This window comes from Loxodonta africana, chromosome X, assembly GCF_030014295.1.
Source record: "Loxodonta africana isolate mLoxAfr1 chromosome X, mLoxAfr1.hap2, whole genome shotgun sequence".
In the NCBI taxonomy this organism is placed as follows: Eukaryota; Metazoa; Chordata; class Mammalia; order Proboscidea; family Elephantidae; genus Loxodonta; species Loxodonta africana.
This window is the reverse complement of record NC_087369.1, coordinates 96,416,638-96,560,816: the sequence shown is the minus strand read 5'-3', so window position 1 is coordinate 96,560,816 and position 144,179 is coordinate 96,416,638.

Genomic DNA, 144,179 nt, shown 5'->3' with positions numbered 1-144,179 from the left:
TAATCTCGGACTACTTGGCAGAAACCATCCAGGCAAGAAGGCAATGGGATGACATATTTAAAAAATTGAAGGAAAAAAATTGCCTGCCAAGAATCATACATCCAGCAAAACTGTCTCTTAATTATGGAGGTGAAATTAAGACATTTCCAGATAAACACAAGTTGAGGGAATTCATGAAAACCAAACCAAAACTACAAGAAATACTAAAGGGAGTTCTTTGTTTAGAAAATCAATACTATCAGGTATCAACCCAAGACTAGAACACTGGGCAGAGCAACCAGAAGTCAACCCAGACAGGGAAATCAAAAAAAAATAAAGCAAGATTAAAAAAAAAAAAAAACAGTGTAACAGTGATGTTATTATATGAAAGAAGATGACATTAAAATAATAAAGAGGGACTAAGAAATGTAATCACACACCTTACATATGGAGAGGAAGATACGGTGTTACAAAGAAATAAAAGTTTTAAATTTAGAAAAAATAGGGGTAAATAATGAGGTAACCACAAAGGAGACAAACTATCCTACTCATCAAAATAAAATACAAGGGAAAAATACAGACTCAGAAGAAACAAAATCAACAACAACAAATATGAGGAAAGGACAATATATAAAGAATATCTACTCGACATGTAAAATCAATTGGGAAAAAGAAACTGTTAAAAATAAACAAAAACAGACATCAAAATGATAGCACTAAATTCATACCTATCCATAAAAAAATCCATAGTTACCCTGAATGTAAATGGACTAAATGCACCAATAAAGAGACACAGAGTGGCAGAATGGTTTAAAAAACAAGATCCGTCCATATGCTGCCTAAAAAGAGACACACCTTAGACTTAGAGACACAAACTAAAACTCAAAGGATGGAAAAAAAATATCAATAAATGCACACATCCAAAAAGAAGAAAGGGCCAAAATTAATAAAGAGCAGGAGTGGCAATATTAATTTCTGATAAAATAGACTTTAAAGTTAAATCCACCACAAAGGATAAAGAAGGACACTACATAATGATTAAAGGGACAATACACCAAAAAGATATAACCATATTAAATATTTATGCACCCAATGACAGGGCTGCAAGATACATAAAACAAACTCCAACAGCATTGAAAAGTGAGAGAGACAGCTCCACAATAATAGTAGGAGACTTCAGCACACCACTTCTGGTGAAGGACAGGACACCCAGAAAGAAGCTCAATAAAGACATGGAAGATCTAAATGCCACAATCAACCAACTTGACCTCATAGACGTATACAGAACACTCCACCCAACAGCAACCAAGTATACTTTCTTTTCTAGTGCACATGGAACATTCTCTAGAAGAGACCACATATTAGGTCATAAAGCAAGCCTTAGCAGAATCCAAAACATTGAAATATTACAAAGCATCTTCTCTGACCATAAGGCCATAAAAGTGGAAATCAATAACAGGAAAAGCAGGGGAAAAAAATCAAACACTTGGAAACTGAACAATACCCTGCTCAAAAAAGACTGGATTATAGAAGACATTAAGGATGGAATAAAGAAATTCAGAGAATCCAATGAGAATGAACACATTTCCTTATCAGAATCTTTGAACATAGCAAAAGCGGTGCTCAGAGGCCAATTTATATCAATAAATGCACACATCCAAAAAGAAGAAAGGGCCAAAATCAAAGAATTATGCCTATAACTTGAACAAATAGAAAGAGAGCAACAAAAGAAACCCACAGGCACCAGAAGAAAATAATAAAAATTAGAGCTGAAATAAATGAAATAGAAAACGGAAAAAACAATTGAAAGAATTAACAAGACCAAAAGCTGGTTTTTTGAAAAAATCAACAAAATTGATAAACTACTGGGAAAACTGACAGAAGAAAATCAGGAGAGGAAGCAAATAATCCAAATAAGAAATTAGAGGGGAGATATTACAACAGCCCAACGAAAATTAAAAAAATCATATCAAATTACTATGAAAAACTATACTCAAACAAATTTGAAAACCTAGAAGAAATGGATCAATTCCTAGAAACACACTACCTAACTAAACTAACACAAACAGAGGTAGTACAAATAAATAGACCCATAACAAAAGAAAGGTTGAAAAGGTAATCAAAAAACTCCCACCAAAAAAAAGCCCTGGTCCGGATGGCTTCACTGCAGAGTTCTACCAAACTTTCAGAGAAGAGTTAACACCACTACTACTAAAGGTATTTCAGAGCATAGAAAAGGACGGAATGCTACCAAACACATTCTATGAAGCCACCATATCCCTGATACTAAAACCAGGTAAAGACACCACAAGAAAAGAAAATTATGGACCTATATCCCTCATGAATGTAGATGCAAAAATCCTCAACAAAATTCTAGCCAATAGAATTCAACAACATATCAAAAAAATCATTCACCAAGACCAAATGGGATTCATACCAGGTATGCAGGGATGGTTCAATATTAGAAAAACAACTAGTGTAATCCACCACATAAATAAAACAAGAGACAAGAATCACATGATTTTATCCATTGATGCAGAAAAGGCATTTGACAAAGTTCAATACTCATTCATGATAAAAACTCTCAGCAAAATAGGAATAGAAGGAAAATTGCTCAACATAATTAAGGGCATTTATGCAAAGCCAACAGCCAACATCACCCTAAATGGAGAGAGTCTGAAAGCATTCCCCTTGAGAACGGGAACCAGACAAGGATGCCCTTTATCACCACTTGTATTCAACATCGTGCTGGAAGTCCTGGCCAGAGCAGTTAGGCTAGATAAAGAAACAAAGGGCATCCAGATTGGCAAGGAAGAAGTAAAAGTATCTCTATTTGCAGATGACATGATCTTATACACAGAAAACCCTAAGGAATCCTCAAGAAAACTACTGAAACTAAGAGTTTAGCAGAGTATCAGGATCCAACATAAACATACAAAAATCAGTTGGATTCCTCTACACCAGCAAAAAGAACATTGAAGAGGAAATCACCAAATCAATGCCATTTACAGTAGACACCGAGAAGACAAAATACTTAGGAATAAATCTTACCAGAGATGTAAAAGACTTATATAAAGAAAACTGGAGCACACTTCTGCAAGAAACCAAAAGAGACTTACATAAGTGGAAGAACATACCTTGCTCATGGATAGTAAGACTTAACATTGGGAAAATGCCTATTCTACCAAAAGCGATCTATACATTTAATGCAATTCCGATCCAAATCCCAACGACATTTTTTAATGAGATGGAGAAAGAAATCACCAACTTCAAATGGAAGGGAAAGAGCCCTGGATAAATAAGGCATTACTGAAAAAGAACAAAGTGGGAGGCCTTACTTCACCTGATTTTAGAACCTATTATACCGCCACAGTAGTCAAAACAGCCTGGCACTGGTACAACAACAGATACATGGACCAGTGGAACAGAACTGAGAATCCAGACATAAATCCATCCACATATGAGCAATTGATATTTGACAAAGGCTCCAAAACAGTTAAATGGGGAAAAGACAGTCTTTTTAACAAACGTTGCTGGCATAACTGGATATCCATCTGCAAAAAAATGAAACAAGACCCATACCTCACTCCATGCACAAAAACTAACTCAATATAGACCAAAGACCTAAATATAAAATCTAAAATGATAAAGATCATGGAAGAAAAAATAGGGACAAAGTTAGGGGCCCTAGTACATGGCATAAAGAATTTACAAAACATTATAAAGAATGTAGAAGAAAAACTAGATAGCTAGGAGCTCCTAAAAATCAAACACCTATGCTCATTCAAAGACTTCACCAAAAGAGTAAAAAGACTACCTATAGACTGGGAAAAAGTTTTTAGCTATGACATTTCTGACCAGCGCCTGATCTCTAAAATCTACACGATACTGCAAAAACTCAACTACGAAAAGACAAATAACCCAATTAAAAAATGGGCAAAAGATATGAATAGACACTTCACTAAAGAAGACATTCAGGTAGCTAACAGATATATGAGGAAATGTCCATGATCATTAGCCATTAGAGAAATGCAGATCAGAACTACAATGAGATTTCATCTCACTCCAACAAGGCTGGCATTAATCCAAAAAACACAAAATAATAAATGTTGGAGAGGCTGTGGAGAGATTGAAACACTTCTGTACTGCTGGTGGGAATGTCAAATGGTACAACCACTTTGGAAATCGATTTGATGCTTCCTTCAAAAGCTAGAAATAGAACACCATACGATCCAGCAATCCCACTCCTTGGAATATATCCTAGAGAAATAAGAGCCTTTACACAAACAGATATATGCACACCCATGTTTATTACTTCACTGTTTACAATAGCAAAAAGAGGGAAACAACCAAGGTGTCCATCAATGGATGAATGGATAAATAAGTTATGGTATATTCACGCAATGGAATACTACGCATCAATAAAGAACAGTGAGGAATCTGTGAAACATTTCATAACACGGAGGAACCTGGAAGGCATTATGCTGAGTGAAATTAGTCAGTTGCACAAGGACAAATATTGTAGAAGACCACTGTTATAAGAACTTGAGAAATAGTTTAAACTGAGAAGAAAACATTATTTTGTGGTTATGAGGGGGGGAGGGAGGGAGGGTGGGAGAGGGGCATTCACTAATTAGATAGTAGATGAGAACTCCTTTAGGTGAAGGGAAAGACAGCACACAATATAGGGAAGGTCAGCACAATTGGACTAAACCAAAAGCAGTTTCCTGAATAAACTGAATGCTTCGAAGGCCAGTGTAGCAGGGCAGGGGTCTGGGGACTATGGTTTCAGGGAACATCTAAGTCAAATTAAGAAAATCTTCTGCATCCCACTTTGAAGAGTGGCGTCTGGGGTCTTAAACGCTAGCAAGCAGCCATCTAAGATGCATCAATTGGTCTCAACCCACCTGGCAGAGCAGGAGAAAAGTGGGGTGCAGATCTCAAATTCCAGTAAAAAAGCCAGAATTAATGGTCTGACTGTGACTGGAGGGAGCCCAGAGGACATGGCCCCCAGACTCTTTTAGCTTCAAACTAAAAGCATTCCTGAAGCCAACTCTTCAGACAAAGATTAGACTGGACTATAAGACATAAAATGATGCTTGTGAGGAGTGTGCTTCTTAGCTCAAGTAGATACATGAGACTAAATGGGTAGCTCCTGTCTGAAGGTGAGATAAGAAGGCAGAGAGGGACAGAATCTGGTTGAATGGACACGGGAAATACAGGGTGGAAAGGAGGAGTGTACTGACACATTACAGAGAGATCAAGTAGTGTCACATAACAATGTGCGTATAAATTTTTGTATGAGAAACTATCTTAAACATAAAGTTGAGGATTATTTTTTCCATTTCTGTAAAGAAGGCTGTTGGAATTTGGGATGGGATTGCATTGAATCTATAGATCATTTTGAGTAGTAATGACATCTTAACAACACAAAATCTTCTAATCTGTGAACATGGATATCTTAGTCATCTAGTGCTGCTATAACAGAAATACCACAAGTGGATGGCTTCAAAACACAGAAGTTTATTCTCTCAGTCTGTTAGGCTAGAAGTCCAAATTCAGGGTGTCATCTCCATGGGAAGGCATTTTTTCTTGGCTGTGGAGGAAGGTCCTTGTAATCAATCTTCCCCTGGACTAGGAGCTTCTCCACGCTGAAACCCTGGATCCAAAGGATGCACTCTGCTCCTGGTGTTTCTTTCTTGGTGGTTTGAGGTCCCGCTGTCTCTCTGCTCACTTCTCTCTTTCATGTCTCAAAAGAGATTGGCTCAAGACACAATTCAATCTTGTAGATAGAATCCTGCCTCTTTAACATCATAGATGTAGCATTTACAACACATAGGAAAATCACATCAGGTGACAAAATGGTGGACAATCACACAATACTGGAAATCATGGCCTAGCCAAATTGATACACGTATTTTGGGGGGACACAATTAAATCTATGACAATGGAACAGCTTTCCATTTAATTCTACTTTAATCTCTTTCAGCAGTGTTTTTTCATTTCTTTGTGTAAATCCTTCACATCCCTTGTTATATTTATTCCTAGATATTGTATTACTTAGACAATATTGTAAATTGAAATGGTTCCCTAATTTTCCTTTCAGTTTTCCTACTGCTAGTGTATAAAAACTCAACTGATTTTTTTCTTGTTGAGCTTCTACCTGCTACATTGCTAAATTCTTCTATCACCTCTAGAAGTTTTCTTGTGGACTCTGGGATTTTCTATATATAGGAGCATGATATTCGTGAATAGAGATAATTTTACCTCTTTTCCAATCTGGATAGCTTTTATTTCTTTTTCTCATCTTATTGCTCTAGCTAGGACTTCTAATACAATATTGAATAGAAGTGGTGAGAGCAGACACCCTTGTCTTGTTCCTGATTTTAAGGGAAATGCTCTCAGTCTTTCTCCATTAAGTATAATGTTGGCTGTTGGATTTTAATATATGCCCTGAATTGTACTGAGGAATTTCACTTCTATTCCAACCTTCTTTGGGGTTTTCATCAAGAAAGGTTGTTGGATTTTATCAAACGCTCTTTCTGCATTTGATATGATGACCATACGGTTCTTTTCTTTTGTTCTATTGATCAGCGTATTATACTGATTGATTTGTAATGCTGAAGAATCTCTGCCTTCCTGGAAAAACCCCACAAGGTTGTGGAGTATGACTTTTTAATATGCTGGTGGATTCTATTCACTAGTATTTTGTTGAGAAATTTTGCATTTTTATTCATAAGGGATATTGGCCTGCAGTTCACTTTTCTTGAGGTGTCTTTGGTTTTGGTATCAGGGTTATGTTGGCTTCATAAAATGAATTAAGGAATAGTCCTTCCTTCTGTATCTTTTGGAAGAGTTTAAACAGGATTGGTGTCAATTCTCTAAATGTTTTGTAGAATTCCCCAGTGAAGCCATCTGGTCCAAGACTTTTTATTCACTGGGAAGTATTTGATCACTCATTCAATCTTTTCACTTGTTGAGTCAGTTAAGATTTTGTATTTCCTCTTGAGTCATTTTCGGTAGGTTGTGTGCTTCTAAGAATTTCTTCATTTGATCTAGGTTATTCAGTTTGTTGCTGTACAATTGTTCATAATATCCTGTCATAATAACTTTATTTCTGTTGGGTCAGTTGTAATGTCTCCTCTTTCATTTCTTATTTTGGCTATTTCCATCTTTTCACTTTTTTCTTTGTCAGTTTAGCTGAAGGCTTGTCAATTTTATTGATCTTTTCAAAGAACCAACTTCTGGTTTTGTTGATTCTATTTTTCTGTTTTCAATTTTTTAATTTCTGCTCTGATTTTGGTTATTTCCTTTCTGATAGATTTCGACTTAATTTGCTCTTCTCTTTCTAGCTTCTGAAGTTATCAAGTTAGGCTGTTGATTTGAGATTTTTCTTTTTTCATGTAGACGTATATTGCTATAAATTTCCATCTGTGTACCACCTTTGCTGCATCTCATAAATTTTGGTATGCTGTGCTTTCACTTTCATCTGGCTCTTAAGAAATTTGTGATTTTTCTTTTTTTTTAATTTTATTTTGTTTTAGTTGAAAGTGTACAGCACAAATTAACTTCTCATTCAAAATTTATACAGAAATTATTTTGAGATATTGGTTGCAATCCCAGCAATATGACGGCACTCTTCCCCTTCCACTTTATGCTCTGGATTCTTCATGTCCATTTGTCCAGGTTTCCCGACTCTTGTGTTCTTATCTTCGCTTTTGGGCAGGTGTTGCCCATTTGGTCTCCTATACTTCACTGAACTAAGAAGCACATTCCTCATGTGTGTTATTTTTTGTTTTATAAGCCTGTCTAATCTTTGGCTGAAGGGTGGACTTTGGGAGTGGCTTCAGTTCTGAGTTAGCAGGGTGTCTGGGGGCCATAGTCTTGGGGGTTCCTCCATACTCTGTCAGACCTTTAAGTCTGGTCTTTTTTTGTGAACTTGAATTTTGTTGTACATTTTTCTCCCAATCTTTCCAGAACCCTGTATTGTGATCCTGATCAGAGCGGTTGGTGGTGGTAACCAAGCACCATCTAGTTCTTCTGGGCTCAGGCTGGGGAGGATGTAGATTATGTGGTCCATTAGTTCTTTGGACTGATATTTTCCTTGTGTCTTCGGATTTCTTCATTCTCCTTTGCTCCTGTGTGTTGAGACCAATAGATGTATCTTAGATGGCCATTTGCAAGCTTTTAAGACTACAGATGCTACTCAACAAATTAGGTTGTAGAACATTTTCTTTATGAAATATGTTGTGCCAGTTTACCTAGATGCCCCCTGAGACATGATCCCAGCCCTTGGCCCCAGTAACTCAGTCTCTCAAGATGTTTGGATGTGTCAAGGAAGCTTCTATGACTTTGCTTTGGTCAAGTTGTGCTAACTTCCCCTATGTTGTGTGTTATTTTTCCGTTCATCAAAGTTAAGATTTGTCTACTATTAGTTAGTGATTTCCCTTCTGCAACCCTCTCCTCTCTCATAACCATCAAAGGTTGTTTTTTTCTGTGTGTAAACCTTTTCTCGGGTTTTTATAACAGTAGTCTCATACCATATTTGTCCTTTTATGATTGACCTAATTCACTCAGCTTAATGCCTTCCAGATTCATCCATGTTGTGAGATGTTTTGTGGGTTCATCATTGTTCTTTATTGTTGCATAGTATTCCATTGTGTGTATGCACCATAATTTGTTTATCCTTTCATCTGTTGATGGGCACATAGGTTGTTTCCATCTTTTTGCTATTGTGAATAATGCTGCAATGAACATGGTTGTGCATATGTCTATTCATGTGATGACTTTTGTTTCTCCAGGATATATTCTTAGTGGAATTGCTGGATCACATAGTATTTCTATTTCTAGATTTTTAAGGAGGTGTCATATCGTTTTCCATAGTGGCTGTAACATTTTACATTCCCCCCAGCAGCACATAAGTGTTCCAACCTCCCTGCAACCTCTCCAACATTTGTTATTTTCTGATTTTTTTATTAGTCTCAGTAATTTCAGGGTGAGAGGTATCTCATTGTAGTCTTGATTTGCATTTCTCTAAGGGCTAGAGATTGTAAGCATTTCCTCGTGTGCTATTAGCTACCTGAATGTCTTCTTTGGTGATGTGTCTGTTCACATCTGTTGCCTATTTCTTAATTGGATTATTTTTCTTTTTACTGGTGAGGTGTTGAAATATTCTACAGATTTTAGAGATTAGACTGTTCTTGAATATGCCATAGCCAAAATTTTTTCCCAGTCTGTAGGTTCTCTTTTTACTCTTTCGGTGAAGTCTTTTGATGAGCATAAGATTTTAATTTTTAGGAGTTGCTAGTTACTTAGTATATCTTTTGGTATTTGAGTATTGTTAGTTATGGGTTGTATTGTACTTTTGCAATGTATTAAGGCCCCTAGTGTTGTCCCTATTTTTTTCTTCAATGATGTTTTTTGTTTTAGGTTTTATATTTAGGTCTTTGATACATTTTGTGTTAGTTTTTATGTATGGTGTGAGGTATGAGTCCTGTTTCTTTTTTTCCAGGTGGACATCCAGTTTTACCAGTATCATTTGTTAAAAAGACTGTCTTTTCTCCACCTAATGGACTTTGGTCCTTTGTCAAGATCAGGTGACAATAGGTGGATGGATTTACATCTGGGTTCTCAATTCTGTTCCATTGGTCTATGTGTCTGTCGTTGTACCAGTACCAGGCTGTTTTCATTACCGTGGCTGTATGGTAGGTTCTGAGATCAAGTAGTGTGAGGTCCCCTACTTTGTTCTTTCTCTTCAATAAAGCTTTGCTTATCCTGGGCCTCTTTCCTTATAAAATTGATTAGGCTTTCCATCTCATTACAGAATGCTGCTGGTATCTGGACTGGGATTGCATTATCCCTGTAGATCACTTTGGGTAGAATTGATGTTTTCATAATGCTGAATCTTCCTATCCATGAGTATGGTATGTTTTCCAATTTATGTAAGTCTTTTTTGGTTTCTTACGATAGTGTTTTGTAGTTTTCTTTGTGTAAGTATTAAGTATTTTACCCTTTAGGGGCTATTATAAATGACATTGTTTTCCTGATTTCAGTTTTAAAGTTCTCTTTGTTGGTGTAGAGGAATCGAACTGATTTTTTTTTTATTGTGTTTTAAGTGAAAGCTTACAAATCAAGTCGGACTCATACAAAAATTTGTAAACGGCTTCCTATATAATCCTGATTGCTCTCCCCCTAATGAGACAGCACACTCCTTCCCTCCAGTCTCTCTTTTTGTGTCCATTTGGCCAGCTTCTGACCCCCGTACCCTCTCATATCCCGTTCAGACAGCAGACGCCAACATAGTCTCATGTGTCTACTTGATCCAAGAAGCTCATTCTTCCCGTGTCATTTTCTATCCCATAGTCCAGTTCGATCCCTGTCTGAAGAGTCAGACAGCAGACGCCAACATAGTCTCATGTGTCTACTTGATCCAAGAAGCTCATTCTTCCCGTGTCATTTTCTATCCCATAGTCCAGTCCGATCCCTGTCTGAAGAGTCGAACTGATTTTTGTATGTTGATCTTGTATACTGCTACTCTGATGAATCTATTAGTTCCAGTAGTTTTCTTGTGGAAACTTTGGGGTTCTCTACCTATAGGATCATACCATCTCTGAATAGGGATAGTTTTCCTTCTTCCTTTCCAATTTATACCCATTGCCGTCAAGTAGTTTCTGTCTCAAAGCAACCCTATAGGACAGAATAGAACTGCCCCATAGGGCTTCAAAAGCACGGCTGGTGTATTCAAACTGCTGACATTTTGGTTAGCAGTCGAGCTCTTAACCACTGCTCCACCAGGGATCCCCTTTATTATGTTGAGGAATTTTCCGTCTATACCTATTTTATTGAGTGTTTTTTTTTTTCAGGAATGGATGTTGGACTTTGTTAAATGCCTTTTCTGTGTTGATTGAGATGATCATTTGTTTTTGTTTTTTTTTTCTTTTTTTCTATCAAGTGGTGGAATACTTTAATTGATTTCCTAATGTTGAACCATCCTTGCACACCTGGTATGAATCCCCCTTGATGTGGTGTACTATTTTTTTTGAAATGATGCTGAATTCTATTAGCTAGATTTTTTTTGAGGATTTTTGCATCTATATTCATGAGTGATATTGGCCTGTAATTTTGTTTTTTTTATAGTGTCTTTGCCTGGATTTGGCATCAGGGTTATGCTGGCTTCACAGAATGAATTTGGAAGTATTTATTTTTTTATGCTTGGAAATAGTTTTAGTAATACTAGTGTGAGCTCTTCTTTGAATATTTGGTAGAATTCTCCAGTGAAGCTGTCCAGGTCAGGGCTTTTTGGTTGTTGTTGTTGTTGGGAGTTTTTTTTTTTTTTTTTTTAATTTCTTCTTCAATCTCTTCTCTTATTATGGCTTTGTTCAAATTTTCTATCTCAGTTTCTGTTCATTTAGGTAGGTAGTGTGTTTCTAGAAACTCATCCATTTCCCCTAGGTTCTCAAATTTGTTGAAGTACAATTTCTCATAGTATTCTGTTATGATCCTTTTTATTTCAGTTGTGTTTATTGTAATGTCCTCCATTGCATTTCTAGTGTGGGTTATTTGTTTCTTCTCCTGTTTTGCTTTTGTCAGTTTGACCAATGGTTTGTCAATTTTGTTGATCCTTTCAAAGAACCAACTTTTGATCTTGTTTATTCTTTCTATTGTTTTTCTGTTCTCCATTTCATTTATTTTTGCTCAAATTTTTTTTTTTTTTTACTTTCTTTTTGTGGCTGTGGGCTTCTTTTGCTCTTCATTTTCTGTTTGTTCAAGTTGTAGGGCTAATATTTTGATTTTGGCCCTTTCTTCTTATTTGATGTGTGCATTTATTGGTATAAATTGACCTCTTTGAGCACTACCTTTGCTGTGTCTTATAGGTTTTGGTATGGTGTGTTTTCATTCTCATTTGATTTCTTGACTGTTGCTTCTATGGGTGTTGACTGTAGATCCAAACAAAATGAAATCCCTAACAACATCAATGTTTTCTATCATGATGTTACTTATTGATCCAGTCTTGAGGATTTTTTTTTGTTATGTTGAGGCATAATCCATGCTGAAAGCTGTATTCTTTCATGTCCATCAGTAAGTGCTTCAAGTCCTCTTTGCTTTCAGCAAGCAAGGTTTTGTCATATGCATATCTCAGTTTGTTAATAAGTCTCCCTCTATTGCTGATGTCATGTTTTTCTTCATACAGTCCAGGTTCTGGGATTATTTGCTCATATACAGATTGAATAAATATGGTGAAAGCATACAACCCCGATGCAGACGTTTCCTAGTGTTAAACCATATGATATCCTCTTGCTCTGTTTGAAGGACCCCCCTTTTCTATGTACAAATTCTGCATGAGCACAATTAAGTGTTCTGGAATTCCTATTCTTTGCAATGTTATCCATGATTTGTTATGATACACACAGTCAAATGCTTTTGTACAGTCAATAAAACACAGGTAAACATCTTTCTGGCATTCTCTGCTTTCAGCCAAGATGCATCTGTCATGAGCAATGATATTCCTCGTTTCATGTCCTCTTCTGAATTTGGCTTGAATTCTTGCAGTTCCCTGTCAACGTACTGCTGCAACCACTTTTGAATTATCTTCAGCAAAATTTTTCTTGTGTGTGGTATTATTGATTTTTTTGATAATTTCCGCATTCTTTTGGATCATCTTTCTTTCGAATTTGGCACAAATATGAATCTCTTCTAATCGGTTGGCCAATCAGCTGTCTTCCCAGTTACTTCTCATGGATGAGTGAGTGCCTCCAGTGTTCAATCCATTTGTTGAAACATCTCAGTTGGTATTCTGTCAATTCCTGGAGCTTTGTTTTTTGCCAATGCCTTCAGTGCAACTTGGACTTATTCCTTCAGTATCATTGGTTCTTGATCATATGCTGCCTCCTGAAATGGTTGAACATCAACCAATTCTTTTTGGTACAGTAACTTGTGTGTATTACTTACATCTTCTTTTGATGCCACCTGAATTGTTCAGTACTTTGCCCATCCCAAAACCCATAGAATCCTTCAATATTGCAACTCAAGGCTGAGTGTTTTCTTCAGTTCTTTCAGCTTGAGAAGAGCCAAGCAAGTTCTTCTCTTTTGGTTTTCCATCTCCAGGTCTTTGCACATTTGTTATAATATATTGCTTTGTCTTCTTGAGCCACCCTTTGATATCTTCTATTTAGCTCTTTTACTTCTTCATCTCTTCCATTCGCTTTAGTTGCTCTACATTTATGAGCAAGCTTCAGTCTCTTCTGACATCCATTTCGGTCTTTTCTTTCTTTCCTCTCCTTTTAATGGCCTTTTGCATTATTCATGAATGATGTCCTTGATATCATCCCACAGCTCGTCTGGTCTTCAGTCATTAGTGTTCCATGCATCTAATCTATTCTTGAGGTGGTCTTTAAATTCATATGGGGTAACTCAAGGTTGTGCTTTGACTCTCATGGACTTCTTTTAATTTTTCAGCTTCAACTTGAACTTGCATATGAGCAACTGTTGGTATGTTCCACAGTTGGCCCCTGGCCTTTTTCTGACTGATGATATTGTGTTTCTCCATCCTGCTTTCCACAAATATAGTCGATTTGATTGCTTCATATTCCATTTGGTGAGGTCCACTTGTATAATTGCCACTTGTGTTGCTGAAAAAAGGTATTTCCAATGAAGAAGTCATTGGTCTTGCAAAATTCTATAATGCAATTCCTGGCATCATTTCTATCACCAAGGCCATATTTTCCAACTACTGATCCTTCTTTGCTTCAGACTTTCACATTCCAATCACCAGTAATTATCAATGCATCTGGATTTCATGTTTGATCAATTTCAGACTGTAGAAATTGGGAAAAATCTTCAATTTCTTCATCTTTGACCTTAGCGGTTGGTGCATAAATTTGAATAATAGTTGTATTAACTGGTCTTCCTTGTATAAAAAAAAAACCTTGTATGCGTATGGATATTTTCCTATCACTGACAATGTTGTACTTCAGGATAGATCTTGAAATGTTCTTTTTTGATGATGAATGTGGCAAAATTCCTCTTCAATTTGTCATTCCTAGTATAGTAGACCATACTATTTTCTAATTCAATATAGCCAGTATCAATCCATTTCTTTATGAGTTCATTTTCAATTTTGACAACTTCCAATTTTCCTAGAGTTATACTTTGTACATTCCACAGTCCTATTATTAATGGATGTTTGCAGCTGTTTCTTTCATTTTGAATTTTGGCACATCAGCAAATGAAGGCCCTGAAGACTTTGCTCCACCTACATCATTAAAGTTGACTCTTCTTTGAGGAGGCAGCTCTTCTCTAGTCATATTTTGAGTGCCTTCCATCCTGAGGGGTTTATCTTCTGGCACTATATCAAACAATGTTTCGCTTCCATTCATAAGGTTTTCACTGACCAGTTCTTTCAGAAGTTGACTGCCAGGTTCTTCTTCCTAGTCTGTCATAGTCTGGAAGCTCCAGTGAAACCTGTCCACCATGGGGACCCTGCTAGTATTTGAAATACGGGTGGCATAGATTCCAGTATTACAGCAACACGCAAGCCACCACAGTACAACAGACAGACAAGTGGTGGCAGTTTTAGATAGCTTTGTCAAAATGCTCTTCCTTAAACTGAATCAAAGTCTATTGTTCTATTACATCCAGAAGCAAGCAGATAATGGGGCCCTCATATCACCAAGAAAGCAACACCAGGAGCAGACTACGTCTTTTGGACACGGGGCCCCTGCACCTGAGAAGCTCCTCAACCAGGGGAAGACTGATGATGAAGACCTTCCTCCAGAGACAACAGAGAGAGAAAGACTTCCTCTGGAGCTGACACCTTGAATTTGGACTTTTAACCTACTAGACTGTGAGAAAATAAATTACTCTTTGTTAAAGCCATCCACTTGTGGTATTTCTGTTATAGCAGCATTAGATGACTAAGACAGAATTTGGTACCAACAGAGTGGGGTGCTGCTCTAACAGACACCTAAAATGTGGACGTGGTTTTGAAACTGTGAAAGGATAGAGGAGAGACAGCAGTAAAGGACCAGCGCAGCAGAAAATCTGCAGTGGCAGAGAAGCGGCAGCAGCAGCAGAACCAGGAGACCAGCACGAGACGATGCTGTAGCCAACTCAGAGAGGAAGAGAGCTGAGTGCCTGTGTGCAGGAGGCTTCCTGGCAGAGTGGGGTGCCTCCAGGCAACTTACCAGTGGAGCTACAGAGCTTTGGAACATATGCCCCAGCAGGGCAGATGCGGGCGTGAGGCCAGAGGAGCAAAGAGGCCAAGAAACTGGGAAGGAGAGGCTGAAGAGACAAGGAACACAAGAAGCCGAGCTGCCTCAGTCTCAAAAGGTATGGCTATGATCTCAGGGATTTCAAAGGGCAGAACCATGGCCTCTGGTGTTTCTAAGGGTGGAATCGCCACTCAGATGGACTAGGAGAATGGTGCATCTAAAGCCCAGGGAGCAGAGTTGCCCTCCCAGTGAGCCTGGAAGGCGGAGCTGAAGCCCAGGGCCCAGAGGCCTCCACTCAGAATCCAGAGAGTGTGGCAAATACCTAGACTCTGGAGGACAAGGCCATTGTGTAAATTGTCTCAGAGAACAGAGGATTATTTTCAAAGCCTTGAGGGCTAATGTAATGTGTTCTGCTGACTTGCTTGGTGTCTGCTACGCCTTCTTTCCCTCCAGTTTTCGCATTTGTAATGCAAATGTCTAGCTTGTACCAGTTATGCCATTGTACCTTTGGAAGTGGATAACTTGTATTCTGGATTTCACAGATGAAGAGGAATTTTTGGATTTTAGACTTGGAGTTAAGATTTTTACTATGATATGATGGAATGAATATGTTTTGCATGTTGCAGGGATTTGATTTTTGGGGGGCCAGAGGGTGGAATGTCATGGATTGAATTGTGTCCCTCCAAAAATATTGTTACGGGGCAGGGCTTTCCAGCTCGGGACTAAGCCCTGCTTAGGTTCTTACCTTCTTCTGACCAAGAATGCCCAAGAGAGGCTCACAGACTCCACACAAACAAAGGTTTCTTAGGGACAGAGTAAAAGGCTCACGAGGGAGAGGGGTTTCCACCTACACTAGCCTCCAGTATCTCACTGGACAAAGGATTCCCTAGGGCTTATAAAAGTTTTTAGGTGGGAAAAAGGCATTATCTTTTTTTATTCATTAGATGGGTGGAGATTTCTAGAAGGGGAGGGATTATGAAAATCAACTGCAAGCGTGTTTAGAATTCAAGATGGACTTTCTCACAGAGGTTGCTGGAACCAAGAAGGAGTCTGTCGCAAAGGCTGTTGGGAGGTCAAACAGGACTTATCATGGGATGTTGTGCATGTGCGATGCCTCTGGATCTTGGTTTGAGCCCCAGCGAGGGGTGCTTGTTCATGTTTGTCTCTTGCGGAAGGTCATTCATAGTCCATGTTGATCTTTACTGTGTATGCTTGGCACCTGGTGAAGCCTTGAAAAACAACTCAGGAGGATTATCAGTAATTTATAGCTGGTCAAGCACACAGGGTTTTGAAATGTAGCCCCTTATCTTGTTTAAGCACCTCTGTTGTCAATCACAAGTAGTTCTCGGGTGCAAGCAGTAAAAATTATATGGTGATCTGTACTTAGGTTTAGATTTAATTATAGCTGGTGAAGCACACAGGGCCTTGAAATGTAGCCCTTATTTAATTCAGCCAGCCCGATCTCTTCCCTGTCTCAATATGTGTATCATTTTGGCTGGGCCATGATTTCCAGCATTATGTGGTTGTCCTCTATTTTGTGATTGTAATTTTATGTTTAAAAGGATTAGGGTGGGATTGTTAACACCACCCTTACCCAGGTCACATCCTTGATCCAGTGTAAAGGGAGTTTCCCTGGGGTGTAGCCTGCACTACCTTTTATCTCTCGAGAGATGAAAGGAAAGGGAAGCAAGCAGAAAATGGGGACCTTATACCACCAAGAAAGCAGCACCAGGAGCAGAGTACATCCTTTGGACATGGGGTCCCTGTGCCTGAGAAATTCCTCAACCAGGGGAAAATTGAGGACAAGGACCTTCCTCCAAAGCCGAGAGAATGAGAAAGCCTTCCCCTGGAACTGACAGCGTGATTTTGGACTTGTAACCTACTAGACTGTGAGAAAATAAGTTTTTCTTTGTTAAAGCCATCCACTTGTGGTATTTCTGTTATAGCAGCATTAGGTGACTAAGACACCACCACAGTACAGCAGACAGATGAGTGGTAGCAGTTTTAGATAGCTTTGTCAAAATGCTCTTCTTTAATCAATGTCTATTGTTCTATTACTTCTAGGCATTGGTTTTACTCCTTCACTCCAGATCCACATCGCTCCAAACTCCTTGTTCTACATTCCAGCTATCAACTTTGTGAAGGGTAAAATTTTTCTCGTTTTCACATTAAACATCCACGGTGGCATAAGTGGTTAGGAGTTTGGCGGCTAACCAAAAGGTTGACAGTTCGAATCCACCAGCCACTCCTTGGAAACCCTATGGGGCAATTCTACTCTGTTCTATAGGGTTGCTATGAGTCAAAATTGACTGGACAATGGTGGGGTTTTTTTGGGTTGGTTTAGTCTTTAAATATATACTTCCCATAATCAAGGATGGGGACATTGTTTCTTACATACTTTGGATGTGTTGTCAGAAGGGATCAGTCCCTGGAGAAGGACATCATGCTTGGTAAAGTACAGGGTCAGCAGAAAAGAGGAAGACTCTCAATGAGATGGACTGACACAGTGGCTACAACAATGGGCTCAAGCATAATGATTGTGAGCATGGAGCAGGACCGGGCAGTCTTTCGTTCTGTTGTACGTAGGGTCTCTATGAGTTGAAACTGACCTGATGACACCTAGTGACAACAACAATAATCACTCGTGGTGCAAATATGTATGTATATATATGTATGTGTGTGTATGTGTATGTGTATATGTACATATTTTTTCTCCCCAAACATTTTTTGTGACAGGTGGACAAATTAGTTTATCACTCTGGACATCAGATTTCTTATATGCAAAATGAGGGATCTATCTGTTTTCTAAATTCTTAACTCTCCTGGATTATATGTAATCTTACTCCCTCAAGGGTAGTTATAAATCTATAGAATTATACTGTGTTTTTTCAACAAAGGCTCCTCTGTAATGACCCTACAAACGAAATGATTATTAAGCATGAAGAATATATTTTCTATGAAGACAATATGAAACTATATTCCAAACTTCTTTTAGTTTTAATGTATTTTATTATATATTTTGTTATCCTTTTATGCTATACATATACAGTACACCTTTCTGATACCCATTCATTCATCCATTTCATAAATATGTATTGCTACTGAGAAGAGCTTTGTTTCATAAAGCAGAGGGTCAGCAAAAAGAGGAAGACCCTCAATGAGAGGATTTGACACAGTGACTGCAACAATGGACTGAAGCATAGCAATGGTTGTGAGGATGGTACAGGACCAGGCAGTGTTTTGTTCTGTTGTACATAGGGTTGCTATGAGTTGGAACCAACTCAACGGTACCTAACAACAGCAGCACTGTGTACCAATTACTGTTCTAGAGCAAGGAATACAGTGGTGAACAAAACAGGTATGGTCTGTGTCCTCATGGAATTTAAACTTGCACAATCTAACAGGGTCATAGAAAATATACAAAGAAGCAAATATAAATGAAAAATTTTGACCAAGTGTGTCGTGGATTGAATTGTGTCCCCCCAAAATATCTGTCAACTTGGCTAGGCCATGATCCCCCGTATTGTGTTGTTGTCCTCCATTTTGTGACTGATTTTCCTGTATATTGTAAATCCTAATCTCTGTGATTGATAAGGCAAGATTGGATTATGTTAAAGAGGATTAGGGTAGGATGGATGCAACATCCTTGCTCAGGTCACATCCCTGATTCAATGTAAAGAGAGTTTCCCTGAGGTTTGGCCTGCACCACCTTTTATCTTACAAGAGATAAAAGGAAAGGGAAGCAAACAGAGAGTTGAGAACCTCATACCACCAAGACAGCAGTGCTGGGAGCAGAGTATGTTCTTTGGACTGAGGTTCCTGCGCTGAGATGCTCCCAGACCAAGGGAAGACTGATGACAAGGACCTTAGTCCAGAGTTGACAGAAAGGGAAAGCCTTCCTCTGGAGGCAGCGCCCTGAATTCAAACTTCTAGCCTACGGGACTGTGAGAGAATAAACTTTTCTTTGTTAAAGCCATCAACTTGTGGTATGTCTGTTATAGCTGCACTAGGTGACCAAGACAGAATTTATGAAGGCAGAGCTAGAATATTTAGTTATAATGACACAGTGAAGTGAAGTGTTTTCCAAATTTACCTGAACACAGTAATTATTAAAAAAAAAAAAAAGAGAGAAATGAAAAAATACAGAACCCTGGGTCTTACACTTCAAATCCTGATTCAGCAGGTCGGGGATGGGATGACATAATCTGAATTTTTTTTTCTATTAGAATTTTTAAGAAGCATCCAAAGTAATGACTATGATAAAACATATACTGGTGAAGTGGGATAATATTAAAACTGAGAATAAAGAGACCTGGATTTTAGCCACTGACTGTGTGACCTTGGGCAAGCCATCCCCTATCTGGCCTTATTTTTCTTATATATAAAATGAGAATATTGAATTCAACCTCAAGGTACCGTCCAGTTCTGAGTCAATGTTCAGATAATAGAAAAATTACTATATTTGTTTTGCACACAAGTTGGGGGAGTAATATCTAATGCAATAAGCAAGGTCAAAATCATGTAAGTGAAAACTCTTCTATTTAAATAAACTGCAAATTTAGCCATGCTCCTTTGAAAATAATCTAAAATGTAAAAACACATGTTTTCCTTAAAATTTATTTAAGTCCTGAAAAATGTATTTTGAACATTCAAACATGTTGTTCATAAAAATGTTTGACCACACAAGAGTATGTTTGACATATAGCCACTATAACCAAAACACAAATGGAAATGGCGGACATTAAACTGAACTCTAGTGAGACAGGGGAGGAAACCAACTTTTAGGGGGTCTGTGGTACTTCACACTTCTTATTATCCACACATATTATCTCAAAACACCTGTCTGCTATTTATACCCATTTACTGTTAAGAGGAAACTGAAACCCAGAGATATAAAATAATTCGACCATGCTAAATTGTAAATTCCTTAGGTGAGCTGCATTTTTTTCCTTAGAGCCTAGAAGAGTCCTGACACGTAATAGGTGCTCAGTTTACCTTTGCGAAATGGATAAGTAAAAAATAGTCACTAACCTGGGAATGGCATCACCAAGTTAAAGAAACTTGTGCACAAAATTAATAATACTTAATAAGTTCAAAGGAAAAATATGCCAAGTTTCCTTCTTAGATTTTTACGAATACATAACAGGAAAAAAAAATGAACCTAAAATTTCTAAATTATACCTCAACTAGTGATTAACTGGAAACCCTGGTGGCAGAGTGATTAAGTGCTACAGCTGCCAACCCAAAAGACTGGCAGTTTGAATCCACCAGGCGCTCCTTGGAAACTCTATGGGGCAGTTCTACTCTGTCCTATAGGGTCGCTATGAGTCAGAATCGACTTGACAGCAATTTTTTTTTTTTAATGATAACTTGACATCATACGCAAAGTTCATTTTGGGGATCAACGAAGTTGTATTAGCTTTAAAAACATCTAAATATTTCCCCCTTATACTTCAAGAATATATTTGTGTGCCAAAAATATTCTTCTTTGACGTTAGTTTACTAAATATTACAGAAGAGATCCTCTTACAGCACATCACCTTATAAAATTGCCTCTCTTCCATGAGCATGTTGGCATATTGGAAAATCACTAGAAACAAAGGGATGCTAAGCAGTTTCTTATTCTTTCAGTAGGAGTTTTTTTTTTAATAATTTTTATTGTGCTTTAAGTGAAAGTTTACAAATCAAGTCAGTCTGTCACATATAAGCTTGTATACACCTTACTACATACTCCCGTTTACTCTCCCCCTAATGAGTCAGCCCACTCCCTCCTTCCAGTATCTACTTTCATGACCATTTTGCCAGTTTCTCACCCTCTTTACCCTCCCATCTCCCCTCCAGACAGGAGATGCCAACATAGTCTCAAGCATCCACCTGATACAAGTAGCTCACTCTTCATCAGCATCTCTCTCCAACCCATTGTCCAGTCCCTTCCATGCCTGATGAGTTGTCTTCGGGAATGGTTCCTGTCCTGGGCCAACAGAAGGTTTGGGGACCATGACCGCCGGGATTCTTCTAGTCTAAGTCAGACCATTAAGTCTGGTCTTTTTATGAGAATTTGGGGTCTGCATCCCACTGTTCTCCTGCTCTCTCAGGGGTTCTCTGTTGTGCTCCTTGTCAGGGCAGTCATCGATTGTGGCTGGGCACCATCTAGTTCTTCTGGTCTCAGGATGATGTAAGTCTCTAGTTCATGTGGCTCTTTCTGTCTCTTGGGCTCATAGTTATCGTGTGACCTTGGTGTTCTTCATTCTCCTTTGATCCAGGTGAGTTGAGACCAATTGATGCATCTTAAATGGCCGCTTGTTAGTATTTAAGACCCCAGACGCCACACTTCAAAGTGGGATGCAGAATGTTTTCATAATAGAAATTATTTTGCCATTTGACTTAGAAGTCCCCTTAAGCCATAGTCCCCAAACCCCCGCCCTTGCTCCGCTGACCTTCGAAGCATTCAGTTTATCCTGGAAACTTCTTTGCTTTTGGTTCAGTCCAGTTGAGCTGACCTTCCCTGTATTGAGTATTGTCCTTCCCTTCACCTAAAGTAGTTCTTATCTACTAACTAATCAGTAAAAAACCCTCTCCTTCCCTCCCTCCCCCCCTCATAACCACAAAAGACTGTGTTCTTCTCAGTTTGTACTATTTCTCAAGATCTTATAATAGTGGTCTTATACAAGATTTGTCACTCAGCATAGTGCCTTCCAGGTTCCTCCATGTTATGAAATGTTTAACAGATTCCTCACTGTTCTTTATCGATGCGTAGTATTCCATTGTGTGAATATACCATAATTTATTTACCCATTCATCCGTTGATGGACACCTTGGTTGCTTCCAGCTTTTTGCTATTGTAAACAGTGCTGCAATAAACATGGTGTGCATATATCTGTTCATGTAAAGGCTCTTATTTCTCTAGGGTATATTCCAAGGAGTGGGATTGCTGGATCGTATGGTAGTTCTATTTCTAGCTTTTTAAGAAAACGCCAGATAGATTTCCAAAGTGGTTGTGCCATTTTACATTTCCACCAGCAGTGTATAAGAGTTCCAATCTCTCCGCAGCCTCTCCAACATTTATTATTTTGTGATTTTTGGATTAATGCCAGCCTTGTTGGAATGAGATGGAATCTCATTGTAGTTTTAATTTACATTTCTCTAATGGCTAATGATCGAGAGTATTTTCTCATGTATCTGTTAGCTGCCTGAATATCTTCTTCAGTGAAGTGAGTGTTCATATCTTTTGCCGAATTTTTGATTGGGTTGTTTTTTTGTGGTTGAGTTCTAACAGAATCATATAGATTTTAGAGATCAGGTGCTGGTCGGAGATGTCATAGCTGAAAATTTTTTTCCAATCTGTAGGTGGTCTTTTTACTCTTGTGGTGAAGTCTTTAGATGAGCATAGGTGTTTGATTTTTAGGAGCTCCCAGTTATCTAGTTTCTCTTCGTCATTTTTAGTAATTTTTTGTATTCTGTTTATGCCTTGTATTAGGGATACTAACGTTGTCCCTAGTTTTTCTTTCAAGATCTTTATCGTTTTAGTCTTTATGTTTAGGTCTTTGATCCACTTGGAGTTAGCTTTTGTGCATGGTGTGAGGTATGGGTCCTGTTTCATTTTTTTGCAAATGGATATCCAGTGATGCCAGCACCATTTGTTAAAAAGACTATCTTTTTCCCAATTAACTGACACTGGGCCTTTGTCAAATATCAGCTGTTCATATGTGGATGGATTTATATCTGGGTTCTCAGTTCTGTTCCATTGGTCTATGTGCCTGTTGTTGTACCAGTACCAGGCTGTTTTGACTACTGTGGCTGTATAATATGTTCTAAAATCAGGTAGAGTGAGGCCTCCCACCTTCTTCTTCTTTTTCAGTAATGCTTTACTTTTCCGGGGCTTCTTTCCCTTCCATATGAAGTTGGTGATTTGTTTCTCCATCACATTTAAAAATGTCATTGGAATTTGGATCGGAAGTGCATTGTATGTATAGATGGCTTTTGGTAGAATAGACATTTTTACTATGTTAAGTCTTCCTATCCATGAGCAAGGTATGTTTTTCCACTTATGTAGGTCCATTTTAGTTTCTTGTAGTAGTACTTTGTAGTTTTCGTTGTATAGGTCTTTTACATCTTTGGTAAGATTTATTCCTAAGTATTTTATCTTCTTGGGGGCTACTGTGAATGGTATTGATTTGGTGATTTCCTCTTGGATGTTCTTTTTGTTGATGTAGAGGAATCCAAGTGATTTTTGTATGTTTATCTTATAACCTGAGACTCTTCCAAACTCTTCTATTAGTTTCAGTAGTTTTCTGGAGGATTCCTTAGGGTTTTCTGTGTATAAGATCATGTCATCTGCAAATAGAGATAATTTTACTTCTTCCTTAACAATCCAGATGCCCTTTATTTGTCTGTCTAGCTTAATTGCTCTGGCTAGTACCTCTAGCACAATGTTGAATAGAAGAGGTGATAAAGGGCATCCTTGTCTGGTTCCCGTTCTCAAGGGAAATGCTTTCAGGCTCTCTCCATTTAGAATGATGTTGGCTGTTGGCAGATGCCCTTTATTATGTTGAGGAATTTTCCTTCAATTCCTATTTTGCTGAGAGTTTTTATCATGAATGGGTGTTGGACTTTGTCAAATGCCTTTTCTGCATCAATTGATAAGATCATGTGGTTTTTGTCTTTTGTTTTATTTATATGGTGGATTACATTAATGGTTTTTCTAATATTAAACCAGCCTTGCATACCTGGTATAAATCCCACTTGATCGTGGTGGATTATGTTTTTGATATGTTGTTGAATTCTATTGGCTAGAATTTTGTTGAGGATTTTTGCATCTATGTTCATGAGGGATATAGGTCTGTATGTTTCTTTTTTTGTGGTGTCTTTACCTGGTTTTGGTATCAGGGAAATGGTGGCTTCATAGATTGAGTTAGGTAGTATTCCATCATTTTCTATGCTTTGAAATACCTTTGGTAGTAGTGGTGTTAACTCTTCTCTGAAAGTTTGGTAGAAATCTGCAGTGAAGCCATCCGGGCCAGGGCTTTTTTTGTTGGGAGTTTTTTGATTACCTTTTCAATCTCTTTTTTTGTTATGGGTCTATTTAGTTGTCCTACTTCGGATTGTGTTAGTTTAGGTAGGTAGTGTTTTTCTAGGAATTCATCCATTTCTTCTAGGTTTTCAAATTTGTTAGAGTACAATTTTTCATAATAGTCTGATATGATTCTTTTAATTTCAGTTGGGTCTGTTGTGATATGGACCATCTCGTCTCTTATTTGGGTTGTTTCCTTTCCTGTATTTCTTTAGTCAGTCTGGCCAATGGTTTATCAATTTTGTTAATTCTTTCAAAGAAACAGCTTTTGGCTTTGTTAATTCTTTCAATTGTTTTTCTGTTCTCTAATTCATTTAGTTCAGTTTTCTTCTGGTGCCTGATGTATTCTTTTGTTGCTCACTTTCTGTTTGTTCAAGTTGTAGGGACAGTTCTCTGATTTTGGCTCTTTTTCTTTATGTATGTGTACATTTATTGATATAAACTGATCTCTGAGCACTGCTTTTGCTGTGTTCCAGAGGTTTTGATAGGAAGTGTTTTCATTCTCGTTGCATTCTATGAATTTCTTTATTGCCTCCTTAATGTCTTCTATAAACCAGTCTTTTTTGAGCAGGGTATTGTTCAGTTTCCAATTATTTGATTTCTTTTCCCTGATTTTTCTGCTCTTGATTTCCACTTTTATGGCCTTATGGTCTGAGACGATGCTTTGTAATATTTCGATGTTTTGGATTCTGCAAAGGTTTGTTTTATGACCTAATATGTGATCTATTCTAGAGAATGTTCCATATGCACTAGAAAAAAAAGTATACTTTGCAGCTGTTGGGTGGAGTGTTCTGTATAGGTCTATGAGGTCAAGTTGGTTGATTGTAGCAATTAGACCTTCTGTGTCTCTATTGAGCTTCTTACTAGAAGTCCTATCCGTCTCTGGAAGTGGTGTGTTGAAGTCTCCTACTATAATTGTGGAGGTGTCTATCTCACTTTTTAGTTCTGTTAAAGTTTGTTTTATGTATCTTGCAGCCCTGTCATTGGGTGCATAAATATTTAATATGGTTATACCTTCCTGGTCAATTGTCCCTTTAATCATTAGGTAGTGTCCTTCTTTATCCTTTGTGGTGGATTTAACTTTAAAATCTATTTTGTCAGAATTTAATATTGCTACACCTGCTCTTTTTTGCTTGTTGTTTGCTTGAATATATTTTTTTCCATCCTTTGAGTTTAATTTGTTTGTGTCTCTAAGTCTAAGGTGTGTCTCTTGTAGGCAGCATATACATGGATCGTGTTTCTTTACCCAGTCTGAGACTCTCTGTTTCTTTACATTCAGGGTAATTATAGATAAGTATGTGTTTAGTGCTTTCATTTTGATGCCTTTTTGTGTGTGTTGTTGACAAATTCATTTTTCCACTTGCTTTTTTTGCTTAGACGTTAAATTGTGTGTTCCTCATTTTCGTAGTAGTTGAATTTGTGTTTACTGAGTCGTTATGTTTTTCTTGGTTTTTATTTTGAGTTATGGAATTGTTAGTCCTCTTTGTGGTTACCTTAATATTTACCCCTATTTTTCTAAGTAAAAACCTAACTTGTATCGTCCTATATCACCTTGTTTTCCTCTGCATATGGCAGTTCTAAGCCTCCTGTATTTAGTCCCTCTTTTTGATTATTGTGATCTTTTACATAATGACTTCAATGATTCCCTGTTTTGAGCATTTTTTCTTTTTAAATTCAGTCTTAATTTGTTTTTGTGATTTCCCTATTTGAGTTGATATCAGGATGTTCTGTTCTGTGACCTTGTGTTGTGCTGGTATCTGATATTATTGATTTTCTGACCAAAAAATTTCCTTAATATTTCTTGTAGCTTTGGTTTGTTTATTGCAAATTCTCTAAGCTTGTGTTTACCTGTAAATGTTTTAATTTCACCTTAATATTTGAGAGAGAGTTTTGCTGGATATATGATCCTTGGCTGGCAGTTTTTCTCTTTCAGTGTTCTACATATGTCATCCCATTGCCTTCTTGACTGCATGGTTTCTGCTGAGTAGTCTGAACTTATTCTTATTGATTCTCTTTTGTAGCAGACCCTTCTTTTATCCCCGGGTGCTTTTAAAATTTTCTCTTTATCTTTGGTTTTGGCAAGTTTGATGATAATATATCTTGGTGATTTTCTTTTTGGATCAATCTTATATGGGATTTGATGAGCATCTTGGATAGATATCCTTTCATCTTTCGTGATGTCAGGGAAGTTTTCTGCCAACAGATCTTCAACTATTCTGTCTGTATTTTCTGTCCTCCCTCCCTGTTCTGGAACTCCAATCACACGCAAGTTATTCTTCTTGATAGAGTCCCACATGATTCTTAGGGTTTCTTCATTTTTTGAAAATTCTTTTATCTGATTTTTCTTCAACTATATTGGTGTCAATTGTCTTATCCTCCACCTCCCCCACTCTGCATTCTAATTGCTCGATTCTGCTCCTCTGACTTCCTATTGAGTTGTCTAATTCTGTAATTTTACTGTTAATGTTTTGCATTTCTGAATGCTGTCTCTCTATGGATTCTTACAGCTTATTAATTTTTCCACTATGTACTTGAATAATCTTTTTTATTTCTTCAACTGCTTTATCAGTGTGTTCCTTGGCTTTTTCTGTAGGTTGCCTTATTTCATTTCTGAGGTCATCCCTGATGTCTTGAAGCATTCTGTATATTAGTTTTTTATATTCTGCATCTGCCAATTCCAGGATTGTATCTTCATTTGGGAAGGATTTTGATTCTTTAATTTGGGGAGTTGTAGAAGCAATCATGGTCTGCTTCTTTATGTAGTTTGATATCGACTGCTGTCTCCAAGCCATCTATAAGATATTGTAATGATTTATTTTATATTTGCTCACTGAGTCTTATCTTGTTTTGCTTTCTTTCAATATACATAGATGGACTACTAGATTGCACTGTCTTGTTTGTTGTAGCCTTTGAATTGCTTATGTCCTCTTACCAGGTGGTTTGGGCTGTTACCAGATATATAAGCCTAAGAGTCCATTCACTATTCTTGAGTAGAATCTGATTTTGGGTCACCAGGTGTGTGGTGCAGACTGTCACCTATTCACTTAGAGGAGTAGTGGTGATAGTTGGGTGCACCAGATTCTAGTAGCAGCAGGGGGTCACACTCTTGCGGGGGCAGGATGGTGACAGGCTTCCCCCAAGTGCCATGAGGTAGGTGTGTCTCTATTCCTAAAGCACTTTGGTGGGTGGGCTCTGCAGCTGTACCTTAGGCACACAATGCATGTACCTCTTCAGCTTGGTAGGTGTCACTATCCTCAGACCCCTAAGGCAGGAGGCTATGTGGTTTGGGTGGAGCTTCAGCCCTCAGTTCCTGGTTGTGGGTCAGTGAGGGCTCTGTTTATTAGGTAGAGATATGAGACCTGGGAAACTTGTCTTTCCAGTAGTCCACTAAAACAATCACAGTCAGATCACTATCAGAATTTCCTTTGCATTATAATAGCCACCTTGTTCCCTGTAGGGATGAAAGCCCAAGACTATGGATTTCATATGCTTGACTGGAGCTTGTTCTGTATTTTTAGTCCAATTTTGGTAAGTCAGGGAAGGATTTTTGGTCCCTGGGTTTTTTGTAGCTGCTTCTCTCAGGCCAGGAGATTGGGTTAGGAAAAGACAAACAAACAAACAAAAACCACAGCGCTCTTCACTCTCTGGCCCAGGAAATTCCAATGTTAATGGAGCCACCTGGGAAGGGGAGGGGAGGGATCAGATAGATAGGAGAGAGTAGCACCCAGGAATATAGAGAAAGTTACTTATCTTGCTTGGTGATGATTGTTTTATCTGAGATTCCCGAGGGGTTTGTAGCCTGTGTGCATTGGCCGGGTTGAGATTGCCCCCGAGGTTCAGGCCCGCGTCCTGTGCTTGTGCTGTCTCAGAAGCCTTGGTCAGTCCCTCCACTCCCAGTCCAAAACCCAGCGCCATGGTTCCCCAGCTGGGTTGCCGCACTCCAGGCTCCAAAACCAGTCGCTGCCTCCCGGTGACTTCTCCTGTCAGCTGCGTCACTGCGCTGCCTGTGTGCACTGTCTGGGCTTCCTCCGAGGTTACTTCTGGGGGCTAGGGCTGCGTCCTGTGTTTGCGCCATCTCAGGATGCCATGCTCAGCTCCCCTGCACCCAGTACAAAGCCCGGCTCCAAGGTTTTCTGACTGGGACGCTGGCTCCAGACTCTGAAAACAGTCACTGCTTCCCCGTGGTTGCTCATTCTCTCGTTAGCCATGTCAGTGTGCAGCCTGCTTGCGTTGGCTCAGTCTCTGTCACTCAGGTCAACTCTTTAGACCTGTGTTTGATGGTCAGGGTTTGTAGTTTGTCATGTATGTGATCAATTCACTTGTTTTTTGAGTCTTTGTTGCAAGAGGGATCCGAGGTAGCTTCTACCTAGTCAGCCATCTTGGCCCCACTTCCCCAGGAGGAGTTTTAACTAGTGTTAGACAAGAAGAAAATAGTATCACGCCTTCATCCTTTTTCTGTATATTAGGTTTTACTGTAGCAATAGAGATCTCTGCATATCGTAGTGGCTGAGTGAGAGACCTGAAATCAATGGCTTTGGGATTTTTTTTACAGAAAGTTTTACCAAAATCCCTTAGCATGAGAAAGAATTCCAGCTAGGAACTCTGTGAATCTCTTCTGGTTCGTTTTTGAAGAGGTTGTTTTTAGGAAGACTTTGACCCTACCTCCTCTTTCCTGCACTGTGGGAATCTTGAAGAGGTCCTACATCTGTCCATGTAAACAGAAAACTGCTGTCATGTCACGAGGTGTTTATTAGTGCCAGTGACAGATTGAACACAAACAAAAACAAAAAATTCAGTAGACGTGTTGGAAGATAAATTTGAGAATATCTTATTGAAAGTAGAGCAGAGGAATAAACGGATTGAAAATTTAAATATCAGGGCTATAGTTGTGCTTTATGTGCAGAGAGCAACCAATCCAGACTGAAGAAGACCAGAAGATTATACAAGAGATTTCTTCAAGCTATAGGGTTATTATGAGTCGGAATTGACTCGATGGAAACGAGTTTGGTTTTTGGTTTTATTGGAGTTATTAAAAAAAAAATGTGTAGGAATGTATTGAGCAGAGACATATACGACAGGGAAAAGTTTTGAGGATAAATTAGTAATAAGTACCTAGAAAATTAAACAAACAAGCGTGCAAAAAAGCAAACAAACAAAAAATAAGTAAATTATGAACTCCAGGGAAAAATCTGCAAGAAAGGAAAAAATAATAATAGTATACAATATAATTCAAATGTGAAAGTATTTACAAAATCATAATAATGTTAACATTAAATACAAAACTAACCAAATTATGAAATAACTATATTCGGAGAATAAGGAGACAAGAAGCATGCATGTATGTGAAAGGATCAAAGAGGTAGTCTTGAAAGAGATATAAAATGTCATATTTCACAGCGGAAAATCAATTAACAATGACTAAAAGTAGCAATATAAACAGGGATAGCAGAGATTTTGGTTGTTCACCAATATCTGCTCCCACCATTGTCTAGACTAACAGAATATTTAGATGGGTATACAGCTGGCCAGCCCACATTAAAACTATATTTCCAGCTTTGTTTGCAGTTAGGTATGACTATGTGACTAATATTTAGCCAATGGCATATAAAAAGAAGCACTTTTGGCAGTTCCTGGTAATCCCCTTTAAAAGACAGGTGGTACATGCCATTTAGCCTTCTTCCTCCCTCTCTCATACATGCTGTCTGTAACGTGAATGCCATTATTTTGGACTTTGAAGGCAAGGTTCACATAGTAGGGATGACAAAATGGTAAGGTGTAAGGCACCTGGGTCTCTGAGAACTTCATAGGGCAGAACTTTGGACTTGAACATTGAAGAGAACTATTTTGACTCAGTCACTGTTATTCTAAGGTTTTTTTTTTTTTGTTATTCACAGCTAAACCTAATTCTAATTAATATAGCACATTATTCATAGATGGAGGTAAATACCAAAATAATGATCTAAAAGAGTAGAAAGTGTTAGCTCTGGCTATTGGGAAATGGAAGGAAAGGAGGAGTGAGGGACTGTTGGTTTGTAGCTAGTTCTACAGAACTACTTTACTCTTTAAGCTATATACTTGTATAAATTTGATTTTAAAAAATTGATAAAGACAACAAAAACACATGCTCTGCATTTATCTACTCCTGGATTTTACTTTGGCTGGTCATACTATTATTCACTCCAATTCCTCTTCAGTCATTTGTATTCTTATGTCATTCCTCCAGCTAAGCTTCTAGCTCCTAAAAAATAAGAAGTGTCTAATGCATTTCTACCTCCTTGTTAGCATATACTAAGACATGGCAGCATGTTCAATAAATACAGGGTTAAATTTGATTTGCTGTCTAGATCCTAATGAAAGGAAAAGCAACTCTCTGAAGAGGACAGTATTTATTTTGAGAATAGTATTATTTTGGGGCTTGCTGAAAGTGAAAAAGACTTGTTAAAAAGCGAAGATGTCACTTTAAGGACTAAGATGCACCTGAGCCAAGCCATGATGTTTTCAATCATCTCATATGCATGTCCCCCATGCATCTGTCAGTTTGTTGTACTGTGGGGCTTGCTTGTTTCTGTGATGATGGAAGCTATGCCACTGGTATTCAAATACCAGCAGTGTCACCCATGGAGGACAGGTTTCAGCAGAGCTTCCACACTAAGACAGACTAGGAATAAAGACCTGGCATTCTACTTCTGAAAAAGAAATTAGCCAGTGAAAACCTTAGGAATAGAAGCAGAATACTGTTTGATATTGTGCCAGAAGATGAGCCCCTCAGGTTGGAAGGCACTCAAAAGATGACTGGGAAAGAGCTGCCTTCTCAAAGTAGAGTCACACTTAATGATGTGGATGGAGTCTAGCTTTTATGACCTTCATTTGCTGATGTGGCATGACTCAACATGAGAACAGCTGCAAACATCCATTGGAACATGGAATGTACAAAGTATGATTCTAGGAAAATCGGAAATCATCAAAAATGAAATGGAATGCACAAACATCGATATCCTAGGTATTAGTGAGCTGAAATGGACTGGTATTGGCCATATTGAATCAGACAATCATAAGGTCTAATATGCCAGGAATGACAAATTGAAGAGGAATGGCATCACATTCATCATTGCAAAGAACATTTCAAGATCGGTCCTGAAGTGCAAAGTTGTCAGTGACAGGGTAATATCCATGCCTCTACAGGGAAGACCAGTTAATATGACTATTATTCAAATTTATGCATCAACCAAAGATGAAGAAATTGAAGATTTTTACCAACTTCTACAGTCTGAAACTGATAAAATATGCAGTCAGGATGCATTGAAAATTACTGGTGATTGGAATGTGAAAGTTGGAAACAAAGAAGAAAGGTTGGTAGTTGGAAAATATGGCCTTGGTGATAGAAATGATGTCGGAGACCACATGATAGAATTTTGCAACACCAATGACATCTTCATTGCAAGTACCTCTTTTAAACAACATAAATGTTGACTACGTACATGGACCTCGCCAGACGGAATACACAAGAATCAAATTGAATACATCTGTGGAAAGAGACGAGAGAGAAGCTCAATATCATCAGTCAGAACTAGGCCAGGGGCTGACTGTGAAACAGACCATCAATTGCTCATATGCAAGTTCAAGTTGAAACTGAAGAAAATTAGAACAAGTCCAGGAGAGACAAAGTACGACCTTGAGTATATGGCACCTGAATTTAGAGACCATCTCAAGAATTGATTTGACTCATTGAACACTAATGACTGAAGACCAGACAAGTTGTGGAATGACATCAAGGACGTTGTACATGAAGAAAGCAAGAGGCCATTAAAAAGACAGGAAAGAAAGAAAAGACCAAAATGGGTGTCAGAAGAGACTCTGAAACTTGATCTTGAAGGTCGAGTAGCTAAAACCAACGGAAGAAATGATGAAGTAAAAGAGCTGAACAGAAGATTTCAAAGGGCACCTTGAGAAGACAAAGTATTATGATGACATGTGCAAAGAACTGGAGGTAGAAAACCAAAAGGAAGAACATGTTCAGCATTTCTCAAGCTGAAAGAACTGACAAAAAATTCAAACTTCAAGTTGTAATGTTGAAGGATTCTACAGGGAAAATATTAAATGATGCAGGAAGCATCAAAAGAAGATGGAAGGAATACACATAGTCACTATACCAAAAAAATTGGTCAACATACAACCATTTCAGGAGGTAGCATATGATCAAGAACCAACGGTACTGAAGGAAGAAGTCCAAACTGCACTGAAGACATTGGTGAAAAACAAGGCTCCAGGAATTGATGAAATACAGTTTGAGATATTTCAACAAAAGGATGCAGAGCTGGAAGTGCTCATTCATCTATGCCAAGAAATTGGAAGACAGCTACCTGGCTAGCCAATAGGAAGAGATGCAGCAGGTGGGGGTGGGGCAGACTTGGGTGGCAGTGGGCTGGTGGCTTTCTAGCCTCACTGGCATAGCATGGTCTGGCATCAGGGGAAGTGGTTGGTGTATGTGGCTAGGTGGGAGGGAGAAAGAAAAGGAAGAATGAGAATAGTAAGGAAAAAACAATAAAAAAAACTGGGGGTGCACTGGGGGCCATTGAGTAGGGGAAGAGTGGACCTGAGGGCTGCTTAGAAGGGGGGGATGAGATGTATGGGGCTAGGTGGGAGTGAGAGAGAAAAGAAAGAGGAGAAAGAAAAAAAGTAAAACCTCCCAAAATGGTGGTACAGTGGGTGCAGGTGAGTGGGGTTGGGGTGGACCTTTTGCAACAGCAGGTCAGTGGCTCTCTAGCTGTGGTGGTGAGGAATGGCCCAACAGGAAAGGAGGAAGGTGGTGTATGGTTCTAGGTGAAAGGGAGAAAGTAAAGGAAGAAAGCGAAAAATGGCATGGTGGGAGCCATCAGCTGGGGGTGGGGTGGACCCTGGGTAGTGGTAAGCTAGTGGTTCTTTTTCTGAAGCAGTGCAGCAGGGTCCAGAGGGAAGGGGTAGCAGTGGGAGGCACATGGAGCTAGGTAGGAGGGAGAAAGAAAAGAAACAAAGGTGAAAAGAATGTTGTGGAGGGTGGAGGTAGGGCAGACCCTGGGGTGGTGGTGCCCTGATGGCTCTGTAGCTGAGCAGTGCAGCATGGCCTGTCAAGAAAGTGTGGAAGTGGTATACAGGGCTAGGTGGGAAGAAGGAAGAAAGGAGGAAAAAATGGCCCCAAGGGAGCAATAGGTGGGGGTGAGGTGGACTCAGGGTGGCAGGAGGCTGGTGTCTCTCTAGCCAAGTGGTCCATCAAGAAGGGGTGGAGGTGGTGTATGGGACAGAAGAAGGAGATGGTAAAGCATGTTTCTCTGATTACTGAGTGCTCTGTCCCCCTTTTTTTTTCTTTTTCTGTCCCCTGTTGGGAGCTATGTGAAGTTTCCTTCCCGTAATCCCTGTCCATGGTATTTGCTGGCTGTGCTCCAAGATGGAACCTCCGCTCCATATCTCTCCTCATTCTCTATTTTTTTTGCAAGTTTCTTCTTCCATTCAGTGTTTGATCTACTTCTTTAGTCCCTTCATTTGATGCTTAGAGTTCCAGGATTGACATTTGTTTTACTTACTTTTTGGGGTCTTTGATGCAGAGGGTCAGCATGTTGCATCTGTCTACAGTGTCATGTTGGCTCTGCCGTGATTTTTCTTTTGATTTCTTCCTTGACCCGTTGGAAGTTTAATAGAGCTTTGATTAATTTCTATATGTTTGTGTATAATTCAGGATTTTTTTTTTGTTATTGATTTCTAGCTTCATTGCATTGTGGTAAGAGAAAATACTTTGTACTGCGGGCTACCAGAAGACCAAACATATCAATCTTGGAAGAAATACATACAGAATGCTCCTCAGAAGTGAGGATGGTGAGACTTTGATTGGCTTACTTTGGACTCGTCATCAGGATAGATCAATCACCAGAAAAAGCCATCATGGTTGGTAAAATAGAGGGTCAGCAAAAACTAGGGAAACCTTCAATGAGATGGATTGACACAATAGCTGAAACAATGAACTCAAACATAGCAAAAATCATGCAGATGGTGCAGGACCAGGCATGATTTCATTCTGTTATACATAAGGTTGCTATGAGTCAGAGGCAAGTTGATGGCAACTATCAGCAATAATCGAGAAAAGAACAGAAAAAAAAAGATGCCCTGAGAGAGCTCGCTCGTGTGGTGGCGCAGACTGGGGAAGTGATTCCCCAGACACGTGGGACTGCACAGCCCGTCTAGAAGAAGCCAAGATGGCACATGTTGCCAGGTGTTCAGGAGAAAAGGAGGGAAGGATGGTAGAGAGAGGCAAGAAACTGAGCAAACCGAGCAAAGAAAAGAAAAAAATCCCCAAGGGAGCCCACTGGTGTGGTGGCGTGGACAGGGGAAGTGGTTCCCCAGCCATGAGGCACTGCATAGCCCATCTAGAAGGAGTGGAGATAGCACATGGCGCCAGATGATCAGGAGAAAAGAAGGGAAGGATGGTAGAGAGAGACAGGAAATTGAGAAAAGAAAAAAAAATCTCCAAGGGAACCTGCTGGCTTGGCGGCATGGATTGGAGAAGTGGCTCTCAAGCTACTACACACTGCACAGCCAGTCTAAAAGGAATGGAAGTGGCATACAACGCCAGGTATTCAGGAGACGGGAAAAGAAGGAAAGTGGAGAAAGATGAGAAACCAAGAAATGAAGAAAAACAAAAAGGAAAAAAGAAAAAGAAACAGAAATGCCCCCAGGAGTCCTACCAGCATGGTGGCACAGACCAGGGAAGTGGCTCTGAAGCCTCACAGTACATAAAACCCATCTAGAAGGGGCAGCCTGTCTAGAAGGAGTGGAGATGGCACATGCTGCCAGGTGTTCAGGAAAAAAGAAGGGAAGGATGGTAGAGATAGTGCCACTCAGCTGGGGACCCTCTTTCATTACCTTCTTTCTTCTTTTTTTCTCAGCTTCTTGTCTGTCTCTACCTTCCTTCCTTACTCTTCTCCTGAACACCTGGTGCCGTGTGCCATCTCTGCTCCTTCTTGACAGGCTGTGCAACACCGCTCAGCTGGGTACTTACTTCCGGTGGGCTTCCTTGGGGAATTTTTCTTTTCTGTCTTTCTTCCTTTTTTTTCCTCAATTTCTTTTCTCTCCCACCCTTACCTTCGCCTGAACGCTTGGTGCCATGTGCCATTGCCACTCCTTCTGGAGGGACTGTGCGGTGTCACTTGGCTGGGGACCCACTTTCAGTGGGCTCCATTGGGGCATTTTCTTTCTTTTTTTTCCTTTCCTCTTTCTTCTTTTATTTTTTCTGTTTCTTGTCTCCCTTTATCTCCCTTCCTTTCCCACCTCCCAAACACCTGGCATCTTTCATTTTTTTTTCTCTCCATTTCTTGTCTCTCTCTACGTTCATTCCATTCCTTACCCCAGCTAACGAACTTGGTGTATCTTTCTGTTTCCTTCTTTTTTTAATCTAGTTTAAAAGCCTGCCCTGCACTGACCCTGACCCTGCCTGTCGGCCCCAGTATGTGTCACAAACTACCCATCCCAGCCCTTCCCCTTCATCTGGATCTGCCCTGATGCACCATAGTTGAGCGGCTGACCCTGCCCATTGGACAAGGTGGCAAGAAGTATCGTGCCCACATATGAGCAAACAACAAAGAATGCGCATCCCACCTGCTAAGACTTAACCCAGTGAAACAAAAAAGCAGGACAAAACAAACAATTCAGCAATCAATAAATGAAGAAAATAACTACTGACTGTCCCAAAGACAGCAGATAACATCAAAACATATAAAAGAAAGGACAGGATTGTTCCAGTAGGCATCCAAAATAAAACACCAGATGAACTTCCAGTAGAAGAAAAGGCATTGGAGCTACCTAGTAGGGAATTCACATCTGTAATATTCAGAACTACTCAAGAGTTGAAGGAAAAAGCAGACAAAAATGAGGAAAAAAGAGACAAAATTGTGGAATAGGCAGGCAAAATCATGTAAAAGACACATAAAACTATGGAAGAATTCAGGAAAATAATACAGGAACAAAATGTCAAAATAAATTCATAACTAGAAATCATACAAAAGCAGCAATTAAGAAATCCAAAAGGTAAACAAGAAGACTTCAGAAATGGACAGTGTCATAGAAGGTCTGAAGAGTAGGTTTGAAACAATGGAAGATAGGATCAGCAAAATTGAAGACAAAACCTTGGATACGACTTTCTTTGAAGAAAAATCAGAGAAAAGAATGAATAAAAGTGAAGAAACCCTGAGAATAATGTGGGGTACAATCAAAGCAAAAATTTGTGAGTGATTGCAGTTCCAGATCAGGGGAAGAAAATGGAAAACACAGAGAAGATCATTGAAGATTTGCTGACAGAAATTTTTCCTAATATCATGAAAGATGAAAAGTTGACCATCCAAGAGACTCAACAGATCCCATATAGGATAGGTCCCAAAAGAAAATCACCAAGGGATATCATAATCACACTAGCTAAAACCAAAGAAAAAGAAAGAACGCTGAGAGCAGCTTGAGGACAATGAAAAGTCACGTACAGAGGGGAAACAATAGGAGTAAGCTCTGATTACTTGGCAGAAACCATGCAGACAAGAAGGCAATGGGATGACATAGATAAAACCTTGAAAGAAAAAAAATGCCAACCAAGAATAAAATGTTCTGCAAAACTCTCTTTCAAATATGATGGGGAAATGAGAACATTTCCAGATAAACAGAAATTAAGGGAATATGTAAAAACAAAAAGAAACTTATAAGAATTATTAAAGGGAGTCCTTCAGTTAGAGAACAAACAACATTAGACGACAGCCTGAATCTAGGACTCAAGACCACGCCAGCCAGATATCAACCTAGGCAATGAACTTTCAAGGATTAATCAAAACTAAAAGAATTACAACAGGGAACCAGAGAGGATAATCTGTAAATGAAAACAACAGAACAATAAAAAAGGGAATAAACATTTTGGTATAGAACTGTTTAGTGGAGAGGAAGGCAAGGTGATACCAAGTAATAAAAGACTGGCTCATACTTAGGAAGATAGGGGTAAACTTCAAGGTAACCACAAAGAAAGTTAACAAACATACTCATCAAAATAAAGAAGAAAAACATAGAGTCTCAGTAAACACAAAATTTACAAAACCAAGAGAAATGACAAAAAATCCACAAACAAAAGGAATTCATTACAGTAGAGTAAGAGGAACAAAGAAAACATCAGCACCACAAAAAAAAAGCAGTATAAAATGACATCAATAAACTCACACCTATAAATAACTACACTGAATATAAATGGCCTAAATGCAGCCATAAAGAGAGAGAGAATGACAGAACGGATTAAAAAAACGGGATCCAAATATGCTGTCTAAAAGAGGCACACCTTAGAAACAAAGACATAACTTTATTAAAAATCAAAGGATGGAAAAAATATATCAAGCAAACAGCTACCAGGAAAGAACAAAAGTGGCAATACTAATCTTAGATAAAATAGACTTTAAAACAAAATACATCATAACTGTCAGAGAAGGGCATTACATAATGATTAAAGGGACAATCGTTCAAGAAGACATAACCATAATAAATATCTACACACCCAATGACAGGGCTCCAAAATACATAAAACAAACTCTAACAGCACTGAAAAGAAAAATTTACAGCTCCACAATAATAGGAGACTTCAACACACACCTCTCTGCAAAGGACAGAAAATCTAGAAAGAAACTGAAAAAGAATCTTCTGTATGAAGATCTAAACGCCACAATCAGCCAACTTGACCTCATAGACATATACAGAACACTCCACCTAACAGCAGCAAAGTACACATTCTTTTCTAGGGCACATGGAACGTTCTTTAGAATAGACCACATCTTAGGCCACAAAGCAATGATCAACAAAACACAAAACATTGAGGTAACACAAAGTATCTTCCCTGATCACAAAGCTATCAAAGTAGAAATTAACAAAAGGATAAGCAAGGAAAAAAATCAACTAGATGGAAACTGAGTAACACACTGCTTAAAAAAAACTGCATAATAGAAGAAATACAAAATGGAATAAAAAAATTCCTAGAATCAAACGAGAATGAAAACACACCATACCAAAACCTTCAGAACACGGCAAAGGTAGTACTCAGAGGTCAATTTATAACAATAAATGCACACATCTAAAAAGAGGGGACAAAATCAAAACATTAGCTGCACAATATGAACAAATAGAAAGAGAACAGCAAAAGAAGCCCAAAGCCACCAGAAGAAGGGAAATAATAAAGATCAGAGAGGAAGTAAATGAAATAGAGAATACAAAAACAGTAGAAAAGATCAACAAAACCAAAAGTTCATTCTTTGAAAGGATCAACGAAATCGACAAACCACTGGCAAAGTTGACAAAAGGAAAACTGGAGAGGATACAAATAACCCAAATAAGAAATAAAATGCGGAGCATTATGACAGACCCAACTGAAATAAAAAGGATCGTAACAGAGTACTATGAGAAACTACATTCCAACAAATTTGAAAACCTAGAGGAAATGGACAAATTTTTAAGGAACACACTACCTACCCAAACTAACACAAACTGAAGTTGAAAATCTGAACAGAGCCATAACAAGAGAAGAGGTTGAAAAGGTAAAAACAAAACAAAACAAAAACTCCCAACAAAAAAAGCCCTGGCCCAGGTGGCTTTCCTGGAAAATTCTACCAAACATTCAGAAAAGAGATTACACCAGTACTACTGAAACTATTTCAGAGCACAGAAAAGGAAGTGATACTTCCCAATTCCTTCTATGAAACCAGCATAACCCTGATAACAAAACCAGGTAAGCACACCGCAAAAAAAGAAAAAAAAAAAACTACAGATCAATATTTTTGAATATAGATGCAAAAATTCTCAATAAAATTCCAGGCAATAGAATTCAGAATCATACCAAGTGGGATTCATACCAGGTATGCAAGGATGGTTCAATATTAGAAAATCAATCAATATAATCCACCACATAACTAAAACAAAAGAAAAGAATCACATGCTTATCTCAATTGATGAAGAAAAGGCATTCGATAAAGTCCAACACCCATTCTTAATAAAAACTCTAAATAAAACAGGTATAGAAGGAAAATGCCTCAACATAATAACATAATAACATAATAAATGGCACCTATATAAAAACAACAGCCAATATCATTCTTAACAGAGAGGCTGAAAACATTCCTCCTGAGAATAGGGACAAGACAAGGATGCCTTTAATCACCACTCTTATTTAACATTGTGATGGAAGTCCTAGCTAGAGCAATAAGTCAAGAAAAAGAAAATTCAACACCTCTACAACAAAAAGACAAATAATGCAATTAAAAAGTGGGCAAAGGTAATGAACACACACTCCACCGAAGAAGATATTTTAGTGGCTAACAGACATGAGGAAATGTTCACAATCACTAGCCATTAAAAAAAAAAAAAAATTTTTTTTTTGTTTTGCCATTAGAGAAATGCAAATCAAAACCACAATGGAAACCGTCTAAAACCGGCATTACTGGCAGGAATAAAAAAACAGAAAATAACAGATGTTGTAGAGGCTGTGGTGATATTGGAGCTCCTACACACTGCTGGTGGGAATGCAAAATGGTACAACCATTTTGGAAAGTGATATGGCACTTAGAAAGGTAGAAATAGAAATATACTACTATCCAGTAATCCCACTTTTAGGAATATATCCTAGAAAAATAAGAGCCATCACACAAATAGACATATGCACACCCATGTTCACTGCAGCATAGTTCACAATACCAAAAAGGTGGAAACAACCTAGATGCCCATCAACAGGTGAATGGAAAAACAAACTATGTTTCATATACACAATGGAGTATTATGCAAAGATAAAGAACAATAATGAATCTGCAAAGCATCTCACAACATGGATGAATCTGGAGGGCATTATGCCGAACGAAATAAGTCAATCACAAAAGGCTAAATATTGTATGAGACCACTACTATAAAAACTCATGAAAAGGTTTACACACAAAAAGAAACAATCTTTGAAGTTACAAGGAAGGGCAGCTTGTGAGCAGCCATCTAAGATACTCCACTGGTCTCACTCTATCAGGAACAAGGGAGACTGAAGAAAACTAATGACACAAGGGAAAGATTAGTCCAAAGGACTTATGGACCAGCCCCCACCAGACCGAGTCCAGTAGAACTAGATGGTACCTGGCTACCACCATTGACTGCTCTGACAGGGATCACAGTAGAGGGTTCCAGACAGAGGTGGAGAAAAGTATAGAACAAAATTCTAACTCACAGCAAAGACCAGACTTATTGGCCTGACAGAGACTAGAGGAACTTGAACAGTGTGGACCCCAGACACCCTTTTATTTCAGTAACGAAGTCACTCCTGAGGTTCCCCCTTCAGTCAAAGTTAAGACATGCCCATGAAACAAAACAAGACTAAAGGAGCACACCGGCCTAGGGGCAAGGACTAGAAGGCAGGAGGGGACAGGAAAACTGGTAATAGGGAACCCAAAGTTGAGAAGGGAGAATGCTGAGATGTCGTGGGGGTGGCAACCAATGTCACAAAACAATATGTATACTAACTGTTTAATGAGAAGCTAGTTTCTTCCATAAACCTTCACCTAAAGTACAATTAAAAAAAAAGAAAATGTTAGAGGACTCACACTTACCAATTTCAAAACTCACTACAAAGCTACAGCAATCAAGACAGTGTGGTACTGGTATAAGAACAGACGTATAAATCAGTGGAATGGAATTCAGCACCCAGAAATAAATCCACACATATATGGCCAGTTGATTTTCCATAAGGATGCCAAAATAATGCTTTGGGTGAAAGAATAGTCTTTTCAGCAAATAATGCTGGGACAAATGGATATCCACATGCAAAACAATGATGCTAAACCCTTACTTGCACTATATACAAAAATAATACAAAATTCATTAGAGATCTAACTATAATATCTGAAACTATCTAACACTTAGAGGAAAACATAGGTGTGAATCTTCATGAACTTACATTAGGTAATTGTTATATAATATGACATCAAAAGCACAAGCAACAAAAAATAGATAAATTGGAGTTCATCAAAGTTAAAAAAACTTTTGTGCTCCAAAGGATACTATCAAGAAAGTGAAAAGACAACCGATATGCAAATCATGCATGTGATAATGGTCTAGTATTCAGAATATATAAAGAACTCTTAGAACCTAACAAAAGACAAATAACCCATTTTAAACATTGTCTAAACATATGAATAGATAAATCTCTAAAGATGCTATACAAATGGCAAATGAAAACATGCTCAACATCATTAATCATCAGGAAAATGTAAATCAAAGCCACAGTGAGAGAGGGTTTCTTCGAAGATGGCAACATGAGCAGGTCCAAGATCTCAACCATCCAACACGAACACCAAGAAAAATAATTAGCAATTTTTACTCAACCTCCTTGTAAGAACTCAGAAAAAAAAATAAGCAGAGGAATGCAACAACAAGCTGCACAATGAAACAAGAAAAAAGTGACTTTTAAATAGTAGGAAAATGTCTTTTTTTTAATGTCCTTGTCCCTCACTCTCCAGGCAACAGTGGCTGAGCATTTCCAGCAGAGCCCCAACAAAACCACAACTTTTTTTCATAAAGTAGGGGCCCGAGTCTTTGGCTTTGATGTGAAATTTTGCTGGCAGACTGTTCAGTGTGCCTGTTCTGACCAGTCTGGGAGCTGCCTGAAGGAATGAAATCTTGGCCTTGCCTGAATTGGGACCCTCAAGAGTGGTGGAGGCAGCAGTGAGCAAAGACTGAAATCTGTTCCCCCTAAGAATTTCTTGTAGAAAATGGTGCTTTTGAAAGCACTGGTATATAGGGGAATTGAAAAAAAATGACGCTTTGTAATTTTATAGTGTTACAACTTCAACAACAAAAGACTTATAAAGAAACCGAAAATGATGGCCTATTCAAAGGAATGAGATGAAAGGACAGAAATCATCTCTATGAAAACTCAGATAACGGGCAGATAAGACTTTAAAACAATAGTATTATACATGCTAAAAAAAACTAAAGAAAAAATTTAACAAAGAACTAATGAAAATTTAAAAAAACAATACACAAATAAAAGACTATAGACAAATGAAAATGAACCCAAAAGAAATATCGGAAATGAAAAATACAATAACTGAAATGAAAAAACTCATGGGAAGGAATCATTAAGAGATTTGAGCTGGTAGAAGAAAGAACCAGTGAACTAGAGAACAAAGTAATTAAAATTATTGAGTCTAAAGAGCAACAAGAGAAAAGGATCAAGACCTCTGAGCAACCATGATGGAACTGTGGAACAACATCAAGTGAACTAATATACATATCATGGGAATCCCAGAAGAAGACAGAGAGAAGTGAATAAAAAGAATATTTGGAAAAATAATGGGAGAAAACATTCCAAATTTGATGAAGGACATGAATCTACAAGTCCAAGAAACTCAACAAACTCCAAGTAGAATAAAGCAAAAAGATTCACACTGAGATAGAATCTAATCAAACTCTTGAAAACCAAAGATAAGGAGAGAATCCTAAAAGCAGCAAGAGAGAAGCCAATTGTCACCTGCAAAGAAACTCCAATAAGATTAAGCACTGATTTCTCCTCAGAAACCAATGAAATGACATTTAAAATGCTGAAAGAAAAGAACTGTCAGTGAAGAATGCTATATCGATCAAAACTCTTCAATAATGAGAGTGAAATTAAGACATTTCTAGATAAACAAATGCTGTTGTAGTTCATTACCACTAATCGTGCCTTAGAAGAAATGCTAAAGTGACTCCTTCAGATTGGAAAAAAGGACAGTAAACAGTAACTTGAAGTAATATATAGAAACAAAAACTTTAGTAAAAATATTTTCTTGGGCAAATATAAGGGCTACTTTTATGGCATTTTGGGTTGGTAATTCTACTTGGTATGTCCTACATGTTTTAAAATGACAAATGCATAAAAAATTAGTATAAATTTATGTTATTGTCACATGATACATAAATGGGGGAAGAAAGGGAAGGAGTGGTATAGGAATAGAGCTTTTGTATGTTACTTACATTAAGTTGGTATTAATTTAAACCAGGTTGTTATAAACATAAGATGTTAAATATAGTCCTCATAGTAACCACAAAGAAAATAACTAAAAAGTATATACACAAAAGGAAAAGAGAAAAGAATCAAAATGGCTCACTACAAAAAATAAACTAAATACAAATAATGGGAGTATTTGAGATAATGTAGGACAAAAATGGAAAACTCATACACACACACAAACAGGCACACGAAAAAATAGTGAAATGCCGAAGACCTTCCTTGTTGGTAATTGCCTTAAACATAAATGGATTAAACACTACAATAAAAGGCAGAGAGTGGCAGAAATGAGTAAAAAATATGATCCATTTATACGCTTTCTAGAAGAGACACATCATAAATCAAAAGACACAAATATGTTGAAATTCAAAGAATGGAAAAATATTCCTTGCAAACAGTAACCAAAAGATAGCCAGGGTGGCTGTATTAACATCAGACAAAATAGATTTTAAGTCAAAATCTGTTATAAAAGACAAAGGACACTATATAATGATAAAAGTATCAATGAATTAAGACACAAAAAATTATAAATGTATACACTCTTAACAACAGATTCACAACATACATGAAGCAAACACTGAAAGAATTGAAGGGAGAAATAGTTCTACGGTAATTGTAGGAGACTTCAGTATACTGCTTTCTATAATGGATAGAACATCTGGAAAGAACATCAATAAGGATCTAGAGAACCTGAGCAACACTATACACCCATCTGGGCTAAACAGAGAATTACATCCAAGAACAGTACATATTTTTCTCCAATGCACATAGATCATTCTCCAAGATAGAACATATGTTAGTTCACAAAACAAGTCTCAATAAATTTAAAAAAGATTGAAATCATACAAAGTCCCTTTTCTGACCACAATGGAATAAAACTAGAAGTCAATAACAGAAGAAAAACTAGAAGATACACAAATATATAGAAATTTAAAAATGCAAAACAACCAATGGATCAAGTAAGAAATCAAGATAGAAATAAAAAATAGAGTCCAATGAAAATGAAAACTCAACATACCAAAACATATGGGGCTCAGCGAAGGTATTGCTCAGAGGGAAATTTAGAGCAGTAAACATCTAAATTAAAGAAGACGAAAGTTCTCAAATCAGTAACCTAATTTTACAACTCAAATTCAAGAAAGACCAAACTAAGCTTAGAAGGAAGGCTATAACATAGACCAGAGTGAAATAAATGAAATAGAGAACAGAAAAATGATGACACAAATAAATTAATCCAGAATTTTTTTTTTTAAAGATCAATAAAATTGACAAATTTTTGTTGTTGTTTTTAGGTGCCATCGAGTCGGTTCTGACTCATAGTGACCCCATGTACAACGGAATGAAACACTGCCTGGTCCTGCATGGTCCTCATGATCATTGTTATGCCTGAGACCATTGTTTAGCCACTGTGTCAATCCATCTTGCTGAAGATCTTCCTCTTTTTCACTGACCCTCTACTTTACCAAGCATGATGTCCTTCTCTAGGGACTGATCCCTCCTGATAACATGTCCAAAGTATGTGAGATGACGTCTCACCATCCTCGCTTCTAAGGAGAATTCTGGCTTTACTGCTTCCAACACAGATTTGTTCATTCTTCTGGCAGTCCGTGGTATATTCAATATTCTTCTCCAACACCATAATTCAAAGGCGCCAATTCTTCTTTGGTCTTCCTTATTCATTGTCAAGCTTTCACATGTATATGAGACGATTGAAAACAGCATGGCTTGGGTCAGATGCACCTAAGTCCTTAAAGTGGCATCTTTGCTTTTTAACACTTTGAAGAGGTTTTTTGCAACAGACTTGCCCAATGCAATGTGTCATCTGTTTTCTTGACTACCTTCCATGAGTGTTGATTGCAGAGCCAAGTAAAATGAAGTCCTTAACTTCAACCTAACAAATCGTTAGCTAGACTGGAAAAGAATAAAGGAGAGAAGATGCAAATAAGTAAAATCAGAAATGAAAGTGGGAACAACCCATCCTACAGAAATAAAAAGGATCATAGGAGAATACTACAAATAACTGTATGCCAAGAAATTAGATAACTTAAATGAAATGGACAAATTCCTAGAAAAATATAAAACACCTAAACTGACTTCAGAAAAATAGAAACATACCCTTAACAAGTGAAGAGATTACACAAGTAATTAAAAACTTCCAATGTGCTGGACCAGATTGTTTCACTGGGGAATTCTATCAAACATTTATAGAAGAAATGACACCAATTCTTAGATTCTCCCAAACAAAAGAAGAGGAGGGAACATTTTCTAACTCATTCTATCAGGCTAGCATTACTGTGATACCAAAACCAGACAAAGACACCACAAGAAAGGAAAAACATACCAATATCCCTTATAAATATTGTGATGGTTAATGTTATATGTCAACTTGCCTAAGCTATGATTCTCTGTGGTTTGGCATGTGGTCTTCTATAATGTGATCACCTTCCATTTTGTGATCTGATGTGAGAAAACTGGTTAAAAGGGGTGTATCCTTGGGGTGTGTTCTGCCTCTAGTCTATAATTGTATCTTCTGGCAAAGCTTGCTCTTCCTCTCACTCTCTTCTTCTCATCTCCTGACCTCTGGTTCCTGGGACATAAGCCTGCAGAAGTCTTCAGCCTACAGCCTGATCTGCAAATTTTGGATACACCCTCCCCTAGCAACCATGTGAGCCAGAAGAGTTCTTCGGCCTGCTGCCTGACCCACAGATTTGGGACTTGCTAGCCCCCAGAACTGTGTGAGCCATTTCCTCACAATTGCCTGAGCCATTTCCTTGAAGTAAATCGCTCTCTCTCTCTCTCTCTCTCTATATGTACACACACACATATATATATATTATATATTATATATTATATATTATATAATATATAATATATATTATATATTATATATTATATATTATATATTATATATTATAGTTATGGTTATAGTTATAGTTATAGTTATAGTTATAGTTATAGTTATAGTTATAGTTATAGTTATAGTTATAGTTATAGTTATAGTTATAGTTATAGTTATAGTTATAGTTATAGTTATAGTTATAGTTATAGTTGTTATAGTTATATTTATATTATATAGTTATATTTATATTATATAGTTATATTATATATTATATAGTTATATTATATATTATATATATTGTATATTATATATTATATATATTATATATTATATTATATATATTATATATTATATATATGCTTCACTGGTTTTGCTTCTCTAGAGAATTCAGATTAAGACAAATATAGATTTAAAAATCTTCAACGAAATACCCATAAACTGAATCCAACAACATATTAAAATGGTCGTACATCATGACAGAGTGGATTTATCCGAGAAATGCAAGGGTGGCTCAACTTTAGAAAATCAATTAATGTAATAAACCACAGAAATAGAGTAAAGGGAAAGAACCACACGATCATCTCAGTCTATGCAGGAAAGGCATATGACAAAATACAAAACTGACTTGTGAGAGAGTCATAGGAACAGAACTCCCTTAAAAGTCGGGAACTACCTATTATTTGCCTTTTGATTGCGGAGTTGTAGAAGTTCTTTATATATCGTGCACATTAACCTCTTAGCTGACATACAGTTCCAAAATATTTTCTCCTCTTATTATGTTGTCTTTTCACTTTGTTGAAGTGCTTATATGTACAGTTTTTAATTGTGAAGTTCATTTTATCTACTTTCTCTTTTTGTTTTTCATACACCAGTTCAATGATTTCTGGGTGTACGATTCAGTGACATTGATTATATTCCTCAAGTTGTGCAACCTTTCTCACCCTCCTTTTCTGAGTTATTCCTCTAACATTAACATAAACTCACTGTCCCCTAAGGTTCCCATCCAGTCTTTCCAGTTGTTTTCAGTTTGATCCCATATAGAAAGATGTTAAAAGAGCACAATGCTCAAGGCAAACATTTTTTACTAATTAATTTAAACTATCATTTGGTTTTAAGAAGACTTCAGGGGATATTTTGGGTTGAAGATTTAAAAATTATCTCAGGGCATTAATTTGGGGATTCATCCAGGCTCCCTGGTTCCAAAAAGTCTGGATTCCATGAGAATTTGTAATTCTGCTTTTTCCCCCTTTTGATCAGGATTTGTCTATAGAATCTTTGATCAAAAAGTTCAGTGATGGTAGCCAGGCACCATCCAGTTCTTCTGATCTCATGGAAAATGGGGGCAGTTGTTCATGGTAAAGATCTGTTTTGATCTACCTTTTTTCTTTTTTGCTATTTTATTTTTTTATTGTACTTTTTTTTAGATGAAGGTTTACAGAACAAACTAGTTTCTCATCAAACAGTACACACATTGTTCTATGACACACTGGTTAACAACCCCACAACATGTTAACACTCTCCCTTCTCAAAGCTGGGTTCCCTACTACCAACTTTCCTGTTCCCTCCTGCATTTCAGCCCCTGCCCCAGGGCTGGTGTGCCCCTTTAGTCTTGTTTTGTTCCATGGAACTGTTCAATCTTTGGCTGAAGGGTGACCCTCAGGAGTGCCCTCATTACTGAGCTGAAAGGGTGTCTGGGGTCCATACTCTCAGGGTTTCTCCAGTCTTTGTCAAGCCAGCAAGTCTGGTCTTTCTTTTTGAGTTAGAATTTTTTCTACATTTTTCTCCAGCTCTGTCTGGGACCTTCTATTGTGATCCCTGTCAGAGCAGTCAGTGATGGTAGCCGGGCACCATCTAGTTTACTGGACTCAGTCTGGTGAAGGCCATGGTGGAGGTGATCCATTAGTCCTTTGGACTAATCTTTCCCTAGTATCTTTAATTTTCTCCATTCTTCCTTGCTCAGGAAGGGATGAGACCACTGGAGTATCCTAGATGGCTGCCTACAGGCTTTTAAGACCCCAGGCACTACTCACCAAAGTGGAATGTAGAGCATATTCTTTACAAACTATATTATGGCAATTGAGCTAGATGTTCCCTGAGATCATGGTCCCCACAGCTTTCAGCCCATCAGTTCGGTCCCTCAGGGAGTTTGGATGTGTCTTTGTACAGATTGTGCTGGCTTCCCTAGTATTGTGTACTGTCTTACCCTTCACCAAAGTTTCCACTTATCTATTGTCTACTAAGTCTTTTTCCATCCCCACTCCTCTCTTCCCTCGTAATCATCTAAGATTGTTTCTTTTTGTATGTAAACCTTTTCATGATTTTTTACAGTAGTGGTCTCATACAATATCTGTCCATTTGTGATTGACTTATTTCACTCAGCGTAATGCCCTCCAGATTCATCCATGTTGGAAATGCTTCACAGATTCATCATTGTTCTTTATCGTTGCATAATACTCCATTGTGTGTATGTACCAAAGCTTGTTTACCCATTCATCTGTTGATGGGCATCTAGGTTGTTTCCATCTTTTTGCTGTTGTGAACAATGCTGAATGTACATGGGTGTGCATATGTCTATTTGTGCGACGACTCTTAAGTCTCTAGGATATATTGCTAGGAGTGGGATTGCTGGATCATATGGTATTTCTATTTCTAGCTTTCTAAGAAAACGCCATCTTGTTTTCTAAAATGGTTGTATCATTTTGCATTGCTGGCAGCAGTGCATAAAAGTTCTGATCTCCCTGTATCCTCTCCAACATTTGTGATTTCCTGTTTTTTTGGTTCATGCCATTAATGCCAGGGTGAGATGGTATCTCATTATGGTTTAATTTGCATTTCTCTAATGACTAGAGATCACGAGCATTTCTTCATGTGTCTGTTGGCCACTTGAATGTCTTCTTTGGTGAAGTGTCTGTTCATTTACTTTAGCCATTTTTTAATTGGATTATTTGTCTTTTTTTTGTATGGCTGTTGGATTTTCTTGTAGATTTTACAGATTAGACCTTTGTCTGATTTGTAATAGCCAAAAACTTTTTCCCAGTCTGTAGGTTCTCTTTTTACTCTTTTGGTAAAGTCTTTTGATGAGCAAAAATGTTTGCTTTTTAGAAGTTCCCAGTTACCTAGCTTATCCTGGGGAGTTTGTGTGTTGTCGGTTGTGGTTTGTATCCAGTTAATGCTGTGTATTATGGCTTCTGGCATTGATCCTATTTTTTTTCTATGAACTTCATGGTTTTTTGGCTTTATATTTAGGTTTTTGATCCATTTTGAGTTAGTTTTTGTATATTGTGTGAGGTATGGGTCTTTTTTCATTTTTTTGCAGGTGGATATCCAGTTTTGCCGGCATCATTTGTTAAAAAGACTGTCTTTTCCACATTTGATGTACTTCAGGCCCTTGTGGAAGATCAGGTGACCATAGGTGGATGGATTTACACCTGCATTCTCAATTCTGTTCCATTGGTCAATGTATCTGTCATTGTACCAGTTGTAGGCTGTTTTGACTACCGTAGCTGTATAGCAGGTTCTGAGGTAAGGTAGTGGGAGTCTTCCTACTTTATTCTTCTTCAGTAGTGCTTTACTTATCCATGGCTCTTTTCCTTTCCATAGAAAGTTAACGATAAGATTTTCCATCTCTTTAAAGAACGTTATTGGTATTTGGACTGGTATTGCATAGTATTTGTAAATCGCTTCGGGTAGAATTGTCATTTTCACAATGTTGAGTCTACCTATCCTTGAGCATGGTATGTTTTTCCATTTATGTAGATCTCTTTCGGTTTCTTGTAGTACTGTTTTGTAGTTTTCTTCGTATATGTCTTTTACACCCCTGGTTAGATTTATTCCCAAGTATTTTCTTTTTTTAGGGGCTACTATTTTTTTTTATATAAATGGTATTTTTTTCCTGATTTCCTTTTCATCATTCTCTTTATTGATGTATAGGAACCCAACTGATTTTTGTATGTTTATCTTGTATCCTGCAACTCTGCTAAATCTTCCATTAGTTCCAGTAGTTTTCTCATGGATTCTTTTGGATTTTCTAAGTATAGTATCATATCATTCACAAATACGACAGTTTAACTTCTTCAGTACCAATTTGGATGCCTTTTTTTTTTTCTGTGTCTTGCCATATTGCTCTAGCTAAGACTTCCAACACAACGTTAAATAGGAGTGGTGATAAAGGGCATCCTTGTCTTGTTCTTGTTCTCAGGGGGAGTGTTTTCAGCCTCTCTCCATTGAGAATGATGTTGGCCATTGGTTTTGCACAGATGGTCTTCGTTATGTTGAGAAATTTCCCTTCTGTACTCATTTTATTGAGTTTTTATCAGGAATGGGTGTTGGACTTCGTCGAATGCTTTTTCTGTGTTGATTGAGATGATCATGTGATTCTTTTCTTTCTTTTTATTTATGTGGTAGATAATGCTGATTGAGTTTCCAATGTTGAACCATCCATGCATACCTGGTACGAATCCTCCTTGGTGGTGGTGTATTATTTTTTTGAGACAATGCTGAATTATATTGACTAGAATTTTGTTTAGAATTTTTGCATCTACATTCATGAGAGACATCAGTCTGTAATTTTCTTTTTTGTGTGTGTTGTTTTTGCCTGGTTTGGGTATCAGGGTTATTCTGGCTTCTTAGAATGAATTTGAAAGTGTTTCTTCCTTTTCCTATTCTGAAATAGTTGGAGAAGTACTGGTGTAAGCTCTTCTCTGAATGTTTGGTAGAATTTTCCAATAAAGCCATCTGGGCCAGGGCTTTTTTCTGGGGGGGGGGGAGCAGGTTTTTTTATTATTACTTTTCAATCTCTTCTCTTATTATGAGTCTGTTCAGATTTTCAACATCATTTTGTGTTATTTGGGTAGGTAGTGTGTCTCTAGAAATTTGCCCATTTCCTCTAGGTTTTCAAATTTGTTGAAATGCAGTTTTTCATAATACTCTGTTATGATCCTTTTTGTTTCAGTTGGGTCTGTTGTAATGTCCACCATTTCATTTCTTACTTGGGTTATTTGCACCCTCTCCTGTTTTTCTTTTGTCACTCTTACCAGTGGTTTGTCGATTTTGTTGATTCTTTCAAAGAATCAACTTTCGATTTTGTTAATTCTTTCTATTGTTTTTGTATTCTCTATTTCATTTATTTCTGCTCTGATCTTTATTATTTCCTTCCTTCTGGTGGCTGTGAGCTCCATTGCTGTTGTCTTTCTATTTGTTCAAGTTGCATTGCTAATGTTTTGATCTTGTCCCTTCCTTTTTGATGTGTGCATTTATTGTTATAAATTGACCTCTGAGAACTACCTTTGCTGTGTCCTAATGGTTTTTGGTACAGTGTGTTTTCATTCGTGTTTGATTCTAGGAAATTTTTTATTCCATCTCTGATTTCTTCTATTACCCAGTGGTTTTCAAACAGGATGTTATTCAGTTTCCATGTAATTGACTTATTTTTTCTTACTCTTCCTTTTGTTAGTTCCTGCTTTGATGGCATTGTGGTCAGAGAAGACACTTTGTATTATCTCAGTGTTTTGGATTTAGTTGAGGGTTGCTCTGTGGCCTAAGATTTGGTCTATTCTGGAGAATGTTCCATATGTGTTGGAACAAAATGAGTACTTTGTAGCTCATGGGTGGAGTGTTCTATATATGTCTATGAGGTCAAGTTGGCACTTTAGTTTTTCTGTATCTTTGTTGAGTTTCTTTCTAGATGCTCTGTCCTTTACCGAGAGTGGTGTGTTGAAGTCTCCTACTATTATTGTGGAACTGTCAATTTCTGTTTTCAGTGCTGTTAGAACTTGTTTTATGTATTTTGGAGCCCAGTCATTGTGTGCATAGATGTTTATTATGGTTAAGTCTTCATGATGGATCATCCCTTTAATCACTATATAGTCCCTTTTTTGTCTTTTATGGTGTATTTTGCTTTAAAGTCTATTTTAGTTGAGATTAGGATTGCCACTCCTGCTCTTTTTTGGTAGTTATTTGCTTGATATATTTTTTTCCCATCCATTGATTTTTAATAAATTTACATCTTTGTTTTTAAGGTGTGTCTCTTGTAGACAGCATGTTGATGGATCCTGATTTCTTACCCATTCTGTCACTCTGTGCCTCTTTATGGGTGCCTTTAGGTCATTTAAGTTCAGTGTAATTATTGATAAGTGTGAGTTTATTGCTGTCATTTTGTGGTGCTTTTTTGTTTTCTTTGTTCCTCTTACTCTCCTATGCTGAGTTCCTTCTGTTTGTGGATTCATTTCTTTTGTTTTTATTGAGTCTTTATGTTTTTCTTTATTTTGATAAGTAGATTTGTTAACTTTCTTTGTGGTTACCTTGAATTTTACCCTTTCCTCCTTAGGTTTGAACAGTCTATTATCACCTGGGATCACCTTGTCTTCTTCTCCGTTAGAAAGTTGTATACCTACACCATTTATTCCCTCATTCCCTCTTTTATTGTTCTGACTTTGTTGTCATTTACAGATTAACCTCTGTGATTCCCTGTTGCAATTGTTTTGGTTTTGGATAGTCCTTGAGAGTTCATTTCCTAGGTTTGTATCTGGCTGATACAATCTTGCATCCTAGATTCTGGCTGTGGTCTGATGTTGTTTGTTCTCAGACTGAAGGACTCCCTTTAATAATTCTTGTAGGTTTGGTTTGGTTTTTACTTATTTCCTTAATTTCCGTTTATCTAGAAATGTCCTAATTTTACCATCATGGTTGAATGAAAATTTTGTTAGACGTGTTATTCTTGATTGGCAATTATTTTCTTTCAAGGTGTTATATATGTCATCCCCTTGCCTTCTTGCCTGCATGGTTTCTGCCAAGTAATCAGAGCTTAGTCTTATTGTTTCTCCTCTGTATGTGACTTTTTGTTTTTCCTCTGGTTGCTCTCAGAATTTTTTCTTTGTCTTTGGTTTTAGCGAGTGTGATTATGATATGCCTTAGTGTTTTTCTTTTGGGGTCTATCCTATATAAGGTTCGTTGAGCTTCTTAGATGGTCAGCTTTCCATCTTTCATGGTATTAGGGAAGTTTTCTGTCAGCAATTCTTCAGTGATCTCTGTGTTTTCTGTTTTCTCTTCCTGTTCTGAAACTCCGATCATTCGCAAATTTTTGCTTTTGATTTTATTCCACAGAATTCTTAGGGCTTCCTCATTTTTCTTTGTTCTTTTTTCTGATTTTTCCTTAAACAGAATTGTATCCAAGTGTTTGTCTTCCATTTCATTAATCCTGTCTTCCATCATTTCAAACCTGCTCCTCAGCTCTTCTATGACACTGTCCATTTCTGAAATCATGTTGTTTATCTTTTGGATTTCTAATTGTTCGTTTTGTGTTATTTCTAGTTGTGAATTTATTTGGGCATTTTGTTCCTGCATTATTTTCTTGAATTATTCCATTTTTTTGTCTGTATTTTCCATGAATCTATGTTCCTTTTCCACAAATTTGTTTCTTTCCTCATTTTTGTCTGTTTTTTGCTTCAACTCTTAAATATCACTGAATATTAGAGATTTCAATTCCCTGTCAGGTAGTTCTAGTGCCTTTTCTTCTACTGGAAATTCAGCTTGTGTTTTATTTTGAATGCCAACTGAAACCATCCTGTCCTTTTTTTTTTTATATTTTGATATTGTCTGCTGTCTTTGGGACATTCAGTATTTATTTTCTTCATTTGTTGTTTGTAGATTTGTTTATTTTGTCCTTTTTGTTTTATTTGGTTATGTCTTAGCAAGAGGGCTGTGCTTTCTTTGTTGTTTGCCCATTTGTAGTTGTGATACTTTTCACCTCCTTGTCCAATGAGCAGGGCCAGTCACTCAGCTATGGTGCAGAAGGGCAGATCCAGCTGAAGGGGAGGGGTTGGGATAGGTTGTTTGTGGCCCATACTAGGGCCGACAGGGCTGGCCAGGACTCAGTGCGGGGCAAGTTCTGGTAGGTCATGCCTGTGCTGCTCGGAGGTGTGATGTTCAGCGCAGTGCAGGTAGGTAGGATAAAATGGGCAGGTTGTGCTGTATGGAGCTAATATGGTTCTGGGGAAGAGGAGGGAGAAACAGGAGCCAAAAACAAACAAATAATCAAAGAAAAAAGAATGCAAAGAGAGCTTGCTGTTGGAGTGGAGAGACAAGAAAGTAAGAAATGGAAAAAAGAAAATGGAAACAAAACTAGATAAAAATTTGGAAAAGAAGAAAAGAAAAGCCCTCAGGTGTCCCACTGGTGTGGCTGTGAAGACCAGGGAAGTCTCCTAGGCTGTGCAGTATAGCCTGGCTAGAGAAGGTATAGGTGTCACAGAGCACCAGCTAATCAGAAGACAGGAAAAGTAAGTATAGACAGGTGAGAACTGAGAAATGAAGAAAGGGAAAAAAAGAAAAGATAAGAAAGAAATGCCCCCAGGGATCCTGCCTATGCAGCTATGCAGATTGGGGGAGTGGTTCCCAAGCCATGCGGTGCAGCCCAGCTAGAAGGGGCACCTAAGTGTGAAAAGAGAAAGAAAACAAACAAAACAAAACAGAACAAAGCAAAACAAAACAAGCAAGAAAAAAATAAACCCAGAAATCCCACCAGTGTGGTGTTGTGGGCCGGAGGTGTGGTTCCCCAGAAAAGCAGGGCTTCACAGCCTTTCAAGAAGAAGCAAAGATGGCACTCAGAGCCAGGTGTTTGAGAGAAAGGAGGGGTAGGTGGTGGGAGGCACCAAAGAAACCAAAGAAAAAGGAAAGAAGCAATGCCAGCTAAGGAACCTGGCCAGTGTGGATGGGGTGAATCCAAGGGGCCTCAGAGTGGAAGATGTTCTCTCCAGGCCAAGAGACTTGGGCTGGTGGGAAGCAGAGGAGGCCAAAGTGGGATGGGAAGAAGGGTGGTGGATAGGAAAGCATATATTGCTTGTTACTGGGTGCTCTGTCTTCTGCTGGAACATCTTGAAGCTACTTTCCAGTACTCCCTGTCCACTGATTGGCCATGTGGGTGGGTCGAATCCAAGTGGCACCAATGCTGCATTTCCCGGCCAACAGAGCCACCTCAACTAGCCAACAAGCTTGGAGGTAGAGCAGCAGGGAGGAGATGGGGAGTGGGAAAGCATGTATCGCTGGTTACTGGGCCCTCTGTCCCCTGCTGGGAGCTCCATGAAGCTGCTTTCCCGTGCTTCCTGTCAGCTGATCTATGACAGGAGTCCAAGATGGCAAGGAACCTCCACAAATATCTCTCCTTGCTCTCTGTCCTTTGTCAGTTTCTTATCCGATTTGGTGTTTGTCTGAGTTCTTTATCTCTTCATTTGACACTTTGGGTTCCAGGAATTATACTTGTCTCTGTTTTACTTAGTTTTTCTGGTCTTTGATGTGATGGCTGAACTATTTTTCATGCTTTTGGTGTCATAGCTAAGAATCCATTGTCAAGAACTAGGTCCCAAAGATCTACCCCATATATGTTTTGTTTTAAGAGATTTATGATATTAGGTCTTACTTTTAGGTTGCTGATCCACTTTGAGTTAGTTTTCATGTATGGTGTAAGGTGTGTGTTCAGCTTCATTCTTTTCCATGTGGAAATAGACAGTTTTCCCAGCACCATTTATTGAAGAGGGTATTCTTTCCCATTGAAAGGACTTAGCCACCTTATCAAAAATCAATTGCCCATTTATGTATAAGTTTATTTCTGTACTCTCAATTCTATTCCAACTCTGAAACTTGCTCTTGAATGTCAGGTAGCTAAAGTGAAAGGAAGAAATGGTGAAGTAAAATTGCTGAACAGAAGATTTCAAAGGGTGGCTTGAGAAGACAAAGTATTATAATGACATGTGCAAAGACCTGGAGATAGAAAACCAAAAGAGAAGAACACAGTTGGCATTTCTCAAGCTGAAAGAACTGAAGAAAAAATTCAAGCTTCAAGTTGTAATATTGAAGCATTCTACAGGGGAGATATTAAATGATGCAGGAAGCATCAAAACAAGATGGAAAGAATATACATAGTCACTATACCAAAAGAACTGGTCAACATACAACCATTTCAGGAGGTAGCATATGATCAAGAACCAATGGTACTGAATGAAGAAGTCCAAGCTGCACTGAAGGCATTGGCAAAAAACAAGGTTCCAGGAATTGATGGAATACAAATTGATATGTTTCAACAAAAGGATGCAGAGCTGGAAGTGCTCACTCATTTATGCCAAGAAATTTGGATAAAAGCTACCTGGCCAACCAACTGGAAGAGATCCATATTTATGCCTGTTCCCAAGAAAGGTGATCCAATCCTTGAGACATTATTGAACAATATCATTAATATCATACGCAAGTAAAATCTTGCTGATGATCATTCAATAGTGGCTGCACCAGTACATGGACAGGGAACTGCCAGAAGTTCAAGTGGAATTCAGAAGAGGACGTGACACCAGGGATATCATGGCTGATGTCAGATGGATCCTGGCTGAAAGCAGAAAATACCGACCTGTGTTTTATTGTCTTTGCAAAGGGATTCTACTGTGTGGATCACAGCAAATTATGAATAACATTGCAGAGAATGAGAATTACAGGACACTTAATTATGCTCATGAAGAACCTGTAGGTGTATCAAGAGGCAGTCATTTGAACAGAACAAGGGGATATCGAGTGGTTTAAATTCAGGAAATGTGTGCATCAGGGTTGTATACTTCCACCATACTTCTTCAATCTATATGTAGAGCAAATAGTCCAAGAGACTGAACTATATGAAGAAGAATGTGGTATTAGGATTGGAGGAAGACCTATTAATGCCCTGCATTATGCAGATGACTCAACCTTACTTGCTGAAAATGAATAGGACTTGAAGCACTTACTGATGAAGGCAAAAGACCACAGCCTTCAGTAGGGATTACACCTCACCAGAAAGAAAACAAAAACCATCACAACTGGACCAATAAGCAACATCATGATAAATGGATGAAAGGCTGAACTTGTCAAGGATTTCAATTTACTTGGATCCACAGTCAACACCCATGGAAGCAGCAGTCGAGAAGTCAAAAGACACATTGCATTGGGCAAATCGGCTCCAAAAGACCTCTTTAAAGTATTAAAAAGCAAAGATGTCCCCTTGAAGACTAAGGTGGGCTTGACCCAAGCCATAGTGTTTTCAATTGCCTCATATACATGTGAAAGCTGGATGGTGAATAAGGATGACCAAAGAATTAAAGCCTTCCTATTGTGGAGTTGGTAAAGAATATTGAATATACCGTGGACTGCCAGAAGAAAGAACAAATCTGTCTTGGAAGAAATACAACTAGAATGCTCCTTAGAAGCAAGGTTGGTGAGATTACATCTCACATACTTTGGGCATGTTATCTGGAGGGATCAGTCTCTGGAGAAGGACATCATGTTTGGCAAAGTAGAGAGTCTGAAAAAGAGGAAGACCCTCAATGAGATGAATTGACACAGTGGCTACAACAATGGACTCAAGCATAAAAACAATAGTGAGGATAGTGCAGGACTGAGCATTGTTTTGTTATATTGTCCATAGGGTAGCTGTGATTCGGATCAGACTCAACAGTGCCTAACAGCAACAGCATATGTCTATCGTTATACCAGTACCAGAATATTTTGATTACTGTAACTTTACAGTATGTTTTAATATTAGGAAGTGCAAATCCTCCAGTTTTGCTCTCCTTTTTCAAGATTTCTTTGGCTATTTGGGGATGCTTGAAATTCCATATAAATTTGAAGATTGGCTTTTTCATTTCTGCAGAGAAGCTATATACTCAAGAGATTGAAAAGATATGTTCACAGAAAAAAATTTTACACAAGTATTCATTACAGTATTTTTTATAATAGCCAAAAGGGGGTAACAATTCATCAACTGATTAATGGATAAAGAAAAGGTAGTATACAGTGGAATATAATTCAACCATAAAACTGAAGTACTGATCCATGCCACAACGTAGATGAGTGCTGAAAAATAGGGGAATCTATTTTTGGAAAGAACAGCACTTAGAAGTGAGAAGATGCCAACTAGTTATGTGACTCTGGAAAGGTCATCCAACCTCACTGCAAAAAAAAAAAAAAAAGCCAGACCCGTTGTTTTCTGTCTCATGAAAAGGGTCAGAAGAAAGATAAGTCATTCAATTGGTATTCATAATGTCATTGAATTATCAATACAATCTTGTAAAAAAAAAACAGTAAGTGTTATTCCAATCTCCATTTTGAAGAGAAAATCAGGTTGGGATTCATGTCTTCTTCAGTCTAATTCCATTCATGATGCCATACAGAAAGGAGCAAAGGGTTTAGGGGATGGAGACCATTTGCTCCAATGATTTTGGAAGGAGTAGACTGAAGTGATGTGAATGATCAGTTGCCTTTGTGGTGAGCCACTGGTGTCCATTAAACAATGGTATGTGGTCTGCGTAAGAGTCCTACTAGCTTGACCTGGCCTGCTTTATTCCTTTATCTGAATATTTCAACACTGATGACTGGTTATACCTGTGAGTGTTTGCTATTTGTATACAGAGGCTACATCTACTATTTTTAAAAAGTTCCCCAATGTGCTTGACACATTGTTATTCACCCTGCACCAGTTCCATAAATGTTGACTGACTGACAACATATGCATTTCTTAGAAATGAAATACCTTCTTTAGAGAGGAATTATTCATATATTTATTTGGCAATTGATTACCATGAACCAAATGATCAGATACATAGGAAAACTTGTCAGTTAGGTTATATGAAAAGAAGGTTTCATGACAGTGTCAAAACACTAGTACTAAAGCAAAAAGCTGTGCAATATATAAAATTGTTTGTTACCTATGGATTCTCACTTTAAAATTGTGGAAGCCAAATTCAGAGAAGAAGGAAAATGATGGGCAACAAATATAATGAGTTCAAATTTTAAAAAAGAAATGACAAAAACAAATACATTTTTAGCATTAGTTTAGGGGAAAGTTGACAAGAAAATAGTCAGTCAAAAGTATCAGAAAGTTCACAAATGCCAGTCTGAGATTCTCTTCATGGATTCTCGAGCTGTCACAGTAAGCTGTGTGGTAGCAGGAAAGTATGATTTGTCTGCCTCTGTGAGTTAGCTCCAACTCAGAGACCCCTGCTTCCCTTGACCTTCCAGAACACACACAATCAATCCCCTGGGAAGCATGCATCCTCTCATACAATGGCTCTCAACACTCAAATGTGGTGTAGATCAACTTCCTTGTTTTTTTGGCAGTTGCACTATAATCCACCACGATGCCAGAACATACTAATGTGCTCAAACGCCTGTCTGAATTCTGACTTGATTTTTTTTTGCCTTTTAATAAATAATTCATACAAACCAATAAGAAAAACCCTAAAACCCAGGTTTTCTGGACAAGAAAAACAAGATAAAATCAAATATATTATTTGCAAAATATACTTCGGAGAATACGTGTTATGTGTGTGTGCACAAATACTTGGAAAATTACATTCACAGTCAAATAAATACAAATGATAACAATGAGATACTATTTTTGGTAAAATTTAGTCTTAATATTTTAAAACTATAACAATAGCAATGTTGTGTGTCGAGTCGATTTTGACTTGTAACGATCCCATGTGACAGAGTGGAGCTGCCCCATAGGGTTTCCTATGCTGTAATATTTATGGAAGCAGATCGTCAGGTCTTTCTCCCGTGGAGCCACCGGGTGGGTTCAAACCGCCAACCTTTCTGTTAGCAACCGAGTGCTTAACCATTGTACCACCAGAGTGCCTAACAACAGCTATAGTTAACATTAGTTGAATGCCAATTATACATCAAACAATGTTTAAATGCCTTACATGTATGAGTCCTGTTAGCCCCATTTTACTGATGTGAAAATTAGGGCATAGAAAGGCCAGCTAAATTGCCCAAGGTCACACCTGGCAGCCTGGTTCCAAAATACACTTTTAGACACTAAACTACATCATGGCAAAAAGAGGTGAGATAGTCACATTCTCATAGATCGCTGATGTGATTTTATTCACTCATTTATTAAACAAACATGTATTAACCACCCCATATGTTCCAGACACTGTTTTAGATGGTGGGAATATAGTGGCATGGTAACAAAGGAAGACATGATTCTCGAAGGCATAAATTTTACAAAGCTCATAAAAGAACATAACCTTACTGATGAGATATTTGACAATTTCTATTAGAGCCTTAAAATATTCATATCCTATTAAAAAAGTTCATATCCTTTCAGGAATTCTACCATTTAACCCTTTCATGGATGAATTGTTATTTATTTATTTGGGAATTTTTTGGTGATGCCATTTTTTTTTTCACTAGTGGAGTGGATGCTAAATCTTTTTTGGTAGTTTTTTTTTAATTATTTGATAAAAGGGGATGCCAATTGCGAACAGGACATTATCAGTCCCATGTTCAATGAAACACATCACACACGGGACATATTAGTCCCACGGCACATCACACTTCCTGATTACACTTGAGCCATAAAATGCCTTACTCAACTTTGTAAAAATACACACGAAATACTAAATAAACATTGTGTTTGCTGCACATAATTGCTACCACGTTCCATGAAGGCCACCACACTACAGTACATATCTGTCTCATGGCGCAGCAAGTGCATCACAAACTGTTTTCACACACACACACACACAAAAAAGAAAAAACTAATTTACTTGAATACTTCCAAATGCCAGTAACCGCACCTTCCCCAATAACACAAAAGAAATAGTAAATATACTTGCAAGCCTTATCTCACTGTACAGAAGCTAAAAGACACAAAAGTTTCACACAATCACTACTCTGGGAAGCATCCTCTCATACAGTGACTCTCAATACTCAAATTTGGTGTAGATCAACTTCCTTGTTTTTTAGGCAGTTGCACCATTACCCACCATGGTGCCAGGACATACTAACATGGCTCAAATGCCTGCCAATAAACCTCCAGAGGCCGAAAATGTAACACAGGCATATATATTCCATGGTCCATGAAAGGGCTGTATGCAAAAGAAACAGAGAAATAGTTGATAAAGATCTATGTTCAAAGTTGTTACAGCATTATTTATAATAGCTTGAATTTAAGCTTTATGAAGGGAGGTTGGCAGAAAAACAGAAACGTTCGCGGTTATCAAGTGTTGAGTGTTTGGGCCCTGTACATTTTCCAAATGCTTTATAAAGATGATTTATTTTTTTTTAATTTTTTTAAATTATGAAACTGCCATCTGAGGCCCATGGAAAAGTCTGACACATCTGTGGAATTTAGACAGTTTATATCTGTGCCTTAGGATAACCCCAATTTATTTTGTGATCTCTAAATGCTGTTCAATCCTTACTCCATCACCCTGAGTATTTATTCTGAATCTTAAAACTCCAAACACAGCCCTGTCTCTGTCACTCAGTGATGATGACCTCCTCTTTTTCAACTTAAGCCTTCCCTATGTGCTTTGACCCCTAACTATTCATCAAGCACCCCCTCTTTTTCTTGTATCTATTCTATAAGCTCCTTCCCCTTGGTCTACAAATATGTAAGTCATATCTATTCTATACTCTTTTCCTCTTTTCAAAACAATATCACTTTTTTTCTTCCAGTACTGATACAATACTGCCTGGGGTTGGACTCTCTCTCAGACTGCTCCTTAGTTGTTTTCATTACTGCTTCATCTACCTCCTTCTCACTTTCAAACAAGTGACATTCCTCAGGCTTCACTTCGTGGCCCACTTATTAGCAGTGTCTGCCATGTGATAAGTGCACAACATATTCTGTTATTGTTATTAACATCAACATATTATTTGCTGCAAATATTTTTCCACTGCATTGTTTACTATTGTTCCTTTCTGAAAACTACAACAAATGAAGTCAAGAACCTTGAGCCTACTCCTTGAGAATTATACTTTTTTAAGAACTGTCTATGTGGGATCAAATTGAGAAAAGCAACTGGAAAGACTGAATAGGAACCCTAGGGGAGAGTGAGTTTGTGTTAATGAGGGAGGAACAACTCAGAAAAAGAAGGTGAGGACGGTTGCATAACAAGAAGAATGTAATCAATATCATTGAATTTTATATGCAGAAATTGTTGAATTGGTGTGTTTTCCTGTGTATATTCTCAACAACAACAAAGTAAATAATATTTAGAAAAAGAAAAAAAGAACATTGGGCCTAGAGTTTTAAAATCCAGTTGCTGACACCCATTTCCAATCAGAAATATTTATCTCCTCCCCTACCCTCGTGTGATTCCTGTCCTTGTATCTGGTACTTCATGGTTACATCTCCACTTCATTCATTTTCCTCTTAGGTTTTGCCATTGTTTTGACTCTTGAGTCACTTTGCCTACAGGATCTAGCTTCCTATTCTCTGCAGATTCTCTCTGACTTTGGCTGCAATCCCAGAGGCAAACACCAGTTTCCTTAATTACGGTCCATTCTTTAGCCCATATGGAGTATGTGGGTTGTGCTAACGGTTAAGCGCTTGACTACTAACCAAAAAGTTGATAGTTCATATCCACCCAGAGACACCTTGGAAGAAAGACCTGGCAATCTACTACCAAAAGGTCACAACTTTGGAAACCCTAAGAAGTGCAGGAGTGCAGTTCTACTCCGCACACATAGGATTGCTCTGTGAGTTGGAATCACCTGACAACAACTGGTTTAGTTTTGGTTTGATTGGACCTCATAATCCTTTCATGGACCACCAGATACCATCTTACCAATTCAGCCTTGACAATGCTACCATCTAGTGGCCCTATATGGAAATTCTACTGTTTCACCGTGTTGTGTGCCATCCAGTCGATTCCTACTCATAAAAAAAAGTGACACTATATAGGACAGAGTAGAAGTGCCCCATAGGGTTTCCAAGGAGCATCTGGTGGATTTGAACTGCCGACCTTTTGGTTAACAGCCTGAGCTTGTAACCACTTTGCTACTAGGGCTCCACTGTGTTACCCTACAAAACCAAAAAACCAAACCCATTGCCACTGAGGATTCAGGCTCAGCAACATTATAGGACAGAGTAGAACTGCCCCATAGGGTTACCAAGGCTGTAAATCTTTATGGAAGCAGATTACTATATCTTTCTCCTGCAAAGCAGGTGGTGGGTTCAAATCATTTACCTTACAGTTTGCAACTAAGTGCTTTAACCACTGTGCCACAGCTACTATTTTGAGTTTATAAATAATGACAGCTTTTGTTTGCTTAATGGACATTATGTGACAGATGCTGTGCTAGGCACATGACATAGTAATACTATTTAATTTAAAATATTTTTGTAGGAAGGGGTCAAGATGGCAGCTTACATAGCTGCACATTCCTGTCAACCCACAATGAAAATTTAAAAAAAATACCGAGCAAAAATAGGTGAATTTATAGTCTCCAGACTCTGGAAACCCTGGTGGCGTAGCGGTTAAGTGCTATGGCTTCTAACCAAAGGGTCAGCAGTTCGAATCTGCCTGGCACTCCTTGGAAAATCTATGGGGCAGTTCTACTCTGTCCTATAGGGTCGCTATGAATCGGAATCGACTCGACGGCACTGGGTTTGGGTTTTTTTGGTTAGACTCTGAGAACCAGTTAAAGAACTATAGCACCTAAGAAAATACGGAATTAAGAAAAAGCCTGCTCTTAAATGATAGGAATGTTATAATTTTTTTCTTCTGCCATAGACACTCTTCCCCCTCTCCCACTTCTTCAGCATCTGGTGCCATGGTAGAGGCTTCTGCTGTGGTGAAGAACAGCAAACCCTGAACTATGCTCCCAGACAGGGGCATGGTCTCTTGCTCAGGAGTGTGTGGAACAGACTTTGCTTTTGCCGCAGACTGTTGTGTCTGTCTGTCCATATTTTCAAGGAGGCCGTCTGAAGGACTGAGGGGATGATCTTTCTAGATCAGACAACATCCCCATTCCTGTGAGACTGGGGAAGGGGAAACACAAGGACAAAGCTTACAGGCAGTGCCCACACTTAATCACACAAGGATAATTAGTGTGATTGAAGCATACTGAAACATAGCTTCGGCCTCTAAGGGCTGATGTTAGAATGTCTAATAGAATTCAGAACTTTTAATAGGAGCACTTAATTATGCAAAATGGTAGCATATGGAGCTCTAGAGGTTCATCCCTCCACCTAAATAACAATAGCACTGGAAAGAGCATTTGGGATCAAATATTCTGGAACTCTGCAACTGAATTGAATACTTAATTCAACAAGGGAAGTGCTTAATGAAGGGACAAGTTGCTGATTTCTTGTAGGCGAACTATGTGTACCATTCCTCAATCCCTCTGCAGTAGTAGTCAGTGGCCTGTGTTCCTAGGGGCATGATATCTGCCTTGCTTACCATGCGTGGCTCTAGGATGGACAGTGGGGATCTTGTTCTTCAGGATTTGGGGTTACACAATGTGCATGGTTCAGTTGGTCTAGTGGTACCCTGATGAATGGAAACAGACCATCGCAGTGATCTTTGCCTTCTCCCAGAAGTGGCTGCACCTTGCTGACAGATTCAAAGGACTAGAGCACTCTTTGGTGAAGCCTATAAAGGCATCAACTGAATGCAGAGATGGCAGAATTGGAACACACGCTTTCTAAAAATTAGTTTGGAAAAGTCACCAAACAGTTGACTGCACCTTCATTAAGTAACAAAAGCAATCCCCGAGGAGTGGGACACTCATATACTTTCTGATATTTGCTGTTTGTTTCTTCACTGCAAAGGAACCCTGGTGATTCAGTGGTGAAGCACTTGTCTGATAATCAAAAGGTCAACTGTTTAAGCCCACCAACCGCTCCACAGGAGAAAGATGAGGCAATCTGCTTCCATAAAGATTACAGCCTTGGAAACCCTATGGAACAGTTCTTCTCCATCTTATAGGGTCATTATGAGTTGGAATTGACTCAATGGCAATGGGTTTTTCTTCACTGCACCACAGGGAAATCTCCTTGAAATACTAGCTGGGCACAGGCTCTGGAAAGAAATTCTCAGTGTCCACACATGTTTTGGAATAAAATCTTTGCAAAAGTAGCCAAGCTGGATCGCTGAGCAGATGAACGATAATAGATTTCAGTGATTAAAAGTAAATAAATAAACACAAGCTACAGTCCCTGCAGAAGGGGAAGAATCTGAGTTACAACATTATAATATTCAAAGGCACCAGATTCAATGAAAAATAACAAGTCATACAAAGAAACAGAAGGATGACCCACTTGAAAGAACAATACAAAGAGAAAGAAATTGATCCTGTGGAAGACTGGACAATGGACAGATTAGAAAACTTTTTTTAAAAATGGACTATATAAAGAAGAACATGGCATACCGATTGGAGGAAGACTCATTAACAACCTGTGATATGCAGATGACACAACCTTGCTTGCCAAAAGTGAAGAAAATTTTAAGTACTTACTGATGAAGGTCAAAGACTACAGCCTTCAGTATGGATTAAGACTGAATGTGAGGGAAATGGCAATCCTCACAACTGGACCAATAAACAACATGATAAATGGAGAAAAATCAAAGTTGTCTACAATTTCATTCTACTTGGATCAACGATCAATGTCCATGAAAGCAAGTCAAGAAATCAAACAACATATTGTATTGGGAAAATCTCCTTCAAAAGACTTCTTTAAAGTGATAAAAACCAAAGATGTTACTTTAATGACTAAGGTGCATGTGACCCCAGCCATGGTCTTTTCAATAACCTTATATACATGTGAAAGCTAGACAATGAAAAACGAAGACTGAAAGAAAATTGATACATTTGAATTGTGGTGTTGGCCAAGAATATTGAATATACCATGGACTGCCAGAAAAATGCCAGAAGAATGAAAAAATCCATCTTGGAGAAAGTACAGCCAGAATGCTCCTTAGAAGTAAGGCTGGTGAGGCTGTCTTACTCTGAACACATCATTTGTTGTTGTTGTTAGGCACCATCGAGTCAGTTCCGACACATACTGACCCCACAGAACGAAACACTGCCCAGTCCTGCACCATGCTCACAGTCGTTGTTATGCCTGAGCCCATTGTTGCAGCCACTGTGTCAATCCACGTCGTTGAGGGTCTTCCTTTTTTCCGCTGACCCTGTACTTTGCCAAGCATGATGTCCTTCTCCAGGGACTGATCCCTCCTGACAACATGTCCAAACTAGGTAAGATGCAGTCTCACCATCTTTACTTCTAAGGAGCATTCTGGTTGTACTTCTTCCAAGACAGATTTGTTTGTTCTTTTGGCAGTCCATGGTATATTCAATATTCTTCGCCAACACCACAGTTCAAATGTATCAATTTTCCTTCAGTCTTCTTTTTTCATTGTCTAGCTTTCACATGCATATAAGGTGATTGAAAAGACCATGGCTGGGGTCACATGCACCTTAGTCAATAAAGTAACATCTTTGCTTTGTGGTAATATGTGGTCTATTCTGGGGAACGTTCCATGTGAGTTAGAAAAGAATGTGTGCTTTGCAACTGTTGCATGGATTGTCCTATATATGTCTATGAGTTCAAGTTGGCTGATTGTGGCCTTTAGAACTTCTGTATCTTTGTTGAGTTTCTTTCTAGATGTTCTGTACTTTGCTGACAGTGGTGTGTTGAAGTCTCCTACTATTATTGCAGAACTTTCGATTGCTCTTTTCAATGTTGTTAGAGTTTGTTTTATGTATTTTTGGAGCCCTGTCATTGAGTGTGTAGATATTATGGTTATGTCTTCATGATGGATTGTCCCTTTAATCATTATATAATGCCCTTCTTTGTCTTTTATGATGGATTTTATTTTAAAGTCTATTTTATCTGAGATTAGTATTGCCACTCCTGCTCTTTTTTGGTAGCTGTTTGCTTGATATATTTTTTCCATTCTTTAGTTTTTAATAATTTATGTCTTTGTTTCTAAGATGTGTCTCTTTTAGACAGCATATTGATTGATTTTTTTTTTAACCCATTCTAGCACTCTCTGTCTCTTTACGGGTGCATTTAGGCCATATACAGATCAGTGTAATTATTGATAGGTGTGAGTTTATTGGTGTCATTTTGCAGTTTTTGTGTGTGTGTGTGGTGCTGACGTTTTCTTTGTTCCTTTCACTTTCCTGTGCTGAATTCCTTTTGTTTGTGGATTTTCATTTATTTTGTTTTTGTAGATTTTGTTTACTGAGACTTTATGTTTTTCTTCTTTATTTTGAAGAGTAGGTTTGTTAACTTTCTTTGTGGTTACCTTGAAATTTACCCTTCTGTTCCTAAGTTTGAACCAGTCTTTTATTACTTTTTTTTTTTTTTTATCACCTTGCCTTCCTCTCCATTTGAAAATTCTATACCTACCTAGTTTATTTCTTCTTTTGTGCTGTCATTGTTGTCATTTACAGATTAACCTCTTTGGTTCCCTGTTATAAATCTTTTTAGTTTTGATTTATCCTTGAGAGTTCATTACCTAGGTTGGTATCTGGCTGATTCGGTCTTGCAGCCTAGATTCAGGCAGTCATCTGATGTTGTTTGTTCTCTAACTGAAGGGCTACCGTTAATAATTCTTGTAAATTTGGTTTGGTTTTTATGTATTCTGTTAATTTTTGTTTCTCTGGAAATGTCCTAATTTTGCCATAATATTTGCTTGGGAGTTTTGCAGGATATATTATTCTTGGTTGGCAATTATTTTTTCTTTCAAGGTTTTATATATGTCATCCCATCGCTTTCTTGGCTGTGTAATTTCTGCTGAGTAATCAGAGCTTAGTGACTTTTCATTTTTCTCAAGCTGCTCTCAGGGTTCTTTCATTGTCTTTGGTTTTAGCGAGCGTGATTATGATATATCTTGGTGATTTTCTTTTGGGGTCTATCCTGTACGGGGTTTGTTGAGCTTCTTGGATGGTCAGATTTTCATCTTTCATGGCATTAGGGAAGGTTTCTGTCAGCAATTCTTCAATGATCCTCTCTGTGTTTTTGGTTTTCTTCCCATGTCCTGGAACTCTGATCACTTGCAAATTTTTGCTTTTTATTGTATCCCACATCATTCTCAGGGTTTCTTCATTTTTCTTATTTTCTCTGTTTTTTTTTTTCCTCAAAGTGGTATCCAAGTATTTGTCTTTAATTTTGCTGATCCTGTCTTCTATTGTTTCAAACCTGTTCCTCAAACTTTCTATGACACTGTCCATTTCTGAAATCTTATTATCTTTTGGATTTCTAATTGCTGTTTTTGTATGATTTCTAGTTGTGAATTTATTTTGACATTTTTTTTGTGTACTATTTTCCTGAATTCTTCCATTGTTTTGTCTTTCTTTTCCATGATTTTGTCTATTTTTTCTCATTTTTGTCTGCTTTTTCCTTCAACTCTTGGGTAGCTCTGAATATTAGAAATTTGAATTCTCTACAAGTACTTCCAGTGCCTTTTCTTCTACAGGAAGGTCATCTGGTATTTTATTTTCGACACCTACTGGATCCATCCTGTCTTTCTTTTTTATATGTTTTGATATTACCTGCTGTCTTTGGGACATTCAGGAGTTCTTTTCTTTGTTTATTGATTGTAGATTTGTTTTGTCCTGCTTTTTGTTTTATTTGGTTATGTTTGAGCAGGCTGGCTAGGGATTCTTTGTTGTTTGCTCATCTGTGGACATGATATTTCTCACCACCTTGTCCAATGGACAGGGCCAGTCACTCAGGTATGGCTCAGCAGGGCAGGTCCAGTGGAGTGGGAGGGGCTGGAATGGTCCATCTGTGGCATGTACTGGACAACAGTGCTGGGCCAGGGGTCAGTGCAGGCTAGGTTCCAGTAGACCGTACCTGTGCTGCTTGGGGTTGAGATGTTCAGCACATGGTCCAGACAGGCAGGAGGGTGAGGGGAGGTTGTGGTGTGTGGAACTAAGTGGGTTTAGGAAAGAAGAGAAAGAGGAGAGAGAAGCAGGAGACATAAAAAAGTGCTGAGGGAGTCTGCTGTTGGAATGGCACAGACCCAAGGAAGCTGTGTGCTGGTGGTTTTCTAGCTGGGCAGTAAAGCACAGCCAATCAATAAGGAGCAGAGATGTCACATGGCACCAGGGGTTCAGGAGAATGGTAAGGAAGGAAGGTAGAGAGAGATAAGAAACTGAGAAAAGAAAAAAATCCCTAAGGGAGCCCACTGGCTTGACAGAGTAGGCTGGGCAAGTGGCTCCTCACCCACGAGGCACTGGACAGCCCATCTAGAGGGAGGAAAGATGGCAAAGGGCACCAGGTGTTCAGGACAAAAGAAAAAAAACCCAAGGAAACCCACTGGCTTCACAGTGCAGACCTGGGATGTGGCTCCCAAGCTTAGTGGTGCTGCACAGCCCATCTAGAAGGAATGGAGATGGCACACTGTGCCAGGTACTCAGAAGATAGGAAAAGAAGGAAGGTAGGTAGAAATGAGAAACCAAGAAACAAAGAAAAAAAAAGAACTAAAAGAAAAAACAAACAAAAAAGGGTCCCCAGGGAGCCCATCGGTGTTGCAGTGCAGACTGGGAAAATGGTTCCCCAGTGGAGTGTTGCTTCACAGCCTGTCAAGAAGGAGCAGAGACGGCACAGAGCTGGGTGTTCAAGAGAAAGTAAAGGATGTGTATGAGAGAGAAGAAACCAAAGGAATCAAAAAAAAGCAACAACAGAAAAAAGTGGCACTGAAAGGGCGGCCTGGTGTGGGTGAGGTGAATCCAAGTGGCAAGGAGCCGGCATCTCCCCACCTGAGTGACCACAGCCCACTGGAAAGGGTCAGAGGACCAGCAGGGGGATGAAGGGTGGGGGGTGGGAAAGTGTGTATCGCTAGTTACCAGGTTCTCTGTCTCCTGCTGGGAGCTTTGTGAAGCTGCCTTCCCATACTCCCTGTCCACCGTTCTCAGTGGCTTAGGAATCCAAGATGGCAAATCCTTGCTGATACCTGACAGGGGACTCCACTCTGTATCTCTCCTTGCTCTTTCTTCAGTTTCTTATTCTAGTTGGTGCTTGGCCAAGTTCTTAGCCCTTCATTTGACAGTTAGGCTTCTAGGATTGAAGTTTGTCTCTGTTTTACTTAGTTTTTTTGGGTCTTTGCTGTGGAGGGACAGTAAAGTCCTGTGTGGTGGCAATTTTAATATCAGATAAAATAGACTTTAAATAAAAATTAAGTATAAGAAACAAAAATAAATAAGATTATATAATGATAAATTAATCAACTCATCAACAGAATATAAGGATTATAAATATATATGTGCCTAACATGAGCATCCCAAAATTTAAAGCAAACACTGGCAGATGGCAGAATTCAAGGAAGAAATGTACAGTTGTTCAATAATAGCTGGAGACTTTAATGCACCACTTTCAATAATGGATAGAATATTGAAAAAAAAGAATAAAGAAAGAAAGAATTTCAACATTGCTATAAACCAACTAGACCTAACAGACATATATGGAACACTCCTCCCAACAACAGCACAATATACATTCTCCAGTGCGCATGGATAACTCTCCAGGATAGAACATGGTACATCATAAAACAAGTCTCAATAAATTTAAAAAGATTGAAATCATACAAACCAGCTTCTCTGACCATAATGAAATTGTGAATGAATGAAACTAGAAATTCATAACAGAAGGAAACTGAAAAATACACAAATATGTGGAAATTACAAACAACACACTATTAAACAACAAATGAGTCAAGGAAGAAATAAAAAAAATCAGAAAATACTTAGAGATGAATGAAATTGAAATCACAACATACCAACATTTATGGGACACAGGGAAGGGAAATTTATAGCAGTAAACACCTACACTGAAAAAGAAGATCTCAAATCAATAACCTAACCTTACAAATTGAGGAACTAGAGAATGAAGAGCAAACTAAGCCCAAAGCTAACAAAGACCACAGCAGAAATAAATGATATAGAAAATAGAGAAACAATAGAGAGAATTAACAAATTCAGAAGCTGATTCTTTGAAAAGATCGATGAAATTGACAACACTTTGGCTAGATTGCAGAAGAAAAAAGATGGAAATGACTAAAATGAGAAATGAAGGCTGGGACATAGAAATAAAAAGGCTCATAAGAGAATACTATCAACAATTGTATGCCAACAAAGACAACTGAAATGAAATGGACAAATTCTCAGAAGCACATAAACTACCTAAATTTTCTCAAGAAGAAGTAGATCTCAATGGATTCATAGCAAGTAAATATATTGAATCAGTAATCAAAAAACTTTCAACTAAAGAAAAATTTTGGAACAGATTTCTTCACTGGAGAGTTCTACCAAATGTTTAAAGAAGAGTTGACGCCAATCTTTCTCAAACTGTTCCGAATAATAGAAGAAGGAACATTTTCTTACTTATTCTATGAAGCAAGCATTATCCTTACACAGTTTTAAAAGGATTATATACCATGACAAAGTGGGTTTTTTCCAGGGATACAAGGGTGGTTCAACATTATAAAATTAATCAATGTAACAGAGCACATTAATAAAACAAAGGGAAGCAACCTCATGATCATCTCAATGGACACAGAAAAGGCTTTGACAAAAGCCTGCACTCTTTCATGATAAAAACACTCAACATCTAGTAATAGAATGAAAATTCCTCAATCTGACAAAGGGAATTCATGAAAAACCCACCGTAAAAATCATGCTCAGTAAAGAATGACTAGGAGTTTTCCCCCTAATATCAGGAACAATATCAAGATGCCCGCTCTCACCACTGCTGTTCAGTATTATACTGGAAGTCCTAGATACAGCAATTAGATAAGAAAAAGATATAATAGGTGTCCAAATTGGGAAGGAAGAAGTTAAACTATTCCTATTCCCAGATGACATGATCCTATATATGTATAGAATATCTCAAACAATCCACTAGAGAGCTACTAGAGTTAATAAATGAATTCAGCAAAGTGGCAGGGAACAAGCTGGATGCAAAAATACCTGTCAGATTTCTATACACCAGCAATAATCAATTTGAAAAGGAAATTAAGAAAATAATTCAATTTGCAATAGCATCAAGAAGAATAAAATACCTAGGAATAAATTTATCCAGGGAAGTGAAAGATTCGTATATGTAAACTATAAATTATTGCTGCAAGAAATGTAGAGGTCAGAGTTTAACAGTGGTTACCAGGGGCGGGAGGGAAGGGGAGAGAGGGAAATCTTTGGCCAGCTACATTGAATTTTTGTTACCTGGGATGGAAAATATGGCGAGGGGTATTGATGATGATTGGATGTGAATGATGTAATTGGTTTCATTGAATTGTACAAGTGACGAATGTTGAACTGGCAAATGTGTTATCTATGAACAGGAATTCTGGTGGTGCAGCGGTTAAAGCTCTCGGCTGCTAACCTAAAGGTTGGTGGTTCCAACCCACCAGCCACTCTGCAGGAAAAATATGTGACAGCCTGCTTCATCAGTAAGTGCTTCAAGTCCTTTTCTCTTTCAGCAAACAAAGTTGTGCAATATGCACATTGCAGGTTGTTGATGGGTCTTCCTCCAATGCTGTGTTCTTAATATAGTCTAGCTTCTTGGATTATTTGCTCAGCATACCAATTGAATAAGTATGGTGAAAGGATACAACCCTGATGCACACCTTTCCTGACTTTAAACCACACAGTATCCCCAAGTTCTGTTCAAACGACTATCTTTAGGTCTATGTACAGGTTCCTCATGAGCCCAATTAAGTGTTCTGGAATTCCTGTTCTCTGAAATGATATCCCTAATTTGTTATGATCTAAAAAGTCAAATGCCTTTGCATAGTCACTAAAACACGGGTAAACATCTTTTTTTTTTTGGTATTCTCTGCTTTCAGCCAAGATCCATCTGACATCAGCGATGATATCCCTCATTTCATGTCCTCTTCTGAATCCAGATTGAACTTCTGACACTCCCCTGTCTATGTACCACTGCAACAGCTTTTGAAAGATCTTCAGCAATATTTTACTTGTGTGTGATATTGATGATGCTCAATAATTTCCTCATTCTGTTGGGTCATCTTTCCTTGGAACGGGCAAAAATATGGATCTCTTCCAGTCAGTTGGCCAGGCAGCTGTTCTCCAAATTTCTTGGTATAGAAGAATGACTACCTCTAGCGCTGTAAGGATGGCTCAGGACCAGGCAGTGTTTTGTTCTATTGTGCATAGGGTCGCTATGAGTCGGAACCAACTCGACGGCACCTAACAACAAGTGCTGCATCTGTTTGTTGAAATATCTCTGTTGGTATTCCACCAATTCCTGGAGCCTTGTTTTTCACCAATGCCTTCATTGCAGCTTGGACTTCTTCCTTCAGCATCACTGGTTCTTGATCAAATGCTACCTCCTGAAGTGGTTGAAGGTCGGCCAGTTCTTTTTGGTACAGTGACTGGGTATTCCTTCCTCTTCTTTTGATGCTTCCTGTGTCATTGAATATTTTCCTCATAAAAAGAAAAACCAAACCTGTTGCCATTGAGTCAGTTAGGACTCATAGCAACCCTATAGGACAAAGTAGAACTGCCCCATAGAGTTTCCAAGAAGCACCTGGTAGATTCGAACTGAGGACCTTTTGATTAGCAGCTGTAGCTCTTAACCGAATCCTTCAATATTGTAGCTCAAGGCTTAAATTGTTTTCTTCAGTTCTTTCAGCTTGAAGAATGCTGAGTGCACTCTTCCCTTTTGGTTTTATTACTCCAGGTCTTTGCACATTTCATTATACTTGCCTTCGTCTTCTCGAGCTGCTCTTTGAAATGTTCTGTTCAGCTTTTTTACATCATTTCTTCCTTTTGGTTTTCCTCCATTTGTTTTAGCTACTCTAAATTCAAGAGCCTGTTTCAGAGTTTCTTCTGAAATCCACTTTGGTCTTTTTTCTTTCCTATCTTTTTCACAATACTAAGTTTACCAGTCCGTGAGCATGGTCTCTTTTTGTCTTTTGTACTATTGTTTTATAGTGTTCTGTGTATAAGTATTTTTCATTCCTGGTTAGTTTTATTCCTACGTATTTTATTATTTCAGAGGCTATTGTAAATGGCATTCTTTTCTTAATTTCCTTTTCAGAATGCTCCCTGCTAGTGTAAAGGAACCCAGCCGATTTTTGTGTGTTGATCTTGTACCCTGGAATTTTGCTAAACTCTTTTATTAGTTCCAGCAGTTTTCTGATGGACTCTTTATGATCTTATATGTATAAGAACATGTCATCCGCAATTAGAATTAGTTTTACTTTTTCCCTTCTAATTTGGATATCTTTTATTTCTCTTTCTTGTCTTATTGCTCTGGATAGGACCTCCAGTACAATGTTGAATAACAGTGGTGATAATGGGCATCCTTTTCTCATTCCCATTCTCAAAGGGAAGGATCTCAATCTTTCTCCATTGAATATAATGTTGGATGTTCTTCTGCATAAAAAACCCAGTGCCATATATGCCCTTAATTATGTTGAGGAATTTCTCTTCTATTCACATTTTTCTGAGGATTTTTTTTCAGGAAAGTGTGTTGGATTTCATCAGTTTCCTTTTCTGCATCAATTGAGATAATGCACACTTTTCTTAATATGTTGTATTCTGTTCACTAGAATTTTGTTGAGAATTTTCTTTTTCTTTTCTTTTTTCTGATATCTTTATTTGGCTTTGGTATCAGGGTAATGCAGGTTTCATAAAATGAGTTAGAGAATATTTCTTCCTTTTCTGTATTTTGGTAAAATTCCTCCGTGAAGTCATCTTGTCCTGGGCTTTTTTTGTTGATGTTGAGAGTTGTGTGTGTGTGTGTGTGACATCTTCAATCACTTCTTTAGTTATTGGACTGTTTACATCTTCTATCTCTGTGTTAGGATAGGTAGTGTGATCCATTTCTTCCAGGTTTTCCAATTTATTGGAGTACAGCTTTTCATATTGTTCTCTTATGATCCTCTATCTCCTTTGGATCTGTTGTATTGTCTCCATATTTATTTAATATTCTGGTTATTTGTCTCTTCTCATTTTTTTCTATCATCAGTCTAGCCAGTGGTTTGTCTACTTTATCGAGCCTTTCAAAGAACCAACTTCTGGTCTTGTTGATTCTTTATAGTGTTTTCTTGTTTTCATTTTCATTTATTACTTTTCTGATCTTTATTATTTTCTTTTGGTAGTTTTGGTCTTCTTTTGCTCTTCCTTTTATATTCAAGTTCACAGGTTAAGTTACTGATTTTAGATCTTTATTCTTTTTTAAAGTAGCATTTACTGCTATGAATTTTCCTCTGAGCACTTCTACTGCTGCATCCTATAGGCTTTGGTATGTTGAGTTTCTTTCTAGATGTTCTGTACTTTACCAAAAGTGGTGTGTTGAACTCTCCTGCTATTATTATTGTGGAACTGTCTATTCCTCTTTTCAGTGTTGTGATTGTTTGTTTTCTGTATTTTTGAGTCCTGTTTGGGGCGTAGATATTTATTAAGGTTATGTCTTCTTGGTGGATTGTCCCTTTAACCATTACATTATGTCTTTCCTTGTCTTTTTGGTGAGTTTTGCTGTAAAGTCTATTTTTACTGAGGTTAGTATTGACACTTCTGCTCTTTTTTGGTTGCTCTTTGCTTGACATGTTTTTCCATCCTTTATTTTTTTTTTAATTTTTATTGTCCTTTAAGAGAAAGTTTACAAATCAAATCATTCTCTCACACAAAACCTTATGTACACCTCGCTACATATTCACAATTGCTCTCCCCCTAATGAGACAGCCCGCTCCCTCCATCCATTCTCAGTTTTCATGTCCATTCCTCCACCTTCTAACCCCCTCTACCCTCTCATCTCCCCTTCAGACAGGAGATGCCAACATAGTCTCAAGTGTCCACCTGATCCAAGAAGCTCACTCCTTACTAGCACTCTTCACCATCCCATTCTCCAGTCCAATCCCTGTCTGAAAAGTTGGATTTGGAAATGGTTCCTGTCTGGGGCCAACAGAATGTCTGGGGGCCATGACCATTGAGATCATTCTAGTCTCAGTCAGACCATTAAGTCTGATCTTTTTATGAGAATTTGGGGTCTGCATCCCACTGCTCTCCTGCTCCCTCAGGGGTTCTCTGTTGTGTTCCCTGTCAGGGCAGTCATCAGTTGTAGCCATGCACCATCTAGTTCTTCTGGTCTCAGACTGATGTAGTCTCTGGTTTATGTGGCCCTTTCTGTCTCTTGTGCTCAAAATTACCTTGTATCCTTGGTGTTCTTCATTCTCCTTTGATCCAGGTGGGTTGAGACCAACTGATGCATCTTAGATGGCTGCTTGCTAGCGTTTAAGACTCCAGATGCCGCTCTCCAAAGTGGGATGCAGAATGTTTTCTTAATAGATTTTATTATGCCAATTGACTTAGATATCCCCTGAAACCATGGTCCCCAAACCCCCACCCCTGCCGGCCTTCAAAGCATTCAGTTTATTCAGGAAACTCCTTTGCTTTTGGTTTAGTCCAGTTGTGCTGACCTCGCCTGTATCACATGTTGTCTTTCCCTTCACCTAAAGTAGTTCTTACCTACTATCTAATTAGTGAATACCCCTCTTGCACCCTCCGTCACTCCCCTTCACATAACCATCAAAGAATATTTTCTCCTCTGTTTAAACTACTTCTTGAGTTCTTATAATAGTGGTTTTATACAATATTTGTCCTTTTGCAACTGACTAATTTCACTCAGCATAATGCCTTCCAGATTTCTCCATGTTATGAAAAGTTTCACAGATTTATCACTGTTCTTTATTGATGCATAGTATTCCATTGTGTGAATATACCATAATTTATTTATTCACTCATCCATTGATGGGTACCTTGGTTGCTTCCATCTTTTTGCTGTTGTAAACAGTGTGGCAATAAACATGGGTGTGCATATATCTGTTCGTGTAAAGGCTCTTATTTCTCTAGGATGTATTCCAAGGAGTGGGATTGCTGGATCGTATGGTAGTTCTATTTCTAGCTTTTGAAGGAAGCACCAAATCACTTTCCAAAGTGGTTGTACCTTTTTAGATTCCGACACGCAGTGTATAAGTGTTTCAGTCTCTCCACAGCATCTCCAACATTTATTATTCTGTGCTTTTTGGATTAATGCCACCGTTGTAGGAGTGAGATGGAATCTCATTGAAGTTTTGATTTGCATTTCTCTAATGGCGAATAATCATGAGGATTTCCTCATGTATCTGTTAGCTACCTGAATGTCTTCTTTAGTGAAGTGTCTGTTGATATCTTTTGCCCATTTTTTAATTGTTATTTGTCTTTTTGTAGTTGAGTTTTTGCAGTATCATGTAGATTTTAGAGATCAGGCGCTGATCAGAAATGTCATACCTAAAAACCTTTTCCCAGTCTGTAGGTAATCTTTTTACTCTTTTGGTGAAGTCTTTGAATGAGCATAGGTGTTTGATTTTTAGGAGCTCCCTGTTATCTAGTTTTTCTTCTGCATTGTTAGTATAGTTTTGTATACCGTTTATGCCATGTATTAGGGCTTGTAACGATGTCCCTATTTTTCCTTTCATGATCGTTATCATTTTAGATTTTATGTTTAGGGTTTTGATCCATTTTGAGTTTGTTTTTGTTCATGGTGGGAGGTATGGGCCTTGTTTCATTTTTTTGCAGATGGGTATCCTGTTATGCCAGCACCATTTGTTAAAAAGACTGTCTTCCCCATTTAACTGACTTTGGGCCTTTGTCAAACATCAACTGCTCATATGTGGATGAATATATGTGTGGTTTCTCAGCTCTGTTCCATTGGTGTATGTATCTGCTGTTGTACCAGTACCAGGCTGTTTTGACTACTGTGGCAGTGTAAAAGGATCTAAAATTGGGTAGACTGAGGCCTCCCCTTTGTTCTTCTTTTTCAGTAATGCTTTACTTATCCAGGGCCTCTTTCTCTTCCATACGAAGTTGGTGATTTGTTTCTCCATCTTATTAAAAAATGTCATTGGAATTTGGATCAGAATTGCATTAAATCTACAGGTCGCTTTTGTAGAATAGATATTTTTTATAATGGTAAGTGTTCCTATCCATGAGCAAGGTATGTTTTTCCACTTATGTAGGTCTCTTTTGTTTTCTTGCAAAAGTGATCTGTAGTTTTCTTTGTAGAAGTCTTTTATATCTCTGGTAAGATTTGTTGCTAAGTATTTTATCTTCTTGGGGGCTACAGTAAATGGTACTGATTTGGTGATTTCCTCTTCGATGTTCTTTTTTTTCGTGTAGAGGAATCCAACTGATTTTTGTATGTTTATATCATATCCTAATACTCTATTGAACTCTTCTATTAGTTTCAGCAGTTTTCTGGAGGATTTGTTAGGGTTTTCTGTGTATAAGATAATGTCATCTGCAAATAGACATACTTTTACTTCTTCCTTGCCAATCTGGATGCCTTTTTTTTTTTTCTTTATCTAGCCTAATTGCTCTGGCTAGGACCTCCAGCACAATGTTGAATAAGAGTGGTGATAATGGCCATCCTTGTCTGGTTCCCAATCTCAAGGGGAATGTTTTCCGGCTCTCTGAATTTAGGATGATGTTGGCTATTGGCCTTGTATAAATGCCCTTTATATGTTGAGGAATTTTCCTTCTATTCCAATTTTGCTGAGAGTTATTATAACAAATTTGTGTTGAACTTTGTCAAACGTTTTTTCTGCATTGATAAAACCATGTGATTCTTGTCTTTTGTTTTTTCTTATTATTATGGATTACATTATTTGTTTTTCTAATGCTGAACCTTCCCTGCTTACCTGGTATGAATCCCACATGGTCATGGTGAATTATTTTTTTGATATGTTGTTGAATTCTATTGGCTAGAATTTGTTGAGGATTTTTGCATCTAAGCTCATGAGGCCCCCACGTGCCTGTCAGTTTCTCATACCGTGGGGGCTTTTGTGTTGCTGTGATGCTGGGAGCTATGCCACGGGTATTCAGATACCAGCAGGGTCACCCATGGAGGACAGGTTTCAGCTGAGCTTCCAGACTAACACAGACTAGGAAGAAGGACCCAGAAGTCTACTTCTGAAAAGCATTAGCCAGTGAAAACCTTATGAATAGCAGTGGAACATTGTCTGATATAGTGCTGGAAGATGAGCCCCCCAGGTTGGAAGGCACTCAAAAGATGACTGGAGAAGAGCTGCCTCCTCAAAGTAGAGCAGACCTTAATGACGTGGTTGGAGTAAAGCTTTCAGGACCTTCATTTGCTGATGTGGCATGACTCAAAATGAGAAGAAACAGCTGCAAACATCCATTAATAATCGGAACCTGGAATGTACGAAGTATGAATCTAGGAAAATTGGAAACCATCAAAAATGAAATGGAACACATAAACATCGATATCCTAGGCACTAATGAGCTGAAATGGACTGGTATTGGCCATTTTGAATCAGACAATCATATAGTCTACTACACTGGGAGTGACAACTCCAAGAGGAATGGTGTTGCATTCATTGTCAAAAAGAATGTTTCAAGGTGTATCCTGAAGTACAACACTGTCCGTGATAGGATAATATCCTTACGCCTACAAGGAAGACCAGTTAATATGAATATTAGTCAAATTTACGCACCAACAACTAGGGCCAAAGATGAAGAAATAGAAGATTTTTATCAGCTGCTGCAGTCTGAAATTGATCAAATATGCAATTAAGATGCATTGATAATTACTGGTGATTGGAATGCAAAAGTTGGAAACAAAGAAGAAGGGCCAGTAGTTGGAAAAAAGGCCTCGGTGATAGAAACAATGTCAGAGAACGAATGATAGAATTTTGCAAGACCAACGACTTCTTCATTGCAAATACCTTCTTTCACCAACATAAACGGCGACTATACACATGGACCTTGCCAGATGGAACACACAGAAATAAAATTGACTACATCTGTGGAAAGAGACGATGGAAAAGCTCAATATCATCAGTCAAAACAAGGCCAGGGGCCGACTGTGGAACAGACCATCATATGCTCATATGCAAGTTCAAGCTGAAACTGAAGAAAATCAGAGCAAGCCCACGAGAGCCAAAATATGAACTTCAGTATATCCCACCTGAATATAGAGACCATTTCAAGAATAGATTTGACTCATTGAACACTAGTGACGGAAGACCAGACGAGTTGTGGAATGACATCAAGGACATCATCCATAAAGAAAGCAAGAGGTCACTGAAAAGACAGGAAAGAAAAAAAAAAAAAACAAGGTGGATGTCAGAAGAGACTCTGAAACTTGCTCTTGAGCTTCGAGCAGCTAAAGCAAAAGGAAGAATTCATGAAGTAATAGAACTGAACAGAAGATTTCAAAGGGCGTCTTGAGAAGACAAAATAAAGTATTATAATGACACGTGCAAAGAGCTGGAGATGGAAAACCAAAAGGGAAGAACACGCTCGGCATTTCTCAAGCTGAAAGAACTGAAGAAAAAATTTAAGCCTTGAGTTGCAACAGTGAAGGATTCTATGGGGAAAATATTAAATGAAGCAGGAAGCATCAAAAGATGGAAGGAATACACAGAGTCTTTATACCAAAAGTAATTAGTTGATGTTCAGCCATTTCAAGAGGTGGCATATGATCAGGAACCAATGGTACTGAAGGAAGAAGTCCAAGCTGCTCTGAAGGCATTGACAAAAAACAAGGCTCCAGGAATTGATGGAATATGAGTTGAGATGTTTCAACAAACAGATGCAGCACTGGAGGTGCTCACTCGTCTATGCCAAGAAATATGGGAGACAGCTTCCTGGCCAATTGACTGGAAAAGATCCATATTTATGTCTATTCCCAAGAAAGTTGATCCAACCGAATGTGGAAATATAGAACGATATCATTAATATCACACACAAGCAAAATTCTGCTGAAGATCATTCAAAAATGGCGGCAGCAGTATATCAACAGGGAACTGCCAGATATTCAGGCCGGTTTCAGAAGAGGACGTGGAACCAGAGATATCATTGCTGATGTCAGATGGATCCTGGCTGAAAGCAGAGAATACCAGAAGGATGTTTACCTGTGTTTTATTGAGTATGCCAAGGCATTCGACTGTGTGGATCATAACAAACTATGGATAACACTGTGAAGAATGGGAATTCCAGAACACTTAATTGTGCTCATGAAGAACCTTTACATAGATCAAGAGGCAGTTGCTCGGACAGAACAAGGCGATACTGATTGGTTGAAAGTCAGGAAAGGTGTGCATCAGGGTTGTATTCTTTCACCATACCTATTTAATCAGTATGCTGAACGAATAATCCAAGAAGCTGGACTATATGAAGAAGAACGGGGCATCAGGATTGGAGGAAGACTCATTAACAGCCTGCGTTATGCAGATGACACAACCTTGCAGCACTGCGTTCCTGAAGGGATTGCAGAGATTAATGCCAGCACTGAGGATCTGAAAGATGCAGGGGCGGTGGTTCCCACCACATCCCCATTCAACTTGCCTCTTTGGCCTATAAAAAACAGGGGGATCTTTGAGAATGACAGTGGACTATAGAAAACTTAACCAGGTGGTGACTCCAATTGCAGCTGATGTTCCAGATGTAGTTTCATTAATACATCTCCTGGTACCTGGTATGCAGCTATACATCTGGCTAATGACTTTTTCTCCACACCTGTTTTGAAGGACCACCAGAAGCAGTTGGCCTTCGGCTTGTGAGGCCAGCAATATGCCTTCAATTTCCTCTATCAGAGATATATCAACTCTCCACCCTATGTCATAATTTAGTCCACAGGGATCTCATACCACCAAGAAAGAAGCACAGGGAGTAAAGCAAGTCCTTAGGAACCAGAGTCCCTGGGCTGAGAAACTCCTGGACCAGGGGAAGACTGATGATAAGAGCCTTCCCCCAGAACTGATAGAGAGAGAAATTATGCACATTTGAGTGTCTTTAAATGTCTCAATTTTCCTAGGAAATTCTGTACCCAGGGTTTTCACTCTTGTGTTTTTATTATTCTCTCTTGCCCCATGGGCTTCTTAGTTCACCCTACAGTGCCTCAAGCTATGTCTGTCACTCCTTCACCCTGAGATACCTCCAAGATGGATTAAATAGAGACTAGAGCTTTTCTTTAGTACTTTAGGTAGTCATTTGCCTGATTCCAACAAGCAAATATTATACTTTGTTAGCAAGATGTGCTCTGTTGCCTTCAGACCAAGATCCCCAGCTGGAAAACTGGATGCTGCTTCCAGCCACTTGCCAAGTGGAGCCACTGCGGTGCTCAAGCCAGCATCAAAGAGTCTCAGAGTCTTCCTACCATTCTGACAAGGCTTTATCCAGTTGCTGTGATCCCATGACTATTCACCAGAATTCCAACAATGCTAATGTTGCCATTCTCTTCTTTTAAAAACAGTTCTTCCCCAGAAGGACATGAGTGTGGAACTTCTTACTCTGCCATCTTGATTTCAGTATCCGTGCATTTTATTCTTTGCAACGGATTCCCTACTCTAGCTCTAGGCCCCACCAAAACCCGAAAACCATACCCATCACTGATGAGTCAATCCTGGCTCATAGTGACCGTACAGGACAGAGTAGAACTGTCCCATGGGACTTTCAAGGAGCAGCTGGTGGATTTGAACTGTGGACCTTTTGGTTAGCAGCTGAGCTCTTAACCACTGCATCACATGCCTCCACTCTAAGCTCCAAGCTTCCAAAATCAGTGTTGACTCACTTGGTTGACAGTCCCATACCATTGAGCACTGTGACACCTCAGAGACATTTTAGCACTAGGAAGAGCTATAATACATGCTAGGATATCAATAGGACACCTTTCAAACCAACAACGATAATGGCAAAACCATGCACCAAAGAGGTACAAAGTGTTTAGTAAAAGAAGTCAAGATCTATGTACTGAAAACTCAAAGAACACTTTCTAGTTTTATTTACCTGAATTCCTATTTCATGAATGTCCACTCTATCTTATGTCGCCATCCCCAGCTCCAAAAGCTATCAATATATTTCTGGCACACAGTGAAAGAAATGCCAAACTCCCATTAGTATCACAGTCTACCCTAATAACTATTGTGATGAGATGTAGACCAGAAAAGCAACCACAGTAATAAGCCTCTAACCTTGAAAATGATTCAGGATGATTATGATAATTTAAATGACTATTTTTATTGAATTTCTATTTTACACTATACATATTATCTCATTTAATTCTCACAGTATACCTGTGAGGAATGTAGGAGAGATACTACCTACAATGGAGGAATTATTACCAAGCTAGTTGTATGAGTGAATTGAGCATCTAGGTCATTCTCAGTACTGTCATTAACTGATGTAGGGATCAGTGAGGAAAGACTATAATTTTTTTCTTTTGTTTTAAGCAATTAGTTATTAGAAGCTCCATTTTGAACATGTTAAATTTGACATGACTATTAGACATCCAACAAGAGTTGTTGGGTGAGCATTTGAATATAATTTATGGACTCGTGTTCTATGGCACACACTTTAGGAAGTGTTGTAAAATACATAGTTTGTGGTGTAGTAGGTGGACCATTACTGTAGTTTGTAGAAAATGAGAGTATTAATCGTCTAGAATCCAGCTTCTTTGTCTGATCATAAGTCTGTTAGTTTGGAAGAGCTGTAAAGATGAACCTGGATGTGAAGGGGTTTGAATAAGCTTTTCCAGAACTAGAATATAACCTAAGAGCAATGCCAGAGATTAAAAAAAAAACAAACCTGTGGTAGTGTCATATTGGTGAAAGATACCCTTGATGGACAGAGTAATAGATTGGTATGAAAAGTAGACCAATGTTATGGATTTAATTGTGTCCCCCCCCCAAATTTGTGTTGAAATCCTAACCCCTGTACCTGTGGATGAAATCCTGTTTGGAAATAAGGTTTTTCCCTAGTTATGTTATTAAGGTCACACCAGTGTTGGGTGGATCCTAAACCTAATCACTCCTAAGTTATAAACAGACCAGAATATACACAGAAACACATACAGGGAAAGATAGATGCAGTGTGAGAATTGTCTACAAGCCAAGGAACACCAAGGAACCAATGGTCATCCAGAGCTATCAACAAGGAAGGAGTCGACATGAACTGAGACCCTGATTTAGACTTTTAGCATCTAGAACTATGAGAAAATAAATTTGTTTTTTTTATGCCACTCGTTTCTGGTATTTATACTACAGCAGCACTAGGTAACTAAGACAACTCACCACCACCCACTGCCTTTGAGTCGATTCTGGCTCATAGCATCCCTGTAGGACAGAGTAGAACTGCGCCATAGGGTTTCCAAGTCTGTAAATCTTTAAGGAAGCAGACTGCTCCATCCTTCTCCCATGGAGTGGCTGGTGAGTTCAAACCTCTGGCCTTTCAGTCAGCAGCCAAACGCTTAACCACTGCACCACCAGGGCTCTTAACTAAGACAACCAATGAATGCAAATAGTCTGTACTGCATCCACCACCACCAGGGTGAAATCATGACTATATGAAGGAAGCAGGTCCATAATTATATCTATGGAGAAGGTGTCCAAAGGATTTTGGTAATTAGGATTCAGTGCTTTTACCCTTTATAGTTCTTCCGAGACTGTTCTTGGTCAAGGCATAGTTGGCTACAAATGCCTTTGAAGTGGAAGGCATTGTGTTCTACTTTTCCATGGTGCACTTTGGTATGCCAGAGTGATGTACTTGCATCACTGAGGTATCTGGCCATTGCTTCTGTTGAGCTGTAGGTTAAACTCTGTTTTAGTAAGAACATTCCAGTTCCTTAACACACTGCAGTTTTCCTCTCATGTGTTAATGCTTACAGTATAAGCCCCCTTCTCCTTAACCTGTTATCTTGTTATCGGCAGGAGGAGAGGGATATGAGGAGAGGGATATGGTGATGCTGTGGTACAGTAGAGGAGACCCCGTGATATTCAGGGTGGGAGGAGAGGACAGTTCCTGTAGCAAGCTTGAATAAGGCTACTTAAAAGGAGTGCTGATAACACACATTTGAAGAGGGTAACAAAGTTTGACTAATAAAACAATATTTTATCATTTTGGTAAAACTAACTACTGACATGTAGCTCTGTTTTATTAGGGAGGGATTGATTTCATCATTAGCATCTAGGCTTGAAGTTTCATAAAAGCTGTGTTAAAGAGACAATAATTAGGAATTGGGTAAAGATTCTTACAAAAATAGATGGAGAGAAGAATGGATGTTAAAAATGTTAATAAAATTAGTAACAAGAATAGAGAGAGTTGAAAGCTGGCAAAATTGTCACGAAAGGAGAGACCGGAAGGGCTGACTCATTAGGGGGAGAGCAAGTGGGAGTACGGAGTAAGGTGTATATAAACTTATACGTGACAGTTTGACTTGATTTGTAAACGTTCACTTGAAGCTCAAAAAAAGTTAAAAAAATTAGTAACAAGAAAATAGAAGGCATTCTGTTCATGGGTTATGCTGAATGTTTCATTAAATGAAAATATAAATATTTTTTAATATGTAGTATGAGTGTGTGAAATAGTTGTTAAAATGATCTAACAAGAGGCTTGTATTTTAATAATCACTTAGAACCTTTTTAAAATTATACTGGATACATATTTAAATTTTTTTTTTTTTTTACATATAAGACATGTGCTCTAAATAGATTGGGGGTTTTAGGGCCAGGACAGCATATAAAGTTTTCAGAATAAAGCGTGCTTCCTGTCTGCACTTATCTGAGTAGATATATTAAGTGAACATGTTACAATATGATTACTTTGTATGTGATTTTCCAGAACTACTATACAGATTAAAATTGTGCACAAGGCTAGTCAATATGTTTATATATAAATGGAATTAATAAATTGAAACCACAGCACCATAAAAAAAAATAGAACTATGATGACCTCTAGTGGAGAATGCGAAGAATGTCACCTAGCCTTTCAAGGGAATTGGAAGTCTGTATTTTTTTATTCTTTAAGAGAGATAGGGAAACCCTGGTGGCATAGTGGTTAAGTGGTATGGCTGCTAAACAAAGGGTCGGCAGTTCAAATCCGCCAGGCTCTCCTTGGAAACTCTGTGGGGCAGTCCTACTTTGTCCTACAGGGTCGCTATGAGTCGGAGTTGACTCAACAGCACTGGGTTTGGGTTTGTTTTTGGTAAGAGAGATAGGGTTGCTATGAGTCGGAATCGACTGGACAGCACTGGGTTTGGTTTGGTTTTTTTAAAGAGAGATAGATGGGAGTCTCTGGGTGGCACAGATAGTTAAGTGCTAGACTATTAAACAAAAAGTTGGTGGTTCAAACACATCCAGAGTCACCTCAGAAGTAATGCCTGGTGATCCACTTCTGAAAGGTCACAGCCTTGAAAATCCTATAAAGTGTATCTCTACTCTGCACACATAGGGTCTCCACGAGCTGGAAATGACTTGATGGCAGCTAACAACAAGAGCTATGGGTTTCTGGTTCCTGATATGGCATGTGAAGAGATTAGAATCACCACTCCCAACATCAAAACAAGAAAAAAGCTGAAAAACTTAAAAAAATGTCCTCCTAGGCCTAACAGAGAATTGAGGTCACACTGTATTACTACCCCCCAAAACTGAAGAGGCAGACAGGCTAATATAGAGAATCACTGCTTTCCAGGAGCAAAAGTCACCGCTTTTGGACCCAACATCGGATAGTAATACTTAAAATGTAATGGAATAATTACTATAGACTAAGGGGGCACTAGCTTGAGAGTTTAGAACTCTAAGAGGCCCAGCCCTAGAAAGGCCCCTAAGCTTTCATGAGTTTTACCTCCAGAAGCCACACCAGGGTCTCTGTGTGAAGCTCCAAGAAAAATTCTCTTGTGTTTCTGGCAGAGGGAGGGGTAAAATAACCATTTTGATCTAGTTCTATGTTCTCCTTAAAAAAGGTCTGTCCTCAAAGGGAAACTGTTTATCAGAGCCTAATTAATGTGGATGTTGTCAGAGCCTCACCAACATGGAAGAAGAGAAATACCCAACTCCACCCCACTTTAGCCTTATACATGGGGGAAAAGATTACCCAACTCTAGCCCCTTTTAGCATTCAATGTGGGGAAAGGGAAATACCAAGTTACAGCACCTGCTAGCCTTCATGTTTCACCTAAGGGGTGAAAAATAAAGTGGAGAAGCATTTGTGAAAGTCACCATCCAGGAACAGGGGCTTACCAAAAGACTGAGACCTAATCATAAGTTTATAGAATGATTCTCCTCCTTCCACACCTTACCACATATCTACAGGGATTTAGGGGGGATTAAAATTGAAAGAACCTCAGTTCCTTTAACTGACACATCAAGTCCAACTTTAAAAAAAATTACAAGACATAGTAAAGGCAAAAATCACAGTCTGAAGAGGAAAAGTGTACATTAGAACGAAGCTCAGATATGGCAGAGATTTTTGAATTATTAAACAAGGAATTTAAAATAATACTGATTAAAAAGCTAAGGGCTCTAAAAGAAAAAGTGGATGAAATACAAGAACAGATGGGTGATATAAGTAGAGAGATGGAAACTCTAAGAAAGAATCAAAAGGAAATATAGAAATCAAAAACTCTGTAACACCTAGCCAGAGCAATAAGGCAAGAGAAATAAAAAAAGGTATCCAAATGGGAAAGGAAGAGGTAAAGCTATCTCAACTTGCAGATGACATGATCTTATACATAGAACACCCCAAAGAATCTACTAGAAGGCTCTGGAACTAATAGAGGAATTTCAAATTTGCAGCATACAAGATCAGCATCCTAAAATCAGTAGGGTTTCTATACACCAGCAATGAGAAATCTGTAAAGGAGATTAAGAAAACAACACTATTTATAAAAAAACATCTAAGAGAATAAAATATATAGGAATAAATTTCCCCAGGAATGTGAAAGACTTACACAATAAAAATTATACAAAACTGATACTTGGTGGTTTTGGACCTAAATAGGTAGAAAGATGTTCTGTGCTCATGGATTGGAAAGCTTAATATAGTCAAGATGTCAATACTACCCAAAGCACAAAGCAATTTACAGATACAACGCAATACTTACCAAAATTACAAAAGCATTATTTACGAAAATGGAAAAACTAATCCTTGTTTTTATATGGAAAGAAAAGAAATCCCAAAGCCAAAGCAATTTTAAAGAAGAACAAAGTAGGAGGTCTCACACTTGCTGACCTCAAAACATATTACACAGCTACGGTAATCAAAACAGCCTGGTACTGGTTTAATGATAGACAAGTGGAATAGAATTGAAAATCCAGAAAAAAAATCCAAACATCTATGGTGAATTGATTTTTGACAAGGGAGCCAAATTCTTTCAATGGAAGAAGTAACAGTCTCTTCAACAAATAGTGCTGGCAAAACTGATTTTCTACATGCAGAAAAATGAAACAAAATCCATACCTCACACTACACACACACACAAACAAAAATGGATCAAGGATCTAAATTTTAAGACTAAACCCATACTGTTCTTTGAAGAAAAAGCTTTGGGATCTAATTTTCTTCAGTGATAGATTATCAAACACAACTGCAAATGCATGAGCAACAGAAAACAAAATAGCTAACTGGTATCTCATAAAAGTTCAATACTTACGTTCATCAAAAGACTTTATCAAAAGCATAAAGAGACAACCTATAGACTGGGAAAAAAATCTTTGGGAGTGACACAACTGATAAGGGTCCAATATCTGAATATATAGAAAACTTCTACAACATAACAACAAAACGATAAATAACCAAATTAAAAGGCAAAGATATGAATAGACGCTTCACCAAAGAGGATATTCAACTGGCTAACAAACATGAAAAGATGCTCAACATCATTGGCCATCAGAGAAATGCAAATCAAAACCACAACGAGCTGGCATTTGACTCTTATTAGGATGGATAAGATTAAAACAAACAAACAAAAAATAACAAATATTAGAGGAGCTGTGGAGAAATTGGAACCTCATCCACTGCTGGGGAGAATGCAAATGGTACAACCATTGTGGAAAAGAGTCTGACTCGTCCTCAAAAACTAGAGGTAGAGATGCCATGTTGTTGTTGTTAGGTGCCGTTGAGTTGCTTCCGACTCATAGCAACCCAAAGTACAATAGAAGGAACACTGCTTGGTCCTCCAGCATCCTCACAATTGTTATGCTTGAGCCCATTTTTGTGGCCCCTGTGTCAATTGATCTCTTTAAGGGTCTTCCTCTTTTTTGCTGACCCTCTGCCAAGCACGATGTCCTTCTTCAGGGACTGGTCCCTCATGATTACATATTCTAAGTATGTGAGATGAAGTCATGCCATCCTTACTTCTAAGGAGCACTCTGGCTGTACTCTTCCAAGACAAATTTGTTCATTGTTCTGGCAGTCCATGGTATTTTCAATATTCTTCACCAACACTGTAATTCAAAAGTTTCGATTCTTCTTTGGTTTTCGTTATTTATTGTCCTGCTTTCGCATGCAAGAGCTGCTATATGACCCAGAAATTCTACTTCTAGGTATATGCTCTAGGGATCTAACAGAAGTGACATAACAGACATGCGCACCTATGTTCATTGCTGAAACTCATGACACAGTAGTTATGATGCTGGGCTGCTAACCGAAAGGCCAACAGTTTGAACCCAACAGCTGCTCCTTGAAAGAAAGATGTGGCAGTATGTTTCCATAAAGATTACAGTCTTGGAAACCCTATGTGAAAGTCCTACTCCACCTAATAGGGTCTCTATGAGTCAGAAATGACTCGATGGTGAAGGTTTTTTTTTTTTTTTTGGTGTATTCATCACAGCACTATTCTCAATAGCAAAAATATAGGAACAATCTAAGTGCCCGTTAGTGGATGAATGGATATGTAAAATGTGGTACAAGTATACAATGGAACACTACTCAGTGATAAAGAAAAATGAGTTCCCAAACATCTTGGAACATGGATGAACTTGAAAGACATTATGTTGAGCAAAATAAGTCAATCACAAAAAAGTCAAATAGTGTATGTTCTCACTTTTCTGAAATGACATGATCAGGCAAATGTACAGAAACTAATGTTAGTGGTCACCAGGGATGAGGGGAGGGGAATTCACTCTCTAGGTAGTAAGCACTTGTTATTTTTGGTGATGGAAAAAGTAGCACTGAATAAGGATAAAATGTGCACAGCTTGATGAAGGTAAATGATGTCACTAAAAGCTACACAAGAAGAAAGTACCTTTTGGTAATTGCTATCGCACATATAATTTTGAAACAACCAAAAATATATGAGGGTCCATATGTTTTATGTATATATGTAGACATATAAGTGATAGATATTTATATGTGAGTATATGAAAAAAATATGTGCATATGTACATGTATATGCATGCATGTGACTGTATACATATATATTCATATACAGGTATGCATTGCTTACTGTCTGGACAATGAATAAGGAAGACTGAAGAATAATTGAGGCCTTTGAATTGTGGTGTTGGCGAGGAATATTGAATATACCATGGACTGCCAAAAGAACGAACGAATCAGGAGGGATCAGTCACTGGAGAAGGACATCATGCTTGGTAAAGCAGACGGTCAGTGAAAAAGAGGAAAACCCTCAAAGAGGTGGATTGAAACAGTGGCTGCAACAATGTGTTCAAGCTTAACAAAGATTGTAAGTATGGCTCAGGACTGGGCAGTGTTTCATTCTGTTGTGCATAGGGTCACTATGTGTCAGAACTGACTCGATGGCACTTAACAACAACAATATACATATATATTCACTTACAGGTATGTGTTGCTTACTGTCTGTTCCTGCAACATTTGACTGCATGTACATCCATGGTCCCATGAGGTTATAATAGGGTTCAGAAATTCTGATGGGAGAACGGGACACAACAGACATAGTTTTCTGAATATGAAGGTCTGATCTCTCTCTCACTAGCTGTCTGGGTCCCACATCCACCCTGATCCTGGGGCAGCAGGGGCATGGGGGGCCTGCACTCATCTGTGGCTACCTGTTCCACCAAGCTCGCCATAGGCAGGGACCGCACAAACACTGCCGGAGCCACAGAGGGAGATACCCCGCCAAGGCTGCTGCCCTGCTCGGCCTGAGTACCCTGCATGTGACACCTGGGCCCAAGGCCACGGGTTCGTCCCCTGGTGGTGGCCTCTGAGCTGCCCAGGATGTTGCAGTGATGGGAGGAGAGGCAGGAAAGGTGGCTAGGGGAGGAGATGGAGGTGGAGGAGGAGGCGAAGCAGGGGTGGATGGGGCTGGAAGAGTTTAAAGCCCATGAGGTGGGGCTGGGAAAGCAGGCAGGGAAGAAGGAAGGGAAGGGAATGGATGACAGGTGGGCTGGGAGGAGGCTGGCATGACCATGAGCACGCCACTGGTGGTCTGGCAGGTGGGGGCCAGGTGCAGCTTTCAGAAACCAGGTGGCAACCATGTAGGAAGGGCAGTGGCAGAGCCAAAGTTTCCCTGCAGTACCTTGGCACGGTGGCAGTGACATGGTTCCTGGGTCGCTCCAGTGACCATCCTGAATGCCTCTCTCCTGTATATAATTAGGTGTTAGTACAACGTCCAAATCACATAACGTCCTATTTCACAGAACGTATCATGAATGTTAAGAGGCACATGCCTGTATATAATAATTCACATAGAGAGCACAGTTGTGGATGATCCTTAGACATAACCAACACCTGGCAGGGTTGGTTTCCCAGGCTTGAAGGATTAGGACCACAGTCTCATGAGACATCTCAGTTAATTGACATAATAGAGTTCATAAAGTTATGTTCTAAATCTTAGTTTGGTGAGTAATGTCTGGGGTCTTAAAAGGTCGTTAACTGCTATCTAGGATACAACTACTGTTCTCTACTCATCCAGAGCAGTACAGAAAGAAGGAAACCAAAGACTCAAAGAAGAAACTAGTCTACAGGACTAATAGTTTACACAAACCATGACCTCCTCTACCCTGAGTCCAGAACTAGATGCTGCCTGGTTGTCACTTCTGATCATTCTGATTAAAGCCACAATAGATGGACCCTGAAAGAATGGGGAGAAAAATGTGGAACAGAACCTCAAATTCCTAGAAAAACAACAAACAAACAAAAAACAGACCTATGGGAGCGATCAAGACTGAAGGATCCCCCGAGACTATTGCCCTGAGATACTCTTTAACCCTTGAAACCAAACTTGCCCCTGAAGTCACTTTTTAGCTAAATAACAATTTGGCTCACAAGGTAAAGAATATCACCCGTGAGCGCTGTGTTTCTTTGAAAAAATCACCTATATGAGACCAAATGGTCAACAATTACTTAAAAACAAAGATGAGGATGTGAGGGGGCAGGGAAACTAGATTACTAGAAATGGAGCAGCCAGAATGGAAGTAATGAGAATTTTCACTCATTGTGAAGAATGTAACCAATGTCACTGAACAAACTGTGTAGAAATTGTTGAGTGGGAACCTAAACTGATGTTTAAACTTTCACTGAAAACACAATAAAGTATTATTTTTTAAAAAAGTAAAAAAACAAAAGACTCTAACAGAAATGAAGAGTGCCCAGGATGGGCTCATTAGTAGACTGAACACTCCAAGGAAATAATTAGAGAGCTTGAGTATACGTCAATAAAAACCTCCGAACCTGAAAAGGAAAGAGAAAAAAGACCAAAAGAAAGGCAGTAGAATATTTGAGAACTGTGGGACAATTACAAAAGTTGTAAGATATGCATAATGGAATATCAGAGGGAGAAGAAGAGAGTAAAGATCAGAAAAGATACTTGAAATAATAATGGCTGAAATTAAAAAAAAAAAAATTAGCAGACACCAAATCACAGACCCAGGAATCTCAGAGAACACCAAGAAGGATAAATACCAAAAAATGAACACCTAGTCATATCATATTTAAATTGTAGAAAATCTAAATAAAGAGAAAAGTTTGTAAGAAACCAGAAAGGGGGAAAAGTCATATGTGTCACGTAGGATTTTAATCACAGAAACTAATATAGAGATACTCAGGTTTGACATGCATAAGCTTGTTTAGTTTATTGCAAAGTAGTTACGGAAAGGCACACGGGTAAGATCTTTTCTTTAAAAAGATAAACACAATTTATAAATTTTTGGCCAGGAAATAAAAGAGAGTATTTTATACAGAAATTACTAATATGAGAAATGAAAGTGGAGCCATCACAACTGACCCTATGCACATTGAAAGCACAATAAAGGAATAATATGAAAAATTCTAGGTCCACAAATTTGATAACTTAGATGAAATGGATCAATTTTTGAAAGCCACAATCTACCAAAATTCACAAAAGGACAAATAAACTACCGTATTTTTAGGCAAATAACGCATATTGTCTGTTTGTTTGCCAACTGCCCCGACCCCTGTGAGGTGGATTCAAACTACCAATCTTTTGGTTAGCAGTCGAGCTCTTAACCATTGAGCCATAAGGGCTCAAACAACATTTATTAAAGAGACTATTCATTCTCCATTGGATGGGCTTCACATCCTTATCAAAAATAAATTGACCATAGATGTATAGATTTATTTCTGTACACTCTGGTATTTTCTGGAAGTTCCAGCTAATGCAATTAGATAAAAAAGAATAAAAGTTATCCAGGTTGGGAGGAAAGAAATAAAACTGTCTTTATTTACAGATATGATTTTGTCTGCAGAAAATACCACAGAGTGTTCATCCAATGGGGAATGAATAGTCTTCATATTAAATGTTGTTGGCACAGCTGGACTTCCATAAACAAAAGTATGAAGCTGACCCAATACCTCATACCATATATGAAAACTATCTCAAAAAGGATCAAAGACCTGAATTTAAAAATTTAAACCACAAAAAACTTCAGAAGAAAAACATAGGGATAATTCTTCAGGACCTAGTTTTTAACAATGAATGTTTAGATATGATACCACAAGCATGAGTAACAAAAGACAAAATAGATAAATGGGATTTCATAAAAATTAAAAACATTTGTTTATCAAAGGACTTAATTAAAAAAGTGAGAAACAACCTACAGATTGGGAGAAATTTTTAGAGAATGCTATATATGATAAATGTATAATGTCCAGAATATATAAAGAACTCCTACGATTTAACTACAAAAGACAAACAACTCAATCAAAAAATGGACAAAGAACTTGAATCTATATTTCACCAAAGAAGAAATACAAATGGCCACCAAACACATAAAAAGATGCTCAATATCATTAGTCATTAGGGAAATGCCAATCAAAACTACAATGAGATTTCACTTCACCCTCCACAAATATGGCTATGATTTAAAAAAGGAAACCATAGATATTGATGAGGATGCGACAAAATTGGAAGTTTCATCCATTGCTGGTGGGACTGTAAAATGGTACAACCATTGTGTAAAACAGTTTGGCAGCTTCTCAAAAAGTTAAACATTGAATTAATATATGACCCAGCAATTCCACTTCAAGGTATATACCCAAAAGGATTGAAAGCAAACAGATACTTATACACCAATGTTCATTGCAACACTATTGACAATAGCATTAAGGTGGAAAGAGCCTAAATGTCTACCAAGAGATGAATGAATAAACAAAATGTGGTACATACATAAAATGGAACACTACTCAGCCATAAGGAGAAATGAAGTGCTGATACATGCTACGACATGGACAAACCTTGAAAACATTATGCTGAGTGAAATAAGTCAATCACAAAAGGACAAATACTGCATGATTCCAGTTATATGAAAAATATAATATAGGCAAATGTATAGAGTTTAAAGTGTATTAGTGGTTATCAGAGGCAGGAGGGAGGATAAATGGGGAAGTTATTACTTAAGGGGCAAAGAATTTCTGTTAAAGGTGATGGAAAATTTAGAAATGGATAGTGGTGACAGTTGCATCGAATAATGACCATAATTAATATAATTGAAATTACATGTAAAAAGTATTGAAATGGCAAGTGTTATATATATTTTTATCACAATTAAAAAGAGTTCTTCCACTGGGGTAGTAATAAACTTTCTATTGAACAAAATATGGTGGAAAGGAGAATTAAAAACCAAAATAAAAGAGATTTGGAAAAAAATGATAATCAAAACACTACATATTAAAATTTATGTAATATATTTTAAAGCAGTAATCAAAGGAAAATTCACTCTTAAACATTCAGGTAAATACATATGAAAGGATACAATAAATAAATAAAATCCCCAACTCAAAAACCAGGAAAAATAGAACAAAGAAAATTAAAAGAAGTCATAAAAATAAAAGTGGAAATTATTGATGTAGATCAATAAAAACAGATCTATTTAACCAAAATATAAGGTCTTTGAAAAAAATAACAAAAGATAAAGAAACTACTATCTAACTTATTCAAGGATAATAGGGGAAAAGCACACATATGCAATAAAAATTGACAAGGAGTCAACAAGCACTGAAATAAAAGAAATTTTTAAAAATCTTGATATTATTTCATACACGGAAAAAAATTATTTGAAAATATGTATAATATGGATGATTTCATAGGAACATACAGTCCTCCAAAAAGTCTCATTAGAGCTATAAAGCTTAAACAATCCATTTTTAATACTAGAAATAGAGAATTGTGATGTTTAAGGTTGTGTGTCAACTCAGCTGGGCCATGATTCTCATTGGTTTGGCAGTCTTATAATGTTGTAATCACTTCCATGATGTGATTCGATATAAGGTGATCTCCTCCGTAATGGGACCTTCTGTGAGTTGCCAATCATCTGAAAGGAAGTTTTCTTGGGCATGTGGTCTGCATCGTCAAATGTAAGTGGACATTCTGGCAAGGCTCATGGGCTTTTGCTCGCTCTGGATCCTGCATCTGGCTCCTGTTCATTCGGCTCTTTGTACTTAAGCTCGCAGCTTACCTGCCGTCTTGCCTGCCAATTTTGGGATTCTTAGATTTTCGCAGCATGTGAGCAAGAGCCTTGTTATATGACCTGCCAGTCTTGGGTTAGCCAGCCCCTGATGCTACGTGAATCAGGAGAAGCCTCTATCCTGACCCCCAGACTTGGGACATTACAGCCTCTACAACAGAGTGAGCCATTTCCTTGATATAAATCTCTCTCTATATATATTTATATGCTTTACTGGTTTTGCTTCTCTACAGAATCCAGCCTAAGACATTTGGTACCAAGAGTGTTCTAGAGAAACAAAATCGTAATGATGAGTTTTCTAAATTGGTTCTCAAGTCTGGTTAGTCTTTAAGATGTTGACGACCCTGGTTCCAATAGTAATGAGGGTATTGCTAATCCATGGCATGAAGTGGCAATACCTTGCAGGATTGGGGCAATGTTTTCCAGGAGGCTCTATGTGCACTAAACCAGCATCCAACATATGGTGCTGTTTCTCCCATAGCCAGGATTCATTGGTCCAGGAATTAAGGGGCAGAAATGGGAGTGGCTCCACTCACTATTACCCCTAGTGACCCACTCGAAAGGTTTTTGCTTCCTGTCCCCGAGACCTTATGCTCTATCTGCGTACAGGTCTTAGTTCCAAAGGGAAGAATGCTCCCACCTGGAGACACATCACTTATTCCATTGAACTGGAAGCTAAGAATACCAACTGGCTACTTAGGGTTCCTTATGCCTCTGAATCAACAGGCAAAGATAGGAGTTAACATACTGCCTGGTGGGATGGATCCTGATTACTAAGAGGAAATTGGATTTATATTACATAATGGAGGTAATAAGAGATTATATCTGGAATGCAGGAGATTCCTTAAGGTGATTCTTAATACTACCATGCCCTGTGATTAAAGTCAATGAAAAACTGTTGTTGTTGATAGGTGCCATTGAGTAGGATCCAACACATAGTGACCCCATGCACTATAGAACAAAACTCTGCCCTGTTCTGCACCATCCTCACAATAGTTTTTGTGCTTGAGCCCATTGTCCCAGCCACTCTGTCAATCCATCTCTCTGAGGGTCTTCCTCTTTTTCACTGACCCTCTGCTTTACCAAGCATGATGTTCCTCTCCAGTGTCTGATCCTTCCTGATAACATGTCCAGTGTATGTAAGATGCAGTCTCACCATCCTTGCTTCTAAGGAGCATTCTGGCTGTACTTCTTCCAAGATAGATTTGTTCGTTCTCTTGGCAGTTCATGGTATATTCAATATTCTTCGCCAATACCATAATTCAAAAGAGTCAGTTCTTCTTCAGTCCTCCTTACTCATTGTCCAGCTTTTGCATGAATATGAGGCTATTGAAAACACCGTGGCTTGGGTCAGGCCCGCCTTAGTCTTCAAGGTGACATCTTTGCTTTTTTTAACACTTTAAAGAGGTCTTTTGCAGCAGATTTGCCCAATGCAATATGTTGTTTGATTTCTTGACTGCTACTTCTGTGGGTGTTGATTGTGGATCCAAGTAAAATGAAACTCTTGACAAATTCAATCTTTTCTCCATTTATCATGATGTTGCTTACTGGTCCAGTTGTGAGGATTTTTGTTTTCTTTATGTTGACGTGCAATCCATACTGAAGGCTGTGGTCTTTGATCTTCATCAGTAGGTGCTTCAAATTCTCTTCACTTTCTGCAAGAAAGGTTGTTTCATCATGCATAGCACAGGTTGTTAATGAGTCTTCAACCAGTCCTGATGCCCTGTTCTTCTTCATATAGTCCAGCTTCTTGGATTATTTGCTCAGCATACAGATTGAATAAATATGGTGAAACGATACAACTCTCACACACACCTTTCCTGATTTTAAACCATATTCTGTTCAAACAACAACCTCTTGATCTATGTATAGGTTCCTCGTGAGCACTTAATTCTGTTCTGCAATTCCCATTCTTTGGAATGTTATTCATAATTTTTTATGATCCACACAGCCGAATGCCTTTTCATAGTCAATAAAACACAGGTAAACATCTTTCTGGTATTCTCTGCATTCAGCCAGGATCCTGACATTAACAATGATATTCCTTTTTTCACATCCACTTCTGAATACTGTTTGAATTTCTGGGAGTTCCCTGTCAATGTATTGCCTCAGCCACTTTGGAATGATCTTCAGCAAAATTTTACTTGTGGGTGATATTAATGATATTGTTCAATAATTTCTGCATTCTGTTTTATCACCTTTCTTTGGAATAGGCATAACTATGGATCTCTTCAGTCAGTTGGCCAGGTAGTTGTCTTCCAAATTGCTTGGCATAGACAAGTGAGCACTTCCACCACTGCATCCGTTTGTTGAAACATCTCAATTGGTATTCTATCACTTCATGGAGACTTGCTTTTCACCAATGCTTTCAGTGCAGCTTCCGTGTCTTCCTTCAGTACCATGGGTTCCTGATCATATGCTACCTCTTGAAATGGCTGAATGTCCACCAATTTTTTTGATATGGTGACTCTGTATATTTCTTCCACCTTCTTTTGATGCTTTCCGCGTCGTTTAATATTTTCCCCATAGAATCCTTCAATATTTCACCTCGGGGCTTGAATTTTTTCTTCATTTCTTGCAGCATGAGAAATGCTGAGCGTGTTCTTCCCTTTTGGTTTTCTAACTCCAGGTCTTCGCACTTGTCAATATCATACTCTACTTTGTCTTCTTGAGCTTCCTTTTGAAATCTTTTGTTCAGCTCTTTTACTTCATCATTTCTTCCATTTTTTGTAGCTATTCTACATTCAAGAGCAAGTTTCAGAGTCTCTTCTGACATCCATTTTGGTCTTTTCTTTATTTCCTGTCTTTTTAATGACCTTTTGCTTTCTTTATATATGGTGTCCTTGATGTCATTCCCCAACTCATCTGGTCTTCAATCATTGATGTTCAATGCATCAAATCTATTCTTGAGGTGGTCTCTAAACTCAGGTGGGATATACTCATACTTTGGCTCTTGTGGACTTGCTCTCACTGTCTTCAACTTGAACTTGAACTTGTATATGAGCAATTGATGATCTGTTCCACGGTAGGCTCCGGCCTTGTCCTGATTAACAATATTGAGCTTTCCCATTGTCTCTTTCCACAGATGTAGTCGATTTGATTCCTGTGTATTCCATGGTAAGGTCCATGTGTATAGTCGCAGTTTATGTTGGTGAAAAAGGATGTTTGCAATGAAGTCGTTTGTTTTACAAAATTCTATCATGCGATTTCCAGCATTGTTTCTATCACCAAGGCCATATTCTCAAAGTACCTATCCTTCTTTGTTTCCAACTTTTGCATTCCAATCACCAGTAATTATCAATGCATCCTGATTGATCGATCAATTTCAGACTGTAAAAGTTGGTAAAATCTTCAATTTCTTCATTTTTGGCCTTGGTGGTTGGTGTGTAAATTTGAATAGTCGATTAACTGGTCTTCCTTGTAGGCGTATGGATATTATCTTATCACTGACAGCATAGTACTTCAGGATAAATCTTGAAATGTTCTTTTTGACCATAAATGTAATGCCATTCCTCTTCAAATTGTCATTCCCAGCATAGTAGACCACTAATGGCTAGGATATCAATGTCTATATGTTTCATCTCATTTTTGATGATTTTCAATTTTCCTAGATTCATACTTTGTACATTCCACGTTCTGATTATTAATGTATATTTGCAGGTGTTTCTTCCCATTTTGAGTCTTTCCACATCAGCAAATGAAAGTCTCAAAAGCTTGACTCCACCCACATCATTAAGGTTGACTCTACTTTGAGGAGGCAGCTCTTCCCAGATTTCTTTTGAGTGCCTTCCAACCTGAGGGGCTCATCTTCCAGGACTGTATCAGACAAAGTTTCACTGCTATTCATAATGTTTTCACTGGCTAATTCTTTTTAAAAGCATACTGCCAGGTCCTTCTTCCTAATCTGTCTTAGTCTGGAAGCTCAGCTGAAACCTGTCTGCCACGGGTGGCTCTGCTGGTATTTGAATACCAATGGCACAGCTTCCAGCATCACAGTGACATGGAAGCCCCCACAGCGCCACGAACTAACATATGTTTGGGGAAACGGAAAACTACGGCAGCCCAATTCTGACATTACTACTAATGGCCCAGATCCTTTAGGAAGGAAGTTTTGGGTCACTCCGTCAGGCAAAGAATTATGACCAGTTGAGGTGCTTGCTGAGGGCAAAGGGAATATGGAATGGATGTGGAAGAAAGTAGTTCTAAATACCACTTACGACCACATGACCAGTTGCAGAAACGAGGACTGTGATTGCTATGAGCATTTCTGCTTTGTATGTGTACATCAAATACTTTTTTTCTTCTCTTTTATAAAATATAAGATGAAAACAGGGCTAGTGCATTTTCAGTTGTATGTTCATTGTATCATGTTAGGTGCAACTATGACTTTATAATTTCCTTTATTCAGAGATTATGTGTGGTTTATGGAGATGTGTATAGGTGCCAAGTTGACAATGGTTGGATTGTGATGGTTAACGTTGTGTGTCAACTTGGCTGGGCCACGAATATCAGTGGCTTGGCAGTAATTATGAAGTTGTGATTACTTTCATGATAAGATTTAATATAATGTGACCACCCCCATGATGGAATCTTCTGTAAGTAGACAATCAGTTGAAAGGGAGCTTCCTTTGGTGTGTGGCCTGCACCAAATACAAGGGGACATTCTGGCAAGGCTCATGGGCTTTTGCTCACTCTGGATCTTGCAGTTGGCTCCTGTTCATCTGACCTTCAGTTCTTGGGACTTGAGCTAGCAGCTTACCTGCAGTCTTGCCTGCTGGTCTTGGGATTCGTTATTCTTTGCAGCCTGCAAGCAAGAACCCTGCTCTCTGACCTGCCAATCTTGGGTTTGTCAGCCCCTGCAGCTACGTGATTCAGAAGAAGCCTCTATCCTGACCCACTGACTTGGGTTGTTCCAGCCTCTACAATCATGTGAACAATGTCCTTGATATAAATCTCTCTCTCTACATATGCTTATACTCTTTACTGGTTTTGCTTCTCTAGAGAACACAGCCTAAGACAAGAATGTTATTAAAAAATTACCCTGCAAAAAGCACCAGGCCCAGATGGATTCAAGGGAACATTCTAAAGAAGTTTCAAATACAAGACAATCTCAACGCTATGATATATATTGTAATAAAAAAAATAGTGCATAGAAAATAAAGGAAACCTTCTGAATTATTTTTATGAAGCAACTATAACTTTGTTATCTAAAACTGAAAAAAGGTACAAAATTTTTGTTGTTGTTGTTGTTGCTAGGTGCCCCGGAGTTGGTTCCAATTCATAGCAACCCTATGTACAACAGAATAAAACAATGCCTGGTCCTGTGCCATCTTCAGTTGTTGCTGTTTATGTCCATTGTTGCAGCCACTGTGTCAATCCATCTCATTAAGGGTCTTTCTCTTTTTCACTGACCCTCTATTTTATGGACCAAATATATTACTAATGAATATCAATGAAAAGTAAGAAATAAAATATTAGTGAACAGAATCAACAGCACATTAAGAAAGAATGCACCAAGAAGGAGTGTGGTTAATTCCAGGAATGCAAGGTTGATTCAACATTAAGAAGTCCAATAATGTTGTTGTGGTTGTTGGGTGCCATTGAGTCTGTTTCAACTCATAGTGACCCTATGTACAACAGAAAGAAATGTTACCCGGTCCTCTGCCATCCTCACAATCATTGTTGTTTGAGTGCATTGTGACAGCCAGTGACAATACATCTCGTTGAAGGTCTTCCTTTTTTCGTTGGCCAAGTATGATGTTCCTTTCCAGAGACTAGTCCCTCCTGACAACAAGTCCAAAGTATCTGAGACAAGTCTTGCCATCCTCACTTCTAGGGAGCATTTTGTCTGTACTTCTTCCAAGACAGATTTGTTCTTCTGGAAGTCCAAGGTATATTCATTATTCTTTGCCAACACCATAATTCAAATGCATCAATTCTTATTTGGTTTATTTATTCATTGTCCAGTTTTTACATGCATATGAGTCGGTTGAAATTACCTTAGGTCAGGTGCACCTTAGTTCTCAAAGTGACATTTTGTTTTTAAACCCTTTAAAGAGGTCTTTTGCAGCAGATTTGCCCAATGCAATGTGTTGTTTGATTTCTTGACAGCTGCTTCCATGGGTGTTGATTGTGGATCCAAGTAAAGTAAAATCTTTGACAACTTCTATCTTTTCTCCATTGATCATGATGTTGCTTATGGGTCTGGATGTGAGGATTTTTGTTTTATTTATGTTGAGGTCCAATCCATACTGAAGGCTGTCTTCTTTGGTCTTCATCAGTAAGTGCTTCGAGTTCTCTTCACTTTCAGCAAGAAGGTTATGTCCTCAGCATATGACAAATTAGTAATGATTTTTCCTCCAATCCTGATGTCCTGTTATTCTTCATATAGTTCACCTTCTCGAACTATTTGCTAAGCATACAAATTGAATAACTGTGGTGAAAGGATACAACCCTGATGCATACCTCTTCTGATTTTAAATCATACCATATTCCCTTTTTCTGTGGAAATGACTACATCTTGTTCTATGTACAGGTTCTGCATGAGCACAATTAAGTGTTCTGGAATTCCCATTCTTTGCAATGTTCTCCATAATTTGTTATGCTCCACACAATTGAATGCCTTTGCATAGTTAATAAAGCACAAGTAAGCATCTTTCTGGTATTCTCTGCTTTCAATCAGGATCCATCTGGCATCAGGAATGATATCCCTCATTCTATGCCCTTTTCTGAATCTGACTTGGGTTTCTGGCAGTGTCGTGTCAATGTACTGTTGTAACCCTTTTTGAGTTATCTTCGGAAAAATTTTACTTGAATGTGATATTTAATGAAGTTGTGTGATGATTTCCGCTTTCTATTGGATCACCTTTCTTGTAATGGGCAGGAATTTGGATCTGTCCGGTCAGTTAGCCAAGTAGCTGTTTTTCAGATTTCTTGGCATAGGCTAGAGAGCACTTTCAGCTTTGCATCTGTTTGTTGAAAGATCTCAGTTGGTATTCCATCAATTTCTGGAATGTTGTTTTTCACCAATGCCTTCAGTAAAGCTTGGACTTCCTCCTTCAGTACCATCGGTTCTTGATCGGATGCTACCACCTGAAGTGGTTGAACATTGACTAATTCTTTTTGGTACAGTGAGTCTGTGTATTCTTTCCATCTACTTTTGATGCTTCCTGCGTCCTTCAATATTTTGCCCATAGATTCCTTCTATATGGCAACTCAAGGTTCGACTTTTTTCTTCTGTTCTTTCAGCTTTGAGAAATGCCAAACATGCTCTTCCCTTTTGCTTTTTTAACTCCAGGTCTTTGCACAAGTCATTATAATACTTTACTTTGTCTTCTCCAATCACCCTTGGAAACTTTCTGTTCAGCTCTTTTGCTTCATCATTTCTTCCATTCCCTTTAGGCACTATACGTTCAAGGGCTAGTTTCAGAGTCTCTGCTGACATCCATTTTGTTCTTTTCTTTCTTTCCTGTCTTTTTAATAACCTTTCGTTTTCTTTCTGTCATCCCACAACTCTTCTGGTCCTTGGTCATTAGGATTCAATGCATCAAATATATTCTTGAGATGGTCTGTAAATTCAGTAGGGATATACACAAGGACATACTTTGGCTCTTGTGGACTTGTTTTAATTTTCTTTGGCTTCAACTTGAACTTGCATATGAGTGATTGATGGTCTCTTCCACAGTTGGTCCCTGGCTTTGTCTGACTGATGACATTGAGCTTCCCCACTGTCCTTTTCAACAGATGTTGTTGATTTGATTCCTGTGTATTCCATCTGGTGAGGTCCATGTGTATAGTCACTGTTGTTGGTCTTGCAAAATTCTATTATGTGATCTCTGGTGTCATTTCCATCACCAAGGCCATATTTTTCAACTACTGTTCCTTTTTTGTTCCTAACTTTTGTGTTTCAATCACCAGTAATGATCACTGCGTCTTGATTGCATGTTTGATCACTTTCAGACTGCAGAAGTTGGTAAAAATCTTCAGTTTCTTCATCTTTTGCATTAGTGGTTGGTGTGTAAATTTGAATAATAATCATATTGACTGGTCTTCTTGGTAGGTGTATGAGTATTATCCTATCACTGACAGCATTGTACTTCAGGATAGATGTTGAAATGTTCTTTTTGACCATGAATGCAATGCCATTCCTCTTCAAGTTGTCATTCCCAGCACAGTAGACCATATGACTGTCTGATTCAAAATGACAAATACCAGTCTATTTCAGCTCACTAATGCCTGTGATATCTATCTTCAGCATTCCACTTTATTTTTGACAACTTCCAATTTTTTCTCATTCACGCTTCATACATTCCACATTCTCATTATTAAAGGATGTTTGTGGCTGCTTCTTCTCTTTTTAAGTCATGCCACGTCACCAAATGAAGGTCGCAAACGTTTTACTCCATCCGTGTCATTAAGGTCTACTCTACTTTTAGAAGGTACCTCTTCCTCAGTTGTATTTTAAGTGTCTTCCCACCTGAGGGGATCATCTTCTAGCACTATATCAGACAGTTCCGCCGCTATCCCTAAGATGTTCACTGGCCTTTTTTTTTTTTCCTCAGGAATAGTATTCAGGTCCTTCTTCCTAGTCTGTCTTAGTCCGGAAGCTCTGCTAAAACCTGTCCACCATAGGTGACCCTGTTGGTATTTGAAATACCTGTGACATAGCTTCCAGCATCACAAGAACATGCAAGCCACCACACTAAGACAAACTGGCAGACAAGTGGCGGCCAATAATATGATATACCACATTAATAGGTCTAAGAAACAAGTATTTCCATTTTATTCATAGTTTCTAAATGGATTTTTGACAAAATTCAACACTCATTCCTGACTCTCAAGATAATGAGAATTGTTTGAAAACGTCAAATACACACACACACACACACACACACACACACACACACACATCTCAGGCTTAAAGTCATCCAGTGTCAGAAGATGATCATAAAAAACTGAACTAAACCCATTGCCATCGAGTTGATTCTCACCCATAGTGACCCCATAGGACACAGTAGAATTGCCCCATAGAGTTTCCAGGGAGCACCTGGTAGATTTGAACCTCTGACCTTTTGGTTAGCGCCGAACTCTTAACCATTACTCCACCAAGGTTTCCTGATGATCACAGGGAGTCAATAATAATAGAAGGGACAGCATAGTGAGAAACCTTTTAGTCAGTTACTAGAAGGCATCAACATGCAATAATAGGCCAAATTAATAGTAAAGTAAAGGGAAAGAAGCAGGTACTGGGTAATCAGAAATTAGTATTATTTCATTTTCTTAAGGAAGGCAGTCTATGACTGTAAATGTAAGTTTGATTCCATCATCTTGTGTGCAGCTCTCTGGTTCTGCAAAATTCCTAAGAATCTTCAGTTTGATGATTTCTGATGTATTAGACATTAATTACTTAACCAGGAGAAGATTTTGGTTGCCTCTTTAAATGGGAACAATGAATCCAAGAACAAACACCATAGAGTTTTATTGTGCTTATTTTTAATAGTACCTGAAGCATTCTTTTACATTAAGGCTCAAGGACAATTTTTTCCCTGAAGACAAAATATTCAGGCTTCAAATCATATAAGGGATATTTATAGGTGGGTGTTTTGGAAATTCATCTTGAACGTGTTGTTGATAAAGTTGGAGATATCACATAAATCCATCGTAGTGTTTAATTACATCAGTTAACAAAATACAATTTGAGATTAGAAGTGAAATTTCCAGATGCATGAAGTAGCTTGTTATTAACTTTGAAGGAAATAACTTGTGGGTGGTAGAGAAGATTGCTCTTATTATCATCAAGCTTAATGACAATATTTTTGCTCTTGGAACTCTGAGGGTTTCTGATAGCCTTGGTCATTTTAGTTTTAAAATTCCATTACTTCTATTTTTCCTGAATATTGTGAATAATGATAGTGTAGTTTCTCAGTAAAATATAAAGCTTTATAGTATTTTTTAAAAAATGACTGCACCAGTGAAGATGTGCTCCTTGTTGTTTGAGAGATAAGTTTGTACTTTCCAACTAAGGAATATGCAATCAAGCAAATTTTTTTTGCCATGTTAAGGGGCACATCTCCATATCAAGGAATGTCCTCAATCGATCATGATAACAAACACAACAATAATGGAAGGATAGTTATACTCCATTTCTGGGGACATTTGTTTAAAATCCACATGTAGATGTTCAAAAGGTTCTTGAAATTTTGGTTCTTGTCCATTTCCTACCTTAACAGTCTTTCCAGGATTATGTTTTTGGCAGGCAGAATATGCGTTGGAAACACTCTCAGCAATACTCTTAAAATTACCCCACCAATGTTGCTTCAATATTGTTGCCAATTTTTTTCTGCTGTTCTGGATTACATTGTAAAGTATTTTTGCTAAACTCCACATTAAATCATTTGGCATCCTGAGAGTTGGCCATTCTGTGAACTCCAAATGTTATTCCCTCGCAGCACACATTCTAATCTTTCCAAGCGTTTTTTCTCTGAATCAGGGACATGTATCTATCAGATATTGCCTCTTTGAATTTCTTCAAGGTCATCTTTCCTTGAGTGATTACAGGGACAATTTCTTTGTTTAATTCTGTGTGTTTAGCATAGTGATCAGCTAAGTAATTACCAAGGGATTCTAGAGCCTAACATTTTGAATAAACCCCCACTTTTAAAAAATAACAACAGATGTAATTCACATGTCATAAAGTTCACCATTTTAAAGTGAACAATTTAGTGGTTTTTTCTAATTCCAGAACATTGTCATCGCCCCATAAGGAACTCATATACCCATTAGTAGTCACTTCCCATTGCCTGTCCTCCCAGCCCTAGGCAACCACTAATCTACTTTATGTATGGATTTAACTATCCTGGACATTTCATGTAAGTAGAATCATACAATATGTGACCTTTTGTATCTGGCCTCTTCCACTTAGCACAATGTTTTCAAGGGTCATCCATGCAGTAGCATGTATCAGAACTTGATTTCTTTTTATAGCTGAATAATCAATTGTATAGATATACCAAATATTCTTTATTCATTTATCAGTTGATGGGCATTTTGGTTGTTTCAACTTTTTGGTTATTTTGAATAATTCTGCAGTGGACATTCATTGTGTGGAAGGATATTTTCATTTCTTTTGTGTATATATCTAGGAGTAGAAATGCAGGGCCATATAATAACTTGTTTAATGTTTCGAAGAACTACAAAACCATTTTCCAAAGTGGCTGTAAATTCCCATCAACAATTTATGAAGTGAACCTCCACTTTTATTAGGTAAGAGCGAAACATTCAAAAGTTCTTTGATTTGGTGTCTATTAATTATAGGGGTGCCTGCAGAGGTCAGGAAATCTCTTTGTTTCCAAAGCATTCTGAAGTTTTGGACTAACCCAAAATTATACCCACTCTCAATATAAATATAGGTGTTTATGCATTCCATTTCATTTTTGACGATTTCCAATATTCCTAGATCATACTTTGTACATTCCATGTTCCGATTATTAATGGATGTTTGCAGCTGTTTCTTCTCAGTTTTAGTAGTGCCACATTGGCAAATGAAGGTCCACATCATTAAGGTAGACTCTACTTTGAGGAGGCAGCTCTTCCTCCATTGTCTTTTGAATGCCTTCCAACCTGGGGGGGCTCATCTTCTAGTGCTATATCAGACAATGTTCTGCTTCTATTTATAAGGTTTTCACTGGCTAATTCTTTTCAAAAGTAGACTGCTGGGTCTTTCTTCCTAGTCTGTCTTACTCTGGACATTCAGCTGAAGCCGGTCTTCCATGGGTGACCTTGTTGATATCTTAATGTTGGTGGCATAGTTTCCAACTTCACAGCAACATGCGAGGCCCCACAGTACAACAAACTGACGAACACGATATCCTAGGCATTAGTGAGCTGAAGTGGACTGGTATTGGCCATTTTGAATTGGACAATCATATGATCTACTATGCTGGGAATGACAACTTGAAGAGGAATGATGTTGTATTCATCTTCAAAAAGAACATTTCAAGATTTATCCTGAAGTACAACGCTGTCAGTGAAAGGAAAATATCCATATGCCTACAAGGAAGACCAGTTAATATGACTATTATTCAAACTTACACACCAAGCACTAAGCCCAAATATGAAGAAATTGAAGATTTTTACCAGCTTCTGCAGCCTGAAACTGATTGAACATGCAATCAGGATGCATTGATAATTACTGGTGATTCGAAGGTCTTGGTAAAGTACAGGGTATCGGAAAAGAGGAAGACCCTCAAGGAAATGGATTGACACAGTGGCTGCGACAATGGGCTCAAGCATAACTACGATTGTGAGCTTGGCGCAGGACCAGGCAGTGTTTCATTCAGTGGTATATAGGGTCGCTATGAGTCGGAACTGACTCAAAGTCACCTAACGACAACAACTCAGTATAAATATTTGCTCTTTTGTGTTTTGAAAGCTCTTGGGCAACTCAATGTCTGGGAGGGGCTTATATTCCAAGAGTGCGTTCAGTTCTGTGATAACATAGCCTTCCTAGAAATTCCCAGCTTTGTATTTTAAGTATGAATCATCAACAAACACAATTATATCAGGGTTACCCACAGGAGTGTCTAGAAGTTGCATGAAGAGTGTTGATAATTCTCTAACAGAGATTAATCATTGAGTTCTCCTTCAGTAAGGGAAACATAGAATATTGCAGAAATAGATAATGATAAGTGAAATGAAAAACAGCATTTTATAGGTAGTAAGCTGAGAAAGGAAACCCTGGTGGCGTAGTGATTAAATGCTATGGCTGCTAACTAAAATGTCTGCAGTTTGAATTCACCAGGCGCTTCTTGGCAAACTCTATGGGGCAGTTGTACTCTGTCCTATAGGGTCGTTATGAGTCAGAATCGACTCAAAGACACTGGTTTGGTTTTGGGGGTTTTAAGCTGAGAAATGCTGGGTGTGTTTTTCAATAGAAGTGTTTGCTCAGAATTGGGGGAATCTAAGTTTAGTGGAGATCCTAGAACTAAATAAGTTGAACTCTCAAAGTTTTGCTGCTACTGTTATAGCTCTTTTAAACAAGGTAGATATGTCTTGGCTCCTGGATCTAATGAAATACAGAAATAAAAAATAGGTTTCTGATAATTCCAAGGTAATTGAGTCAGTACTCCTATTACCTATTGAGACTTTTGATGAACGAAATGAAAAATAATTTTTTATTGTCGTAAAAATATGCATAACACGTTTGCCAATTCAACATTCTCATGTGTGTAATTTAATGATATAAATTACATTTATCATGATGTACAGCCAACACCAATAATCATTGCAAAATTTTCCATCACCATAAACAGAAACTCAATGCTTCCTAAACGATGACTCTCCCTTTCCCCCTCCTTCCTGACCTTGATTGGCACCAATAAAACTTTGATCTCTACACATTTACCTACTATAGATATTTCATGTTAAGTGTGATCTTACAGTATTTGTCTTTTTGTGACTGACTTATTTCACTCAGCATAATGTTTTTAAGGTTCATCATTGTTGTAGCATGCATCAGGACTTCATTTCTCATTATGGCTGAGTAATATTCCATTTTATGCATGTTCCACATTGATTTTATTCATTCATCTGTTGGTGGACATTTAAGTTTTTTCCACCTTTTGGCTATTGTGAATAAAAAACGCTCCAATAAACACTGTTGTACATGTGCCTGTTTGCATTGCTGCTTTCAAGTCTCTTGGATGTATACCTAGGAGTGGAATTTTTGGGTCATACGGTAATTCTCTGTTTAACTTTTTGAGGTACCACCAAACTGGTTTCCACAGTGGCTGTACCATTTTGCATTCCCACCAGCAATGGATAAGGGTTCCAATTGCTTTAGATCCTCACAATATTTGTTCTTTTTTTTTTTTTTAGTATTAACCAGTCTAGTGGGAGTGAGGTGGTATCTCATTGAGGTTTTAATTTGCATCTCCCTAATGCTATGAGTCGGAATCGACTCGACGGCAGTGGGTTTTTGTTTTGTTTTGTTTTGGAATGCTAATGATGGAAACCCTGGCGGTGTAGTGGTTAAGTGTTCTGGCTGCTAACCAAAAGGTTGGCAATTCAAATCCACCAGGTGCTCCTTGGAAACTCTAAGGGGCAGTTTCTGTCCTATAGGGTAGTTATGAGTCGGAATCAACTTGATGGCAATGGGTTTGGGTTTTTTTGGTTTACTGCTAATGATGTTCAGCATCTTTTCATGTACTTGTTGACCATTTATATTTCTTCTTTGATGAAATGCCTATTCAAGTCTTTTGTCCATTTTCTGATTGGGGTTGTTGGTCTTTTTTGTTGTTAAGTTGTAGAAGTTCTTTGTATATTTTGGATATTAACCTTATTAAATATATAGTTCCCAAAATTTTTCTCAGTCTGTAGATTGTCTCTTCTTTTTGTTATTAAAGTCCTTTGTTGAACAAAAGTTTTTTGATTTTGATAAAGTCCAATACATCTATTTTGTCTTTTGTAGCTAGTGCTTTGGGTGTCAAATCTAAGCGCCCATTGTTAAAAAAAATTAGGTCACTAAGCCATATTACGTTTCCTTCTAGGAATTTTATGGTTTTATTTCTTACATTTAGGTCTGTGATCCATTTTGGGTTAATTTTCATATATGGTGTGAAATGTAAGTCCAGCTTCATTCTTTTCCATGTAGGGAGAAGTTTTTTTTTTTTTTTTTTTGATAGTCAGGCTACCCTAAGGTTGGGAGTAGCTTCAGAGACATTTTTATGTTGCCAAAGACTTGTTGGTGATTATTTTCTTATGACAGATGTTCACGTGCTGAGGCTTTGGTTAGAACTTATAAAGGGAATTAAAATTCAGAGAAGTTTGGCACCCTTTGTCAGCCCTAGAAATACTCAAATTTATCTTTTGATAATTAATCTAGGAAAAGTCTGGATATTTTATAATCTGAAAGTAGTGAGAGATTTAACCTCTTGGATATATCATGTTCAAAGTAATGAACCTTTCATTTTGGCAGAATTACAATTTCTCTTTGTAGGGTGTATGTCCCTTCTGAGCTAAGGCCTTTAATAAACATAGTAAGTCAGAGATTTGCTCATCTTTTGAGCTGAGCAAAAGATTATCTATGTATCATATCAAAGCAGACACTAGAGAAACTTAGATCTCTAAAGTCTTGATTGAAGATTTGAGAGAAATAAGAAGAAACTCAGTAAACCCCTGGTAGCATAAACAGTTGATTCTGCCAGGAGAATGGAAATAAATATTGACTCTCTGAACCTTTTTTTGGTTTGGCTCTGAACCTAAGAGGAGACACAGAGAAGTCGGAAGGACATAAACATATCTCTAAAGTCTTAAATATTCTTTGAAATATATTAGGATTGGCCTTAGAGGATTTAAATCTGGAACTCTGAGAACAAAATCTTTTCATAGAGAGTTATTTTACTAGTCTTTTTTTGTGTGTGGCAAAAATATATACAACAAAACAATTGTCATTTCAACCCCTTTTACCTGTATAAGTATAATATGACATGTACAAGGGTGAACCTTGAAAAGATTATACCAAGTGAAATAAGTCTGACAGAAATGGAAAAATATTAAATGATTCCACTTATATGAAATATCTAGAATAGGCAAATGCATACAGACAAAAGTTTAGTAGTGATTATTAGACGTTGAGAGTTTTTTTGCTGAAAGGTTACTAAAATTCTGTTTAGGGGAATGAAAAACATTTGAAAATGGATAGTGGTGATGCTAGTACAACATGGTGAATACAATTAATATTACTGAATTGTATATTTAAAATGGGTAAAATGGCAAGCTTTTGTTACATGTATTTTGCCATAATAAAATTAAGTAAAATAAAATAAGTGAGGGCATAATCTTTTCTTGTTTTAATGAGATTATACATGGCTTAGAATTCTAGCTTAATAAAACCTAAAGTCCAAGGAGTTGGTTGCAGATTACAGAATGGAAATGTATCCTATGTGATGATGGTCTTAACTTTGTGGTAATTCTGGCACAAGTACTTTTATACATTCCAAAAGCCATTTTGGAAGTTGAGGTCTGTCTTCTGGTCTGTGAGTAGGTGTACTAAGATTTCATGCAAAGCCAAGTCCAGTGAGTAAAGCAGAATGGCATCTAAATAAACAGTGGCCCTTAGGCCATCAGATCTTGCAGTCTCCTTTCTACTAGCTGTTGGAAGAATGCAGGGGTGTTGAACAAAGGTGCAGTTTATGTTTATGTGGTTAAGAGCATGGACTCCTACTAGCTATTAGAGTTTAGCAAGTTACTTAAACACTCACAGCCTTAGTTTTTCATCTGTAAAATTGGGACCATATCAGTACCTGTTTCACAGAAAAAAAAATTGTTTTTTTTTAGGGATATGATAATTAAAAGAGATAACTCATGGAAAGTGTTCAGAGGAGTGCCTGGCACATAGTTAAGGCTTAATAAGTTACAATTGTATAATAATAGTAAAAATAGTAATAGTACTATTTTGTACTTGGAATTTTCAAGATGTATCTGTAAGGACATCAGTTATATTTTACCATCTCTGATTTGAACACAACTTTTTTTTTTGTAGGTGTCTCCGTTTTTATACAGATCTACAAAATTAGTTATAGATGGGCAGGAAAAAGTAGTGATCCTAAAGCAGTGATCATATTTAATCTATAGTAGTAATGATGCAGATCCCCAGGTTTTTTAGGAGTAATGGAGAGCAACAAAATGAGAATTCTGATGAATCAGCTTTCATTACATGTTTTTATCCATGTAACTTTGGAGCCTACAGCTTTGAGGTTAAGGTGTATACCCTTTGGTAGTTTCAAAAGTCCTGGGCTCAAGGTTTACTGTATATTCACACTGATAATATGGGGGTAATTCCTCTGTTTCTTGATCTGAAAAAACATTTTATAACAAGCGGCATATAAGTTCAGAATTTAAACAACGAAGGAGGAAGGGAAGGGAAGGGAAGGGAAGGGAAGGGAAGGGAAGGGAAGGGAAGGGAAGGGAAGGGAAGGGAAGGGAAGGGAAGGGAAGGGAAGGGAAGGGAAGGGAAGGGAAGGGAAGGGAAGGGAAGGGAAGGGAAGGGAAGGGAAGGGAAGGGAAGGGAAGGGAACGGGAGGGAAGGGAAGGGAAGGGAACGGGAGGGAAGGGAAGGGAACGCGAGGCGAGGCAAGGGAAGGCAAGGCAAAAGGGAAGGCAAGGCAAAAGGGAAGGCAAGGAAACACAAAAGGCAAGTCAAGGCAGGGCAAAAGGCAAGGAAAAGGCAAGGCAAGGCAAAGCCAAGGCAAGACAGTTCAAAAAGCAAAGGCAAGACAAGGCAAAGGGCAAGGCAAGGCAGGGCAGGAGGCAAGGGAAGGCAGGGCAAGAGGCAAGGCAAGACAAGGCAAGAGGCAAGGCAAGGCAAGAGGCAAGGTAAGGCAAGGCAAAAGGCAAGGCAAGACAAGACAAGACAAGGCAAGGCAAGTCAAAAGGCAGGGCAAAAGCCAAGGCAAGGCAAGGCAAAAGCCAAAGCAAGCAAGGCAAGGCAAACTGCAAGGCAAGGCAAGGAAAAAGGCAAGGCAAACAAAGGCAAAAGACAAGGCAAGACAAGGTAAGGCAAAAGGCAAGGAAAGGCAAGGGAAAAGGCAAGGCAAGGCAGGACAAAAGGCAAGGCAAGAGGCACGGCAAGGCAGGGTAAGAGGCAAGGCAAAGCAAGAAAAAAGACAAGGAAAGGCAACTCAAGAGGCAAGGCAAGGCAAGAGACAAGAGAAGGCAAGGCAAAAGGCAGGGCAACGCAAAGCAAAAGGCAAGGCAAGGCAGAAGGCAGGGAAAGGCAAGGCAAAAGGCAAAGCAACGCAGGGCAGCAGGCAAGGCAAGGCAGGGAAAGAGGTAAGGAAAAGCAAGAGGAAAGGTAAGGCAAGGCAAGAGGCAAGGCAAGGCAAGAGGCAGGGCACGGCAAGTCAAGAGGCAAAAGGGAAGGCAAGGCAAGAGGAAAGGCAAGGCAAGGCAAAGAGAGCGGTGAGGCAGGGCAAGGAAAGAGGCAAGGCAAGGCAAGGCAAGAGGCAAGGCAAGGCAAGGAAAGACAAGGCAAGAGGCAAGCCAAGGCAAGGCAAGAGGCAAGGAAAAGGCAAGAGAAGGTAAGGCAAGACGCAGGGCAAGGCAAGGCAAGAGGCAAGATGAATGGAAACCCAAGGCAAGAGGCAAGGCAAGGCAAGAGGCAGGGAAAGGTAAGGCAAAAGGCAAGGCAAAAGACAAGGCAAGGAAAGGAAAAAGGGAAGGCAAGGAAAGGCAAAAGGCAAGGCAGGGCAAGAGGCAAGGCAAGGCAGGGCAAGGCAAGAGTCAAGGCAAAGAAAGTCAAGAGGCAAGGCAAGGCAAGGCAAGAGGCAAGGCAAGGCAAGAGGCAAGGCAAGGAAGGCAAGAGGCAAGGCAAGGCTAGGCAAGAGGCAAGGCAAGGCTAGGCAAGAGGCAAGGCAAGAGGCAAGGCAAGGCAAAAGGCAAGGAAAGGAAAGGCAAAAGAAAGGCAAGGCAAGGCAAAAGGCAAGGCATGGCAAGGCAATGCAAAAAGCAAGGCAAGACAAGAGGCAAGGCAAGCGGCAAGGCAGGGCAAGAGGCAAGGCAAGGCAAGGCAAGGCAAAAGGGAAGGTAAGGTATGGCAAAAGGCAAGGCAAGGGAAGGCAAGGCATGGCAAAAGGCAAGGCAAAAGGCAATGCAACGAAGGCAAGAGGCAAGGCAAGGAAGGCAAGAGGCAAGGCAAGGAGGCAAGAGGCAAAGCAAGAGGCAAGGCAAGGCAAGGCAACAGGCAAGGCAAGGTAATTCAAAAGTCAAAGCAAGGCAAGGGAAGGCAAAAGGAAAGGAAAGGAAAGGCAAAAAGCAAGCTAAGGCAATGCAAAACACAAGGAAGGCAAGGCAAGAGACAAGGCAAGGAAAGAGGCAAGGCAAGGAAAGAGGAAAGGCGAGGCAAGGCAAGGAAAGAGTCAAGGCAAGGCAAGGCAAGGAAAGAGGCAAGGCAAGGGAAAGCAAGAGACAAGGCAAGGCAAGGCAACAGGCAAGGCAAGGCAAGGGAAGGCAAGGCAAGGGAAGAGGCAAGGCAAGGCAAAGCAAGAGGCAAGGTAAGGAGGGCAAGAGGCAAGGGATGAGGCGAGGCAAGGGAAAGCAAGACTCAAGGCAAGGCAACTAAAGAGGCAAGGCAAGGCAGGAGGCACAGCAAGACAAGGCAAGAGGCAAGAGGCAAGGCAAGGTAAGGCAAGAGGCAAGGCAAGGCAAGGCAAGTCAACAGGCAAGGCAAGGAAAGGCAACAGGCAAGGCAAGGCAAGGAGCAAGGCAAGGCAAAGCAAGAAGCAAGGTAAGGAAGGCAAGAGGCAAGGCATGAGCCTAGGCAAGGGAAGGCAAGAGTCAAGACAAGGGAAGCCACGAGGCGAGGCAAGGCAAGGCAAGACAAGGAAAGAGGCAAGGCAAGGCAAGAGGAACGGCAAGACAAGGCAAGATACAAGGCAAGGTAAGCAAGAGGCAAGGCAAGGCAAGAGGCAAGGGAAGGCAAGGCAAGACAAGGCAAGGCAAGGCAAGGTAACAGGCAAGGCAAGGCAAGAGGCAAGGCATGAGGCTAGGCAAGGGAAGACAAGAGTCAGGGCAAGGCAAGAGAAGAGGCAAGGCAAGGCAACAGGCAAGGCAAGGCAAGGTAATTCAAAAGTCAAAGAAAGGCAAGGGAAAGCAAAAGGAAAGGCAAGGCAATGCACAAGACAAGGAAGGCAAGGCAAGAGGCAAGGCAATGCAATGCAAGAGGGAAGGCAAGGCAAGAGGCAAGGCAAGGCAAGGGAAGAGGCAAGGTAATTCAAAAGTCAAAGCAAGGTAAGGGAAGGCAAAAGGAAAGGCAAGGCAAGACAAAAGGCAAGGCAAAGCAAGGCAATGCAAAAGACAAGGAAGGCAATGCAAGAAGCAAGGCAATGCAATGCAAGAGGGAAGGCAAGGCAAGGCAAGAGGCAAGGCAAGGCAAGAGGCAAGGTAAGGGAAGAGGCAAGGCACGGCAAAGCAAGAGGCAAGGTAAGGAGGCAAGAGGCAAGGCATGAGGCTAGGCAAGGGAAGGCAAGAGTCAAGGCAAGGCAACGAAAGAGGCAAGGCAAGGCAAGAGGCATGGCAAGGCAAGGCAAAAGGCAAGGCAAGGCAAGGCAAAAGGAAAGGCAAGGAAAGGCAAAAGGAAAGGAAAGGAAAGGAAAAAGGCAAAGCAAGGCAAGGCAAGGGAAAAGGCAAGGCAAGCCAAGAGGCAAGGCAAGGAAAGGCAAGGCAAAAGGCAAGGCAAGGCAAGGCAAGAGGCAAGATAAGAGGCAAGGCAAGCAAGGCAAGAGGCAAGGCAAGCAAAGCAAGAGGCAAGGCAAGCAAGGCAAGGGAAGAGGCAAGGCAAGGCAAAGCAAGAGGCAAGGTAAGGAGGGCAAGAGGCAAGGGATGAGGCTAGGCAAGGGAAAGCAAGACTCAAGGCCAGGCAACTAAAGAGGCAAGGCAAGGCAGGAGGCACGGCAAGACAAGGCAAGAGGCAAGGCAAGGCAAGGCAAGAGGCAAGGTAAGGAAGGCAAGAGGCAAGGCATGAGCCTAGGCAAGGGAAGGCAAGAGTCAAGGCAAGGCAAGCCAAGAGGGAAGGCAAGGCAAGGCAAGGCAAGACAAGGAAAGAGGCAAGGCAAGGCAAGGCAAGAGGCACGGCAAGACAAGGCAAGACACAAGGCAAGGTAAGCAAGAGGCAAGGCCAGGCAAGAGGCAAGAGAAGGCAAGGCAAGACAAGGCAAGGCAAGGCAAAGTAACAGGCAAGGCAAGGCAAGAGGTAAGGCATGAGGCTAGGCAAGGGAAGACAAGAGTCAAGGCAAGGCAAGAGAAGAGGCAGGTCAAGGCAAGGCAAGGCAACAGGCAAGGCAAGGCAAGGTAATTCAAAAGTCAAAGCAAGGCAAGGGAAGGCAAAAGGAAAGGCAAGGCAATGCACAAGACAAGGAAGGCAAGGCAAGAGGCAAGGCAATGCAATGCAAGAGGGAAGGCAAGGCAAGAGGCAAGGCAAGGCAAGGCAAGGGAAGAGGCAAGGTAATTCAAAAGTCAAAGCAAGGCAAGGGAAGGCAAAAGGAAAGGCAAGGCAAGGCAAAAGGCAAGGCAAGGCAAGGCAATGCAAAAGATAAGGAAGGCAACGCAAGAAGCAAGGCAATGCAATGCAAGAGGGAAGGCAAGGCAAGAGGCAAGAGGCAAGGCAAGGCAAGAGGCACGGCAAGACAGGGCAAGAGGCAAGGCAAGGTAAGGAAAGAGGCAAGGCAAGAGGCTAGGCAAGGAAAGGAAAGAGGCAAGGCAAGGCAAGAGGCACAGCAAGACAAGGCAAGAGGCAAGGCAAGAAAAGGAAAAGGCAAGAAAAGGGAGGGCAACGCAAGGAAAGAGGCAAGGCAGGACACAAGACAAGGCAAGGAAAGGCAAGGCAAGGCAAGGCAAGAGGCAAGGCAAGGCAAGGCAAGGCAAGGCAAGAGGCAAGGCAAGGCAAGGCAAGGAAAAAGGCAAGGAAAAAGGCAAGGCAAGGCAAGAGGCAAGGCAAGGCAAGACAAGGCAAGGCAACAGGCAAGGTAAGGGAAGAGGCAAGGCAAGGAAAAGCAAGAGGCAAGGTAAGGAGGCAAGAGGAAAGGCATGAGGCTAGGCAAGGGAAGGCAAGAGTCAAGGCAAGGCAAGGCAAGAGGCAAAGCAAGGCAAGGCAAGAGGCAAGGCAAGGCAAGGCAAGAGGAAAGGCAAGGAAATAGGCAAGAGGCAAGGCAGGACAAGAGGCAAAGCAAGGTTAGGCAAGAGGCAAGGCACGGCAAGAGGCAAGGCAAGGGAAGAGGCAAGGCAAGGCAAGAGGCAAGGCAAGGGAAGAGGCAAGGCAAGAAAGGCAAGAGGAAACACAAGGCCATGCAAGAGGCAAGGCAGGGAAAGACAAGAGGCAAGAGGCAAGGCAAGCCAAAAGAGAAAGCAAGGCAAGGCAAAAGGAAAGACAAGGCAAGGCAAAGCAAGGCAAGGCAAGGCAAAAGACACGGCAAGGCAAGGCAAAAAGCAAGGCAAGGAAAGGCAAGGGAAAAGGCAAGGCTAAGCAAGGCAAGGCAAGAGTCAAAACAAGGCAAGGGAAGAGGCAAGGCAAGGAAAGGCAAGGCAAAAGGCAAGGCAAGGCAAGGCAAGGCAAGTCAAGAGGCAAGGTAAGAGGCAAGGCAAGCAAGGCAAGAGGCAAGGCAAGCAAGGCAAGAGGCAAGGCAAGCAAGGCAAGGGAAGAGGCAAGGCAAGGCAAAGCAAGAGGCAAGGTAAGGAGGGCAAGAGGCAAGGGATGAGGCTAGGCAAGGGAAAGCAAGACTCAAGGCCAGGCAACTAAAGAGGCAAGGCAAGGCAGGAGGCACGGCAAGACAAGGCAAGAGGCAAGGCAAGGCAAGGCAAGAGGCAAGGTAAGGAAGGCAAGAGGCAAGGCATGAGCCTAGGCAAGGGAAGGCAAGAGTCAAGGCAAGGCAAGGTAAAAGGCAAGGCAAGGCAAGGCAAGGCAAGACAAGGAAAGAGGCAAGGCAAGGCAAGGCAAGAGGCACGGCAAGAAAAGGCAAGATACAAGGCAAGGTAAGCAAGAGGCAAGGCCAGTCAAGAGGCAAGGGAAGGCAAGGCAAGACAAGGCAAGTCAAGAGGCAAGGTAAGAGGCAAGGCAAGCAAGGCAAGAGGCAAGGCAAGCAAGGCAAGAGGCAAGGCAAGCAAGGCAAGGGAAGAGGCAAGGCAAGGCAAAGCAAGAGGCAAGGTAAGGAGGGCAAGAGGCAAGGGATGAGGCTAGGCAAGGGAAAGCAAGACTCAAGGCCAGGCAACTAAAGAGGCAAGGCAAGGCAGGAGGCACGGCAAGACAAGGCAAGAGGCAAGGCAAGGCAAGGCAAGAGGCAAGGTAAGGAAGGCAAGAGGCAAGGCATGAGCCTAGGCAAGGGAAGGCAAGAGTCAAGGCAAGGCAAGGTAAAAGGCAAGGCAAGGCAAGGCAAGACAAGGAAAGAGGCAAGGCAAGGCAAGAGGAACGGCAAGACAAGGCAAGATACAAGGCAAGGTAAGCAAGAGGCAAGGCCAGTCAAGAGGCAAGGGAAGGCAAGGCAAGACAAGGCAAGGCAAGGCAAAGTAACAGGCAAGGCAAGGCAAGAGGCAAGGCATGAGGCTAGGCAAGGGAAGACAAGAGTCAAGGCAAGGCAAGAGAAGAGGCAAGTCAAGGCAAGGCAAGGCAAGGTAATTCAAAAGTCAAAGCAAGGCAAGGGAAGGCAAAAGGAAAGGGAAGGCAATGCACAAGACAAGGAAGGCAAGGCAAGAGGCAAGGCAAGGCAAGGGAAGAGGAAAGGTAATTCAAAAGTCAAAGCAAGGCAAGGGAAGGCAAAAGGAAAGGCAAGGCAAGGCAAAAGGCAAGGCAAAGCAAGGCAATGGAAAAGACAAGGAAGGCAACGCAAGAAGCAAGGCAATGCAATGCAAGAGGGAAGGCAAGGCAAGAGGTAAGGCAAGACAAGAGGCAAGGCAAGGCAAGGCAAGAGGCAAGGCAAGGCAAGAGGCACGGCAAGACAGGGCAAGAGGCAAGGCAAGGTAAGGAAAGAGGCAAGGCAAGGCAAGAGGCACGGCAAGACAGGGCAAGAGGCAAGGCAAGGAAAGGAAAGAGGCAAGGCAAGGCAAGAGGCACAGCAAGACAAGGCAAGAGGCAAGGCAAGAAAAGGAAAAGGCAAGAAAAGGGAGGGCAACGCAAGGAAAGAGGCAAGGCAGGACACAAGGCAAGGCAAGGCAAGGCAAGAGGCAAGGCAAGGCAAGAGGCAAGGCAAGGCAAGGCGAGGAAAAAGGCAAGGAAAAAGGCAAGGCAAGGCAAGAGGCAAGGAAAGGCAAGACAAGGCAAGGCAACAGGCAAGGTAAGGGAAGAGGCAAGGCAAGGAAAAGCAAGAGGCAAGGTAAGGAGGCAAGAGGAAAGGCATGAGGCTAGGCAAGGGAAGGCAAGAGTCAAGGCAAGGCAAGGCAAGAGGCAAAGCAAGGCAAGGCAAGAGGCAAGGCAAGGCAAGGCAAGAGGAAAGGCAAGGAAATAGGCAAGAGGCAAGGCAGGACAAGAGGCAAAGCAAGGTTAGGCAAGAGGCAAGGCACGGCAAGAGGCAAGGCAAGGGAAGAGGCAAGGCAAGGCAAGGCAAGAGGCAAGGCAAGGCAAGAGGCAAGGCAAGGCAAGAGGCAAGGAAAAGGAAGGCAAGAGGCAAAGGAAGGCAAGGCAAGCGGGAAGGCAAGCGGCAAGGCAAGGGAAGGCAAGAGGCAAGGCAAGGGAAGGCAAGAGATAAGGCAAGGCAAGGCAACAGGCAAGGCAAGGCAAGGCAAGGCAAGGGAAGAGGCAAGGCAAGGCAAAGCAAGAGGCAAGGTAAGGAGGGCAAGAGGCAAGGGATGAGGCTAGGCAAGGGAAAGCAAGACTCAAAGCAAGGCAACTAAAGAGGCAAGGCAAGGCAGGAGGCACAGCAAGACAAGGCAAGAGGCAAGAGGCAAGGCAAGGTAAGGCAAGAGGCAAGGCAAGGCAAGGCAAGTCAACAGGCAAGGCAAGGAAAGGCAACAGGCAAGGCAAGGCAAGGAGCAAGGCAAGGCAAAGCAAGAAGCAAGGTAAGGAAGGCAAGAGGCAAGGCATGAGCCTAGGCAAGGGAAGGCAAGAGTCAAGACAAGGGAAGCCAAGAGGCGAGGCGAGGCGAGGCAAGGCAAGGCAAGGCAAGGCAAGGCAAGGCAAGGCAAGGAAAGAGGCAAGGCAAGGCAAGAGGAACGGCAAGACAAGGCAAGATACAAGGCAAGGTAAGCAAGAGGCAAGGCAAGGCAAGAGGCAAGGGAAGGCAAAGCAAGACAAGGCAAGGCAAGGCAAGGTAACAGGCAAGGCAAGGCAAGAGGCAAGGCATGAGGCTAGGCAAGGGAAGACAAGAGTCAAGGCAAGGCAAGAGAAGAGGCAAGGCAAGGCAACAGGCAAGGCAAGGCAAGGTAATTCAAAAGTCAAAGCAAGGCAAGGGAAGGCAAAAGGAAAGGCAAGGCAATGCACAAGACAAGGAAGGCAAGGCAAGAGGCAAGGCAATGCAATGCAAGAGGGAAGGCAAGGCAAGAGGCAAGGCAAGGCAAGGCAAGAGGCAAGGCAAGGCAAGGGAAGAGGCAAGGTAATTCAAAAGTCAAAGCAAGGTAAGGGAAGGCAAAAGGAAAGGCAAAGCAAGGCAAAAGGCAAGGCAAAGCAAGGCAATGCAAAAGACAAGGAAGGCAACGCAAGAAGCAAGGCAATGCAATGCAAGAGGGAAGGCAAGGCAACGCAAGAGGCAAGGCAAGGCAAGGCAAGAGGCAAGGCAAGGCAAGGCAAGAGGCAAGGCAAGGAAAGGAAAGAGGCAAGGCAAAGCAAGGCAAGAGGCAAGGCAAGGAAAGGAAAGAGGCAAGGCAAGAGGCACAGCAAGACAAGGCAAGAGGCAAGGCAAGGAAATGAAAAGGCAAGACAAGGGAGGGCACGCAAAGCAAGAGGCAAGGCAGGGCACAGGGCAAGGCAAGGCAAGGTAAGGCAAGAGGCAAGGCAAGGCAAGAGGCAAGGCAAGGCAAGGAAAGGAAAGAGGCAAGGCAAGGCAAGAGGCAAGGCAAGGCAAGGCAAGGCAAGGCAACAGGCAAGGTAAGGGAAGAGGCAAGGCAAGGCAAAGAAAGAGGCAAGGTAAGGAGGCAAGAGGCAAGGCATGAGGCTAGGCAAGGGAAGGCAAGAGTCAAGGGAAGGCAAGGCAAGGCAAGAGGCAAGGGAAGGCAAGGCAACAGGCAGGGCAAGGGCAGAGGCAAGGCAAGGCAAGGCAAAAGGCAAGGCAAGGCAAGGCAAAAGGAAAGGCAAGGAAAGGCAAAAGGAAAGGAAAGGAAAGGAAAAGAAAAGGGCAAAGCAAGGCAAGGCAAGGCAAGGCAAGGGAAAAGGCAAGGCAAGCCAAGAGGCAAGGCAAGGAAAGGCAAGGCAAGGCAAAAGGCAAGGCAAGGCAAGGCAAGTCAAGAGGCAAGGTAAGAGGCAAGGCAAGCAAGGCAAGAGGCAAGGCAAGCAAGGCAAGAGGCAAGGCAAGCAAGGCAAGGGAAGAGGCAAGGCAAGGCAAAGCAAGAGGCAAGGTAAGGAGGGCAAGAGGCAAGGGATGAGGCTAGGCAAGGGAAAGCAAGACTCAAGGCCAGGCAACTAAAGAGGCAAGACAAGGCAGGAGGCACGGCAAGACAAGGCAAGAGGCAAGGCAAGGCAAGGCAAGAGGCAAGGTAAGGAAGGCAAGAGGCAAGGCATGAGCCTAGGCAAGGGAAGACAAGAGTCAAGGCAAGGCAAGGCCAGAGGCAAGGCAAGGCAAGGTAAAAGGCAAGACAAGGAAAGAGGCAAGGCAAGGCAAGGCAAGAGGCACGGCAAGACAAGGCAAGATACAAGGCAAGGTAAGCAAGAGGCAAAGCCAGTCAAGAGGCAAGGGAAGGCAAGGCAAGACAAGGCAAGGCAAGGCAAGGTAACAGGCAAGGCAAGGCAAGAGGCAAGGCATGAGGCTAGGCAAGGGAAGACAAGAGTCAAGGCAAGGCAAGAGGCAAGGCATGAGGCTAGGCAAGGGAAGGCAAGAGTCAAGGCAAAGCAAGGGAAGAGGCAAGTCAAGGCAAGGCAAGGCAACAGGCAAGGCAAGGCAAGGTAATTCAAAAGTCAAAGCAAGGCAAGGGAAGGCAAAAGGAAAGGCAAGGCAATGCACAAGACAAGGAAGGCAAGGCAAGAGGCAAGGCAATGCAATGCAAGAGGGAAGGCAAGGCAAGAGGCAAGGGAAGGGAAGGGAAGAGGCAAGGTAATTCAAAAGTCAAAGCAAGGCAAGGGAAGGCAAAAGGAAAGGCAAGGCAAGGCAAAAGGCAAGGCAATGCAAAAGACAAGGAAGGCAACGCAAGAAGCAAGGCAATGCAATGCAAGAGGGAAGGCAAGGCAAGAGGTAAGGCAAGACAAGAGGCAAGGCAAGGCAAGAGGCAAGGCAAGGCAAGAGGCACGGCAAGACAGGGCAAGAGGCAAGGCAAGGTAAGGAAAGAGGCAAGGCAAGGAAAGGAAAGAGGCAAGGCAAGGCAAGAGGCACAGCAAGACAAGGCAAGAGGCAAGGCAAGAAAAGGAAAAGGCAAGAAAAGGGAGGGCAACGCAAGGAAAGAGGCAAGGCAGGACACAAGGCAAGGCAAGGCAAGGCAAGGCAAGGCAAGGCAAGGCAAGAGGCAAGACAAGGCAAGGCAAGGAAAAAGGCAAGGAAAAAGTCAAGGCAAGGCAAGAGGCAAGGCAAGGCAAGGCAAGGCAACAGGCAAGGTAAGGGAAGAGGCAAGGCAAGGAAAAGCAAGAGGCAAGGTAAGGAGGCAAAGGAAAGGCATGAGGCTAGGCAAGGGAAGGCAAGAGTCAAGGCAAGGCAAGGCAAGAGGCAAAGCAAGGCAAGGCAAGAGGCAAGGCAAGGGAAGGCAAGAGGCAAGGCAAGGAAAGGTAAGAGGCAAGGCAAGCCAAGGCAAGAGGCAAGCAAGGCAAGGCAAGAGGCAAGGCGAGGAAATAGGCAAGAGGCAAGGCAGGACAAGAGGCAAAGCAAGGTTAGGCAAGAGGCAAGGCAAGGGAAGAGGCAAGGCAAGGGAAGAGGCAAGGCAAGGGAAGAGGCAAGGCAAGGCAAGAGGCAAGGCAAGGGAAGAGGCAAGGCAAGAAAGGCAAGAGGCAACGCAAGGCCATGCAAGAGGCAAGGCAAGGCAAGACAAGAGGCAAGAGGCAAGGCAAGCCAAAAGGGAAAGCAAGGCAAGGCAAAAGGAAAGACAAGGCAAGGCAAAAAGCAAGGCAAGGCAAGGCAAGGCAAGGCAAAACGAAAGGCAAGGCAAAACGAAAGGCAAGGCAAGGCGAAAGGCAAGGGAAGGCAACTGGCAAGGCAAAGCAACAGGCAAGGCAAGACAAAGCAAGAGGCAAGGCAAGGCAAGACAAAGCAAGAGGCAAGGTAAGGAAGGCAAGAGGCAAGGCAATGTAATGCAAGAGGGAAGGTAAGGAAAGGCAAGGCAAGGCAAAGCAAGGCAAGAGGCAAGGCAAGTCACGGCAAAAGGCATGGCAAGTAAAGGCAATGCAAAAGGCAAGGTGAGGCAAGGCAAGAGGCAAAGCGAGGAAAAGCAAGGCAAAGCAAGAGCCAAGGCAAGGCAAGGCAAGGCAAAACGAAAGGCAAGGAAAGACGAAAGGCAAGGGAAGGCAACTGGCAAGGCAAAGCAACAGGCAAGGCAAGGCAAAGCAAGAGGCAAGATAAGGAAGGCAAGAGGCAAGGCAATGTAATGCAAGAGGGAAGGTAAGGCAAGGCAAGGCAAGGCAAGGCAAGAGGCAAGGCAAGGCAAAATGCATGGCAAGTAAAGGCAATGCAAAAGGCAAGCACAGGTAAGGCAAGAGACAAATCAAGGGAAGGCAAGAGGCAAGGCAAGGCAAGGCAAGAGGCAAGGCAAGACAAGGCACGGCAAAAGGCATGGTAAGTAAAGGCAATGCAAAAGGCAAGCACAGGTAAGGCAAGAGGCAAATCAAGGGAAGGCAAGAGGCAAAGCAAGGCAAGGCAAGAGGCAAGGCAAGGGAAGGCAAGGCAAAAGGCATGGCAAGTAAAGGCAATGCAAAAGGCAAGCACAGATAAGGCAAGAGGCAAATCAAGGGAAGGCAAGAGGCAAGGCAAGGCAAGGCAAGGCAAGAGGCAAGGCAAGGCAAGGCAAGAGGCAAGGCAAGACAAGGCACGGCAAAAGGCATGGCAAGTAAAGGCAATGCAAAAGGCAAGCACAGGTAAGGCAAGAGGCAAATCAAGGGAAGGCAAGAGGCAAAGCAAGGCAAGGCAAGAGGCAAGGCAAGGGAAGGCAAGAGGCAAGGCAAGGAAAGGTAAGAGGCAAGGCAAGCCAAGGCAAGAGGCAAGCAAGGCAAGGCAAGAGGCAAGGCAAGGCAAGAGGCAAGGCAAGGCAAAGCCAGGCAAGAGGCAAGGCAAAAAAGGCAAGAGGCAAGGCAAGAGGCAAGGCAAGGCAAGGCAAGAGGAAACAGGCAAGAGGCAAGGCAGGACAAGAGGCAAAGCAAGGTTAGGCAAGAGGCAAGGCAAGGCAAGAGGCAAGGCAAGGGAAGAGGCAAGGCAAGGCAAAGCAAAAAGGAAGGCAAGGAAAGGCAAGGGAAAAGGCAAGGCAAAGCAAGGCAAGGCAAGAGTCAAAGCAAGGCAAGGGAAGAGGCAAGGCAAGGCAAAATGCAAGGCAAGGAAAGGCAAGAGGGAAGGCAAGGCAAGAGGCAAGGCAAGGCAAGGCAAGACGGAAGGCAAGGCAAGGCACGGCAAAAGGCATGGCAAGTAAAGGCAATGCAAAAGGCAAGGCGAGGCAAGGCAAAAGGCAAAGCGAGGCAAAGCAAGGCAAAGCAAGAGCCAAGGCAAGGCAAGGCAAGGCAAGGCAAGGCAAGGCAACGCAAGGCAAGGCAAGGCAAGGCAACGCAAGGCAAGGCAAGGCATGGCAAAACGAAAGGCAAGGAAAGGCGAAAGGCAAGGGAACGCAACTGGCAAGGCAAAGCAACAGGCAAGGCAAGGCAAGGCAAAGCAAGAGGCAAGGTAAGGAAGGCAAGAGGCAAGGCAATGTAATGCAAGAGGGAAGGTAAGGCAAGGCAAGGCAAGAGGCAAGGCAAGGCAAGGCAAGGCAAAAGGCATGGCAAGTAAAGGCAATGCAAAAGGCAAGCACAGGTAAGGCAAGAGGCAAATCAAGGGAAGGCAAGAGGCAAGGCAAGGCAAGAGGCAAGGAAAAGGAAGGCAAGAGGCAAAGCAAGGCAAGGCAAGCGGCAAGGCAAGGGAAGGCAAGAGGCAAGGCAAGGGAAGGCAAGAGATAAGGCAAGGCAAGGCAACAGGCAAGGCAAGGCAAGGCAAGGCAAGGCAAGGCAAGGGAATAGGCAAGGCAAGGCAAAGCAAGAGGCAAGGTAAGGAGGGCAAGAGGCAAGGGAAAGCAAGACTCAAGGCAAGGCAACTAAAGAGGCAAGGCAAGGCAGGAGGCACAGCAAGACAAGGCAAGAGGCAAGAGGCAAGGCAAGGTAAGGCAAGAGGCAAGGCAAGGCAAGGCAAGTCAACAGGCAAGGCAAGGAAAGGCAACAGGCAAGGCAAGGCAAGGAGCAAGGCAAGGTAAAGCAAGAAGCAAGGTAAGGAAGGCAAGAGGCAAGGCATGAGCCTAGGCAAGGGAAGGCAAGAGTCAAGACAAGGCAAGCCAAGAGGCGAGGCGAGGCGAGGCGAGGCAAGGCAAGGCAAGGCAAGGCAAGGCAAGGCAAGGCAAGGCAAGGCAAGGAAAGAGGCAAGGCAAGGCAAGAGGAACGGCAAGACAAGGCAAGATACAAGGCAAGGTAAGCAAGAGGCAAGGCAAGGCAAGAGGCAAGGGAAGGCAAAGCAAGACAAGGCAAGGCAAGGCAAGGTAACAGGCAAGGCAAGGCAAGAGGCAAGGCATGAGGCTAGGCAAGGGAAGACAAGAGTCAAGGCAAGGCAAGAGAAGAGGCAAGGCAAGGCAACAGGCAAGGCAAGGCAAGGTAATTCAAAAGTCAAAGCAAGGCAAGGGAAGGCACAAGGAAAGGCAAGGCAATGCACAAGACAAGGAAGGCAAGGCAAGAGGCAAGGCAATGCAATGCAAGAGGGAAGGCAAGGCAAGAGGCAAGGCAAGGCAAGGCAAGAGGCAAGGCAAGGCAAGGGAAGAGGCAAGGTAATTCAAAAGTCAAAGCAAGGTAAGGGAAGGCAAAAGGAAAGGCAAAGCAAAGCAAAAGGCAAGGCAAAGCAAGGCAATGCAAAAGACAAGGAAGGCAACGCAAGAAGCAAGGCAATGCAATGCAAGAGGGAAGGCAAGGCAACGCAAGAGGCAAGGCAAGGCAAGGCAAGAGGGAAGGCAAGGCAACGCAAGAGGCAAGGCAAGGAAAGGAAAGAGGCAAGGCAAAGCAAGGCAAGAGGCAAGGCAAGGAAAGGAAAGAGGCAAGGCAAGAGGCACAGCAAGACAAGGCAAGAGGCAAGGCAAGGAAATGAAAAGGCAAGACAAGGGAGGGCACGCAAAGCAAGAGGCAAGGCAGAGCACAGGGCAAGGCAAGGCAAGGTAAGGCAAGAGGCAAGGCAAGGCAAGAGGCAAGGCAAGGCAAGGAAAGGAAAGGAAAGAGGCAAGGCAAGGCAAGAGGCAAGGCAAGGCAAGGCAAGGCAAGGCAACAGGCAAGGTAAGGGAAGAGGCAAGGCAAGGCAAAGAAAGAGGCAAGGTAAGGAGGCAAGAGGCAAGGCATGAGGCTAGGCAAGAGAAGGCAAGAGTCAAGGGAAGGCAAGGCAAGGCAAGAGGCAAGGGAAGGCAAGGCAACAGGCAAGGCAAGGAAAGGCAAAAGGCAAGGCAAGGCAAGGCAAAAGGAAAGGCAAGGAAAGGCAAAAGGAAAGGAAAGGAAAAGAAAAAGGCAAGGCAAGGCAAGACAAGGCAAGTCAAGAGGCAAGGTAAGAGGCAAGGCAAGCAAGGCAAGAGGCAAGGCAAGCAAGGCAAGAGGCAAGGCAAGCAAGGCAAGGGAAGAGGCAAGGCAAGGCAAAGCAAGAGGCAAGGTAAGGAGGGCAAGAGGCAAGGGATGAGGCTAGGCAAGGGAAAGCAAGACTCAAGGCCAGGCAACTAAAGAGGCAAGGCAAGGCAGGAGGCACGGCAAGACAAGGCAAGAGGCAAGGCAAGGCAAGGCAAGAGGCAAGGTAAGGAAGGCAAGAGGCAAGGCATGAGCCTAGGCAAGGGAAGGCAAGAGTCAAGGCAAGGCAAGGTAAAAGGCAAGGCAAGGCAAGGCAAGACAAGGAAAGAGGCAAGGCAAGGCAAGAGGCACGGCAAGACAAGGCAAGATACAAGGCAAGGTAAGCAAGAGGCAAGGCCAGTCAAGAGGCAAGGGAAGGCAAGGCAAGACAAGGCAAGGCAAGGCAAAGTAACAGGCAAGGCAAGGCAAGAGGCAAGGCATGAGGCTAGGCAAGGGAAGACAAGAGTCAAGGCAAGGCAAGAGAAGAGGCAAGTCAAGGCAAGGCAAGGCAAGGTAATTCAAAAGTCAAAGCAAGGCAAGGGAAGGCAAAAGGAAAGGCAAGGCAATGCACAAGACAAGGAAGGCAAGGCAAGAGGCAAGGCAAGGCAAGGCAAGGGAAGAGGAAAGGTAATTCAAAAGTCAAAGCAAGGCAAGGGAAGGCAAAAGGCAAGGCAAGGCAAGGCAAAAGGCAAGGCAAAGCAAGGCAATGGAAAAGACAAGGAAGGCAACGCAAGAAGCAAGGCAATGCAATGCAAGAGGGAAGGCAAGGCAAGAGGTAAGGCAAGACAAGAGGCAAGGCAAGGCAAGGCAAGAGGCAAGGCAAGGCAAGAGGCACGGCAAGACAGGGCAAGAGGCAAGGCAAGGTAAGGAAAGAGGCAAGGCAAGGCAAGAGGCACGGCAAGACAGGGCAAGAGGCAAGGCAAGGAAAGGAAAGAGGCAAGGCAAGGCAAGAGGCACAGCAAGACAGGGCAAGAGGCAAGGCAAGGAAAGGAAAGAGGCAAGGCAAGGCAAGAGGCACAGCAAGACAAGGCAAGAGGCAAGGCAAGAAAAGGAAAAGGCAAGAAAAGGGAGGGCAACGCAAGGAAAGAGGCAAGGCAGGACACAAGGCAAGGCAAGGCAAGGCATGAGGCTAGGCAAGGGAAGACAAGAGTCAAGGCAAGGCAAGAGAAGAGGCAAGGCAAGGCAACAGGCAAGGCAAGGCAAGGCAAGGAAATTCAAAAGTCAAAGCAAGGCAAGGGAAGGCAAAAGGAAAGGCAAGGCAATGCACAAGACAAGGAAGGCAAGGCAAGAGGCAAGGCAATGCAATGCAAGAGGGAAGGCAAGGCAAGAGGCAAGGCAAGGCAAGGCAAGGGAAGAGGCAAGGTAAATCAAAAGTCAAAGCAAGGCAAGGGAAGGCAAAAGGAAAGGCAGGGCAAGACAAAAGGCAAGGCAAAGCAAGGCAATGCAAAAGACAAGGAAGGCAATGCAAGAAGCAAGGCAATGCAATGCAAGAGGGAAGGCAAGGCAAGGCAAGAGGTAAGGCAAGGCAAGGCAAGAGGCAAGGCAAGGCAAGAGGCAAGGTAAGGGAAGAGGCAAGGCACGGCAAAGCAAGAGGCAAGGTAAGGAGGCAAGAGGCAAGGCATGAGGCTAGGCAAGGGAAGGCAAGAGTCAAGGCAAGGCAACGAAAGAGGCAAGGCAAGGCAAGAGGCATGGCAAGGCAAGGCAAAAGGCAAGGCAAGGCAAAAGGAAAGGCAAGGAAAGGCAAAAGGAAAGGAAAGGAAAAAGGGGAAGCAAGGCAAGGCAAGGGAAAAGGCAAGGCAAAAGGCAAGGCAAGGCAAGGCAAGAGGCAAGGCAAGAGGCAAGGCAAGCAAGGCAAGAGGCAAGGCAAGCAAAGCAAGAGGCAAGGCAAGCAAGGCAAGGGAAGAGGCAAGGCAAGGCAAAGCAAGAGGCAAGGTAAGGAGGGCAAGAGGCAAGGGATGAGGCTAGGCAAGGGAAAGCAAGACTCAAGGCCAGGCAACTAAAGAGGCAAGGCAAGGCAGGAGGCACGGCAAGACAAGGCAAGAGGCAAGGCAAGGCAAGGCAAGAGGCAAGGTAAGGAAGGCAAGAGGCAAGGCATGAGCCTAGGCAAGAGAAGGCAAGAGTCAAGGCAAGGCAAGCCAAGAGGGAAGGCAAGGCAAGGCAAGGCAAGACAAGGAAAGAGGCAAGGCAAGGCAAGGCAAGAGGCACGGCAAGACAAGGCAAGATACAAGGCAAGGTAAGCAAGAGGCAAGGCAAGGCAAGAGGCAAGAGAAGGCAAGGCAAGACAAGGCAAGGCAAGGCAAGGTAACAGGCAAGGCAAGGCAAGAAGCAAGGCATGAGGCTAGGCAAGGGAGGACAAGAGTCAAGGCAAGGCAAGAGAAGAGGCAGGTCAAGGCAAGGCAAGGCAACAGGCAAGGCAAGGCAAGGTAATTCAAAAGTCAAAGCAAGGCAAGGGAAGGCAAAAGGAAAGGCAAGGCAATGCACAAGACAAGGAAGGCAAGGCAAGAGGCAAGGCAATGCAATGCAAGAGGGAAGGCAAGGCAAGAGGCAAGGCAAGGCAAGGCAAGGGAAGAGGCAAGGTAATTCAAAAGTCAAAGCAAGGCAAGGGAAGGCAAAAGGAAAGGCAAGGCAAGGCAAAAGGCAAGGCAAAGCAAGGCAATGCAAAAGATAAGGAAGGCAACGCAAGAAGCAAGGCAATGCAATGCAAGAAGGAAGGCAAGGCAAGAGGTAAGGCAAGGCAAGAAGCAAGGCAAGGCAAGGCAAGGCAAGAGGCAAGAGGCAAGGCAAGGCAAGAGGCACAGCAAGACAGGGCAAGAGGCAAGGCAAGGTAAGGAAAGAGGCAAGGCAAGAGGCTAGGCAAGGAAAGGAAAGAGGCAAGGCAAGGCAAGAGGCACAGCAAGACAAGGCAAGAGGCAAGGCAAGAAAAGGAAAAGGCAAGAAAAGGGAGGGCAACGCAAGGAAAGAGGCAAGGCAGGACACAAGGCAAGGCAAGGCAAGAGGCAAGGCAAGGCAAGGCAAGGAAAAAGGCAAGGAAAAAGGCAAGGCAAGGCAAGAGGCAAGGCAAGGCAAGACAAGGCAAGGCAACAGGCAAGGTAAGGGAAGAGGCAAGGCAAGGAAAAGCAAGAGGCAAGGTAAGGAGGCAAGAGGAAAGGCATGAGGCTAGGCAAGGGAAGGCAAGAGTCAAGGCAAGGCAAGGCAAGAGGCAAAGCAAGGCAAGGCAAGAGGCAAGGCAAGGCAAGGCAAGGCAAGAGGAAAGGCAAGGAAATAGGCAAGAGGCAAGGCAAGGCAAGAGGCAAGGGAAGGCAAAGCAAGACAAGGCAAGGCAAGGCAAGGTAACAGGCAAGGCAAGGCAAGAGGCAAGGCATGAGGCTAGGCAAGGGAAGACAAGAGTCAAGGCAAGGTAAGAGAAGAGGCAAGGCAAGGCAACAGGCAAGGCAAGGCAAGGTAATTCAAAAGTCAAAGCAAGGCAAGGGAAGGCAAAAGGAAAGGCAAGGCAATGCACAAGACAAGGAAGGCAAGGCAAGAGGCAAGGCAATGCAATGCAAGAGGGAAGGCAAGGCAAGAGGCAAGGCAAGGCAAGGCAAGAGGCAAGGCAAGGCAAGGGAAGAGGCAAGGTAATTCAAAAGTCAAAGCAAGGTAAGGGAAGGCAAAAGGAAAGGCAAAGCAAGGCAAAAGGCAAGGCAAAGCAAGGCAATGCAAAAGACAAGGAAGGCAACGCAAGAAGCAAGGCAATGCAATGCAAGAGGGAAGGCAAGGCAACGCAAGAGGCAAGGCAAGGCAAGGCAAGAGGCAAGGCAAGGCAAGGCAAGAGGCAAGGCAAGGAAAGGAAAGAGGCAAGGCAAAGCAAGGCAAGAGGCAAGGCAAGGAAAGGAAAGAGGCAAGGCAAGAGGCACAGCAAGACAAGGCAAGAGGCAAGGCAAGGAAATGAAAAGGCAAGACAAGGGAGGGCACGCAAAGCAAGAGGCAAGGCAGGGCACAGGGCAAGGCAAGGCAAGGTAAGGCAAGAGGCAAGGCAAGGCAAGAGGCAAGGCAAGGCAAGGAAAGGAAAGAGGCAAGGCAAGGCAAGAGGCAAGGCAAGGCAAGGCAAGGCAAGGCAACAGGCAAGGTAAGGGAAGAGGCAAGGCAAGGCAAAGAAAGAGGCAAGGTAAGGAGGCAAGAGGCAAGGCATGAGGCTAGGCAAGGGAAGGCAAGAGTCAAGGGAAGGCAAGGCAAGGCAAGAGGCAAGGGAAGGCAAGGCAACAGGCAGGGCAAGGGCAGAGGCAAGGCAAGGCAAGGCAAAAGGCAAGGCAAGGCAAGGCAAAAGGAAAGGCAAGGAAAGGCAAAAGGAAAGGAAAGGAAAGGAAAAGAAAAAGGCAAAGCAAGGCAAGGCAAGGCAAGGCAAGGGAAAAGGCAAGGCAAGCCAAGAGGCAAGACAAGGAAAGGAAAGGCAAGGCAAAAGGCAAGGCAAGGCAAGGCAAGGCAAGTCAAGAGGCAAGGTAAGAGGCAAGGCAAGCAAGGCAAGAGGCAAGGCAAGCAAGGCAAGAGGCAAGGCAAGCAAGGCAAGGGAAGAGGCAAGGCAAGGCAAAGCAAGAGGCAAGGTAAGGAGGGCAAGAGGCAAGGGATGAGGCTAGGCAAGGGAAAGCAAGACTCAAGGCCAGGCAACTAAAGAGGCAAGACAAGGCAGGAGGCACGGCAAGACAAGGCAAGAGGCAAGGCAAGGCAAGGCAAGAGGCAAGGTAAGGAAGGCAAGAGGCAAGGCATGAGCCTAGGCAAGGGAAGACAAGAGTCAAGGCAAGGCAAGGCCAGAGGCAAGGCAAGGCAAGGTAAAAGGCAAGACAAGGAAAGAGGCAAGGCAAGGCAAGGCAAGAGGCACGGCAAGACAAGGCAAGATACAAGGCAAGGTAAGCAAGAGGCAAAGCCAGTCAAGAGGCAAGGGAAGGCAAGGCAAGACAAGGCAAGGCAAGGCAAGGTAACAGGCAAGGCAAGGCAAGAGGCAAGGCATGAGGCTAGGCAAGGGAAGACAAGAGTCAAGGCAAGGCAAGAGGCAAGGCATGAGGCTAGGCAAGGGAAGGCAAGAGTCAAGGCAAAGCAAGGGAAGAGGCAAGTCAAGGCAAGGCAAGGCAACAGGCAAGGCAAGGCAAGGTAATTCAAAAGTCAAAGCAAGGCAAGGGAAGGCAAAAGGAAAGGCAAGGCAATGCACAAGACAAGGAAGGCAAGGCAAGAGGCAAGGCAATGCAATGCAAGAGGGAAGGCAAGGCAAGAGGCAAGGGAAGGGAAGGGAAGAGGCAAGGTAATTCAAAAGTCAAAGCAAGGCAAGGGAAGGCAAAAGGAAAGGCAAGGCAAGGCAACAGGCAAGGCAATGCAAAAGACAAGGAAGGCAACGCAAGAAGCAAGGCAATGCAATGCAAGAGGGAAGGCAAGGCAAGAGGTAAGGCAAGACAAGAGGCAAGGCAAGGCAACAGGCAAGGCAAGGCAAGAGGCACGGCAAGACAGGGCAAGAGGCAAGGCAAGGTAAGGAAAGAGGCAAGGCAAGGCAAGAGGCAAGGCAAGGAAAGGAAAGAGGCAAGGCAAGGCAAGGCAAGAGGCACAGCAAGACAAGGCAAGAGGCAAGGCAAGAAAAGGAAAAGGCAAGAAAAGGGAGGGCAACGCAAGGAAAGAGGCAAGGCAGGACACAAGGCAAGGCAAGGCAAGGCAAGGCAAGGCAAGGCAAGAGGCAAGGCAAGGCAAGAGGCAAGACAAGGCAAGGCAAGGCAAGGAAAAAGGCAAGGAAAAAGTCAAGGCAAGGCAAGAGGCAAGGCAAGGCAAGGCAAGGCAACAGGCAAGGTAAGGGAAGAGGCAAGGCAAGGAAAAGCAAGAGACAAGGTAAGGAGGCAAAGGAAAGGCATGAGGCTAGGCAAGGGAAGGCAAGAGTCAAGGCAAGGCAAGGAAAGAGGCAAGGCAAGGCAAGAGGAACGGCAAGACAAGGCAAGATACAAGGCAAGGTAAGCAAGAGGCAAGGCAAGGCAAGAGGCAAGGGAAGGCAAAGCAAGACAAGGCAAGGCAAGGCAAGGTAACAGGCAAGGCAAGGCAAGAGGCAAGGCATGAGGCTAGGCAAGGGAAGACAAGAGTCAAGGCAAGGTAAGAGAAGAGGCAAGGCAAGGCAACAGGCAAGGCAAGGCAAGGTAATTCAAAAGTCAAAGCAAGGCAAGGGAAGGCAAAAGGAAAGGCAAGGCAATGCACAAGACAAGGAAGGCAAGGCAAGAGGCAAGGCAATGCAATGCAAGAGGGAAGGCAAGGCAAGAGGCAAGGCAAGGCAAGGCAAGAGGCAAGGCAAGGCAAGGGAAGAGGCAAGGTAATTCAAAAGTCAAAGCAAGGTAAGGGAAGGCAAAAGGAAAGGCAAAGCAAGGCAAAAGGCAAGGCAAAGCAAGGCAATGCAAAAGACAAGGAAGGCAACGCAAGAAGCAAGGCAATGCAATGCAAGAGGGAAGGCAAGGCAACGCAAGAGGCAAGGCAAGGCAAGGCAAGAGGCAAGGCAAGGCAAGGCAAGAGGCAAGGCAAGGAAAAGAAAGAGGCAAGGCAAGAGGCACAGCAAGACAAGGCAAGAGGCAAGGCAAGGAAATGAAAAGGCAAGACAAGGGAGGGCACGCAAAGCAAGAGGCAAGGCAGGGCACAGGGCAAGGCAAGGCAAGGTAAGGCAAGAGGCAAGGCAAGGCAAGAGGCAAGGCAAGGCAAGGAAAGGAAAGAGGCAAGGCAAGGCAAGAGGCAAGGCAAGGCAAGGCAAGGCAAGGCAACAGGCAAGGTAAGGGAAGAGGCAAGGCAAGGCAAAGAAAGAGGCAAGGTAAGGAGGCAAGAGGCAAGGCATGAGGCTAGGCAAGGGAAGGCAAGAGTCAAGGGAAGGCAAGGCAAGGCAAGAGGCAAGGGAAGGCAAGGCAACAGGCAGGGCAAGGGCAGAGGCAAGGCAAGGCAAGGCAAAAGGCAAGGCAAGGCAAGGCAAAAGGAAAGGCAAGGAAAGGCAAAAGGAAAGGAAAGGAAAGGAAAAGAAAAAGGCAAAGCAAGGCAAGGCAAGGCAAGGCAAGGGAAAAGGCAAGGCAAGCCAAGAGGCAAGGCAAGGACAGGCAAGGCAAAAGGCAAGGCAAGGCAAGGCAAGTCAAGAGGCAAGGTAAGAGGCAAGGCAAGCAAGGCAAGAGGCAAGGCAAGCAAGGCAAGAGGCAAGGCAAGCAAGGCAAGGGAAGAGGCAAGGCAAGGCAAAGCAAGAGGCAAGGTAAGGAGGGCAAGAGGCAAGGGATGAGGCTAGGCAAGGGAAAGCAAGACTCAAGGCCAGGCAACTAAAGAGGCAAGACAAGGCAAGAGGCAAGGCAAGGCAAGGCAAGAGGCAAGGTAAGGAAGGCAAGAGGCAAGGCATGAGCCTAGGCAAGGGAAGGCAAGAGGCAAGGCATGAGCCTAGGCAAGGGAAGACAAGAGTCAAGGCAAGGCAAGGCAAGAGGCAAGGCAAGGCAAGGCAAGGCAAGACAAGGAAAGAGGCAAGGCAAGGCAGGGCAAGAGGCACGGCAAGACAAGGCAAGATACAAGGCAAGGTAAGCAAGAGGCAAAGCCAGTCAAGAGGCAAGGGAAGGCAAGGCAAGACAAGGCAAGGCAAGGCAAGGTAACAGGCAAGGCAAGGCAAGAGGCAAGGCATGAGGCTAGGCAAGGGAAGACAAGAGTCAAGGCAAGGCAAGAGGCAAGGCATGAGGCTAGGCAAGGGAAGGCAAGAGTCAAGGCAAAGCAAGGGAAGAGGCAAGTCAAGGCAAGGCAAGGCAACAGGCAAGGCAAGGCAAGGTAATTCAAAAGTCAAAGCAAGGCAAGGGAAGGCAAAAGGAAAGGCAAGGCAATGCACAAGACAAGGAAGGCAAGGCAAGAGGCAAGGCAATGCAATGCAAGAGGGAAGGCAAGGCAAGAGGCAAGGGAAGGGAAGGGAAGAGGCAAGGTAATTCAAAAGTCAAAGCAAGGCAAGGGAAGGCAAAAGGAAAGGCAAGGCAAGGCAACAGGCAAGGCAATGCAAAAGACAAGGAAGGCAACGCAAGAAGCAAGGCAATGCAATGCAAGAGGGAAGGCAAGGCAAGAGGTAAGGCAAGACAAGAGGCAAGGCAAGGCAACAGGCAAGGCAAGGCAAGAGGCACGGCAAGACAGGGCAAGAGGCAAGGCAAGGTAAGGAAAGAGGCAAGGCAAGGAAAGGAAAGAGGCAAGGCAAGGCAAGAGGCACAGCAAGACAAGGCAAGAGGCAAGGCAAGAAAAGGAAAAGGCAAGAAAAGGGAGGGCAACGCAAGGAAAGAGGCAAGGCAGGACACAAGGCAAGGCAAGGCAAGGCAAGGCAAGGCAAGAGGCAAGGCAAGGCAAGAGGCAAGACAAGGCAAGGCAAGGAAAAAGGCAAGGAAAAAGTCAAGGCAAGGCAAGAGGCAAGGCAAGGCAAGGCAAGGCAACAGGCAAGGTAAGGGAAGAGGCAAGGCAAGGAAAAGCAAGAGGCAAGGTAAGGAGGCAAAGGAAAGGCATGAGGCTAGGCAAGGGAAGGCAAGAGTCAAGGCAAGGCAAGGCAAGAGGCAAAGCAAGGCAAGGCAAGAGGCAAGGCAAGGGAAGGCAAGAGGCAAGGCAAGGAAAGGTAAGAGGCAAGGCAAGCCAAGGCAAGAGGCAAGCAAGGCAAGGCAAGAGGCAAGGCGAGGAAATAGGCAAGAGGCAAGGCAGGACAAGAGGCAAAGCAAGGTTAGGCAAGAGGCAAGGCAAGGGAAGAGGCAAGGCAAGGGAAGAGGCAAGGCAAGGGAAGAGGCAAGGCAAGGCAAGAGGCAAGGGAAGGGAAGAGGCAAGGCAAGAAAGGCAAGAGGCCACATAAGGCCATGCAAGAGGCAAGGCAAGGCAAGACAAGAGGCAAGAGGCAAGGCAAGCCAAAAGGGAAAGCAAGGCAAGGCAAAAGGAAAGACAAGGCAAGGCAAAAAGCAAGGCAAGGCAAGGCAAGGCAAGGCAAAACGAAAGGCAAGGCAAAACGAAAGGCAAGGCAAGGCGAAAGGCAAGGGAAGGCAACTGGCAAGGCAAAGCAACAGGCAAGGCAAGACAAAGCAAGAGGCAAGGCAAGGCAAGACAAAGCAAGAGGCAAGGTAAGGAAGGCAAGAGGCAAGGCAATGTAATGCAAGAGGGAAGGTAAGGAAAGGCAAGGCAAGGCAAAGCAAGGCAAGAGGCAAGGCAAGTCACGGCAAAAGGCATGGCAAGTAAAGGCAATGCAAAAGGCAAGGTGAGGCAAGGCAAGAGGCAAAGCGAGGAAAAGCAAGGCAAAGCAAGAGCCAAGGCAAGGCAAGGCAAGGCAAGGCAAAACGAAAGGCAAGGAAAGACGAAAGGCAAGGGAAGGCAACTGGCAAGGCAAAGCAACAGGCAAGGCAAGGCAAAGCAAGAGGCAAGGTAAGGAAGGCAAGAGGCAAGGCAATGTAATGCAAGAGGGAAGGTAAGGCAAGGCAAGGCAAGGCAAGGCAAGAGGCAAGGCAAGGCAAAATGCATGGCAAGTAAAGGCAATGCAAAAGGCAAGCACAGGTAAGGCAAGAGGCAAATCAAGGGAAGGCAAGAGGCAAGGCAAGGCAAGGCAAGAGGCAAGGCAAGACAAGGCACGGCAAAAGGCATGGTAAGTAAAGGCAATGCAAAAGGCAAGCACAGGTAAGGCAAGAGGCAAATCAAGGGAAGGCAAGAGGCAAAGCAAGGCAAGGCAAGAGGCAAGGCAAGGGAAGGCAAGGCAAAAGGCATGGCAAGTAAAGGCAATGCAAAAGGCAAGCACAGATAAGGCAAGAGGCAAATCAAGGGAAGGCAAGAGGCAAGGCAAGGCAAGGCAAGGCAAGAGGCAAGGCAAGGCAAGGCAAGAGGCAAGGCAAGACAAGGCACGGCAAAAGGCATGGCAAGTAAAGGCAATGCAAAAGGCAAGCACAGGTAAGGCAAGAGGCAAATCAAGGGAAGGCAAGAGGCAAAGCAAGGCAAGGCAAGAGGCAAGGCAAGGGAAGGCAAGAGGCAAGGCAAGGAAAGGTAAGAGGCAAGGCAAGCCAAGGCAAGAGGCAAGCAAGGCAAGGCAAGAGGCAAGGCAAGGCAAGAGGCAAGGCAAGGCAAGAGGCAAGGCAAGGCAAAGCCAGGCAAGAGGCAAGGCAAAAAAGGCAAGAGGCAAGGCAAGAGGCAAGGCAAGGCAAGGCAAGAGGAAACAGGCAAGAGGCAAGGCAGGACAAGAGGCAAAGCAAGGTTAGGCAAGAGGCAAGGCAAGGCAAGAGGCAAGGCAAGGGAAGAGGCAAGGCAAGGCAAAGCAAAAAGCAAGGCAAGGAAAGGCAAGGGAAAAGGCAAGGCAAAGCAAGGCAAGGCAAGAGTCAAAGCAAGGCAAGGGAAGAGGCAAGGCAAGGCAAAATGCAAGGCAAGGAAAGGCAAGAGGGAAGGCAAGGCAAGAGGCAAGGCAAGGCAAGGCAAGACGGAAGGCAAGGCAAGGCACGGCAAAAGGCATGGCAAGTAAAGGCAATGCAAAAGGCAAGGCGAGGCAAGGCAAAAGGCAAAGCGAGGCAAAGCAAGGCAGAGCAAGAGCCAAGGCAAGGCAAGGCAAGGCAAGGCAAGGCAAGGCAAGGCAACGCAAGGCAAGGCAAGGCAAGGCAACGCAAGGCAAGGCAAGGCATGGCAAAACGAAAGGCAAGGAAAGGCGAAAGGCAAGGGAACGCAACTGGCAAGGCAAAGCAACAGGAAAGGCAAGGCAAGGCAAAGCAAGAGGCAAGGTAAGGAAGGCAAGAGGCAAGGCAATGTAATGCAAGAGGGAAGGTAAGGCAAGGCAAGGCAAGAGGCAAGGCAAGGCAAGGCAAGGCAAAAGGCATGGCAAGTAAAGGCAATGCAAAAGGCAAGCACAGGTAAGGCAAGAGGCAAATCAAGGGAAGGCAAGAGGCAAGGCAAGGCAAGAGGCAAGGAAAAGGAAGGCAAGAGGCAAAGCAAGGCAAGGCAAGCGGCAAGGCAAGGGAAGGCAAGAGGCAAGGCAAGGGAAGGCAAGAGATAAGGCAAGGCAAGGCAACAGGCAAGGCAAGGCAAGGCAAGGCAAGGGAATAGGCAAGGCAAGGCAAAGCAAGAGGCAAGGTAAGGAGGGCAAGAGGCAAGGGATGAGCTAGGCAAGGGAAAGCAAGACTCAAGGCAAGGCAACTAAAGAGGCAAGGCAAGGCAGGAGGCACAGCAAGACAAGGCAACAGGCAAGAGGCAAGGCAAGGTAAGGCAAGAGGCAAGGCAATGCAATGCAAGAGGGAAGGCAAGGCAAGAGGCAAGGGAAGGGAAGGGAAGAGGCAAGGTAATTCAAAAGTCAAAGCAAGGCAAGGGAAGGCAAAAGGAAAGGCAAGGCAAGGCAACAGGCAAGGCAATGCAAAAGACAAGGAAGGCAACGCAAGAAGCAAGGCAATGCAATGCAAGAGGGAAGGCAAGGCAAGAGGTAAGGCAAGACAAGAGGCAAGGCAAGGCAACAGGCAAGGCAAGGCAAGAGGCACGGCAAGACAGGGCAAGAGGCAAGGCAAGGTAAGGAAAGAGGCAAGGCAAGGCAAGAGGCAAGGCAAGGAAAGGAAAGAGGCAAGGCAAGGCAAGGCAAGAGGCACAGCAAGACAAGGCAAGAGGCAAGGCAAGAAAAGGAAAAGGCAAGAAAAGGGAGGGCAACGCAAGGAAAGAGGCAAGGCAGGACACAAGGCAAGGCAAGGCAAGGCAAGGCAAGGCAAGGCAAGAGGCAAGGCAAGGCAAGAGGCAAGACAAGGCAAGGCAAGGCAAGGAAAAAGGCAAGGAAAAAGTCAAGGCAAGGCAAGAGGCAAGGCAAGGCAAGGCAAGGCAACAGGCAAGGTAAGGGAAGAGGCAAGGCAAGGAAAAGCAAGAGACAAGGTAAGGAGGCAAAGGAAAGGCATGAGGCTAGGCAAGGGAAGGCAAGAGTCAAGGCAAGGCAAGGAAAGAGGCAAGGCAAGGCAAGAGGAACGGCAAGACAAGGCAAGATACAAGGCAAGGTAAGCAAGAGGCAAGGCAAGGCAAGAGGCAAGGGAAGGCAAAGCAAGACAAGGCAAGGCAAGGCAAGGTAACAGGCAAGGCAAGGCAAGAGGCAAGGCATGAGGCTAGGCAAGGGAAGACAAGAGTCAAGGCAAGGTAAGAGAAGAGGCAAGGCAAGGCAACAGGCAAGGCAAGGCAAGGTAATTCAAAAGTCAAAGCAAGGCAAGGGAAGGCAAAAGGAAAGGCAAGGCAATGCACAAGACAAGGAAGGCAAGGCAAGAGGCAAGGCAATGCAATGCAAGAGGGAAGGCAAGGCAAGAGGCAAGGCAAGGCAAGGCAAGAGGCAAGGCAAGGCAAGGGAAGAGGCAAGGTAATTCAAAAGTCAAAGCAAGGTAAGGGAAGGCAAAAGGAAAGGCAAAGCAAGGCAAAAGGCAAGGCAAAGCAAGGCAATGCAAAAGACAAGGAAGGCAACGCAAGAAGCAAGGCAATGCAATGCAAGAGGGAAGGCAAGGCAACGCAAGAGGCAAGGCAAGGCAAGGCAAGAGGCAAGGCAAGGCAAGGCAAGAGGCAAGGCAAGGAAAAGAAAGAGGCAAGGCAAGAGGCACAGCAAGACAAGGCAAGAGGCAAGGCAAGGAAATGAAAAGGCAAGACAAGGGAGGGCACGCAAAGCAAGAGGCAAGGCAGGGCACAGGGCAAGGCAAGGCAAGGTAAGGCAAGAGGCAAGGCAAGGCAAGAGGCAAGGCAAGGCAAGGAAAGGAAAGAGGCAAGGCAAGGCAAGAGGCAAGGCAAGGCAAGGCAAGGCAAGGCAACAGGCAAGGTAAGGGAAGAGGCAAGGCAAGGCAAAGAAAGAGGCAAGGTAAGGAGGCAAGAGGCAAGGCATGAGGCTAGGCAAGGGAAGGCAAGAGTCAAGGGAAGGCAAGGCAAGGCAAGAGGCAAGGGAAGGCAAGGCAACAGGCAGGGCAAGGGCAGAGGCAAGGCAAGGCAAGGCAAAAGGCAAGGCAAGGCAAGGCAAAAGGAAAGGCAAGGAAAGGCAAAAGGAAAGGAAAGGAAAGGAAAAGAAAAAGGCAAAGCAAGGCAAGGCAAGGCAAGGCAAGGGAAAAGGCAAGGCAAGCCAAGAGGCAAGGCAAGGACAGGCAAGGCAAAAGGCAAGGCAAGGCAAGGCAAGTCAAGAGGCAAGGTAAGAGGCAAGGCAAGCAAGGCAAGAGGCAAGGCAAGCAAGGCAAGAGGCAAGGCAAGCAAGGCAAGGGAAGAGGCAAGGCAAGGCAAAGCAAGAGGCAAGGTAAGGAGGGCAAGAGGCAAGGGATGAGGCTAGGCAAGGGAAAGCAAGACTCAAGGCCAGGCAACTAAAGAGGCAAGACAAGGCAAGAGGCAAGGCAAGGCAAGGCAAGAGGCAAGGTAAGGAAGGCAAGAGGCAAGGCATGAGCCTAGGCAAGGGAAGGCAAGAGGCAAGGCATGAGCCTAGGCAAGGGAAGACAAGAGTCAAGGCAAGGCAAGGCAAGAGGCAAGGCAAGGCAAGGCAAGGCAAGACAAGGAAAGAGGCAAGGCAAGGCAGGGCAAGAGGCACGGCAAGACAAGGCAAGATACAAGGCAAGGTAAGCAAGAGGCAAAGCCAGTCAAGAGGCAAGGGAAGGCAAGGCAAGACAAGGCAAGGCAAGGCAAGGTAACAGGCAAGGCAAGGCAAGAGGCAAGGCATGAGGCTAGGCAAGGGAAGACAAGAGTCAAGGCAAGGCAAGAGGCAAGGCATGAGGCTAGGCAAGGGAAGGCAAGAGTCAAGGCAAAGCAAGGGAAGAGGCAAGTCAAGGCAAGGCAAGGCAACAGGCAAGGCAAGGCAAGGTAATTCAAAAGTCAAAGCAAGGCAAGGGAAGGCAAAAGGAAAGGCAAGGCAATGCACAAGACAAGGAAGGCAAGGCAAGAGGCAAGGCAATGCAATGCAAGAGGGAAGGCAAGGCAAGAGGCAAGGGAAGGGAAGGGAAGAGGCAAGGTAATTCAAAAGTCAAAGCAAGGCAAGGGAAGGCAAAAGGAAAGGCAAGGCAAGGCAACAGGCAAGGCAATGCAAAAGACAAGGAAGGCAACGCAAGAAGCAAGGCAATGCAATGCAAGAGGGAAGGCAAGGCAAGAGGTAAGGCAAGACAAGAGGCAAGGCAAGGCAACAGGCAAGGCAAGGCAAGAGGCACGGCAAGACAGGGCAAGAGGCAAGGCAAGGTAAGGAAAGAGGCAAGGCAAGGAAAGGAAAGAGGCAAGGCAAGGCAAGAGGCACAGCAAGACAAGGCAAGAGGCAAGGCAAGAAAAGGAAAAGGCAAGAAAAGGGAGGGCAACGCAAGGAAAGAGGCAAGGCAGGACACAAGGCAAGGCAAGGCAAGGCAAGGCAAGGCAAGAGGCAAGGCAAGGCAAGAGGCAAGACAAGGCAAGGCAAGGAAAAAGGCAAGGAAAAAGTCAAGGCAAGGCAAGAGGCAAGGCAAGGCAAGGCAAGGCAACAGGCAAGGTAAGGGAAGAGGCAAGGCAAGGAAAAGCAAGAGGCAAGGTAAGGAGGCAAAGGAAAGGCATGAGGCTAGGCAAGGGAAGGCAAGAGTCAAGGCAAGGCAAGGCAAGAGGCAAAGCAAGGCAAGGCAAGAGGCAAGGCAAGGGAAGGCAAGAGGCAAGGCAAGGAAAGGTAAGAGGCAAGGCAAGCCAAGGCAAGAGGCAAGCAAGGCAAGGCAAGAGGCAAGGCGAGGAAATAGGCAAGAGGCAAGGCAGGACAAGAGGCAAAGCAAGGTTAGGCAAGAGGCAAGGCAAGGGAAGAGGCAAGGCAAGGGAAGAGGCAAGGCAAGGGAAGAGGCAAGGCAAGGCAAGAGGCAAGGGAAGGGAAGAGGCAAGGCAAGAAAGGCAAGAGGCCACATAAGGCCATGCAAGAGGCAAGGCAAGGCAAGACAAGAGGCAAGAGGCAAGGCAAGCCAAAAGGGAAAGCAAGGCAAGGCAAAAGGAAAGACAAGGCAAGGCAAAAAGCAAGGCAAGGCAAGGCAAGGCAAGGCAAAACGAAAGGCAAGGCAAAACGAAAGGCAAGGCAAGGCGAAAGGCAAGGGAAGGCAACTGGCAAGGCAAAGCAACAGGCAAGGCAAGACAAAGCAAGAGGCAAGGCAAGGCAAGACAAAGCAAGAGGCAAGGTAAGGAAGGCAAGAGGCAAGGCAATGTAATGCAAGAGGGAAGGTAAGGAAAGGCAAGGCAAGGCAAAGCAAGGCAAGAGGCAAGGCAAGTCACGGCAAAAGGCATGGCAAGTAAAGGCAATGCAAAAGGCAAGGTGAGGCAAGGCAAGAGGCAAAGCGAGGAAAAGCAAGGCAAAGCAAGAGCCAAGGCAAGGCAAGGCAAGGCAAGGCAAAACGAAAGGCAAGGAAAGACGAAAGGCAAGGGAAGGCAACTGGCAAGGCAAAGCAACAGGCAAGGCAAGGCAAAGCAAGAGGCAAGGTAAGGAAGGCAAGAGGCAAGGCAATGTAATGCAAGAGGGAAGGTAAGGCAAGGCAAGGCAAGGCAAGGCAAGAGGCAAGGCAAGGCAAAATGCATGGCAAGTAAAGGCAATGCAAAAGGCAAGCACAGGTAAGGCAAGAGGCAAATCAAGGGAAGGCAAGAGGCAAGGCAAGGCAAGGCAAGAGGCAAGGCAAGACAAGGCACGGCAAAAGGCATGGTAAGTAAAGGCAATGCAAAAGGCAAGCACAGGTAAGGCAAGAGGCAAATCAAGGGAAGGCAAGAGGCAAAGCAAGGCAAGGCAAGAGGCAAGGCAAGGGAAGGCAAGGCAAAAGGCATGGCAAGTAAAGGCAATGCAAAAGGCAAGCACAGATAAGGCAAGAGGCAAATCAAGGGAAGGCAAGAGGCAAGGCAAGGCAAGGCAAGGCAAGAGGCAAGGCAAGGCAAGGCAAGAGGCAAGGCAAGACAAGGCACGGCAAAAGGCATGGCAAGTAAAGGCAATGCAAAAGGCAAGCACAGGTAAGGCAAGAGGCAAATCAAGGGAAGGCAAGAGGCAAAGCAAGGCAAGGCAAGAGGCAAGGCAAGGGAAGGCAAGAGGCAAGGCAAGGAAAGGTAAGAGGCAAGGCAAGCCAAGGCAAGAGGCAAGCAAGGCAAGGCAAGAGGCAAGGCAAGGCAAGAGGCAAGGCAAGGCAAGAGGCAAGGCAAGGCAAAGCCAGGCAAGAGGCAAGGCAAAAAAGGCAAGAGGCAAGGCAAGAGGCAAGGCAAGGCAAGGCAAGAGGAAACAGGCAAGAGGCAAGGCAGGACAAGAGGCAAAGCAAGGTTAGGCAAGAGGCAAGGCAAGGCAAGAGGCAAGGCAAGGGAAGAGGCAAGGCAAGGCAAAGCAAAAAGCAAGGCAAGGAAAGGCAAGGGAAAAGGCAAGGCAAAGCAAGGCAAGGCAAGAGTCAAAGCAAGGCAAGGGAAGAGGCAAGGCAAGGCAAAATGCAAGGCAAGGAAAGGCAAGAGGGAAGGCAAGGCAAGAGGCAAGGCAAGGCAAGGCAAGACGGAAGGCAAGGCAAGGCACGGCAAAAGGCATGGCAAGTAAAGGCAATGCAAAAGGCAAGGCGAGGCAAGGCAAAAGGCAAAGCGAGGCAAAGCAAGGCAGAGCAAGAGCCAAGGCAAGGCAAGGCAAGGCAAGGCAAGGCAAGGCAAGGCAACGCAAGGCAAGGCAAGGCAAGGCAACGCAAGGCAAGGCAAGGCATGGCAAAACGAAAGGCAAGGAAAGGCGAAAGGCAAGGGAACGCAACTGGCAAGGCAAAGCAACAGGAAAGGCAAGGCAAGGCAAAGCAAGAGGCAAGGTAAGGAAGGCAAGAGGCAAGGCAATGTAATGCAAGAGGGAAGGTAAGGCAAGGCAAGGCAAGAGGCAAGGCAAGGCAAGGCAAGGCAAAAGGCATGGCAAGTAAAGGCAATGCAAAAGGCAAGCACAGGTAAGGCAAGAGGCAAATCAAGGGAAGGCAAGAGGCAAGGCAAGGGAAGGCAAGAGATAAGGCAAGGCAAGGCAACAGGCAAGGCAAGGCAAGGCAAGGCAAGGGAATAGGCAAGGCAAGGCAAAGCAAGAGGCAAGGTAAGGAGGGCAAGAGGCAAGGGATGAGCTAGGCAAGGGAAAGCAAGACTCAAGGCAAGGCAACTAAAGAGGCAAGGCAAGGCAGGAGGCACAGCAAGACAAGGCAAGAGGCAAGAGGCAAGGCAAGGTAAGGCAAGAGGCAAGGCAAGGCAAGGCAAGTCAACAGGCAAGGCAAGGAAAGGCAACAGGCAAGGCAAGGCA